The sequence below is a fragment of the Balearica regulorum genome, chromosome 19, assembly GCF_011004875.1.
Source record: "Balearica regulorum gibbericeps isolate bBalReg1 chromosome 19, bBalReg1.pri, whole genome shotgun sequence".
NCBI classification, from domain to species: domain Eukaryota; kingdom Metazoa; phylum Chordata; class Aves; order Gruiformes; family Gruidae; genus Balearica; species Balearica regulorum.
Genome location: NC_046202.1, coordinates 2,636,215 through 2,774,481, shown reverse-complemented (window position 1 = coordinate 2,774,481; position 138,267 = coordinate 2,636,215). Strand labels below are relative to the sequence as shown.

At 46.6% G+C, this 138,267-nt stretch overlaps 8 protein-coding genes and 2 long non-coding RNA genes across 21 annotated transcripts; 8 read left to right on the top strand and 2 right to left on the bottom strand.

Moving 5' to 3' along the window:
• Positions 1-846: 846 nt before the first annotated feature.
• On the bottom strand, positions 847-20,497 carry CA4 (carbonic anhydrase 4). 2 transcript variants are annotated; one of them, XM_075771523.1, is made up of 9 exons: positions 20,268-20,455; positions 19,980-20,051; positions 9,163-9,210; positions 8,222-8,392; positions 5,519-5,676; positions 4,688-4,780; positions 4,337-4,400; positions 3,680-3,843; positions 847-2,595 (listed from the first exon to the last, which is right to left on the bottom strand). In XM_075771523.1, the coding sequence occupies exons 1-9, from the start codon at positions 20,323-20,325 to the stop codon at positions 2,407-2,409; spliced, it is 1,017 nt and encodes a 338-aa protein (XP_075627638.1). In that variant the 5' UTR covers positions 20,326-20,455; the 3' UTR covers positions 847-2,406. The 2 variants fall into 2 exon arrangements, with proteins under 2 accessions (XP_075627638.1, XP_075627639.1); XM_075771524.1 differs by lacking the exon at positions 19,980-20,051 and having other exon boundaries at positions 20,268-20,497.
• LOC142604520 (uncharacterized) lies at positions 2,635-11,198 on the top strand. Its single transcript, XR_012838386.1, has 3 exons — positions 2,635-3,077; positions 9,834-10,063; positions 10,803-11,198. It is a non-coding gene; the product is annotated as an uncharacterized LOC142604520 (long non-coding RNA).
• Positions 20,498-28,444: 7,947 nt separating the features above from the next.
• On the top strand, positions 28,445-29,551 carry LOC104633496 (lysophosphatidic acid receptor 1). Its single transcript, XM_010299721.2, has one exon. It carries the CDS (start codon positions 28,454-28,456, stop codon positions 29,420-29,422), a length of 969 nt encoding a protein of 322 aa, XP_010298023.2. The 5' UTR covers positions 28,445-28,453; the 3' UTR covers positions 29,423-29,551.
• A 2,665-nt stretch (positions 29,552-32,216) lies between these two features.
• ZNHIT3 (zinc finger HIT-type containing 3) lies at positions 32,217-33,652 on the top strand. The gene is made up of 5 exons (XM_075771679.1): positions 32,217-32,331; positions 32,506-32,537; positions 32,613-32,699; positions 32,777-32,857; positions 33,130-33,652. The coding sequence occupies exons 1-5, from the start codon at positions 32,252-32,254 to the stop codon at positions 33,318-33,320; spliced, it is 471 nt and encodes a 156-aa protein (XP_075627794.1). The 5' UTR covers positions 32,217-32,251; the 3' UTR covers positions 33,321-33,652.
• A 52-nt stretch (positions 33,653-33,704) lies between these two features.
• MYO19 (myosin XIX) lies at positions 33,705-62,200 on the bottom strand. Of its 10 annotated transcripts, XR_012838420.1 has the most exons (26): positions 61,882-62,200; positions 54,348-54,525; positions 51,082-51,221; positions 50,189-50,337; positions 49,843-49,956; positions 48,927-49,059; positions 48,635-48,704; positions 48,191-48,293; positions 47,894-47,990; positions 47,321-47,397; positions 46,859-46,949; positions 45,625-45,796; positions 45,209-45,282; positions 44,993-45,114; positions 43,116-43,229; positions 42,539-42,715; positions 41,517-41,663; positions 40,930-41,037; positions 39,992-40,062; positions 38,955-39,064; positions 37,800-37,929; positions 36,924-37,075; positions 36,116-36,245; positions 35,843-35,928; positions 35,178-35,486; positions 33,705-34,514 (listed from the first exon to the last, which is right to left on the bottom strand). XR_012838420.1 is itself a non-coding variant. In XM_075771669.1 (25 exons), the coding sequence occupies exons 1-25, from the start codon at positions 62,198-62,200 to the stop codon at positions 34,386-34,388; spliced, it is 3,372 nt and encodes a 1,123-aa protein (XP_075627784.1). In that variant the 3' UTR covers positions 33,705-34,385. The 10 variants fall into 10 exon arrangements, 9 of the variants coding, with proteins under 9 accessions (XP_075627784.1, XP_075627787.1, XP_075627785.1 ...); XM_075771669.1 differs by lacking the exon at positions 37,800-37,929; XM_075771672.1 differs by lacking the exons at positions 37,800-37,929; positions 61,882-62,200 and adding an exon at positions 61,267-61,582 and having other exon boundaries at positions 51,082-51,441.
• On the top strand, positions 54,717-57,059 carry PIGW (phosphatidylinositol glycan anchor biosynthesis class W). Its single transcript, XM_010305815.2, has 2 exons — positions 54,717-54,833; positions 55,520-57,059. Exon 2 carries the CDS (start codon positions 55,534-55,536, stop codon positions 57,052-57,054), a length of 1,521 nt encoding a protein of 506 aa, XP_010304117.2. The 5' UTR covers positions 54,717-54,833; positions 55,520-55,533; the 3' UTR covers positions 57,055-57,059.
• A 334-nt stretch (positions 62,201-62,534) lies between the features above and the next one.
• On the top strand, positions 62,535-80,899 carry GGNBP2 (gametogenetin binding protein 2). Of its 2 annotated transcripts, none has more exons than XM_010308916.2 (13): positions 62,535-62,656; positions 66,512-66,592; positions 68,689-68,942; positions 69,914-70,012; positions 73,185-73,298; positions 74,630-74,833; positions 75,855-76,029; positions 77,331-77,525; positions 78,193-78,343; positions 78,516-78,641; positions 78,725-78,876; positions 79,282-79,530; positions 80,236-80,899. In XM_010308916.2, the coding sequence occupies exons 1-13, from the start codon at positions 62,564-62,566 to the stop codon at positions 80,437-80,439; spliced, it is 2,097 nt and encodes a 698-aa protein (XP_010307218.1). In that variant the 5' UTR covers positions 62,535-62,563; the 3' UTR covers positions 80,440-80,899. The 2 variants fall into 2 exon arrangements, with proteins under 2 accessions (XP_010307218.1, XP_010307217.1); XM_010308915.2 differs by having other exon boundaries at positions 74,630-74,839.
• Positions 80,900-85,397: 4,498 nt separating this feature from the next.
• On the top strand, positions 85,398-113,054 carry DHRS11 (dehydrogenase/reductase 11). The gene is made up of 7 exons (XM_075771518.1): positions 85,398-85,568; positions 100,780-100,989; positions 106,852-106,946; positions 107,423-107,552; positions 108,212-108,304; positions 108,958-109,023; positions 110,010-113,054. Exons 1-7 carry the CDS (start codon positions 85,437-85,439, stop codon positions 110,049-110,051), a joined length of 768 nt encoding a protein of 255 aa, XP_075627633.1. The 5' UTR covers positions 85,398-85,436; the 3' UTR covers positions 110,052-113,054.
• A 1,570-nt stretch (positions 113,055-114,624) lies between these two features.
• Positions 114,625-123,365, top strand: MRM1 (mitochondrial rRNA methyltransferase 1). The gene is made up of 5 exons (XM_010313044.2): positions 114,625-115,809; positions 116,264-116,357; positions 118,202-118,322; positions 122,332-122,451; positions 122,598-123,365. Exons 1-5 carry the CDS (start codon positions 114,986-114,988, stop codon positions 122,645-122,647), a joined length of 1,209 nt encoding a protein of 402 aa, XP_010311346.2. The 5' UTR covers positions 114,625-114,985; the 3' UTR covers positions 122,648-123,365.
• A 5,253-nt stretch (positions 123,366-128,618) lies between these two features.
• LOC142604562 (uncharacterized) lies at positions 128,619-129,658 on the top strand. Its single transcript, XR_012838429.1, has 2 exons — positions 128,619-128,918; positions 128,956-129,658. It is a non-coding gene; the product is annotated as an uncharacterized LOC142604562 (long non-coding RNA).
• Positions 129,659-138,267: the final 8,609 nt, after the last annotated feature.

The following is a 138,267-nucleotide window of genomic DNA, read 5'->3' as shown; positions in this document are numbered from 1 at the left end:
TTGCTGTAGATTTGTATTGATTTACTGCATTAATACTAGTCCTGTAATTGTCACATCCTGAACCAGAACAGAATGTGTCTGCCTGGTTGCAAAGAGGTACCTGTGACAAAGAACAAATTGAACTAGATCGCTGACAGATGCAGATTGTAGCATTTCCCTTTTCCTCGTTGGCATAAAATTCAGGTTCGCTCAGAAAAATGGTCATACTGGTCTATTCAGGTTTTATTCGTGCTGAGGTTTGTGCAGGAGAGTACTCACAGAGGATGAACCATCTTTTCAGCAGATTGTTTTGTTTCTTCCTCTTAATTATGTTTTAATATATTTCATAGTAAATAAGATCCTCTCTCATCAAACTAATTGCTGTAAATGCCCCTCCCTGTCTGCGTGGTAAACTGAGGCACAACCTAGTGAAAATTGTCCCCGTGAATCACTAGCAATAAATTACAGTAACCCAGATCCTCCATAGTTTCTTCCAATCATCCCTAAGAGACCTGCCCGTGAAATGGGAATCACTTAACGGATTTAGTAAATAATCTGAACAGAGAGGGATGCTGGGCTCCCCCACATAGTCCCAGCAGAGGCAGGGGCCATTTTTATGCCAAAGGCATCGTTCTCACAGAGGTGTTCGACAGATGCATAAGGAGGCAACTGCTTATCCCTGTTCACTAACTAGCCAAGTGTTCGTACCCTTCCTTCCCCTCCTCCCTGCCCAAAACCACAAACCCAACCCTAAACATTGTGAAGAAAATAGGGGAAAAAATAGTCATGTTCCTTTTCTGAATGAGCGTTGCGTGGATTCCTTCAGCAAGGACGAAAGAAATAAAAACTCAAGACAATGAAAATATAGGTCTCTGTTTCAGCTTTAATCTTTCATTTATGTTTGCTTCTCAAAAGTTTTTCATTTATCTAAAAATTCAGTTAAAGTCTTAATCATTCCTCTAAACTTAAAAAGGTGAATTTACTTTCCCATATGCTTTTTTTACGCTTATATCATTGATTGTTAAATATGAAAATATTCCCCCCCCCCCCCCCCAGCTTTTTCTCCTTTGGTGAGCTGTGCTTAGTCTCACTGCCATGATTTTCCTGAAAATGGCCATACAGCTATAGCATGTGCAAACATTGCCCTAAAGAAGTCTACTAATATGAAATACTATTTTGGTGTGGCCAAAATCTAAAATTCTAAAAGAAGCTGTAACAAGTTATATGGCATTAGCCAAAGAAAGCTGTTATGTCTGTCTTCAGAGAGAGAACTGGAATAATATAAGGAAATCCCATTTCCCAGTATGTTGAGCTTTTCTGTAAGTGATTGGGTAAGATCTGAAGAAATGAGTTCAAATCACAATCTTTGTGGAAAAACTATGAATCTTAACCAAATGTGAATATTGCAGGTATGTTGTTGTTTAAAAAAAAAAAAAAAAAAAAGAAGAAGGAAAGGAAGGAAATGTTCACACTGAAATGTTTAAACTGACATTTAAAAACTTCTAAAATGTGATACTGGAAAGAGCCATTTCTTGAGCTGTCCCATTTTATTAGGCAAACAAAAAAATGTAAAAGATCATCAAAGTCTCATGCTTCAAATGCAGCCCTCCAAAGAGAGGGAATTTCCACAGATCTGCAGCTGGTACGTGTGGCTGAGCTCCCCTTTTCCTTTCTAACACGTTGTATTGGCCACGGGCATCCCAGAGAAGGATGCTGTACTAGGCTGAATAAATAGGCTTAATAGAGAAACCCAAAATCCAGAATCAGTAGATTAGATGAATGGCATCCAGTATCCTTATCTAAAAATTAACTTTAGGTATTCTGAAGAAAGAAGGGGGAAATTGTATTAGTAAAGATGAAACTTGTCACATATCCTTCACTAGATGGGATGACCCAGACATTGCTCAATCGTGTGTCAGCGTTTTGTCTTTGCTCTGTATTGTACCCTCGTGTAGGACAATGTAGGGATGATAAGAACTACTCCACACGTTACTGTCTTCCTGATTTGCAGTGTTGAATGTAAACATACTCCAAACAAACCCCTTCGTGGACACTTAAGAACAGATTCCTCTTGAAGGTCCTCTGTATAGCTCGTAGGGTGTCCTTCCAGTGTTGTGTTAAAACTACAGGCTTGCAGATAATCCATCCTAATGTTTTCTTTATTTTTTTTTTTTAATGTGAACCTTCGTAGCTCTATCTTACAGTTCCTTTGCATTCTTGTGATTTAGTGCAATAGGTTTCATTTTATTTAAGAGCAGTAACAGAAGTCCTTGGTTAGTGTCTGGAGGAGGACAAGGTTAAATTCTGTATTGAGATATGATTCATGAGTCGGTAGTTAAAGAGGCTACTTGATACAAAGAACCAACAACAGCAACAAAAAAAAAAACCCTCCAAAAAGCCCAGAACCTTGAATGAGGTGAGAATTGTTCATTGGAAAAGAGAACTCAGGATGTACGTAAGCATCAGGACCAACATTAAAACCTTAGCAGTAGGCAGGAGGATGCTGGCACCGGACCAGTACACCTTTCGTTCGTTCAGAAACTGAGCAGGCCGGAAATTTTCAACCATGGAAGTTGAGTTCTTCCCATCAAAGTGGATTGTTGAAAATTGAGAAATCTGCAGACATCGAAGAAAAAAAAAAAATAGCTCGTTAAATCCTTTTTCCATGGAACACTGGAAATGGTGATAGTGTAAGCCTGCAGTGCCTTACTCTGCGGCATTGTTTCGAACTCTATGGATGCATTAAACCTGGCAGGAAACAATGTGATGGAGGCTACTGCCAGAGGTCACTGACAGATGACTCCTTTCAGCCTTGGAAATCATGGGGCTTCCTTTCTGCGTGAGCCAAATGCTTTGTCCAGCTCCAGGACCTGGTTACACCAGCCCTCTTGACGCACACAGTCCTGTCCTTGTCCATCACGTCACAGTGACACAAAGTAAGAGGACTAGGATTTCTTTCTTTGCTTCAAATTTCTAACTGCTTGCAGTGTGACGCCGTCCCAGAGCAAGCAGATGCTCGCTCTTGTGTAGTGTGCCACGCCAACTTGCGTGTGGCTCAGCGTTGCCCCGTGACTGACGTCATTACGAGTACGCTGCGGGTAAGGAACCACAACACAGGCGCTGGCTCTTGGCCAGGCTGTGCTGGGTAGCAGTACTGCTGAGAGAGTCCGCTCCAGGACATCTGAATTTTTTAATCATGTCCTCTGTCAGCGGAACAATCTGTATTTTCGAGGCAGTCATGATTCAGTCTCCTGTTCCTCTCTACAGGGCAAAAACGGGGTGATTAAAGCTGATGCCGATAGACTCAAAGTTTGGATTTTGAAGTATTGTGTTCTGGTATGCTGATACTTAGGACAACAGGAGAAAAGCAGTGAAATTTGGGGTGAGGAGATGACGGCAGTGGAAGTGTCGCTGATGAAGCTCTGAGCTAGGGGTTTACCTGTGGGGGTTTGCCTTTCTTTTCATAGCGTCATTTCCCTTCCTTCCCCTTTCCTGCCATTTTTCGAGAGATGATTTAATAGGGTCAGAACCCCGGCCCTGGGGACTCCGTTTAGGCTAATGCCAAGCAAGCGAGCGCGTGTGATAGGAACAAAGCAGCGGAGCAGCCACCGAGTCTGTGCTGAGCGCCGTGAGTCAGCAGGCAGCGGAAGGGGCGAGCTAACCGAAAGCAGACCTTCCAGGCCACCCCTCCGCGACTTACCTGGGAGATACTGAGCTCAATTGGCTTCTCAAATACTGTCCAGATGACACCCTCGTGGCAGTCGGGAGTGGTGAGGGAGCCCTCATACCGATAGTACCTTCCAAGGTCTTCCTCGGGTGGGAGGAGAGAACTCAGCGGCAAAGCCTCCATCTGTGCTGTTTGCCCTAGACAAACCACGGGGAAATACCGCTTGTAACACGCGTGCCTGCGGGTATTGCTCACGCTTGTCTTCGAATGCGGCTGCTGCTGGTGGCTGTGAACCGCCTCGTCCCCTCGCACGCTTCCCACGCCTGCGGCAGCCGCACCGCGCTGCTCGTGAAATCCCTGGCTGCCAGCTGCAGCGTCCCGCAGGGCAGAAGTTGCGCACACCTCTTGTGTTAACGCTCTGCTTGGTTTTCTTCTCACTTTGCCTCCTCCTGCAGAAGCAGGAGTACTCGTTCTGGTGTTTGGGGGTTTCTTCACTGCGAATGTGGAGAACTAGATTTTCTCCCACCTGCGGTGCTCTGAGCGCTTGACAAACTAACCTTTATCTTCTGGCTTTGACTTTCAAGTAGCAATCTGGACTGTCATTAGAACAGGGTTGGACCATGAACTACCTGGTAGTATGTGTGCTCAAAATAAATATATGTTGCGTTTTCACCAACGCAAGTGTCTTACCTTTGTATTTAATATTATCTAATTCATTTATTAGAGTTGCATAGTTTTTATTTTCTTCTTCAACCTGAAATAGAAACATTTTGGTTTCAAATCATGCATTTCTCAACAAACAGTTGCTTTAAATTAATCGTGAATAAACCAGAAAAGAACCACAAGGCTGGAAGATAACAGCGAGCAGAATCTAGATAACAGCGAGCAGAATATAGGAAAGGGTGAAGGAACTAAGTGCTGGCACTGACTGCCTGCAGAAGATAGGGAGGCTTAGATCTTGGACTACTGTAACATGAACACAATGACTCAGCCAAATTGCTGCTAGATTTGAGATGGGCAATTAAAAATTTGGCTACCTACCTTTATAAAGAATGCTAACACAGCCACGCCATCTGCAATTTTCTTTGCTTCTGTTATATCCGAAACATCTTCTCTTATGTGGACAATATGAAGCTGTAACACAACAGTCAAGGCCAATTACTCGTTCATTTTCCTCTGCAGTTGGTTGGTGTAAGTGCAGCCCGGCTGCCGCTCTGCACCTGCGCTGCAGCGGGGCCAGAGCCGCTTCGGGGCGCACGGGCTGGGGCCAGCCAGCCAGCTCGAGGCCCCTGACCTGGGGCAGGACCTACGCAATAGGGGGACCGTAATTTCTGGGGGACTGCATTCATCAGCAGTGGTATCGTTTCGTATCTCCCCAGAAGGTGAAGCGCTCCATGGGCTGCTGCAGCCCTTAATTTTCAGCCTGTGCAGTGGGACAGGCAGAGTTTTATGCCATGGTTTGGAAGGGGGTTGCTTTCCTTCCACAAATCCACGTGCATCAGCACCGGCATCTTGTCTGGCCTTGAAGAGAATATTTTTTTTTGGTTGCATAGGTCAATTCACGGTTGCAGTCCCAGAAACGAACATGTAATGTGCGCAAGCAGTGTGAGAGTGTAATCAGACTTTATAGGCTTTGAAATATTTCTCCTCCCAAAAGGCTGTAGAACTCCAGATTTGTTGTCTGTCCTGTGCCTTTGCTATGCAAAACTAGCGTGTTCTCCTGCGCGTTCTGGTTAGTGAGCAACGTGTCCTCGGTTCTTTATTTCCACAGATGGGGTTCCGGAGGAGAACTGGCTGATAGTTTTTGTGCAACAGTATCTTAAAAAGCCAGAACTCTGGAGTAAAAGACACAATCCACAAAGTCTCACCTACCTCCATGGCTTGTTTCTCTCCATCTATGCTGTGCTCTGACCCCGGAAGGTATTGCCGCACACCTTGGATTCCCCAGTGCAAATGAAATTGTACTGCTTTGTATTTTCTTCTCAGACCTCCGCCTCCAATCTTAGGGGATGTGCTCAATGTTACTTGAACTGGGGGAAACGAATAAGTTGTTTTAAAAAAAAATAAAATCAGATCATACGTTAATACTATGTGAGAGTAGATAGATGCATGTTCTTGAGATTCAAATTTATCCTAAAGCTCTGGCTTGGTTTTTCATACCGAATGTTCCAGAAGTTCAACTCTGCAGAAGCCTAACTCTTACAAAATCCTAGCTGAGATTAATTTGAGATGAAAGGGAGAAATATCACAGCCCACTTCCCAGTAACATGCAACAGCATTTGGGCATCCCTCTGTGGCACAGCACTTGGAGCTTCTGGTCCCATTTCTAGCCAGGATTTGCTCTGTGGGCTTGAATGATTTGCGTAGGGCCCCACGTGCTGGAGGGCTGAGCAACCCGTTACTTCAGTTGAGTAAATAATAATAAATAAAATAAAATTGATGATACTTATTTCCTTTTGCAAAAGAGAAGAAAAGGACAGAGCACTACTTTGGATTGTTCTGGGGTAAGGGTTTCACAGACTTTTATGGCATCCATTGATATTTCCTTTGGAGTATCATCGGTTAAATGAATTTTGAAGAAAACAGGGTAATAGACTCTCGTTCCTTGATTGCATTGAGGGGATTTGTAGGGATTTGTTCACTGTTATAACCCCAGGAGTCAGAGCTGCTTATACCTTTCAGAGGACCCTATATTCCTTCATTTTTTGTCTAAGAGAACACCCTCTATCAAAGTATTCTTAAAAGTAAATATGATCACAGTTTATTTGGTTTTTAAGCATCATTTTTATCTCTTATTGTCTGCACTGTAACATTTGCTTTAGGCAGGGTTTAAAGATACTCTGTTTTAATTTAGAGTAGTGTTGCAGCTTAAGCCTAAGCATCTAAACCATTATATCTATTTAAAGTGATGCTTGATCCGTTGTTAACAGCAACCCAAAATTTTCTTAGGAAATATTTTTCTAGCTATAAATCAGCATCACTTCCTGTGCTTGAGACATTTGGGATATATTTTTAAAATATACTTATTGAGACCTCTACATTAAGCACAGTAATTTTCTTTCCATAGGAAAGGTTGTTTTGACCTGGATTGACGCCCCAGAGATTTAATTCCTGTTCTGAATTCCAAATGAACTGGAAGCTTGCGTGAGTCATCTAGCTGCTTTGCTTTTTTATCTATAAATGGATGAGTAACGTACCTTTGTTGGCTTTGTTTATTTAGATTGCAGGACCTTTGAGACAGTGACCTTTACTATCTGTACATTATCAAACATAATGATAGTCTGCTCTCACATAGAGCTTCTAATTGCAGCCATAATTTCAGCAATAACAGTTCCAGCATTGTAATCATCGAACCAGTTGCCCTCAGAAGGAAGACATTTTAAAAGCCCAGATTAAAAACCTAATCCTTTTGCATGGCTGGGAAAGATGAGCGTTCTGAACAATCCTTATGAATATTAATTTTTGTGTAAAAGATATTTCTATGCACAGCGACTGTGATATGGAGATTCTAGAATATCATTCTGTAATGGGAAAGTCATTAACACATATACTATGGAAAAGTCGAAACGTGTATTTTTCTTATGGTTTGTCAAGATGCTGATGTTCTAAACTAGAATCTCTGACTGTGAAACTCTGCCCAGCTGTCTACCTTCCTACCTTTCCATTTTAAGTCAGGAAAATATTTGGCACTTGCAACTTTCCCTTTTAGAGCTTTGACAGTTAAAACAATCCATCTAAGATTTTAAGAACACCTATAGAAACTTTTTATAAAAAGGACAACAGATTTACTTTTGAAGCTCAAGTAATTTAGCATAATGTTGTTGAAGCATCATCATTAGTATTGTTTTTAGCGGAGAAAAGTGGAGGAAGTGAAACAGGGCTGAATTACTATTCACTGATTCACTCACTGCTTACTGATTTGTGTTTGGTGATTCACTCTGTACTGAATCACTAAGTAGCTAATCAACAAGCTCACATTCGATCACTCCCACGTGCAAACAGGTAGAAACCTGAGGAGATTCCAGGTCATTATTTAAAGAACCAGTAAGACACCCACACTGCGAGCCACTGCTTGGATGACTTTCCCAGATTATGTTGTTCTTCAGCAGAAGTCGTCTTTGTGCAGAAGCAAGGGTCAGAAAGGGCAAGCCCAGAAATGAAGGGTAAGGAGCGTTCAGCATAACTTATGTACCTCTGCCAAAATTGTTGTCCTAAACCCCTATACTCACCCACCTCCTAGTCCTAGAGGTTGCTGTTTGACTTAGAGGGTCCCTACACAACTCGTGCTCTGTTTCTCCACGTGCACAGAACCGATTTCTGCTGAGATGCTGAAGGACTGTGTCCGGAATCCAAAACCTATTTAACTCCCCCCAAAGTTCCCCGAAAGCCTTGGTTCAGAAGGTGTTCTGAAAGTTTCGCTTCTGAAATATAGGGATGCTATCTTATTTTTGCTTCCTTGCTTTTAAGCAGCAGTAGCAATATTTAACACCTTGCCCGGGACATAGGAGAAGCGAATGGATGGTTCCAAGTGAAGGCACAAATAAATCCCATAATAAGATATTTGGCAGTACTTGCCTGTATGTCCATTATTTTCTATGTTCCATTTTGAAGACCCCTTCACATCATATCCTTCAAAATCCAGTGGCTTAAGATTCTTGTCATAAGCGACATTTTTGGTGACGATATTGATAGGTGATTGTTTGTTTCCTTTGCAGGTGACATGTATTAGATGCCATTGTTGAGGACCTATTTAAGGATGAAGAAAATAATTTCTTTCTGTAGACTGCAAATCCTTGATAAAGTCAAATCACCCAACAGTCAATATATTCTCACTTGGGAAATTGGAGACATCTTTGAAGGAAAGGCCTTTGGGGGTTGGAATTTAATAAAGGAACTTTCATAGCATGTCATTTAAAAAAAAATAAAATATTAATATGCTTCAAACAATGCTCTGTTAAGCTTAACAGGAAAATATGCACATGCAAATGGCTGTAAATTAGAAAGTGAACTACTGCTGAGGTTGGCTGAACTATAGAAACTTGGAAACTATAAGAAGAACAAAAAAAAAAAGTGGTGGCGGTGGTGCTGGGAGTGAAATGCTCTTTCCTGACAGTCAGTTCCAGGGATGAGCAAGGGAGCTGCCAGCCTAGGTGGATGCTGCTGGGAAAACAAAAGGTGCAGTCGTAGATAGAACATAGGGATCTTTCATAACTGTCCTTACAAATTTAAATAGCTGTCTATACCCCTCTTGCTGGGGGTGATTACCTCTGGAGTGCATTAAGAGTTATTTTTATATTCGTAGCATTGTCCTTGGTTGAAACAAAATGAATAGTTAGCACAAACACCGGTATCTTTAACAAACCCTTCTTTAGGTATCCTGCTGAGCACATATAACATGATCGTGCAGCATTAAATGCCGAGTTGTGTGAATTTTTGCATTTCTGTCAAGAGGCCCTTTGCAAAACAGAAGAGCCCAAACACTAATGTGATTGGAAAAATAAATTTTTTAGCAGTACCTTCACAGTGTGGCTGTTCATACTTCTGTGACTGATAACACCAGTGACCTCCAAGAAAGAAAAAAAAATTACAAAAGAATCAGATATTCAAAATTAGATGAATGAAAAACTGTATAAATTGTCATCCGCACACACCCCCCCCCCCCCCCCCCCCCCCCCAAAGTAGATGTGAAATAGATTTACGACTGGGCACACAGTTTTGACAACTTCTTGGTTTTGTCTGCTTGATTTTATTAGAGTAAGATGTTTCATTTCTTAAATATATCATGGCTGGTAAAAGGCAAGTGCTTCAGCCGTAAAGAAGTATGGAGCACACCATCCAGCAAGTCTAGCTGGGTTCTAATATCAAATAATTCAGGAGAGCATAGAACCCTGCAGTAGGCAGCTCTGTCCTCTCTCTAGGTCTCCTCCTGGTCTTTAATGAATCATTTTACACCTGTTAATATTCCCTTTGAAAACTCTGCTACCAGGAAATATTAAAATTCTGGATGGGTTGTGGTTCTAAATAATTTGGTTTTGAAATCTTGGCTTTGGCAGCTTGTTGAGGCAAGTTTCACATCTGAATTTGTGTAGTGTTAAAATAAATTTCCCTTTATCAGTTCTGTATTTGCCATCCTTTCATACACTTGTAAATTCACTTATGCAAAATGACTTTTCTCACTCCATTCCAGGAACTATTTTAAAGATTACTTGGTGCAACAAGGAATTTTAAGAAATTAAGGATCTTGTTTCCCGAAAGCCATGAAGAATCTTTATTCTAGCTCAGCTGTCATCCCACACAGATGGTTGCAAAATTTTTCAACACAACATCTTAATCTTACTTTTTCTTTGTCAGAAGAAATATGAAATTCAGAGGAAGAGACCTGATTTAACTTAAATATTAGTTGATCTACTCAGGAAAGTAAGGACTACTTTGTTTATCACAGCATGCTTCAATGGCTGTTTATGAGAGTTATAAAGTTTAAATGGGAATAGTTCTCTTTGCCTAGTTAACTTTAATCAATAACAATTCAAACCCTCTTACAATCATGATTAATACTATGGCTATTAAATTATAGACGTTTTAATAAATGGCTAATCAATTTTTAGGGATTTTTAGGGAGGAATTCTGTCATTAGATTACTAATTACCATAATTTGTGATCCTTTATAACACATCTGCTGGAAGGCTCATAACTGCTTTTAACTCCTTTATCTTCATATTAGTAGCATAGCAATACTATCCACCTATTAAGTATTTAGAAGAAGTTATAAATAGAACTTTGATATAAAGTATGGCTAGCTATAACAACAGAGGGAGACTTGGATGAACTCGTGGCAATTAATGTAGTCTTGAAAAAATGATACTGGTTTAGTTCATCTCTCACAAAAATTAAATTTATGCTGAAAACTATAAACAACGTTGAGTCACTTTCTAGTTTAGCAAATGTTTAGTAATATCGAGAAGGAAAGTAAAGAACATAGTTACGTCTGTTTTGTAAGAACTGTAGTGATTCCTGCATTGTTGGTCCATTAATATTTTGTAATTACAAAAAAAAAATCTGTTTTGACAAGGTTTTATTTTTTGACACAGTGCTAAATGTACACAAAACTTAGCTTTAGGACCTGCCTTTTCTAAAGTTGATTGTTGCATTTTTTCAGGCCTGCGTACACAAGATAGTGGCCAGACCTCCAGCAGCACTGAGCGATTTCTCATCTCCACTGGGAAACAGCAGAACCAGAAGTTCCAAGCACAGAATGTCACCAAGTGACATTAATCGATATTTAAATCAATAAATGCCTTAGCAAATACTGGGTAAGCCAACCTTCCCAATGCTTGGTTATGGTTCATATGTGTTAGTGTTTGCATGGACGAATGACTGCAGACGTATTTTTTGGCAACTGCTCTAGCCCGGTGGTCGGTATATGCTTTAATAGCGGCTGCACCAGCACCCTGTGCTCGGGAGAGATCTGTCTTTGCAAGTTATACATGCACAAAACTGCAGGAGAAAAAAATGTTGCAGGAATAACCTGGACACACCTATGCAGCATGAGAGGATAGTTACCCGCAAAGATTTGGTCTCACATTCTTTGGGATGGGAGTTACACCAGAGAGGAAAGTTGTCAGGTGAGAAATCAAGGTCGGTTGAGGTATTCAGGTCTGTTTACTGTAAATTCTTGGAACAAGGTCTACTGTTCTGGGTTTGTATACTGCCTTGCACAATGGGAGTGTGATCATGACTTAGACATCAAAGCATTACTGTAATGCAAATCAAATGTTACGGTCAATATGATTCACAATTTGGAGTAAGTGCAGCAAGTTCATTGTTCATTGGGTGCAAGGCTGTGGAGCTTTTAGACCGTGACCACAGAGCCACGAAAATCAGGGACAACCACAGGAAAGACTGAGAGAAGGTAAACATCACCAAATCATATTGTCAGTGGTCCTGACGCAGTGTCTCCACACCAGCGGAGTGCAATGGCGGTGGGTTATGGAGCCTTTCGTTGCTGAGTCTGAGTCCAACCCTTCTCAAACAAAGCAACCACTGGCTTTTTACCAGCTGATAGGTGTTTGGCAGGTTCTCTCAAATAAACTTGTGAGTTTCAATCACGTCTCAGTAGATCGACACATGAGCACGCTAAAAATATTTCAGCCTGCACACCAAGATGATGGGGAGAAAAAGTTTTAAAAATTAAAATATATTAAAAAATCCAGCCCTCAGGTGGCTACTGCAGCCTTACATCCAGTGCTATGCGTATTCTTTTCTTCTTCTGTCGAATGCAACGTACACCAAAGAATTAGAATCCACTTTCTGCAAAATTCCTAATGTCTACGCACTAACAAAGAATTAGTGTTTTTCTATCAAGTACTTATCACAGTTGTGGTTTAGAAAGTTGGATGATATCAGCAAAGTAGAACAGGATATAAATTCAGCATTTTGTAAGAAAAAGGTCCCTAAAGCTGTTAAACCTAAAACAATGAGCGAATGAAACATTGCAGAATGCCTGAGCAAACAATGCATTAATGTTTATTGTGAATTAGATATTTTTTTTATTTTTTTTATTTTTGGTTGGCAGTAATGTAGCATTAGAAAACAGGATCTTTTGTGTAGATACTGCTCAGGAGGAACCAAACTGCCATACCCTGTCTCACAAGGAAAATTTGCATTTGGATTTTATTTGAGTCAGGTGTGATTCCTCCCTACGTATAGGGACCTTGCTTTTACAATGGCCCTTTTTTCCCCCTGGGCTTTGTGGCTTTATTTCTGAAGCAAGAAGGAAAGATATGTGTCACATCCAGTCAGTTGTCTGTGGTCTCAGGCACGATCATGCCCTAAGGTATGTTGTCTAGTCTAGTTTTAATTGTCTGAGCGGCTCCTGCCACTTCCCTTAGGAGACTTTTCCACAGTCTATTAGCCTTCACTGTCAGGAAATGTTTCCTGTTGAATAGCTTACATTTTCCACTTGCTTATCTGCATCCCATCACTCCTAGAAATATCACTGAACCACCCTAAACAATTCTTTTCCCTCCCTGCATTCAAATAGTTCCTTCATAATCTGTAATTCCTGTTCTTGCTTCGTCCATCCTTTGTCCCATCTCTTGACAACGTGCCCTTCACCTTTCCACCATTTCCGCTTCGAAGCCTTTTGTCTCTCCTTCTCTGAAGCCCCTTCCTTACGGGGACTCAGTGCCTGTCAGATCCCTTCCCGCAGTCCTCTCACGAATGTTGGGGGGGGGGGTTTTTTGGCGGTTTGGGTTTTTTTGCTTGTTTCTGTAGTTGCGTTGCTGATACTATTGCTGTGATATGAGCTGCCCTGGAGGGGTTCACGGCTTACTCCAAAATGCAAATGAGTTAAGCCGTGAGCATCCACACTTCACTCAGGACAGTATTAGATACTAGCCAGGATTTCCAAAAGCTCCTTGCCTAATTGGCATTAAACAGAGACGTTTGCGTTGTTGTCACCATTGGAAGCAATATCATTCAGTGTACGTATACGTTCAGTATACATATACACCTGGACTTAGAATTGCTTCGTTATCAACCATATCTGGCTCTTACGTTGTATTACGGATTCTTGATTTCAGTGGCGATGCACCGGATCGTAGGTGTCACCTTGACTGGGTTTTAATTTAGAGTAGGGTTTTAATTTAAACTGGCTTTTAATTTCAACTTTACTGGGTTTTAATTTAGAGCAGGGCTGAACCGGGCTGAAGGCCTCCCCTTCCTTCACAAAGTTCGACAGTTAAATTTAGGGAGTCTCTCTTGGCAAATCAGCAGTCCTACTTATCTCTGTTTCTTCCTTGTCAAATTTACAACTGATTTCCTGACCAAAGCTGTTTCTTGGCACCAGAATAGCTGGAAAACAATACAATTACGTATTGTTTTCATTTTATTGTAAATGTTTTCAATTGTTTTAGCTATCAAGCCTAGCTTGGAAACTTGAGGAAAAAATTCCTTCTGTTGAGAATTCCCTCATCTCTTGACTTACGCAGCTGGACGGAGGACTGCTTCTGGCTGGGAGCCAGGGTGTTAGCAGTTTGCCAGTGTGCTATTGTGTGAACTAGGAAAAGACCCTTAAGCTCTTTGGACCATGATCAGATTGCCTAAATTCCACAAAATTTCCTAAATCTGCTTTGTCCTGCTTGTTCCCCGCTTACTGCCCTACTTGGACCTGCTGAGCTGCCGCTTGGAAGCCCATGTCTCCTCTGACTCGGTGGGCAGGCTGGCTGAAAATCGCCCTTTTAATTTGTCCATCTGCACAGCAGAGTTACTAGAACAGCTTTTGTCCTTCTGGATAAAGTGGTTGGAAATCTATTAATCTTATACGTTGAGGGATAGCTATTTTTATTAACTATATTTAATCTCTTGAAGTGTGAATGACCTTTATGCCACTAGCAGCCTGAACTACCAACACCGTAAGAATATCTTCCGCTGCTTCTTAGTTAAAATCTTTCACCGACTGCCTCCTTTGTTTGTCCCTTTAGATCTCTTGCCACCCTCTTTCAGCCCTGTCCTCGTTGTTTTCTGAGACAGGCGGCTGACAGCGCTCCCACTGCACCGCTGCTGTTCCGAAAGCCCAGCCTGCCCTGGCTGTCATAGTTCTCTATGTCTATTGTCTACCGGATTCAAATCCATCCCTAAAACCCGTCGTAACGGCCGGCTTTGCAGTGGAGTGAAGGCTGACTGTTTCTATGAAAATGGCAAAAGCTAGTTTTGCATGCAGTATATTTTTAGGTTTGGTTTGCGTTGGGCTCATTCTATTTTTAGTTTGCTTTGTGTACAACTTCTTATCTTTAGTACAAAGGACCAAGCGACTTAAAAGCAATTGGAATCGAAGTCTGTCTTTCTAATTAATGAGATTCCCGAACACAAACCGATCATATGTCTATTTATACATTTTTCAAGTATTACACATCCTCAGGAAGTCCAGATCAACTACTTTGACAGGCAAAATCAGTTCCAAATGTTTACTTCTAGATTTGTGTATCTTTAACCATGTAAAACCAAATGTTTGTGATCATTCATCTCTCTTTTACTCTCTTAAATTAATCTCTCTCAACTTTTACCTGGAAATTCTATTTTTCATAATGATATGCATCTGTATGTATGTACATTCCAAACTATGCTGGGGAGTTAGCCTTGAAAATAAACGTCACTGTAGTAGTGAAGCATTACAAATAACCACATCTGATTCGAGCACAGTGTTTCTAATTTGCACACGTATACATAAATCATAGGCTCAGTGAGGTCTTCATCTGTAACGCATACAAACTAAAGGAAAAACCCAAAGAGATTGGAGGGTTCTAGATATCCCCTATAAACACTTGCAAATGACTTCCTTTGTGTCAGAGAATAAGGAAAATGTTTTTAGCCGTGACCTGTGATACTGTCGTAGCCTCTGTCATATATATATGTCCTCATAAATTTGCTGTACAAAGAAGGAAGCTGACCTTTAATAAAAAAATGAGTATCCAGGGCTAAGGTGATTCGCTTCTCTGAGGTGTTTTGCTTTGCTTTGTTTACAACAGAAGCAGTGTCCAATAAAATTCAGAAATCCTTTTTTCAGTATTTAAAAAATTTAATTCAAACAAATTTCTCTGTGGCTTTACTGTCCTTTCGTAGTCTGGGTTTATGATGACTGATCCTATGGCTAGAAATGTTACTAAAAAAATCTGAGAACAGGCCATTAGATATATTCTGCTGCATAATAAAGCATCTCCTGCAATGCCACAAAGAGGGGAAAAAAGCCTATTGGCATGGAGACGGAGACCTGGCTGAGGAACTGGACCTTGCAGCCCGTCTGGAAGACCTAAAGGTTTGTGCTGGTAATTTGCACAGTTAAGAGAAAGGTGTTTCACAGCAGCGCCTGTCTCTGCAACTGCTTTTCTGCGTCCACTTTTCAAAAATCTAAATGTAAGGGCTGGGAGAAGCTGTGACTCCGGTTTTCTGAATTATCACAGGGCACAGCTTACAGCATGTAGGGGATATTCCAATTCTTATACTGATACCCTTTGCTATAGGAGAAAGGAGAGTAATTCTTAAGCTGAAGTAATGTCACTTGTCACCTGCGTATGGCTCCTGTGTATGGCTCCTACCGTGCTCCTTTCCTTCCCCCAGAGCTGAAGAGCAGCTTGAAAGCACGCTGGCTTGGATGCTGGAGAAGGACGAGGTGATGCAGCACACTGCAGTTCTGCATGAGGTCAGCTAAACAGTGAGTTAATACAAATTGATGACAATGTAGTGTACTCACGTTAGTCAGGCTGATCCTTAAATGGACCATTAATAATGTGTTTGGGGCCACTGTGTACATGGAAAATTGCCCACTCATTGCGTGTCACCAGAAACAGGCTGCAAACTCGGGAACGATGGTTTTTGAACTTGGGGCTGTGATGTCCTTGGATGCATCAGCCTAGTAAAAAATCTGTCTGCTCAAGAACCTCGGTGCCTATAGACGTTTGCTGCCTTACACACAGCGTGGGTAAACCAAAGCGAGATGCATCTCGTCTGTGATATCAGCCAGTCATGACTACATGCTGTGCGCAATCGCTCTCCAGAGGTTCAGAAGTCACGCGTGGGGCAGTTGTTGGGTCGATGTGTGATAAGGGGCAGCAGAAGTGATCCTGTAACGCTTACACGTGCAATTCTTTAAGAGGAAGTCAGGATCTGCAGGTGAATGTAGATTACAGCAAAGCGTGCCTGCAGAGTACGTATTCCTGAATAACGCCACACACAGACTAACGTGAGGAGAACCAAGGCATTCCTGGCCTGACACAACCTTAGCCGTTTGTGCAACGCAGATCTACCTGAATGCCACACCTCCAGGCTGCCCAAGTGTAAGGAGTTACAAACATTTCAAAGTTTATTTCATATATGGCTCTAATACCGCCTTGCGGCTGCCTTTCCAGAATCTTCCAGTAATACCCGGTGGTGTCTCTCTGCCTGCTGGGCTTGGCTCCCTGCCCCCCCAGACGAAAGAGCCTGTCGTGGCAAACTGAAGAGCTGCTTTCTGGCTCCACTGGCTCATCTGCCGCCCTGGCACAAGTGCTCTTCTGGCTTTTGCTGAATTTTAGTGTCAAAGAGAGAGTTAGAATGAAATTGCTACAACGCCTTACCACTTTGTGCCTTTCTCGTAAGCTGTGGAAGGAAGTAAGTGTGCTCCGAGATTACAGGATTGGCATCCTCAGATATCCTGGCCAAGCAGGCTGCGTCCATCCTTCTCTCAGCCATAAAACCCCTCCAGTTGTAAGCCAAATATGACAGTGGCTAAACCTCCGTTCACCTAACAGGCCCTCTTACAGAGGCCATTTGCTACGATTTAATTGCAGGGCCCGTGTTTAATGGGAAAGGCCATTAGTTACAAAAATTCAGAGTTTCAAAGGCATTAAGTACTCAGTGCTGCTGCTGGTTCAGCGCGGATGATGAAGCTAGAAAATTCGCAGCTGCCTGATGCCTGCTTGTGCGGTTTACGTAGCTCTGCGCAGAGGGGAGAGCACGGAGCAGTATCGGGGGGATGGATCTCTTGCCCACAGTGCACACTCAGCAACTTGACAAATGCCGAGCTCCTGTTTCTTCTTGCATGCAGTGGATCTGGCAATGATGGCATACGCCGATATGTACGGATGATGGTAGGCAGGCTCAGATAAGCCTTTATTTTATCTTCCTTGAATGGTTACGAGGAAAAAAGAGAAGGAAGCCTTAAGCAATGTATCCTGCATAAAGATCATAACTTGAGATCAAGATTCTGCCTGCACCGAGATAGTCGAGGTAAATATTTTGAGATAATGTCAGTGATAGCTGGTCAGTCATATTTAATCATGTGTTGGATTAGGTGGGTGGAGAGAGGGAAATTCAGGCAATCCATGCCTCCCAAAGCACCTATGGATTACTACCTAAAGCAGCTGCGGCTCACTGCCTTTTCTATGTGTTCTAGGTCTCATACTGCAGTTATTACACTTCTTTTTAAAACAACTGAAAATGCAACTTGTCCTCCAAAATGTATCTAAGTGAACGAGCATCCCAATTTTTCCAGCCTTAAAATGGATTTGAAATACAAATGTATGTATGTGTACAGTCTATACCACTAGAAGTGGAAATGGAAGAAGTTAAAGCATCTCTTTTTGTGCTGCTTATAGAGATATCGGGTATACTATACTTTGTATTTGAATGGCCCTGAGGAAATACCACACTGAGAATTAATGCTGAGAACATCAGTGCCAGCATGGTTATGTAAATTTTATGTTTGTGCAAGTTAAAAGTATGTATGTAGAAATAATCAGAGGAATCATGTTCTATCATGCATCAGTCTTTTGGAGCACTAGCACATGGGCTGTGGGAGAATGTCTTCTCATTGCCAAGTCCTGGTCTGTGATAAAGAAAAAGGTTAAAGCATGGCAGGGTTCTTAAAGAAAATTCTTTTTCAGTAGCACCTGGAACTTGCTGTAACCCCACTACAAAGCTTCTAGCTGGATCTATATTGCTGTCCTCTACAGTGGCTGTTCTCTGGATGGCACTAGACTGAATCTACCATTAATAAAACGTCTCTCTCAAAAGGTTTGGAATATTCCTGGTGGAACATTGCAGACATTTTGCCTCTCTTCTGCCTAACAGCAGCACTAGAGGGTCATTGGTCTCTCAGAAGGAATCAAGCAAGCCATCGGAGGTGCAGCAGCGCAGCTGTTGGTGGAACACGCTGACTGAGATCTAGAGCGGTCAGGGGATGGGATGCTGGCCAGAGGTTCAAGCTAGATGGTTTCACTCCCTGCACTGGATGATCTCTGGGCAGGTGGCTGCACCAATGTGCCTCAGTTTCCCTTCTGTAGAGTGGGGATAATGAAGCTTGCTTCTTTATAAAGCCCTGCAAGGACTATTAGTAGTAATTTTAAAACGTAGGTGCTACGGTATTGAGACAAGTCAAGGCTGACAGCAATTTGAAAGATTAGCAATCAGTCATATTGGCTATTGAAGTGCGGTGAACTAGGAGGCTGCCCAGATTAGAAAAACAGCCCCGGTGGAGGTATCTTAAATGAGCTGATAAATGGATATCGCTCAAGCTAGTTCTGAAAAGTGGTCAGATAGAAATGAAATGCTTCATTTTTAAAAAAGATACCTTCTAAATATAGCAAAAAATAATTTGGGCTGATTCTCAAAAGTTTTGTTTTCTTGAAATTTTTAGCCTTTAACTTAGCAGAATGAAGCCTCTACCTCAGGAAAAGGTTTGGAAAAGAAGGTGGGGAGAGAGCAGGTTTCTCATGTGTTGATGACTGTGTAGTTTGCCTCTACGCCCAGGGAAGAAAGTGCAAATAATTATGATTTGCGAAAACAACAAAAAATATTATATGCATTCCTTATCTTACCTCTGTCGGATAAAGCACTAACTGCTAACACTGATCTAATACAGCCCATAAGGGTTTTCTAAACAGCCTTCCAAGATCCTGTCATAAATCCTTTAATAGAGCATTAAATTTTGCGAAGTGTTAATCAGCCGGTAATCAATATCAAGCAAACAATAGTTGTAGACTTTGGAAGAGCAAAGGTTCTTTATGTTTCTGTTTACTTGTACCACGTGTGGGAAGCCTCTAGAGACAGAATACGTACAAAATAGAGACCAAAGCAGGGGGAAGGTGTTTGAACTGTCAGGTAAGAATCTGGAAAAGGCAACTGAGTCGTGGATGTGGGGAATTAATGAAGAACAGAGCAAGCAAATGGGGGAAACGCCCCCATTTCCCCGGTGCTCAGGCTGCGCTCCTTAAAGCGCTTTCTGAGCACCTCAGACCTCTGTTGCTTTAAGTCTGGGAACTGAATCCTGCTCTGCTTTAAACCCCTGGCCCTTTAACAGGCTCTGGGTGCAGCGCGTCCCTCTGATACCTCTGATAATATTGTCTCTCTTTTTGTCCTTAATGCAGTCCGGTCTATTTTAGTGCAAACAATAGACCCTTCATTACTATTAAGAGCTGCAGTGTTTATCTTTAATTTTGAGGCTGTATGCTGATATTTACATAGGAAAGGTAATTTATTCAATGTTAGAGCGTTGCTGATCTAATAGAAGCATAAAAATACCTTCTGCATTTTTCAATACTAATTATAGATTGCTACTTAATCTAGTCATCGTAAGTGCCTAGTGCACTTATGTACATAGTGCACAGAGTGCAAAAATAGATGGATCTGCTGGGCTAATGCAGCAAAGACATATTGCTCTTTCCTTCTCAGTAGGCAACCATAAGAATTTCACCTTATATCAGAAATGACAAAGCAATATGAGTAGAAAACTAAAACGAGCTATTTGAAGCATTAAGAAGTTTACAGATAAAGAAATCACGGTTTGATTTTTTAAACTTACATATATAATTAACTATAGAGATCAAGTCAAACCTCATTGATTTTTCTTGGAGGAGGAAGGCAACTAGAATCTCTAAAGGTGAAAAACAACAACCAACCCCACTCGTTCACTCATGAGAAGTCTATACTTGATATTTTACCACAAATAATAAAAGGCAGATCAATAAATAAAACATTCTCCAATTGTCATATAGAAGAATTAGAGAGTCTGTACTGTATGTACTGATACTCAGAAACAAATCAAAGTAACCTTGGTACGTGGGGTTAGAAAGAGCAGGCAAGGACTTACCTACTGCCTCTGTCTTGAGAATGTGCAGAGAAAACAGAACAAGGAACAGCAATTCCATTATCTATTTTAAATAGGCTCAGTGTTGAAACCAGGATTGATTAGACTTCTTAGTATGTGATCATATTTCTGCTCTCAGTTTTATACTGGAGTAAGTAGTCCTGGACAGACCTGAAAGCCATAGCCAGGAAGGTGAACTCCTCCCCTTTGTAAGTTCTCCAGATTTACCCTACTCCTGATTTGCCTAAATGTATTCATTTCTCCAGAAGGAATGAGGCTTTCTAGCCCTAAGCAAGTGCCCTGTAGTGAATTACTGATGCTTTGCAACCTATGCACGTTTATTATTACTACAGTGCTACATTTTTATTGACTGGTAGCTTTTTTTGCTGACAGCCCACAGGATATTTGATTAACTCTGAACGCGTGCGTTAAGGTCAGGGGTTTGTTTCACAAAACCCCAACGAAACAAGCACAAGAACAACTCTCTGCCCCCCCCCCCCCCCATCCCTACCCTGCCACCCTCCAAACTGCTGCTCCGGGCTGGAGTAGGTCTGGGAGGCTGGAAAATGGGACTTCTGTGTGCCGTAACAGGAAACGTTTATTAGGTGGCATACCAACACCTTACTTATATATACTTTTGTACTTAGTGAATTAACTGAGAGCATGCCTTTTGTTTGTTTGTTTGGGGATTTTTTTTGTCCTTTTTTTTTTTAATAATACTTTTTCTTAACTTTCCTGCTTCTGGTACTGTAGTATAATATATGCAAATTATTTTTTCCTGTCCCCTTTGCCTTCCTACCTGAATGCTTTAATTCCATGGGTCTGATTCAGTAGCAATTCAGACTTTATGTTCAACAAACAAAGGTGTGCACAGAAAAGTGGCACTATCACGTTTTGCTTTGTACTCTCTGTTATAAATATACTGTCATCTTTTCATTTGCGGTTGGCTTTTGATACAGCCGAGGAAAACAGAAGTAGTGCAAAGTCTTCTTCCCCTTGCCCAAAAGCCTCTCTGTCCCTGGGGATGCAACCCATGCGCTGGGTTGGGTGCAAGAACAGGATGCTTGACCCAGTGCTCCTCCATGAAGGGATGGGCAGAGTGAAGGGGCATTATCCTGCCTGCGCTGAGCAAGCCTAGTCATCCAGCACGAGCTGAATTTTTTTTTAAAAAAAAAAAGGGAGCCAAGAAAGTGCTTCTTGCCTTTACCAAGAGCTGCGGGCTCTCAGGTGGAGAGTATGGCCATTCCACTGGTAGTAGTAGGGTCGCACAGGATCAGGACCTCTAATAACAATGGGAAATCTGACAGCTGACTTATGAGCAGGTCTTTTATTCATAAAAAGGATGGTTATAAATAACACTCCAACAATGAAGATTTGCTGGGTAGTGTTTTTCCATCCTGGATTAGGTAGATTAAAGCATCAACAGACGATGATTTGCCTAGCGCATGGGGCTAAGATAAATAGTTACTGCAGTGACAAGAACAATAAGGGAATTTGCTGCATTTTTTCACTTCCTCGTCTGGCCGTCTCGGTGGAGTTATCTAAGCAAGGGGCATGCTGAGCACGTGGAGAGAAACGGGGGCGTGAACGGGGGGGTGTCAGGTGGTGGCAGCCTTCAAGGGCATCCTACTCTTGGGCTTTTTTTTTCTTTTCTGGGGGCAATCTTCAGCGGGGGAGCTGAACCAAAGCTCTTTGATGAATGTTGTGGTTTTTTTTTTTCTCTGTTTGTGTCTAGTGCTCTGAAATCTAAGAGCCTGCTAGAAACCCTCTGTTTAGGGCTGCAAAATGGGAGGGTTAGAAATTTTGATCTTGAAATTTGGGATTCTTGGTTTTGTTTGTTGTGGGTTCCCCCCCCCCCCCCCTTTTCTCAGCCTTCCAGCCTGTCATTATTAAAGCAGTAATAAATTGCACTGCGGTGATGTTAACTAGGTCTTTATTTGTGCTAGAAAATGAAGGCAGGCTCAGGGAAAGACATTCCCTTTCCTTATAAAGCCTGTAATCTAAACAAGCAGGGCAGACATCAGGTGATCTCAATTTTTTTGTCTGAAGAAACTTACCTGTCAGGTGCTTGGTTACCAGCTCTCCTTGGCATCCTTTTTTTAAAGGAATTGCACTGCAGCTGAGTTTTACATCAAGGCCTTTGGCCATTGAACCTAAACACACACGAGGATCTCGGTCTGAGAAGCTGAGAGGGAGTTGCGCAGGGAGTCAACTGCAGATTGCTGAACTCGAAGCAAGTTTTTTCTGACGTAATGATTGCAGTTGTGTCCTTAGCTACAGGGTAGGTGAGACCGGGAGGGAATATCCAAACCAGTGAAAACTGCACTTATTTTGTGGCCTTGAGAGCCACGGCAGCGAAGCTTTGGGAGATGTTCCCCCCAGCCTGGTTTCTGAAACGCGTGAGATCTGACATTAGCCCGCAGCTACCTAAACAGCTTCACGGGAAGCTCGGAGGGGCTGACGTGACAGCTAATGAAGCTCGCGTGTGTCTGAGCCAAATGATCCTACCATGTGCTGAAGGGAGGAAGTCCAGAGCTGTTCCTAACCTTCCAGCTGCGGCTGCAGTCCCCCGTGTCCCAGCAGCGCGGGCAGGAGGGGATGAGGGCAGGCTGGGTCTGACTCCCTGGTACGAATGCGTGAGAGTCAAAGTCAAGGCGGTGGCACGGCTCTTTGTGCTGGCGGGCTGAGTCGTTGCTCTTCGAGGGAAGAGCTAAGGCTCGTGAGGGTGAGACTGACTTGAGTCCAAATCCTGTTTATGGATGAGCTGGCCTGGGAGGAACTGGCCAGGCGGTGGGAGAGGGAAGCACTTCCCAGAGACTTAAAACACGGATGAATGTCACGATTAGTGACTGGGTGACCTTACCCGTCAGAGTGACAGAACACATTAAGTGCTCGTCAGTTAGTTGTGTGTTGTAATTTTATTCATCAAGAACAGGAAATCTGGAATTTTGTGAGCGGTAGCTGTTTGTGAACCAGAAACTATGATTCTCCCTGCGTCTGCTTTATTGGGAACTTTGTTCTAATACAAGGTCATTTCCACGGAATAGTTGGAAGCCTTTTGCGATGGCTCCTTATTTAGCCTCCTGCTCAGCTCTGGTGCATTAACTATACTATCCGGTTTAGGCTGCACCTGAGGATTAGACCCCGTATTAAGTGATGTCATCCTTAGTAAAGCTGAACTTCTCCCCTTTTCCCAGTATTTGTGTAAATCGCTCTCCTTTATGTGGGTGAATATTCTTCATTTGGTGAGCGATGAAACACTAGCAGTGTGCAACTCAGCATTTCCTAGCATGAGGACGGTGTACGTGAAGGCTGTGCGTCTCCAGGCTGTACATTGACCTCCGCGTGTTTACAGCCTGTCTAGTTGCTTTGCCTGGTTCTGAAGCACCCACATTTCTGACCACTGCTTTCTCGTAATGAGAGCCCTCGCTGTGCCTCTGTAGCTCTTTAGTTCAGAAGGAAGACGCTTTTTATGTGGACCGTTTCATTTCTAAAGGGGTGAGATGCATTTTGGCTTCTTCACATACAAATTATCGGTGGCAGGCTTCGTTTACCGTACAACCTTGGTGTCAGGTATTTATCAATGTTCATCTCCCTTTAGACAGCATAATACAAGTTCCTCAAAGGTGAAAATAACAGCTCTGGCATGTCAGAGAAAGTTTCAGGCTCTGTACAGACGGGGAGAGGACCTGGTTTGGGGGGCTGTTCTTGCAACAAGCCATCCTTGCCATTATTCTGTGGCTTGTAGCTAACAGAATGCTGCACAGCACCCAGAGTCATTCAAGCCTGATGATTGTCTTTGCTTTATGTTCCTGGTGAGGGTCAGGAAAGCATAGCTGGGACATCAGATAACTCAAAACCTGTAAGGCAAAAATTCCTCAAAGAGAGTGGGTGGAGGAGGAGCAGAGAGCTCTCTGTTTTGAAAACATCTCAGAAAAATCTTGGAAGGAGATCATACACCCTATTTGTGTCTTCCTCTCCAAAGAGGAAGACTTTAATCTGCATAAATTAAAACATAAATTGGATAAATAGGCTCCCTATTTGTATTACTCCCTTTCCTGAATGTTCCTTATTTGAAGGCCTCGTGATGCCCATTGACAGACTGAGCAGATGGATAGTCTTGTCTCAAGGCTTTGCTGAAGGTCGTGGCAACCAGGAATTAATCAGCCGCAATACTTAGCCAAGCTGCGTGTCACTGCCATTTTATGTGTGTTGTCCGCAGCTTGGTAAAGTGCATCGTTGGAGCTCAGGGGCGACCGAGGAGCAAGTTGAGCTGTTGCACTTCGCAGCAAACAAGGTCTGGTGTTTCAAGAACGGGAGTAAGAATTGGGCGTGAGTTCTGGGAGAATGCACCAGGGAAGAAACCAGAACGGTAAAATCCCTTACCCTGTCGGCGCTTTGTTTTCTCACGTGTACAGTGTGTGTACACGACTTGGAAAGCAACCCCAAATCATCCGTAGCTTAATTGTGCTACGGAGCTCTTCATTTCATGGATGCAGGTTTTTCTCCTGTAGTTTCAGGCACAACTCAAGTTTCTTGGTGCATTATCAGCATAAAGGACAGAGAGAACTGCTGCTCCACCGCGCCGAGGTGAAAGCGTACGTTGTCCAGGGGTTACTGCACAGAACTAAGGATCTCAGCTCGTGGACTTCATTTCCTGTTTTGAAACCAACGTTAGCATGTCACACCTGGGGTCTGTTATTCTGGGAGCTGCTGGGTGCTTGCGATTCCCGATGAAGTGAGAGCTGCAGGGAATGGTCGTTTCGGAAACGGCAAGCTCAGTCGTGTGAAGTTAGATTTTCCACAACAGCCACTTGAAATGGATGGCCATTAAAAATTCAGCCCAAAGCTGCTTGTGTCTCTTAGTCTCTTCACCATCGTCAGTGGTTATAGTCTTCTCCGCAGGCATAATCGTCAGATAATTATTATTGAACTTTGAGATTCTATACAAAATAATGTCATTTCTTACTCATGACAAATATCAAAACAAAAGCAATTTGGACACTCAGATGCAGAAATATTCAAAAATTAGAGAACTAAAAAGTGTTGCAGAAGGTGAAATCTAGATAAATATCAATCAAAGGCTTTTCAACAGCAAGGTACGGCCGGTGTTTAAAGTGTAGCTGAGATACGGGAGATTAGATTCAGTTCCCTCTGTACCGGACTTCTGGGTGATCTTAAGCAAATAATGTGATTGTTCTTTTCCCACTTATAGAATGTAGATAAAGCTCTTTCCCCACAGGTGTGTTGTGAGTGTAAGTACAAGAAAGATTGCAAAGTTCCCAGAATATGGGAGTATAAGAATATCCCTGAATCGATTGTTATACATACGGATTTGGCTATGGAGTAGCCCTCTGTCTCACACAGTGCTTTTTGTCTGGTTTTGAGAGCTCAAACTTTATTACAGAGGGTCGGAATATATAAATCAGATTTTTTTTTTGTATATCAGAGCACACTAAAAAAGCAATTTCCACAATAATATTGTCTCCTTTAATCTAGCAACATTATGCTAATTTTAATGCAATCATATTAGGGAAATAAGATTACAAAGCTTTTGTGAAGAGCTATTTATGCTACTTGATATTATTTTTAATTACATTCTGATCTCATGTCATTCAGTGTTTCATGCTTGAACACCAAATTTTCAAATTAGAGAAATTAGAGAAATTTCAAGTAGCATTTTCAGGAATATCTAGGGCACTTTGGGGCCCAAGTTCACGGATACACTCTTCTTAGTAACTAGGGTATTTTTGAAGACGTTTTACTTCGTGGATAGCCTGCCGTTCATCACAGCCCTCGGCTCGCAGAGCCAAGGAAAACACAATCAGATGAGATCAGGAGTGCAAGTCTGGTGTCCTCTGCCACTCCTGCCCGACGTTCGGCTGGGCTCTGCGGTCCCTGCTGACTTACTCGCTGGTATTAAAAGGACTCGCTGACTCGCGGTGCTGGCACGGACAAGGCGACAGAAATAGGAGAGTCCTTGTTCAGCAGCAACCTCACACTGAAAGTGTGGTTGACAAGTTGCATGAGGTTCGTTACGGGATGCACAAAGACTGGTTTATCTGTGACACTTCTGAGAAGAATATTTTATAGGATATGAATACATCAGCAGACTTGATTAATCAATTTTTATCCCTTATTCCTACATAATCATTCTTTGCACTTCCCTGTGATCGTCTGAAATACCTTTCACTTGTTTGCATAAAGTATTTCTAGTATCTAAGTGCATACTACTAATTACACACTAACCCGGATATACTTTCATACGCTTCAGTAGAAAAAAGAAGCGATAGAATTTTCCTCTTTAAGCCAAACATTTTAGCGCAGATTTCCTATGTTATGTATGGCAGAGCTGTCATATAGTTCACAGATTTATAGTTTTAGAGCTGGAATTGCTGCTGTAATGATCGGATGTCAGCACTGAATGTGGAAAGCCTGTAACTTAGCTGAGCTGCTGTTGCAATATCATGGTATAAAATTGTTACTAATGCAAATTAATCCTTTGTTAGGATAACAGTAAAAAGAAAAATGAACTCAGAATAACTTTGTAAGTAACGTGGCTAAAGGAAAGCTTGCAAGAAACCTGTCTGCTCAGTTGCGGATCGATGCCAGGGAGCAGCCAGAGCACGCTGGAGATTTCTCCAGCGTTTTGAATAACACGTAGGGTGACACAGAGGCGACCCGCACTCAGCATTAGCAAATAAAAGCAGCCGCTTCTGCGTAGGGAAAAAAAAAAATAAAATATCCCCGGTGCTGTTCCTGTCGATACGGTGGTGTGATGCTCCCGCCAGCCACCCCACGGGGCGAGACCCGGCATTGGGTGTTGGGGCAGTGCCCTCTGCCGTCACAGCGGGGGTGAATGGCCAGAGAGCACCTTCCCCGCCAGGCTCGAGGGTTTGAAACCTACTTCTCAAAATCATTTCCCTTTAAAAAGAACACAGAAAGGAAAGGTGTAACGATATTACGTTGGTTTATTAATGTACAAGTTCCGTGTTAACTTTAAACAAGCAAAACCAAAATATCCCGTAGCAAAGGTATGAGTATAGATGTCTGTTGTTTGCTGGCTACGTTCTCGTCCAAAAACTACAGTGGAAAAAAAAAAATATGGCATTTTCAGAACTGCTTAGTCTCCAATACAATTAATCTACTAAAAGGTTAAGCCATTCTCCTTCATTTCCTTGTTTGAAAATTAAGTTAATAACTCTTTAGCTACATCTCTTTTTTTTTAATTATCTTTTTTTAGCTTGTAAAGCATCAGTACCTCTGATTTACACAAGGGGAAGAAAGGCCATACAATTTCAAGTGTATTCTGATGACTTCTGCATACTCCAGTACTCAGTACTGAGCTATTTCTCTGGGCCCAAGCACAAGAGCATCTGTGGAGACAAGGACTCACCTGTTTGGGTCCCCTTTGAAGTGCTGCAGGTCATTGTACGGTTTTGCTTACAAGTTTGGTGTTTGTGCTGTAGCTATGACCTAACTGTGCTTAGAAAAGCAGCCGCTGTTGGCCACATCAGTTTGTAGCTGTAAGCAAGAGACAGGGAACAACGAGGTTCTGTTGTCTCTTTCTGAACCTTGTGCACATTAGAAGTTCTGTGATGTCACGAGAGTTGATCTGAAATTAGGACTTACATCCTCACTGAACTGGGGTCCAGGTTAGTGACACAACAGTGATGTTCCTCTTTGAGGTCCATCGGTTACATACTTCTCCCCTCCAAAACAAAAAAAATTGCTGCTCTCCATTTTCTGATTCTCTAATCTTTTATCTATCTAACCTATTTGTGAATTAAAGCTGAATTCACATTCATTCCATTTTAGAATATTCTCAAAGACTTTAAAAATACCGATGTGATCATTCATCTTCACAAAAACTGGCCAGAGTTTGCTCTTGATAAAGGTTGCTTTAAGCCGATCGTCTGTATAGTAGTAAATATGTTTTCCGCTTTTGGCTCTCCTAGCAACTTAAAGGTAATTGGTTATGCTCTGAGTTGGTAACCCAAATATTTAAAAACACAAGTGGTTAAAGTTTAATCCGCTGTCATGATGATGATGTGGCAATAGAAGCTGTGCATCAGGATTCATTCTTTGCCTGGAGAAGAAGGTGGCAGTAACGCTCGTGTGCTACGGTCTTCTGTGGAATACGGGATGTGTAAAGCAGACGTTAACGGTTGAAAGGAGGATTTTCCACCATGAGCGGATACTCAAACTGCTCCACTAACCACACTAACATTTGGAGTCATTATTTAGTACTTGCACTGGGCATCCCTCAACTGACCATTAACATAGCATCTGTGATCTTCAACTGCACCGTCATCATCACCAGAATGGCAACAAAGGATCTGCACAAGCCTATCTCGATACTCTTCTGCAATTTGGCCTTTTCTGATCTCTTCACCAGCTTTTCTGGCTTTTGGATTTCGATGCTGTTCATCACCAACCCTGACATTACAATCTTTGGATCCAAGGATATGCTTGCACCTTATGCCTTATATACGGTGTCTATTTTATCCACCATCTATAACTTGGTAAGCATTGGAATTGAACGCTATCTGGCTGTGGCTAAAAGCATGAGGACAAGATTCAGGGTTTCTAGAAACCATTCTATTGCTGTAGTTTTAATTAACTGGGTCCTTGCTTTCTTTTTGGGCTGCTTGCCATTGATGGGATGGAACTGCTTGCGTATGGAAAAAAATCTCTCTGTCCTCTACAGCCCGTTTTGCGTTAACTACCTCATCTTCATCGCCATTCCCAACGTTGTGGTGGCTTTTATTATACCTCTCTTCACCTACCTTAGAATCATTATCATCCTGAGGAAAAGAAAGCTGAGAATGAAAGCATGTGGACAAGCTACTGGCACCTACAAGTCAGCCGAAATGCAGGTTGCCAGAACCAGTATTTTTATTTGGCTCCTGGCATTGATCTCATACGCTCCTTTTTTCGCAGGAGTCGTATTTGACGCAACTAACCATCAGTGCCCCATTGATCTCTACCCAGGCGTCTACATCTTTCGAAACTGCACGGCTATGCTGATAACCATGAACTGTTTGGGAAATCCCATAATATATACCCTGAAAGCCAAAACGCTGGGGGCTAAACTCAAGGCTCTGAAATGCCTCTCCACCAGCCGTGTGCGAGCCTGCACCATCGAGAACATCTAGCCGGGCCTGCCCCGGTGGGTGCAGTCAGGGGTCGGAATTCAGGCCGGGCTCCCGCCCGCTCCCCGCGCCCGGGGCGGTTCAGCACCCAGCGAGTGGACAGCTCCGGGGAGCGGAAACGGGCGCGCAGAGCGAGGGGGGCGGGCGGGCCCTGCGCGGGCAGGCGCGGAAGGGAAGGGAAGGGAAGGGAAGGGAAGGGAAGGGAAGGGAAGGGAAGGGAAGGGAAGGGAAGGGAAGGGAAGGGAAGGGAAGGGAAGGGAAGGGAAGGGAAGGGAGGGTAGGGAAGGGTAGGGTAGGGAAGGGAAGGGAAGGAAGGATAGGGAAGGGAAGGGAAGGGAAGGGAAGGGAAGGGAAGGGAAGGGAAGGGAAGGGAAGGGAAGGGAAGGGAAGGGAGGATAGGGAAGGTAAGGGAGGGTAGGGTAGGGAAGGGAAGGGAAGGAAGGATAGGGAAGGGAAGGGAAGGGAAGGGAAGGGAAGGGAAGGGAAGGGAAGGGAGGATAGGGAAGGGAAGGTAAGGGAGGATAGGGAAATGAAGGGAAGGGAGGATAGGGAAATGAAGGGAGGATAGGGAAGGGTAGGGAAGGGAAGGGAGGGGAGGGGAGGGAAGGGAAGGGAAGGTAGGGGAGGGTAGGGGAGGGAAGGTAGGGAAGGGAAGGAAGGATAGGGTAGGGAAGGGAAGGGAAGGAAGGATAGGGAAGGGTAGGGAAGGGAAGGGAGGATAGGGAAGGGAAGGGAGGGGAGGGAAGGGAAGGGAGGATAGGGAAGGGAGGGGAGGGGAGGGAAGGGAAGGGAGGATAGGGAAGGGTAGGGAAGGGAGGGGAGGGGAGGGGAGGGGAGGGGAGGTAGGGAAGGGAAGGAAGGATAGGGAAGGGAAGGGAAGGGAAGGTAGGGAAGGGAAGGGAAGGGAAGGGAAGGGAAGGGAAGGGAAGGGAAGGGAAGGGAAGGGAAGGGAAGGGAAGGGAAGGGAAGGGAAGGGAAGGGAAGGGAAGGGAAGGGAAGGGAAGGGAAGGGAAGGGAAGGGAAGGGAAGGGAAGGGGGGGCTGGAGCTTTGTGGCTTCTCTCAGCAGCTTTTGTTGGCCTCGATGGTTGGCAGCTTCCCTTCCCGGAGCAGGCCAGTGCACGGGCTGCTTCCTCCGGGCTCCGCGTGGAACCGGAGAGCTCAGAGATGAAAAGAACTCTATTAGCAATGTTTACTCTGCGTTTGGAAAGAGGCTTCTGGCGTGCTCGCTTTGCTGCTGGGATTTGCATCAGTTCTGTATTATTTGGATGGTTTTGAAGACAGTTAAACAGGTAGAAAAAATTCAGTAGCATGGGGGAAATGTGATTTTGCTTTCTCATTTACAGTCGGTCAAATTGTATCTTTCAATGTTTGATGAATCTCTTCATTAATGGGGGCACTCAGCACTGATTTACTGTTGTAATTTTAACTGCAATATGTAGCTGGCTAACATGGTTTTTGTGAGACGTTTGTGACTACACTTTGCATATTTCTGCTTATAAATAGAGGCACACCTGAGTCCCTGGCTTTTGAAATCTGAATTGCTTTAGGAGAAAACCTCACTTGAATTCTTCAGTATCAGAATTTCAATGAAGTTTCCTGTACAAAACAAAATAAAAATATCAAGACCAAGTATTTTGTAAAAGGAAAAGGTCTTACCCCCTCCCTCTCCAAAAAGGAAATTTGCTACCGAATAGTTAATCTGTCAGATCCCAGTAGAAATTAATGCTTATTCTTGATAACAAGGGGATATTGTCTAGAAGAATCTCAGCGCTTAAATTTCTTCTCTTGCACAGTTACCAGTCTAGAAGCTGTGATGGAATAGATCCCGGTGACATCAGCTCATCTTTCAGGTTTCAAAGCATGCTCAAACATTGCGCAATGATATTACATCAATGCGATAATCCATACTGTGATAATGTTCTCACATTCATGAAACACACACAAGCGGAGTCCAACCAAAATCAGCCCTTCCCGCACAGGCTGGAGATTTCAGGGTTTATTTCCCATTTGCTTGCTCTGTTGTCGTTGTTTCAGCATTTCAAAAGGCGAGAGTGAACTAAGAACAAACCCCCATTAATCTGGTCCTGAGGGGGTATGAGAAAAGAGCATGTGTTGTGTAAGAAATGGGTTCACTGATGTAACAAATGAGCGAGTGCCACCATATTAACGAACCCGATGCGTGGTGCTTTCTGGTTATTGCTGTAAAACCCTTTTCTGTGCTATTTTACACTGAAGAACTCTGGGAGAATTTCTTTTGTCTGAATTAAAATTCAGGCATTTAAGGAAATGGACGGCACTAAACGATACACAATTAAAATGAATTATTTAAATGGGTAACGTAACTCGGGCAAGATAAATCTGGCTCCGTTTCTCCTGCCGTGTCCTGTGAACTCACCGCCACCAGCCTCGGCAAAATCCCAACGTCTGTCCCCCACTCAATTGTTCCAGCCTAAACTTCACAACAGAAGATTCGACCAAAACGTACCGAAGGGCAGGTGGTAAGGATCAGCCTGGGGGTGGTTTTATTACATCATCCTCATGCGATGATGTCTATCCATCCCCATAGCGACGTGGCAAGGTGACAGGGAACAGCCAGAGTATTTAATGCAGCACTGTCTATCGTCATTTCACAAGCAAAGTGGCAGCTGGAGCCCAGCCAGAGCCGCCTCAAGAGGACATGTGTGTACGTATGTCCAATACAAGAACACACATACGTGAGATATAGGGAATAACCCCGGGCCGGGCCCCGCCCGCGCTCGGCGATGGACTAGCGAGCCTGGCTGGAGGCGCTCGGCGCTCGGCTGGCCGGAAGTGGCGCTGAGGCGGGCGCCATGCGGGCACCGCGGCCCTGCGGGGTGTGCGGGGAGGCCGGGGCGGCCAAGTACCGCTGTCCGCGCTGCGCTGCCGCATAGTGAGGGGCGGGACGGGGCGGGACGAGGGGCAGCGGGCGGCGGGGACGGGGCGGGGGGGAGCGGTGGGGACCCGGGGCCGGCAGCGGCGGGGGCTGGGGGGGGGCGGCGCGGCCTTGCCTGCCCGGTGAGGCGAGCGGCCGCCTCCCGCCCTGACGGCACCTCTCGCCCCGCAGCTGCTCCGTGCCGTGCTGCAGGACTCACAAAGGTGAGTGACCGACCGGCGGGACGGGGAGGGGGGCCGGCCGGGCCGCACCGCCGCTAACGCCGTCTGCTCCCGCAGAGCGATGCACGCCGGAGCCGAAGCAGGAGCGGGCGGCGGGCGGACAGACCTTCCCCGGCGGGCCCACCCGCGCCGGGCAGCGCGCAGGTAGGTGGGACGGGCGGGCGGGCGGGGCGGGCAGGGGCGCCCCGGCCCCTCTGCAGCGCTGCTGTCCTCGCCCGCAGACAGCCCCTGGTCGGTGGAGGACATCCTGACGGAAGATGACGAGCAGGACCGCGTCCCGCTGCAGAAACTCAAGCTTTTAGGTAATCTCGAGCAGTCAGAAGGCAGCCGGGGGGCGGGGGTGGTGGCAGGCCTTCGGCGAAGCGGAGGTTTTTGCGGTTCCTGTGAATTCTTCGTGGAGCGCTGCAGCTTATCCCGGCCGTGCGCTTCATTGCAAGGCCTTAAAGACTGAAATGTCGGGTACCCGGCCTTTTGCCACGTCTCTTTGAAAGTTTATTTGCAAAATAAGGGTGGTCTCAACTGCATTTGTTAACTGTTTGAGGTTAGTAGTTTATACTTTTTTTTTTTTTTTAAGGGGAATCAGAAGAACTGAGAGGCTTGCTCCTGAATCCGCATCTCAGGCAGCTACTGCTGACAGTCGATCAAGCAGAAGACAAAAGCTCCCTCATGAAAAAGTACATGCAGGAGCCGTTATTTGTTGAGTTTGCAGACTGTTGTTTGAGAATTGTTGAGCCTCCAGAGAAGGAGAACATTCTTCCTGAGTGAACTACTTTGGGAGCATTTTTATTTCCTTGAGGCTTTTTTCCCTCTGACAGAAGAGATCTGGCAGCACCCCGTGCTACTCTGGTGTACCGTTCTGCGTATTTCCTCAAGGTTTGGTCACACTTTGCTCGTGGATGTCAGTGCTCTAATTTTCAATTTTGAGTTGATAAACAGTGACGTAGTCAGTGTGGGACAGATTTCTAGATACTAGGAATTAAACTTGATGTTCTGTGGACTTGCTTCCTGTTGGTACGGAAATACCATCAACCATGGGAGTTGTTGCTTCCCAGTAACAATTAGTATTAAATATATTTGCATTTATTTTAATCCACAAAGTAATTTGAAGTGTTTTTGTTACCTAAACCTTGTTGCGGATGGTTGGACACCTTTACAAGGTATTTAACAGTTTATTTAAAAGTGGCATACACAGGAGAGCTGAACAATTTCAAGACCCGCATGAGCAACAAAGAGACAATATGGAGAACCTTGGCCCCTTGGCAGAGGTGGTGCTAGAAATGCAGGGCAGTTGTGAGAGTACATGCATTTTGGTCGTATAGATAAAAAGCAAGAGCCCAGTCTCGCTTTTCCCTGAGACATCTGCCTTTAGTGTTACAGTTGACTGCTGCTTGCTTCCTTGGTCGCAGCCAGAAGCGTTGTGATGAACTGAACACCCATGGTCAATCAGAATAGTTGTACCTCCCCACGAGAATCCAGCACGCATCAGAAATATTTGCCTTATTTGCTCTTTCGTTACCAGCCTCTTGCTTCTCCCAGGTAGTGCCAGAAGTGTTCGGTTCAAGTATATATTGCTTAAAGCACTGGATCTATTTTAATTATGTTGAGCGTTGTCATAGTACTGATATTTCCTCTAATATGTGCGTGTGTGTGAGCAGAGGAATGCCCCCCCGTGCATTCTACATTTGAAGTATATTATATTATACGTACAATGCATCAATATAAAAAGCTCTGAGGTAGCAGCAGATACGGATGTTGAGTAATTTGAAAGCAGCAGCTCGCAGACAGTCCTTCCCTGAAGGAAAAAGTACAGTATATGCAGACAGCCAAAACCTATGTTGGAAGGAGTTTCTCTCTGTCCAATAAAATCTGGTTAAATCCAGTGACGGAATAGGCAGCCGTATGGGGGCTGACATTTGCATAAAGCAGGGGAGACTTTTTACAGTGAAACTTGATAGAGCCCTAGAAGAAAAAGAGGTGGAGAGGTCAGTTGATGTTTTTGCCAGATTTTGACCTAATTTTGCTATTCAGACTAAGTAGTGCTTTAGTGTACAAGCAACTAGTGAATACGAATAAGGAGAGAGGAAGACCTCCAAAGGAGTCCTAGTACAAATGGATTTAAAAGAAATTATTACTACAAAGAGTACCAGTACTGTAATCTGTAATTTGAACTGAAATTAGCTTAAACTCTGAAGACTTGAGTATTTAGTCAGTACTAAACTTGGTACTGCTTCTTCCTACTTGTAGTAACTGACCAGCACAGACTACATTGTTGCTCACATAAAAAAAATTTATCAACAGAAAAACCCAAGCACAAGGTGATTTGTAACCGGAATGCAGTTCCTGAGAGAAGCCAGTGTGTTGTGGCCTGTTTGGAGTAGACGGTATCTCAGACTGTTCTGCATGTGCACGGGAGATGACGTATGTGAGGGCTGCTACCTGCTTTCTGCCCTGAACGTCCCCTCTGTGAATTAGTCTGTGCCGTTGTCTGCAGAGTGAAGTTAATACAGAATTACTGGCATATACTAATGCACCTAGTTTAGCTCTGCTCGATAGCGGAATTCAGGTTCCTGAACTCAGCAGAACAATTAAGCTGCCCTGACTCGAGTGTGTGAGGTTTGTTACCTGTGGGAGAGCTCTAATGGAGGTGATGCCGCAGCCAAAGAAACAGCTCTCCACCTTGAGGCAGTCGCTCTCCTGAAGTACTTTGAGGCACGCCAGCAGGGACAGGTCTCTCCGAAGGCCCGGTACGGTTACAGGTGCGGCAGCCAGGACAAGGCCGAGGGGCCAGAACTGGATTATTGCATGCAGAGGCCAAGTTGTTTCCAAAGAGCAAGGTGGTTTGGCTGAGATGGCTGTAGGTCCAGGAACTGAGAAGAGCCCCTTTTCTTCACCCTCATCCAATTCCGCTGCTGCTAATGCAGCCATTTTTGCCTGATGAAGAGATGCAGAACAACATTCTTGGAACAAGATTCTCCAACATCTTGAACAAAATTTAAAACTGCAAAACTAAGAGTCTCATGAAGAGGGCATCCTAAAGGATAGGACACCCTTTGGGACATTCTCTCATTTTATGAAGGTAAGGAACAAGTTCATTCTGCTGTCTGTGCTGCCACCCTGTAGAAGCAGCCGTACAAGACTGGCATCCATCTCCTACTCTTCAGCTTGAGAAGACTTTTCTGGAGAATTGACAGTGTTTGGTTTGTTACTTGACAGAGGTACATTCTTTCTTAAACACCAGAAAGCCTCAGTCACTCAATTTCAATGCTTTCCTGTACCAATGTACTTACTTTCCATTTCCTCCAGCCGTGCTTAATAACGTTAGCAGCCCTGCGCATCCTTTGGAAGCGATTCTTGGCTAACCAGGAACGGATAGCTGAAGATTTAATTAAAAGAAATCTGAGTACAAAGAATCTCAGAAGCTGTTGCACACAATGTAAGAGAGATGGCACTTAAGCTCTCTCCTTGTTCAATTAACATAACCACTCCTGCCACTCTAAACCCCCAGTGTAACTGGAAATGTTGCTCGTTATATTATGTTCATCACGCCCTTATCAACTGACCTGCTTGGATGACAGTAGCAGACCACCTCTGCCTCGCTAGTTTCTTCTGTTTAAATCTTCTCCAGCAACACTGAATGCAAAATGCTTTCTCATTTAACACCTCTGCTCTTCTAGCTTCAAGTTGCTCCAGCTGCATTGGGGATACAAGCCTGCAGTTAGTACTCTGGGATGGAGTTGTCTTCACAACTCTTCTACAGTCTCTTGGTGTTTGACAGAAAACCACACGTGCATTTCAGTGTCCTAAGACTGCTGGATTAGGTTTTAGAAGTGAGAGCACTTCATTAATGCTTATTAGATAACGTGTGAAAGTTTTAAGTATCTGAGGGGAAAAAGAGTTGGGGGGGGCGGGAAGTAGACACTCCCAAAATTGCAGCAGCTGGCTTAAAACTAGCTCCTTTGGAGGAGGTTCTTTAAGGCTGCATCCTCCAGTATGCAAGCTTTGCAAAAGTGCCTTTGCCTCCTTCATCTCTTTCACAAAGCAGCTGCTTAGGCTGGTCAGAGTAGCCAAGTCTGTGGGGTGAAGTTAGGGAAAGCTGTAATCTTTACCCAGCTGGGAGGGTACTGACACCACTGGACACAAGTGCAACTCCTTGTCCATTAACAGCAAGGATGCCAGGAAACAAAGAGCTGCTGATAGTTGGGTTCTGATGGATGTTTGATTTAGTTTAATAATTTGAAGGAAAATGCACAATTCTGGTCACACTGGTATTAGCAGGAACATCACCTAAACCACGGTGCTAATCTGTGCCAGAATCCCCATTATGCAAGTAGGCTCCAGGACTGTTAGCCAAGGAAACAGCACTCTTACCACAGAATTAGCCATAAATACTTTGGTTTTGCCACAGTACACTGAAGTGTTTTCTGCTCTGTTCCCTGTTTGCTCAGCAGTAGCAACATTCTGAAGGATCTCACGAACAACAGAAAGGGATGCTTTGTCATCATCCACCACTGGAGTCTTGCCTGCAAATGAAGCATTGAAGAGAAGGTATCACAAAGCTTGGAAATCAGGACCAAATAATTGTCTTTACACTGAGACTTCCTGGCTGTTTAGGGGTGTACAGCTACAACGAGAGGGCAGGAGGCGATGGCTGAGACATTACTAAGATCTAGCTGTGTTGGAGGGAAAAATATGACAACATAGCTTTCGCTATGTGCCAGCAACTCTAAAACCAGCTTAGTGTGGTTTAACTAAGCTGTAGTTTGGGTGCTGTCTTATCGCCTCTATTGCAGCCCTCTGCATAGGTAACAGATGACATTTTGGGTAGGTCTAGACAATGAAACGGACAGAGGGCTCAACTCTTCCCACATTGTTTAAAGCATCCTACATGGAAACATTAGAAAGCAACAACAATGCGACTTAAGAAGAATTTGAGCAGCTCAGTTCTAAGAAAATCTGATGAAATACCCAAACCTCAAAGCTGTTGGGAACAAAGAGCAAAAAGCAAGGAATTGGACTCATGGCCTTAATGTACTGAAAGATGCAGGAACAGAAAACAATTTCTGCACAATTCTATAGCTTTCACAGGGTATCGGAAGCAGCTACAGTACTAAGCAGGAGTTTATTGCAGCAGCAAGAGGTTATTAAAACCATTTCTGGGAGACAGTACGCAATTTTTTTACATTATGAAACAAACAGCTTAGCCAGGTAATTCTACTTGGAAATAGAGGTAGACTTAATTCAGACCTGTCCTTGAAAGAGATTGTGTTGTTCAAGGCAATGCTGCATGAGTTTCTGCATGCCCAATGATGGAACTTGATGGTCTTTGTATCTTTTTCCATCCTGGATACTGTTTGCTTTTCTGCTATAAATATTTCTAAGGAGATGAGAGCATTTTAAGGTACTGAAAACATACAAGCAATTCATTCTTGCTTACAGGAAGACACCTGGTAACTATGATGGTGTTCATGGGGCTGGGCTGATAAGGGAACCAAAAGCTTATCCCCGTGTTTAGGAAATTGTTTTGCTTTGTTTGCTGCTTATTACCTGCTAAAGATAAAAAGGACTAGTAACCTATCGCAATGAGGCATTTCAGCTAATGGATTTACAATTGAGGGAGAAAGATAGGGCGTGTAAGTAATTTTCCAGCCTGTATTTCGTTACTTCATTGCATTTCCACAAGGGTGAACAGATTTCCAGCCATTTTACTTATCTGACAGAGGCTGGTACTTACTGGTCCTGGTTCCCACATCTGCTGGCTACTAAACAGACCCATTGGGTGAAGATGGGCTCAATCTGTGAGAAAGTAGGGGGTTGCAGCAACTTTCGATATTAAATGTAACCACCTGATGAGCTCCTTCTTTCAGGGGTTCATACCAAAGATGTTACCTTGTAGATCGGATTGTGTTTTTTAAAGTCCATCCTCCCTCTTGCTTAGAAAAAATAATCGCATACAGAAGTTTGCAAAAGGTAGAAGAAGCAGCAGAATCCAGGTAAGCTGGAAGGTCAGTGTTTTCAGCAAGAAAAGGAGGGGAAAAAAAAAAAAGGAAGGAGAAGGAATATAAGCAACAAGGTAAGTGGTTTTCAAGTCTACTCAAGAATCAACTCTAAACCAAATTACACTGGGGGGGAACCCCAAACACCATTCTAACTGTAAGTTTTCTACCCAAGAGGAACACAGAAAAACAGCAATAAAATGAAAGATTTGCACTTTCAGATTTGCAAGTCTGCTGTAAGCATTAGGCAAATTAGAAACTCAAGTTGGTGATAGATTAGAAAAATATTTTGAGAACAGTGGTGTCCCTAGTGCTGAATACAGTAATTGTGTCTGATCTATGCGATACCACATTGGTGCAGTGATAATTTTTCTTGACAGCAGAGGGATTATCGAAAGAAACGTACCTTTTTTCTCAGCAGTATGATATTTGCTTTTATCACATGCTCTGTTTTTTTTGGACCCACATGATTTTCTCAGTATTTCATAGCGCTCAGTGAAGCTTTGGAAAGGGATCCTGGTAGACAAACGTACAGTTAATTCTAGGCAGGTATAATTTACTATATGGTAAATAACTTATCCTTTGAGGGGGAAAAATTGCAGAATGGCTTCAAAGATCTAGCACATGGAATGCAAATAGACTGATGCCTATTCAGCAACAGACTTCATGAAGAAATTTTGGAGACTGCCTGTTGCCCAATAACAGTGACTTTTGCCCATAACAAAGACTGGGCAGGAATTGTGCTTGTTTATGATAACTGTGAGCTTCACTCCATCAATGCTGAGCTGTCAAAAACGTGATGCTCAGGCCTTGTTCCCTCCATCCTCTGAAGGTGGTCAAGAACGCCCAGCAAGGTGACTGGCTGTGATGAGATGCTCGACTTTGAGATGACTATGCTTAGATGAATGCCATTTGTAATTTAATTGCTGAAAAGGTTACTGTGAAGGCACATTTGTTCAGAAAGTTTTAGTACGTGGCAGTCCACATCAAAATATCTCTTCCCCAGCTTCTCAGACCGGAAAGGTACAGTGAGCTCTCAGACCAGGGGTGTGTTACAGACACATCTGGACTTTGTTAGCATTTGGTGTATTTTTAGGAATCCAATTGTCTTGAAGGCAAGTTGCACTAGCACTGCTTGTTGTGCTGTTACTGCACTTTTGGACTTGCTGAACGAGCAGAGTTTCATTATCCAAAACACAGAACAGCAGTCCAAATTTTTGACAGGTATTTTTGTCTCCAAGAGAGGTGCTCAAATAAGCTTAAAAGCAAGCAGTGAGCAGAACTCTTCAGATAGCTTTGAAAGAATCGGTAAAGTTTTTTGGTCTGAAACAGACTGTGCAGTATTTAGATTTCCTGCTTATAAGCTCTTCTGAGTAACTAATATGCCACTAATTGCTATAGAAATGGATTATGGAAGATGTTGCTCAAGAAATTCGGACTTACCTAACAGGGAAGCCTGCTGCACTGATGGTGATGGCTTCGACTATTCCACAGGCCTGAAGCTGGCTGAGAACCTGAGGCATAAATTGAGATGGTTTAGGCAGCTCTTAGTCTTACCCTTTGTGGAAGCTGTGTGTGCTCAGCCCAAGTGACATGCAGGTCAGCTCGGCAGCCGCACCTGAGCTTGCCTGGTGTGCATCACCACCCTGGCAGCTGGGAATGAATGGACAGGATGGAGAAGGGGACTGCGCAGCCACCAAGCTACTGCTTTGAGTAACACCCAGAGTAGGGTCAGGGCAGAGCTAACACAGTCCTCGTGTGCCCTCTCTTGTGGTATCCACAGACCCTGCACTGACTGCAGCAGAATATGAAAACCCAGTGTTGGTATTCCTCAAGAGTGTTTAAAATGAATGCAGCACTACTCCAGCTGCTTGTTTTTACATCAGATGAGGTTCTCTAGTTACAGCTTTAGCATCTGCTGCTTTGCTCCCAGACATGCTTGTCAGTTGATATAATTTGTCCTAGACTAGACTTGACTCCAGGAGCAAGCAAAGTTTTGTTGTGGGCATTCCCCATGAAGGTATCTGTGTGACCAGGACTGCCGAGCACTCAGATGACCTTTATCTATTTGGAGGGCTGGGATGGTAGCACCCCAAATAACCCAGGAGCGCTCTGGTAAGAGAACTTCTCATACAGCAACAAGTAAGTTGCATCTGGAAGATCTGCTGTGCTTACTAGCCCCATTTCAGACAAGCATCAGCAGTGATTCTGACAGGATGTTTATCTTGGAAGCTCCAAAGGACAAAAAGCTATTTCAAAATGTGCTTTGAAATGAGCTTTGCAAGCGACTCAAGATCGTAAGAGACCCGGTGCAAAGCCCTGCACAGTGTCTCTAGGAAGCTTCTCATTGACTCGGTGAGGAAAGGCTTTTGAAAAGTTACCTCTTCTCTTTTAAAAGTCATTGCTTTGCAGTCAGCATTAGGCTTGATGCATCGGATGTAATGTGGTGTGGTGCCATTCAAAATCTGCATGAGATGTTCAAGTGAACCCTGTAGAAAACAAATACAGGTTTAATTAGGGATGCCTCCTCCACAGGTAGCTTAGCTAATCAGTGGTCTTCTATAAAAACAATGAAGCCATTTTTCACAAGGATGGCTTTACGGACTCAGTATTAGCAGAGCTCTTCTATAAGGACAGCTTGAGCAAAAAATCCACTCTATGGATGCTTTTGTAAAATTGTTGATGGCAAATTCAGAAAGCTTCCGAAATGATAGCAGGGCCGTCGGTTGAAGCTAACGCCTCCAGAGGAACAGGTAGGCAGAAGCCTGGCAAAGGCAGATGCCCAACTGTTACAGGAAAAGGTAAACTCAGACTGAGTTAAAACCCAGAGAATATCTGGAGTCTGAAGCTATTTCTGGTTTACAGCTGTTTCATTTTAATAACATTTACTGATCTTGGTCCAACTATACCGTTTTCTCATCTAGTTACGAAGACAGCAGTACAAAGCAGAAACTCGAAGAGGATGTACCTTGAACTTTGACACCACTGTAACAACAGCTGCTCTATTCTGGGGTTTGATGTTATTTTCGTTCCTTTCTGTCACAGGAAATAATTTTTGAAGCAAAAGGTCCTTAGAATTCTGCAAAACGTGGACCAGCTCTGGAGGAATGGGGTCCTGCAAACACAAACATGACTCATTAGTATTTGGACTTAGGTAGAAACCTGACACCTTTGAAAATGATTTAAAATTCCATGTATATAGATGGAATAGTATTTCTTATGCCAACTTTGATTTAAGCACAGCTACAGTTTCAAACCTGACTACATACATTCATTCACAGTCAGATTCAGGGACAGAAAACAGTGTTTGGCTGAACATTTTGCAAACCTAGTCAAGTGCATGACTGCTCCCAACGTTGTTCTCGTTGTACAACTTAATTGTGAACTAGAAATTAAGTGAACTAGAAGTCTTAAGACTAGTTTAATCCCCATAGGACAGTCTGCAACAGATACTGGTCTATTAGAAAGTCTTTCTTTTACTTAAAAGATGGTATTTTATTGCATCACCTATTTCACTTTCTCCCTGATGGCCCAGCAAGGCCAAAACTTGAGTTTCCTGGTACTTTCAGAACTTTCAGTAGTCAAGTCCATGCTCTTGTTTCTCATAAATTTATCTGATTTGGGGGGGGGGGAAATGAAGCGCTATATTTATGGTTATGTAAATGCCCTGGTGCCATTAACACTTCTGCATTGTCTCAGGAATGAAAGAAGCCCTGATTTGGTGATACATGGTCCACAATCTCAGCGGAAAGGTCTGCTAACAAAGCATTTGCTCGTGCCAGTGACGGTTCACTAAATATTAGACCCAGAACATTGCCCAGTTTTACATGGCCTGAAGGATTTATTTGGAGCAAGGTATGTATATCCAGTAAACATCACTGAATATACATGTTAGTGGTGCTTTGGTTTAAATTGCTTTTGGTCTGTAAGATTTTTTTGGGTTTGTTGTCTGTTGTTTTTTTTAAAACAGCTCTTTCTGCAAACACCTACCTTATTTTTCTCCACCATTGCTGTCAGCTGATAGCAGACTTTGCCAGCATAATGTGAAATAATAAAGTTAGGCTTCTTACTAAACTTGTTTCGACTTAAACATTGATTATTAGACAAAGCTTTCTCAATCCGAGTTTGAAACAGGTCAGTGTTGGAGGATCTATTCAGACGGCACTCCTGCATAAAATAAATAAGACAAATAAATAAGACAAAATTGCAGCATCTCTTACTTGTCATAAAGAACTGTCTTTAAAAGCTAAATCACTTTAAATTATAATCGTGCTCATTTTAGAGTGACTTTGAGTATGCAAACCATGAAATCCTGGGGGGGGGGGGGAACCCAGCAGAAAATGTAATTGAGGCTTCATATTTGAATCAGAACATCCTGAATCAGAGGAAAAAAAGACGACTTGGAATAGGAAGAAGCAGTGTCGTGATTGTTCTGAAAAATAAGCTCAGCAGAAACTTTATGGCCGACAGGTTTCCTACTAATTTAGCATTTGTGTTTTCTTTGGTGGCATGGGACGGAAGGCAGGTAACTAAGCCAAAAGCCTTAAGGGTTTAAGTCCACACTTACCTCATTCAGCAAAGAAAAAATGCTGAGAGGATTGCCCTCTATCAGATCAAGGCAGTTCTGGTTATCCTGGTAGTTTATGAAAGACCACTGTAGGCCTTCAGCTGCATATTCTTCCTGAATTAAGAGAGAAAGCGGTTATTCTGCAGCAGAGGGCACTAGAGCTCAAATAACTGCATGCCTTTCTGCAGTTACTGTTTAACAAGTTAATCCCAGGCTCAGCCTGCTCATCCAAAACTCAACTCAGGTTCAATGGCAATCTTGAAGGGAGGAAAAAAAAACAAAAACAAATGAGGATATTCTACCCCAGGTAGCTTCTGAGTATGTAGCAGCAGATCCTGCTGGAACAATTTGTTTAAGTATTTGGGAGCCTCACAGATTTATCAGAGGGCTGCGAGGCTGCTTTACAGAGTAAACAGAGACTACAGTCACACTAAGCCTCTCCTGGCTGTACTGGGTTTTGCCCTGAAGGGCAAGGAACACACCGAACTCCTTCCTTAGATTGGGACACAGCCCTAAACCAACCACTGTGTGCCAGACTTTACTAACTGGGCTCCATTTAAAACAAAGCCTGATCCAAAAGGAAATGGAGAAAGATACTGTTTTCTAATTTGTACGGTATTTATGCTGAATTACAGAACAAACTGTCAGGAATGTTTAACAAGCACAAGCTTCGGCCAGTTATTTTAAAAGTCTCCTGCCAAAAGCTTGCTCAGCACGGCCACTAATGGCGTTTAAGTGGTTTGGGACACAGCCAGATCAAGGGAGGTAAGAGGGCAGGCAGTAATTGGGAGGGGTACTATAAACACAGGTCAAGAATCAGTGTCAAGGGAAGCATTTGTGTGCTTGAACTTGGTTTCCATCATCACTGACCATTAACCCCTGGCACACTGATGAGGGCAGGCAGGTAAAAAAATAAAAAAAAAAGGGCTGGGCATATGAAAGCACAAATTATGGTCAAAAAGATACTTCTCTCCTGAATAAAATGACATAACTATGCTGTGAGGCAGAAGGTACCATCATGCTGGTGCCATAAAGAAAACAATTTCCCAGATTCCAGTTAATGGCAAAGGGCATTGCAGTAATGTATGTGTCATGTGGAGGATTCAATGAGGACTTGAGTACATCTAGTAGAGTAGCAGTCCAGGCCTCTGTAGCTTTCAGAGCATTCAGAGGAGAACTAGAATTAGCAGTGTGTGACCAGTTAGGCAAATTGACTGTATTTTGTGTGGTGCAAATACCTTCTCTACTGTGAAACAACACAACTCATGTGCCTTGTGTTCCTCCGCATTCAAAAAATAAAGGTTGATGCGCAGGCTGTTTTTGTCTTTAAAGGTACCGCGTGACAACTGGGCTTATGAAGCTGTTCCCCTGCACCAGAAGACCTCCACCAGGTATCACGTGCTATTGACATTCAGGTTACAAGGTTCTGTTGGGCTCTCTGCCGTCATACTAAGTTCAGATCTAGAGGTTCCCCACCCATATAGGCACTTTACAACCATGTTAATTCTCTTCATCAAGTATAAGCAGCAGCTTCCAAGAGAATCTCAATTTAGGCTACAGTTACCTCAAGAATTTAGTTTTAAGTGTTCAGCTCTTTGAGGGAATGCAAACAGTTTAACAGGCCACAGAGCCAATGGAGCTGTATAACAGGGAACAGATTGCCAGTACCCTAGGAAAGAAAGCTGTCTCATTCCACCAACTGCCTCGCGCTCTCCTCTTTAGAAAAGCAATCTTTACTTATGTCCCACTGATTTCTGTGGCATTATTTACTCAACTGAAGGTTGCAATCTGACCAGAAGCACAGAAATACAATTAAAGAGACAAAAGATGCAGTTTGAAAATGAGATACTTAACATTTGATCTTAGTGGGGTGTTACCTGTTGTGCCTTCAGGTAGTGTGCTACAAAGTGCTGCTGCAGTTTCTCATTGGCATAGTTAATACAAAGCTGTTCCAAGTTGTTTTCAGGGAAAGCTTCAAAACCATAAACATCCAACAAACCTAGGAGCAATATGGGAAGACAGTGCACTTTGGTCTAGAAGTAGCTTGAAGGACTTATGGTTACTCAGTTACACCAGGGATGAATAAACCATACCTATGAAGCTGGTCCACACTGATGGATCTGCATAGATGCTATCATTTATGACCAAAACGAGCCATTCAAACAACCTGCAGACAATGACAACTGGATTAGTTGGAAAGCACTTGCTTACAACAATCAGAGTAGTGTTCTTTTACTGCTGTTTTTACCAGTATCACACGAAAGAAACAAAAAATGATGACGTGCTGCCAGCTGACCTGAAACAGCAGTTCTCTAAGATCTCTCTATTAGATACTGCAGCTGTGTCAGTATCTACAACTGAATCAAGGTGTGTGTTGAGATGGGAAGGGAGGATTATACTGCTATTGAGTCCAAGCAGAGGAAACCAGGGACAGTAAATCTCTCAGGCCTCCGTATTCACTCACAAAAGTTATACGGATTAGCACAGAGCCTTGCCTACGTGTCCTTACTTAGCATAGATCGCTTTGGCGAGGCAGTCCCTCCTAGTCTCGCATTCGGCTCTGGAGCATGGCTTCTTGAAGACTTGTTGTTGTTTTCCAGCAGTTATTGTTCGAATTCTTAATGATTCCAGCAGTTCCTCAACAGGTATCTTCAGCAAATCTCCAGCAGTCTTCGCAAAATCTTGTTCAGGAAAAAAACCCCCAACATTGCAAGGTTATCTGGAGTGTCAAATGAATGCAGCCCCTTTAAAGTTGTGGAAAGTCTAGAGATAGTATAGAAAAATGACACTTCTGTAAACTCACCAACTTAAATATGGATTTTGGATCTTTTTACCCAAACTTGGGAGAAAGTTTTGCAAGACCAGTCTCTTAATTTGGGTATACAGTACCCCTAGAATTGCAGGTACTATATTTCAAATGAAACAATATCAAAAAAGTCTTAATTTTGTCATGCTGAACTAGACATTTTAGAGAGTAGTCTCTAGGTATGTCTTTGTTTTTCACCTTTTTTTGAGCAGAGACCTCTAAATCCAGATAGAGAACATCAAACAGCCATGACCAGGAAAAAAACATCAATTTTTGGGATAGTAAGGAAATGGAATCCCTTCATTAGAAGAATGAGTATTTGCTAATGAAGCATTTAAGATCTTTCTAACCTGAACTGTATGCAAAACTATTTGACTATTAAGCAGCGTGACTTCAGAGCATGTGAAATAACAGTAGGAAACTTCACTATTCAGGAGAGTGTTGTAATTCTGGAGGAAAACTAGATCCATAAGCCTCCTAAAGACATGCAGAACAACCTATGTTCTGCGCTGCAGTTTAACAGATTTGCTGTTACTAAAGTGGAGTTTTAGTCTTTATCATCAAAACTTCAAAGCTTTAATTTTAAAAGGCCTGCTCTCCACTCTGGGTCAAATTTCTGGAAGTCTTGTGATGTCAGCATAAGATTACAATCAAGAGTAACAGTTCTGCCACTAATCCTTCTGAAATGACTGTCTAACGGTGCAGTTGCCTTGACCTGTAACGGAAGGATATTATCTCTCAGAGCAGGGGAGCATTAGGTTTTTGTTTGTTCAGTACGTTGAAACCGTGAAGTACCAAACAAAAATATGCTTAAATTTTGGTCTGTCCATGACCTTCATAGTTTCCTATCAAGCAGAAGAGCGTAGTAATCCTTTCTATTAGGCATCTGCACTAAGATAACGAGACTCTCTGGAGCACAGCATGCTTGTTGCCTCACCTTTGGCTTTGTCTTCTAGTTCACAAGGCTGAGATTCATCCACTGGATTAGAGAATTGAACATTCCCAAGATGGAGAAGGCCTGACAAAACCTGAAATATAATCAATCATTCAGTTTTGTAAAACAGAGCTCCCCTCGCCACCAAGGCAGCGTCCTCAGCTTTCCCTTAGCCACAGAACAGGACAAGTCAAAACATTTCTGCACAAAAAAAAGCTAGTGGATTCCAAGCTTCTACGCTAATTCCTAATGCTGCAATTACTGAAGGAAAACAAGTTCACAGGTGGAGGCTTTTAGTTAAGAACTAGTATTTGGTTATGCAACCTAATGTGTAGCTGCAGTCAGGAGTACCAAACAACCCGTGATCTGTATGTTGATACAGATTTACTTCTCCAGAAATCCTACGCTAAAAAGACATTCCAAACATCAGGAGGAGCCTCATGGTGACCATGTGTTGTACCTGACCTTGAAAATATTGTTCTGCGTGGAGCGGTCAATGCCCAAGTGAAACATTGCATCTCTGGTCACCTCGAAGCAGTCCTCTGAAAAGCCAAACAGGTGCTATTTAAAAGAAAGCCACGCACACAAACATGGGCAAGCAGAACACACTACAATTTAGCTGGAATTCCAATTTAGCTGGAATTGTCAAAGGAGATCAAGGAAGCCAGATGCTCTCTTGGTACATCCCAGAGTAGAAGTTGGAGAACCAAATAATTGACTTAATACTGACTCTGCAGGGCTCTGAAGTTAGGCAGCAGGTTGCCAAAGCACATCCAAAGACGAGACAGTTTCTAAACACAGCCACAGAAAGATGCAAATTCGCTAGGCCAGAGACTGCTGTTTTAAGGCAGGTGAACTCTTAAGAGTGCAAACTGAAACTTAAAAAGAATCGCATTAATGCAGCTGGCTTTGCAAAATGTCAGCTGTTGGCTGACCAACCTGGATCATGGGGTTTAATAGGGCAGATGCATTTTTGCCTGCCTGCCTTTAAAGTTACAGCTGTTAGAAGTGTTATTAGTCTGTGAAACTAATCTTTACCATCTAAGTTCCTTTCAGAATTTGGCAGCCAGCAGTAGTCAGCCCCTTCTGGAAGGTTCCATTCCAGCCTCTCCTCTGCAGTGGCACCTTTTGTGATCTGGAGACAGAAAACAAGGTAATGACTGAATTCTGCCCTTGGTATTTACATCTCACGGACAATGAAGGTTAATGCACTGGGAGCATGATTTAATTTGGAAGCATGGCAGACAGAAGAATAATAAAAGTTGCAACTATGCTAAATCTGGTGATTTCATCCCCACTGTCAGAAATATCTAGCAAAATTAACTGAAAGCAAACCTGATAAAAAATATGAAAGTTTCTTTCATTGGGGGCCTGATAGGCAACTCTGGTCTTCTCCAAAAGGAAAGTCTGAATGGAAGCACTACTCAGATGGTGAAATCTAGAGCAGGGAAAAAAAAAAAAAAAGCAAAGATTTCAACAAAACTTCCTCTCAGAATCTGATAGGTGTTGTGTTGTTATGATACCAACGGACTATGAATACTTTGCAGTTCACTTTCAGTTTTGTTATTAATGTAATATTTTATTGAGAGTTCTTAACTGCTTCTCTGTTTTTCTATTGTTCTCTTTCAGAGATCAGGGTGAGAGTTTGCAGAAAAAGAAAAAGATACAATAATAATACGTTCTAAAGACAGATAAAATATTCTATGGCAGACTTCAGAAATAGGTTGATAAAGACTTAGAAGAAGACAATAGATAAGGTTTTTACACAGTAATTATTACCTGTCTAACTGAAGCTGGATATATTTTCCAAAACGGCTACTGTTGTTATTCCGCAGGGTACATGCATTTCCTGTGAAATTGCCAGTGACAGATACAGCATAATCAGAGTGGTTCCACTTTTCCATGTAGGACATGCAGATATTAAGGGTGATTTGATTTGTATATAGCTCCAGTATTTGAAGAGTTTGTCTTTTAAGGAGAGGACCAAGAGCTAGCTTGGACTTGTGTATTAACAAAGCAAATTCCCACAGTGGCCACTACTTTTTCCTATTTATTTTTGCTATTCATTTACCAAATGCTTCCATGACAGGGTTGGAATCCAACACTCTCTTCTCTATCCTTTCCACAGTTTCATTGCCTTTTGGAGAGATAACTGACGCAGCAACAGAAGCATAAAATTTCATAAGGCAGCGAGATGTCCAGGTCTGCAAAAGAGAGGCTTGACAATAGGCCTTTGTTTTTACTACATTATTAGTTATGTCAGTTAGTGAAACAGGGCTAGCTTCTGAAAACACAGTATGCAGCTGGCGATGATGCTAAAGAGAGTAATTGTGTCAGGTTTATGGCTCTAGTTCAGCGGAAACTTTTTGTGCATATGCTTACGTGCAACAGACACACATTTAAATGCTATTGGAGTCAGAGCGCTTTGCTGAATGCAGTCTTACCAAGATGTAACCATCTGGAAGCTCAGCTAGAATTAACAGCTAGTGTCTTAAGATGGATTGAATGTAAATGGACTTTTGAGTCATTAACGCTCAGCAAATCATTTTGTTCTTAGGCTTAAAAATATCCTCAGTATCTTGCTGAATAGGGATGGACCATTACAGAAGGGCCTCGAATAGGATCTGAACTCTTCCGCTTATTCTGAGTCTCTACGCAGGGGTTGCTGAGACCCAGACTAGCTGCCTAACAGATTAGGCTGAGACATTAACTCAGGTGCAATTCCTGTTGAATGATTCAAATCTAGCCCTCCCCCAAATTACAGATGTCACCTAAAGAGCAGCTATATTTAGTAGAGTCTGTTTGACTGCAGCAATCACTTAATGCTTCAGGTATATTTCAAGAGAGTCGTGCTAAAGCAAACTGGATACGTGCTCTGTCAGAATATTTTTCTTTGTCTTTGCTTATGCATTGAAATACTATGCACTAAAAATCACTAGCAAATCTCAAAACTTAAGAACAATGATGTCATAAAAAAATCTCCTTACCTTCCCAGCACCACTTTCTCCACTAACAATTATAGACTGGTTTATGGGGTCTATCTGACTTTGGACGTTTCTGTAGGTTTGTTCAGCCACTGCAAAGATGTGAGGTTTTAAATCCTGGCAGTAAAAGAGAATATTCATATTTAGAGAACAGTAATTACAAAGTTCAGCAGCAATGGACAGCAAAGGTCTTCTCACATTTATCTGAAAGCAGTACTGCTCTTTTAACAGAACTCTTATTTCACTAGAAATGGGGTTTATCCTTTAGGATTATTTTTCTTATATAGATTTTGAAGAACTTGAAATCTGGCTTCTGCGGAAGGACAGTTATTTCAAATATAAGGATTACCTGAGGACGAAGTGCAACATGGTACTCTCTCATTAGCTCAGGTGAATAGAGGCAGGAGATAGGCTGAAATGGATTTAAAGCCACCAGGCTGCAGCCAGCATTTGTATAAAACAAGTTGACTGTATATCTTGCTTGAAGACATTTCAGAACTGAAAGATACAACTTCTGTTAGCATCTTCTGAAAAGTGTATTTGACTCTTCCTGTTTGTAACAAAAATCTTCAGATATGTTACCTATTAGGTTTAATAGGGAGTGAGGTGATCAAGAGAGTGATATAGGTCTAATATACGTAATAACGTCTTCACAAATTGCCCTTATTTTTAAACATTCTAACTATTCCATTCAATAAATCCTGTGCTTTTATGACGTTTCACATAGTCCTAGAAAGCAAATCTGTTCACTTGCAGAACAGAGCCAAGAATTCCCCATCTGCACTAGGAACAGGCCTTAGTTTCTCTTAACAGGATCATCTTTAAAAGTCGAGTGAGGAATTTACTTTTCAAAACCAATTCCATGGATATATTTTGACTCTAAGTCAGAGCCTCATTTTCTGGTATGTTCATATAACACCAAACTGCAATCACAAGGTCATGCAGGAGTCCTTCGATAGCATTAAGTCTCAACCACACCCTGGCTACCTGAACCAACAATACAAATGTGAGCTTTGCATGCAGAGCTTGATAGGAGGTCAGCATGGCCAAATCTACAATAAAAGTATTTTTAAAAAAAATCAACCAAACCAAAAGTGACTTTCTAAGGCTTTGAATAGGCTTTGAATCTTTAACTACTGTGTTCATGATACTATTAATGTGATGAGAACAGTAACTACCATATACTAGTAGCCACCAGGGAAAGTAACTCCTCAGGAGATACTGCCCTGGCTGGCAACTTACCTGTTGTAGTTGTCACCGGATTAACTTTTGTGAGGTCATCAAAAAGATGCAGTTTCTCTTCATCACTGAGAAACGCTCTAATTTCTTCTTCAAATGATTCACTGAGGTCATTCTGTTCAATCTTCTTTTTGGCCATTTTCCTGGAGAGGACGTCAGACCATCACCAGTCAAAGGCTGAATATATAGCTGGACTTTCACCTCATCCACCGTAGTTTACAGCTCTTCTACTGCTTCCATGTAACAGAAATTCAGTCTCAGCAGGAGTCATAACTTAGTATGTTTGAGCTGGTCTTCCTTCCAGTTGCCCTCCTCCGACCTCAATGGTTCCCATGGGGTGCTCTGTTTTTAGAAAGGCATCATCTAGCATATGAGAGATGGCAGGCTGACAACACTGTAAACTGAATTCATCACCGGTAATTCTGGCTGTAAACAAAGGCACTCGGAACGAACGTGTCCTTAGACTCACACTACCTGGCGCTTGCAATTTTGCAGGTCGCTCAGCACAGACACACTTACACAATGTTCTTAAGTGGCGTGTTTCTAAGCCTATGACTGTCATGTGTTCAATGCAAACACTGCCTTGGGCAGAGGGAAGCAGGAAGGCTGCAGATGCTAAGGGAGAGCTGAAAGCTGTGGTGGTCCTACACAGATGTGGTTTTCCTAGCAGAGATTTTTATTTTTAGAGCAGAGATTGAGGGCCCCACGAGTGAAGTTGCAGAGTGCGCACATCACAGCCGGGGGAAAGAAACGGTGCTGTTCTAAGAGCTGGCCTGCATTAGGTGAAGATTTGTCCCCTTTGAATCACCTGAAGTATTTAAATCTTAGCCTCTGGGCTCCCATGTCCTTGACAATATTAGTTGGAAGGATACATTTGTTGTACAAACGTAATGGAAAATTTAGCCAAAAGAGAGATTTCAGGTCCTGTTTGTCATTTCTGGGGGGATGAAGAGAGAAGCTAGAAGGGAAAACGAAGAAGGGAAAAGATGCCAGTCCTGATATTTGCATTCGAGATACTCCTTTTCTGTTCCCCTTCTCCTTGACAGAAAATGCTCCAAAGTAACCCTACTCATTTGTATTTAGTATCATAAATCTGCAATTCTTTACAAGTTAACCAAGTCAATGAACAGTATCACCTTGTTTATACCAAAAAAGCGCTAAATTTAGTTAGCAGCATTCACACTCCATAGGCTAAGCTCATTAATAAAGGGGAAAATATACTGCAAAACCCCATTAACACATTTCTAAAGAAAAATAAAGCTACAATAAGGTACTCATTTAGGAGCATTATTAGCTTTTGCAGAGAACGTAAGTAGTTCATTTCCAGTAATACAAAATTTTACACAGCAAGGGGGAAAAAAAAGCTTAGCGACGCAGTTAAGCATTGCCATCAAAGTGATTTCTGTTATTCTCCTCTGAATGAACATTAAGAAGCTTGCTGCCTTCTCAGAGAGCAGACACTCACAATTATGCAATACTCCACAGATGAGTTTCTGCCCATTGCCCACTCTTTCTGTGCCCTCCCGTGTGTTCGCCGTATTACGCTGGCACCAACCAAGTTAAGTCCATTGTGCAGCTGATATTGCAAGACCAGCGAAAGGGGTTATTTTTGCTCCCCTGCACACTCCTGCTCAACATCGCTTCATTTGAGAAGGGACAGTGATTGCTTAGCCGAAAGAAAAACACTATTTGAAAATACAATCACTTGGGATACCTATACTGCATAGCTCATGTGTCCATTCATTTTACTGAAAAAACACCCTGAAGGATGTGCTTGCTACATGTATTAACACCTGCCCCGTTAAAGCCAATGGCATAACAAAAATCACTACCTGGTGTTAGTAACACAGCTCAAAACCACAGAGTTAATAGGTCCAGTCAATTCATGAAGTAGGGGTGAATATACATTAGTAGTTACCTAATCCTGACTGCATGGAAACAAGCCAAGAATTCTTTCCTGGCAGTAAAATTTAATTAGCACACACAATTCCTGGCTTTCTTTTTACCTGCTTTGGCATCTTTTCCAGCCCTATGAACAGGAACACTGGAGAGGGCCTTTACTCTAGGGTACCTCATTCAAAGCAAGCTGATAAAATACTTAAAATAATAAAAAAAATCTAAAAAGGCATTTAGAACAAAATAACTCTGGAAATGTCATTCTCCAGGGATTTCCATAAGCAGAGCCCAAAGGCTTCAGACAGAAGTACTGATCCCAGTGGGGCTCAGGTAACGCTGGAGCTAGAAAGCCTACCTGCACTATCAGAGTAATAGTCAGACATTCTGTTTGCCCCTGCAAATAAAGCTTATTTGGAGGGAATAATATATCTTTCCTTACATCAGGAATACAATGCTTTGTTTCTCTTGGAACTAATAAAGCAAGGTTTCTTGGCAAGAAATTGCAGCTTTGTTAAATTCCTCTTGTTAGGACAAATAGGAAAGATTTGTGGGTCTGACGGTGTCAGAGAAGCTAGTGCTTTTGGAAAAGGAGTGACTCAAAGAAGGTTTGAATTGCAGCAGAAACAAGATACGCTTGCTTGCTGTCCTCTTCCTGTTTCCTCTAAAAATCAGTAGGAGCCAACCCAAGGTGAGTCAAGCTCACCCTATGAATTTCTCTGATAAACGCAGAGATTCCAGTCATAGAGCCAGGAAGAATTCTGTCTTCTTCCAGCAGCTGAAACTATCATTACTGCTATTCTATTCTATTCTATTCTATTCTATTCTATTCTATTCTATTCTATTCTATTCCTACCTGGAACAGAAACACCATTTAGAGACTACTGTCTTCCATGAGCTGAAGTGCACGGAGCTCATGGTACACACAGCCATCATCAAGACCCTCCCTGCCTTTAAAGGCTTTGCCCTCTAGTTACGCTGTTAGGCTTTCCTAGGAGAGGTGTCGCTTAAAGCTGGCGGAGGAGATCTTCGTGCCAGTTAACCCAGCTCCCCAAAGGACACAGGCTATCACGTTCGCCCGGGCCCCAAGGTCGCCCGGCAGCCCCGCACACCGCTCCCAACGGCCCGTCCGCTTCCCCGGGACCCGTCCGCCGGGCCACGGCGAGACCACGCGTGCTGGGGACAGGACCCCGGGCCTCCCCCGGAACGCGCAGCCGCTGCGGGCAGGACCCTCCCCGGGGCTGAAAGGCGGGCGGGCTCCGGGCAGCGCCGCGGCCATCCCCCGTGGCCATCCCCCGCGGTCTCCGGGCGGCGGGCAGGGCAGAGGGAGGCAGGGTAAGGCAAGGCAAGGCTAAGGCAGGGCAGGGCGCACTCACCGCGGGCAGCGGACGGGCAGCGCGGACCGAGGCGGCGGGCAGCGCGGCCGGCGGAGGAGGCGGAGCCGGGGCGGGGGCTGCCGGCGGCGGCAATGGCCGGTGGTGAATCGGGCGGTGCGGAACAGCAGGCTGCTTCGCGCTGGCGAAAGTGCGGGCGGGGAGCGCGGCCGGCGTTTACCTGCAGGCGGGACGAGGGGGAAGCGCCGCGGAGGAGCGGCCCGGCCCGGCCCGGGACCTTCGCCGGGGGCTCCGCTAGAGCCAGAGAGCGCCGTGCGACGGGGAAGGGGCCTGGGGCGCCGAGGGCAAGAGATTAATTGGCTCCGGGGTGCGCCGAGGCTTGTCTTCCCCCCCCCCCCCCCCCCGCCGGCACCTCGGCCTCTGCAGGGACGGCAGCGTTGAAATGCGGGTTTGTTCCCCCCGCGACATCCATCCCCCTCCGGCTGGAGCCGGGCCGGGCCCCCGGGCGTGGGCCCCGCTCCCGAACCGGTAAGCTCTGCCCCTGCACGGGGAAACGGCTGTCCGGGTTGTGCGAGGAGGGCGCTTAGCTAACAAAGCCTTTGTTGCTCCCCACGCTGCGGGTTAAACAAACAAACCAGCAATTTTGACTTTCTAATTAATGCTTTTTTACATTTAACGTATATTCTCTTGAAACAGGCCCCTGACTGCGAAGGATCGCTGCAGGACCGGGACTTTTTTAAAAGGGCACTTCTGTTGCAAGCGGGGATTTTGCTGCTGGTTTTATTGCAACTCTCTGCTGACCGGGCAACAGAAACCTCATCAGGGTCACGGTTTTACGTATCTGTCTCGCTTACGCTACAGGGAATGTAACTAAGTATAGTCTGCAGAGCAGGACGTACAGTAAAATTATTCACAATGTGAATATTTAACAGAGCATTTGATATTTAGAGATCTTCAGGAAAAGTGATGTTAAGAATCTTGTTGGAAGAGAGCGGGATTTGTAATGCCAGAGCTCAGTCAGGCCTTGCCCGTGCCTGTGCTTCTGCCCGGTTTCACGGGCCAGAGCTGTTCGTTAAATTGAAGAGTAACTCAAAACCAGATGACGTCTGGAATCCACGTATGTTTTAATGAACCAGTACAAAAGATTCATTTTTGATGCAGTTCTAAGAGCCCTGCTTTACAAAACTGATTCAAGTTCACGTTTGTGTTTTCAGAGGAAGAAAGCAGCATGTCACAAAAACACCTGAAAGAAGCCTTTATCAGCAACTTAAATGGAACTAGTTTGGTGGAAATTTCATTCGGCCTGTCCCTAGCTCCACTCTGCCTGCTTTGCAGAGGACTCCTCTTGATTCTATATTACTTGCACTATGGGAAACCTTTAAGTTCAAGGACATACAGCCTGCTGCTAGACTTCCTTGTGCTAGTATCTCCTCTCCTGTTCTCCTGTACAGTCTTGTCTCCAATCATCTTTTTCATGCCAGCTATCATTGCAGCCATCTGTGCCGGAGTGTTTTCTAAAATATACAGCCAAAGAAAACAGGAGACCAGAGTGCCTTTTAGGCAAATTGTAAGAGACTTCCAGGAGACGTACTTGGATCCAGAATACATTCCAGCAATAACTGCGTTTCGCGTTTATGTCAATGTGTTGACATCAATCAGCATTTTAGCAGTGGATTTCCCACAATATCCGAGGCGATATGCCAAAGCCGAGACCTATGGAACAGGAGTTATGGATTTTGGGGTTGGAGCTTTTATTTTTGGTAATGCTCTCGTTTGTCCTGAAGTTAGACAAAAGTCTTTTGTGACACAACCAAAGTTTTCCAATCTGGCCAGGCAGTTCTTTTCCGTTTGGCCACTGATTTTCCTTGGCATTGGACGACTGCTTAGCGTTAAATCTATAGAGTATCATGAACATACTTCAGAGTATGGAGTGCACTGGAATTTTTTCTTTACCTTGGCATTTGTGAGGCTTGCGGCATCTCTACTTTTAGCCATATTTCCAAAAAATAGTTCTTGGATTGTTGCTATAAATCTTGCTGTACTTTATCAGCTTATTCTTAACACTACTTCTCTGAAGATGTTTATCTTGCATGGGAGCAATGGCAGAGATACTAGGGTTGGCTTTGTAAATGCCAACAGGGAAGGACTGCTCTCTCTCTTTGGATATCTAGCCATATATATGGCGAGCGTCCAAGTGGGACTCTGTCTGCTGAAGGTCAGAAGCTCAGTCAAAGGCTGGGTTGAAGCAGTGTGTTTCTCACTGCTGACAGTTCTCGCGCTCTTCCTGTTTCTTCACGTGTCACAAGCGTACGCGGACCCTGTGTCCCGCCGGATGGCAAACCTATCCTACTGCATATGGGTGATTGCTCACTGTCTGACTTTCCTGATCTGTTTTGTAGTGACTGATCTCACGCTGGTGTTCACAAAGCTCCTTGTGAAGGGGTCCACTGTGCCCTGTTGCTGGACCGTTGTAAAGCCCCCTAACACCAGTAAAAAGCATGAAATGGAGGCTGTGCCCATCAGAAGGGAAGGCAAGCTGCCACACATGTGCCTGATTAGTGCTATTAATAAAAATCAATTACTGTTTTTCTTGCTAGCAAATGTTATGACTGGTGCTGTGAATATACTGATAGATACAATCCACAGCAAGGCTGCATTTACGTTATGTATACTACACTTGTATATGTTTTTAAACTGTTTAATTATGTATATATTGCATGCCAAAAATATAGTATTAAAGTTTTGGTGATTCCACTCTGCCTTGGGTGGACTAGTTGAACTTTGTTTGCTGTAGTTGAATGATGCTATTTTAATGAAAGATTTATAACTTGGTATAGCTTTTTATGATTTAGTGTTGATTCTTTTTTTTAATGGTTTGTTTTACCAAATTATACAGTCGATGCTATTACTTGTTGAAGTTGTTACACATTTTCCTGAAAGCTTAGTTTTTGAGACTGTTTGCTGAACACTCCTACTGCTCTTATATACACTCACGCAGAAGAGTAACGTATTTACAGTTGGTGAAGGTGTTCATACCCAACTGCTGGAAGAATTAGATAACCATATATAGAGTAGAGGCCAGATGAAAAGTAAGAAAATGAGTAATTATACAGGGAGACACTTAGCTGTGTCAAGATTTACCTAGTTAAGGCCCCTGCATAAATAATAGATAAGAATAATTCTTTATATAAAATGTATTAAGTGGATACTTAAAAATGTTTTGGCCCTAGTCCTGCAGATTTATGCATATGCTTGACTTTGATGGCAGTAATTGTATGTGGAATGTTAATCATATACTGAAATCTAAATTAGCCTTTGAATTAAAGCTAAATTTTATTTTCATCCTCACTGATGAATATAAATTAAGACCCTAGATAAAGTGTGATGCTCTGAGGGATAAAACTCAACTGCAGATGAATTCTTAAAGAGGTTGTTGGAATTTGTGGTACAGATAATAAGAGCAGCGCAGCCTTTTGTAAGAAAATACAAAGGTCCAAAACTAATTCACCCCCAACCTGCATACCAACATATTGTGACAGCTCATCTTTAGGAACACTGTAAAATACAGTCTTCAGCTCTACTTTGAAAGTACTCAAGGCCCACCTACTTGTCTATAAAATTATTTTAAACAGCAGCTCACTTAGTACTGTATTTTGACAGCTGAGATGTCTTCAAGTGGGAACATTCTGTATTAATTTTCATTAGCAAACAAACAGTGTGCAAATGGAAAAAAGCATGACGCAGTGGGTCAGGGTACCAGCAGAGTATTGAAAAGAGATGTGCTCAGTTTCTTTATCACAGTCGTCCTGCAAGCCCGGAGCAGAAAACCCTCTTTGTTCACTTTCCTAACTGTGATGGTTCTTCCTGACCTCATTAAGTTGTTGAGAAGAGACATACATGTAAAGATTTTTGTGAGGAATTCAATAATGGGAGATATAAATACTTAAGAAGTGGAATACAAATAGTAGATGATGATAGATGCCTAATGTCAGTGGAGTTACAGCAGTGCACATGGGCCATATTTCAAATTTCTCCTTGTCTGTCAAATGCGATGAATCATAAAACCTATGGACATTAAGCCTCTAAATCAGATTCCTTAAGGCAGACATGCTGGGGAATATTCTTAAATTTATGAGGTTCTCTTAGCCGCTGGCCAATGGAAAGGTGAAGTCTGAGGATTATAGGCTGTGGCTGTGCTGATTTCATGCTTGTTTACTTCCCAGTTATAGCCGTATAGTCTTCAGAATTAAAGAAAAACAGTCTGTATTATCCTGGGGACAATTGCAATTAATTGCCAACAATGTCTCATCAACAGTTGTCACCGTTTATAGCAGTTTTCTGGTAACTGGTGTATGTATTTATTTTAAAACACTTCCTAGGGAGAAAAGGCCTCCATCATGAATTGAATGGGACTATGCATTTATGCAAAATTACTCATGGATAGTAATTTTTGAAATGTTTGAAGCACAAGACCTGCAATGAGTTCTGCCTGTGAGCACAAGTCTATCAATGTGATTCAGAATGAAGGCATTAATTGGGTGTGACAAAGCGGAGTTGTGTCTGGACAAGCAGTGAACTATTGAGATGCCAACTCCATTTCGTGAAGCAAAAATTACGTGGGAGGTCTGCTGTGCCTGTGCAGAGCCCTGTTACAATTCCAGGACTGGAGCTGTGATTTACAACAACAGAGCCAGCAAAGCCGAGAGGACTGTGGTGCACAAGTAACAACGAGAGTGAGAACAACCCGCTTCTCTCAACAACAGCGCACCACCGCGTCATGAGGCCGTCTCCCGCTTTTAAAGCCGTACGAAGTAAGTTGTTCACCACTGAATTAATAAGAGACAATTAATTCTCATTGCTTATTGTCGATAACAAATGCGGCAAGCTCTGCCCTGAAGCGACCAGCATAGATATTAATGCTGAATGTTTAGACTATGAATAGATACAGATAATTAACCATGCCTCTGAAAGAACCAAGAAATGCAAGCAAGCGTTCTTTGATCACAGGGGCTGTACGAGCAAACGGCACTGTAATGAGTTTGAAAAGATGCGAGAGAAGTTAACGCTACGATGCTGCTGTAGACACTTTCTCCACACGCACCTCCACAGCTGTTAGCTCCGTGGTTGGCAGGCACAGGAACACTGCATTTCACTTCACGTTGGGCTGCGTTTAGACCAGTAAGCTTGTACAGATCAAAGACATATTTAAAAAAATCAGGAACTTTGATTTAGCTGTTACATAATTAGTAAAAGTTAAAGATATTTCAACTACTAAGACCAAACTATATAGTTCAGCTATAGCATGCTATCAACTTCAATAATAATGGTAAAGCAGAGGACTGGGAAAACATCGTTTTGTCTTTGCTGCCATAATTCCATTGTGAATGACTTTTTGTAGGGCTGCAGGATAGAAAATTCTTCTGTGGGAGAATACAGCTGATTACATTCATCCTTGACCTTGTTATTTGTTAAACATTAGTAGTTTCTTACCAAATTTCATTATTTTTAAGGACCAACTCACTAGCATGCCTTCCTTTCCAACCCAGTAGTGTCCCTTTTGAAGTCAAATGTTACAACAAAGATTTCAGGCAGTATCCTATTTCAAAGCCACTATGTCCTAAAGAACAGGTATTTCTTCCAGGCAGAAGATGGGGCATGCAAATGAACAGCATGAAGGAGATCTCTGTCTTTTCACTTGTTTTGTAGTTAACAAGCAAGCTGCATGTTCTAGCAGCTTAAAAAAAAAAAAAAAAAACCAAACCTGAAACATTTTCAGTGGATAAAAGTTACATGAAATGTAATGGTGCTTTTCATACGTAGTTTATCAATGTGCACCCTGAGAATACAAAATTTGGGGCACTGCTATTTTGTCGATGTGATCCAACCGTGCTCTGGGAGCAGAAGGGCAGAAGTGACACAGGAGCCCACATCTGAATGGACCCTGCAAAGGCGTTTGCTCATCACAGTCTGGTGTGCTCGTGATTCTCTAATGCGAGAAACTATCCCTCCTTACAAGATGCCAGCTTTCTTTTTTGCTGAAGAAAACCATGAAAATACACAAACTGCAAACTGTGCAGCGATGTGACTCTGCATAATGTTTCCGTTAGAGATCTTGCATAATGAGTTCAAGTAAATTAACTCCTCCACTAAAGATGTTTTTTATGCAAAAACAAGAAAAAAAATCCTGCTCCCTAATTGCCTCCCCTGCGTTTTCTTGTGAGGACCTTAGTATCTATATACATAAATAACAAGAATGAACAGATCAACTGTATTATTTAATAGTTCAAGGAAGGCTATGGGGGGGTTTTTTGCTGCCTAAATTAAGCAGCCACAGGATTTCTAGTTGGCTGCACTAGGGTGCTGCAGAAGCTGACAGCCTGAAGTTAGAGACCGTAAGTCCAATTAAAGCTTGCCTATCTGGCATGTAATCAGGGCAGGGAAATCTGAGGCTGCACTTTGATGTTTGGGCTGTGTCTGAGGCGCAGGCGTTTGATGCATTTTTGTTGGCTTATGCTCCCCATCGGTCCGCGCTCGGCTGTGTCTGCAGGAACACCTGCGCCGAGGCCGTTTCCACACACGGGCCCCGATACGCTGTGGCCCTGTCCCACTCGAGACAGCGGTGGGTTTTCATTCTGCCAACACTCTGGGTTTACCCTCACCTGCTCCCCTTCACTCACTCCCACCGCCCGCACCTCAGCGGGGGGCAGCTCGCAAACCGCTCTGGGGCTGGTACCTTATATCCCGCCACGGCGCCTTTCCAGGGCGGGACTCCGGGCACAGGCCTCCCCGTGTCCCGCCGGATCCTCACCGCCGCGGGGCGGGAAGGCGACGGCAGCGGCCGCCTGACGGGAGGGGAAGGCCCGAGGAGGCCCCGCGCCCGGCTCCCCCCGCCCGCGGGACCAGGCCTTTAACGTGCCCCCACCCTCAGGCCCCCCCGAGGCCGCTGCGGGCGCCCCCCTACCTCAGCCTCCCGCCCGGCGCGTTGGCCCCCGACCCCCCCGGACTCGAGGTCAAACGCCCCGCTCCGGCCGTTCGTGACAGGAGCCGCCACACAGCTCCTCGTGCGGCCGAGCCCGCGGGGCGGGAGGTAACGGGTGAGCGGGCGCCTCCTGCGGCCAGGCCCGGGGGCGGCGAGGCGGGGCCGCGGCCCGGGGGGGAGCGGCGGGGCTGCGGTCTCTCGCGAGAGGAGGGCGGGGCGGCCCGGGGCCGGGGCCACCGCCTGTGGGGAGGGCCCGGGGAGGGGGAGAGGAAGAAGGCGGCTCTGTGGCGGAGTCTGGGGTGTCCGCCCGCCTGTCAGTGCGCCCGGGCCGCCGACTCGCGGAGGAGCCGGTAAAAGCCCGAGGGGGAGGGGGGGAACGAGGCGGCCGGTGGGCCGCAGGGCAAGGGCCCCGGTGGGGCTGAGGGGTAGGCGGGAGGGGAAGGAGGCCGGGAGCCGGCCCGCCGGCTGCCTCTCCGTTCGGGGCTGCCTCCCCGCCACCGCCAGCCCCGGGCGAGGAGCCGTGTCAGCTAAAGGCCGGACGAGGACAGGGAGGAGAGGGGTGGGTCTGCCCACCGCGCCGCCGGGGCTGCAGCCCACCTGGGGAAGGTAGCGGCGGGCCCGCAGGCGGTGGCGGTGATGATCCCGGGCTGGAGCTGCGGAGCGGGAGAGCGGCGGGTCCCCTCCCGCGGCTGCGGGGTGCGGCCCGGCAGCAGGTCTCCCGGGGGCAGAGGCAGCCCCGCTTCGCAGGTGGAGGCGCCCCCTCGCCCCGCCGCTGCTCCTCTTTTTCCCCGGCCGCCGTGGGGCGGGACGGAGGCGGCCGGGGAGCCTGCTGCAAACCCCGCTCCGGGCTGGGCGGGTCCCCCGCCGGCCTGTCTGGGGGGGCGGGGAGGGTGGCCTGCAGCGCGGCGGGCTCCATCCCCCGCCGGCCTCCGGCCTTCCTCCCCCGGCTGTGCCCGGCGGAGGGCCGGGTGCGCTCCTCCCCGCCGTCCCCTCCCTTTCTTCCATGTTATGTCGCATTTCCCAGCCTGCCCACCTCTCCCGTTCCCGGCCCGTAGTCTTTTTGAGTCCCTTCCAAGGCTGAAGCGGCGGGCAGGCTGCGCGGCCGGGCGTGGGCTTGGCGGCGGGGCCAGCTTTCGGCGTGGTGAATCAGGCGATGGGGTAAAGCAGGCTTGTTCCCGGGGTGGTGAAAGTGTGCCGGGGAAGCGCGTTGTGTATTTACCTCCCCGGGGTTTGGCTGCTCGCAGGCTGGAGCTGGGAGGAAGCAGCAACAGCAGCAGAGATGGCGCGCCTGGTTGCAGTTTGCAGAGACGGGGAGGAGGAATTCCCTTTCGAGAAGAGGCAGATTCCCCTCTACATCGATGACACCCTCACGGTGAGTGCCTGCGCCCCGCGGAGCACCGGGTGTCCCTGCACCTCCCGCTTGCAACGTGTGCGGGCGGTGTGTTGCAATTCCCAGGCGAGGCCTTTTCTCTAGACGGGCCTCCTAGGCTCCTCCTTTGCTCCTGCAGCGTTAATCTTTGGGACTTTGCAACACTTGGGGTTAACAGCGCTTAATGTGGCAACTTTTTTATCTGATTCCCAACTCTAAAAACATGCAAACTGCACAATAAGAAAGTTGTCGCTGTATTTGGGCCTGTGCATAACTTGTTTTCAAGTGACAAGCATGTCTGGGTGCCCAAGCCCAATTGTGGAGCAAAGCCATTTTTCAGTTAATAAGGAAGGGAGCCATATTAACGTTAAAACCCAGGTTTACAACTAGGTAATTATTATGATCTTAAATAGGCAAGAAAAGGCTAAAGGTGTTTTTGAAAGCTTTGGCTTAAAGTAAGGGTTATTGAGTCTGTGATAATGTGCTGCTGTGTCTACAGCAACAAATGTGAGAGAGTTTCAATTTCAGCGTAATATTCTGGATTGGAAAACATGAGGGTTTTGCCATTTCCAGAAGATTCAGTGGAAAAATGAGCTACATACAGCTTGGAGGCTCTCTAGTCTCTCTTCTTTTCCTTGTGTGTTTAGAGGAAGGCTCAGAAATTGCATCATAGGTGAACACAGAGCGAATGGGGGGAAAAATAATCTCTACCTAGCCAGTTGTTGTTTGTCTTAATCTTAAGATGTGAACAGATTGGGTTGAAAATAAAATTGGACTTAGTGCAATTAGGCATTGTAATTATTTGTATTTGAATTCTGTTGCCGTCAGTGGTGTGACAGTAGCTGCTCTTACTTCAAATGGTGTAAAATGTATGTGCTTTAAATTCCTAATCTTGTGGTTTAGTATGGGAGGATGCCTGACTTGTATCAGCTAATGATCAACTTCATAATGTAATTTCTTCCATCTTCCAGAACAAAATAATTGAGTATCTTCAGACAGTCTCTTAACCCTCCATCCCACTGTTAAAGATTATCTGTCTTAATCCTATCTTGGTTTGCTACATTTGAAGAAAGAGTCTTTATATTTTAGTTTTGATCATTTTAAATGATAGCATATTATTAATTTACCAAGTATCATCGCTATTTTTTGGCTTTACGTAGTCTGTCATCTCTCGTTAACTGTGCTTATAGGTTAGGCAACGTTTCCCCTTAAGTTGTCCAAAGCAATATCTAGCTCTCCTGGAGTGGTTGATTACCTGGAAAACCCAGCGCTGTGTAGGAATAGTGTACGTTTGGGGGTTTGGGTGTCTTGGCCATGTCTTGAAAGTTATTTTGCCCCTCTGTTCCCCATGTAGTTTTACGATCTTAGATTTCTCTTTTTTTTTTTTTCTTTCTTTCTTTTTTTTTTTCACCGCTCCATGGACTGCTTAGTAAAAAAATACTCATTAGATTGTGTCAAGTAGAAGACTTACCATGCTCTTGTGTTTAATAGGTTGAGAGAGAGTGAAAATTCGGCTATACCAGGTGTCAGGTAGATGACTTCAACTGACCTAAAATTCCAGACGTGGTTTAGTTCCAGAATGTAACGCCAGGCCTAAACTTTATGCAATTGCACTGTGTTGTCGCTATCCTTCTACTTTTTACGCCAGAGGCAAGCCATGCTCATGGTTGAAGAGGTTCCTGTAGCTGTAAATCAGTTTGGTATCCATGTGGATGAAAGGCGTTTATGCAAGTGCAAGTCATCCTCACGATGAGGGAATCTTATCTCAGGTCCATTTTTTTTCCCATTCTGTTACTGCCGTTACAAAGTACTCGGATTCCTAGGTGGTTTCTGGAGGCTTTTATTAAATAAATCAGCAGCAGTGAGTGAATGAACTCTGAGCTTCCCTGTCTCATTCTATAATTTATGTTTTAAATTCTTAAGGAGAGCTATTGCAAAAGATGCAGTTGTCTTTGAAACAAAATTTTACATCTGCAACGTTATCTTTAAAAGTGGTGTTTATTGATAGTAACTGGTTTGTGTTAGCCTATTTTAAAACTCAAATTTTAAAAATAATAGGACTACTTCCTTTCTGTTAGTCAGCTGGAAGACTTAATCTATGCCTTAAATCTAGAAATAGTAAATCGGTGATTGCAAATTAGTGAATGAATGGCCTATAATGCTCTTAAGCTTTGTAGTAGCACAGAAAGCTGTTTAGGTGCAATGTGATTTTGCTCCCCTAAATGAATTGTTCACTGTCATACTTTTCTGTTTCTTATGACTCAATTGGAAATTAAAGGAAGTTTAAATATTTAACCCTTTTCATATCTTAAGCAGCTTTTATGATTTCTAGAAGGCATTTCATTTGATGTGGTATTACGAGATTTTTTTTCTTCCAGTTCAGGGTGTGATGTTTAGCCATTTAATAAAAATCTCATCAGACACAAGAGTTAATTTAGTCTTTGACAATTTCACTCTGTTGTACAAAACACCTAAGGGTGTTGTCTGATAGTGGGAGATGAAGGTGAGGGGAAAAAAAATACGCAGACTTATCTCTTTTGTCTGTTATTAGCAGACAGAGCTTTTACTTTTGCATGTAGCTCCTTCCCCATAGAAACATCAAATTAGCAATGTAGGAAACCTGTAATTCTGCAGCAAAAACTTGTGCTGCTGCTTAGTGTGTATGGGTCAGGGGCAAGGGAAACTGGAAAAGAAATGCATGAGAGGTCAGAATTAGCACTGACTGTGGCACTGTTCTGCACAAAGATAAGGCAGCTGTGCTAATGTTCCAATTCTAGCACATGTGAGATCAAAATATTGCCTTGCTTTCTGGCCTTAGAGAATAGATGTTTATTTTGGAGCAATGTTGAGTGCCTGTAAAAGTAAATGTATGAGTCCTCTGGAGGTAGTGTCAGCAATTATGAAGACAGCAGGGAATTCTGTCTTTACTAGACAGTTGAGGGAAGGTGGAGGGAAGAAAAAAGATTGAACCAGACAATTTCATTTGGTGTTGATTGGTATTAGAGTTATTAACCAGAGTTGTTGTTTTGTCTTTTAGATTTTAAAGTGAACTTTCAATATTCATGTTGATAAATTCTATATTTCTCAGTTTGGAGAAAGAAGATCAACTAAGCCAGTTTTTATGCATTTTTCTAGTTGGTTTCATTTTTTTTCTCCTTGGTTGTAAAGTTGGATTTTTGACTGAAAATTATTTTACTGATCTCCCCCCCCCACAGCCTCCCCCAAGAAATTGCCCTCTTTGTTGCTCAGTAATTTGAAAAGAAAGATTATTAATTACTTAGGAGTAATCACATTGATCCGTAGGCTTAACATTTTACTTGGAGCCTTTTGAGAGTTGCAGCTGCAGTCATACAAAACAAAGAATAACTTGGAGTACCTTGTTGGGTTAATATGGTTTTAAATTAGCCTTTGAAGGAGTTGACTCAGTCATTAAAGTGTTGTGACTGTTTCTCATAGCTTTATAAATTGAGTTAGGCTGTTGGATCAATTTGGATCTCAGTGTGTTGAAGTACAATTTTTTTTTTTTAACTGAAACAGAGTCTCAAGTCATGTAGATAGTATAATATAAACACTGATGTTCCATTTAGCAACCTTTGCTTTCTCTTTAACAGCTATTTGAGTTATCACTTATAAACTAACTGCCTCTAGAACATTATATTAGTGAAACATTTAGTTACTTTGCTGAAACATTCCCTATCTTAAACTTACTTTTATTCTTTCCCAAGCTTCTAATAGTCATGTGAAAAGAATAAGCGTTTAACATAATTTCTGACTTACTTCCCCCAAGAAAGCAAAATAAACTAATACTCTGTGTTTGACTTTTTTTCTGAAAGCTTTTTTTCCCCCTCTCTTTTATAGATGGTGATGGAATTTCCTGATAATGTGCTAAACCTTGATGGACATCAGAATAACAGTGCACAATTGAAACAGTTCATTCAGGTAAATACATCCTTCTGGTTTTGGTTTTTTGTTTTTTTTTTTTAAGAAGGCCACATATCAGATCTTACTTTCCTTACATTCATGCTTTTGCTGCTCTAGGGGGGTGTCACTCCTTGAATTACTTAAAAGACATGTCAGCACCTATATGCAATGACATTTTGGTACCAAAGTGTACTGGGTGTATCCATTTTCTGTATTTCACAGCATTTATACACTGTTGTCAGGAGGCAATTGCTGCCTATCTAGTTAGAATTGAAAACTTTTAAAAACAATGCCTCTTCTCGTCATTGCCAGTTTATACAGAATGGAAACTACAATTTCTAAATACATTTTCTGGTTTTCCTTCTAAACACTTTTAAACTGCTTTTTTAAGTGGAAGTGTACATTGCTTAAGATCAAGTTCTTATGATTAGTACCATACCAAGATAGTACCAAAATTTATGTACCAGTCTATAGATTATATATAGTTGAATAGTGAGAGATGGTTTTGTGGTACCCTTGAAGCTTTAATAATAGAAACTTATCTGCTAACACTCTGGAAAAGAACTGTAGCACTGTAACACCTGTAGCAACTGAAAAGCCGTGCCACTTGATGTCCTAAGGAACAGACCAGTGTGCTGATATGCAGCTTGGACTTCTTCACTTGTGGTTTGACAGCAGCAGTTCAGACATATGGTGCATATAAAGCATAGCTGTGTTGTGAAAATAGCTCATTCCTGCTGTTGCCGTGACTAGTACTATTAATTACAGGAAAGAGGATTATTTCAGAGTGATATCATTTGTCAGATTATTTAATGTGTCTGCCTTTAAAAGCACAAACTTTAAATGCTATTTGATAATAGCTTTACTTTTCATAAGATATATTACATAAAATGAGCTGAAAATATTTTTCTCTTTTCAGTTGATGTATTTACATGTTCCATGGGATCGGTTCGATTTGCTATGTTGTGTGGTCTTTTCTTTCTTTCCCCAGAAGTTGTGACAAGTCACTTGTACATTAGGAGTGTTTAAGTGGTGTGATAGGATAATAATAATGAAAATACTATTGTGGCAAGACATTCCCTTTATAGATATAACTATGCTTACAAAGCTGTACTTTGTATAACCAGGGCAAAAAATGATGCTCACAATTAATTCACTGACAGGACTCTGCTTTTACAGATGCTGTTGGAAAGTGCCAGTAGTGCTGATACTGTAAGTGTAGATGTGTTGATTGGTGTGTGAGGAAGGGATTCTCTCTTCTGCATAGCTGTGCTAGTGGCAGTTCAGGTTGATGAAGTCCAAGCCAATAATTTAGCACTTAGAAGAAGAAATAGAAGGGTATGTGCTTTTTGTGTGTATGTGTGCCTGGATGCGTTTGACAGAGGAACCGGGAGAAGCTCCTAGAATTGTTTATTGACATAAGAAATATTAGAAGGTGTTCTCTTTAATGTTCTATTATTAGCACACATTGAATGATCACTACTGAAGTAAAATGTTTCGCCCTGAATAGTAATGTGTGCTTTTTTAATTTCAGGTTTTAAAATTGTAATAGGAAATGGCTTTTAGCCTTCCAGGAAAAATAATGCGAAATTGTCTTGGTCTGAGCAGAACAAGTTTGTTATAAATGAAATGTCCATACATGCCAATGAGCATCCAGAAATTTCCTTTCTATGTGCCAGAGATAAAATGAGTGTGAGCGGAAGATGAAAACTTGCAGAGTTGTATGTGAGACCCTTTAGTAAAACATCCGTGCTGAGGTGGAAAGAAAAGGGCTTCCTGATAAGGTCAGGGAGGTGTGCCATTTGTTCGGAAGCAGCGTTTGCTGATTTGAGTGGTAGGAGGAGGGAGCAACAGGAGAAAAATACTAGCTCCCTTCCAGAGGGTAGACCGCAAGACTTGAAGCAGAGTTCCTCCTGTGATATTAGCAAGTGTGGTTTTGTTCATACAGTAAGTATTCTACGTGATCTACAGTAAGACAGTGACGTGAAACTCTGAGCACTGCATACAGTTTCCACAAGTGTGTTTTGGTAAGGAAATGCTGTTGAAGGTGAAGAAATCTTGAACAGTTTAAGACGTATTTTTCTTTAATTATTTAATTTCTTGCTCTGTTTTAGAGACATAGCATGCTTAAACAGCAGGATCTAAATATTGCTATGATGGTGACATCGCGTGAAGTTTTGAGTGCACTTTCTCAGCTGGTCCCGTGTGTTGGCTGTCGTCGTAGCGTGGAACGTCTGTTTTCTCAGCTCGTTGAGTCTGGAAATCCAGCACTTGAGCCCCTAACAGTAGGGCCAAAGGGGGTTCTTTCTGTAACTCGAAGCTGTATGACTGATGCAAAGAAGCTGTATACACTGTTCTATGTGCATGGGTAGGTCGGACCCACAGTTATCTTAGAACTGCTCAGATAATAATAATCTGGAGAAAAGGGAAACTACTTTCTCTGCATTTGGCTTTGCAGCTTTCTTGTTGGGGATACTGAATTGTCACAAGCTTAAATCTTATAGTACATACTTGTCTTTTACAGCCATGTTAAACTAGTTATTGCCTGAACTGGGAAAAAATAAACCCAAAGGACCTAATCTTTCACAGCATCAGTTGCAATGCCGTGATTGCAATTGAAAGATACCAGTATTAAAATGTTTAATCTGTTTAATCATTAATCTGAAATAGGCACTGTGGGGTTTTCCTGATGTCTGGAAGAAGTGTTTCTTCACCCCACTACTTTGCATGTAAAAAATAAAATGAAAAAAATAACAGCCCCAGTTCCCCCCCAGAAAAACCTTTCTGCTCTTGGGTAGAAAAGTAACACTGAGAAAGTGAAACCTCCTGGGTTTGGCTGGCACAATAAATAGCCTCAGTCTCAGTGCCATTTGTTTCTCAGCTGTCAGCGGACCAAACAGTGACTGCTGACCACAGTGTGCCATTGCCTCCCAGTTGGCCTCAGCTCTTTCTACTTCTTGCTCCAGTTAGCAGGCCAGTGAGAACTAGGAAGGGTTAGTGCAGAGCTGGGACTATTGAGAGTTGGAGGGTGGATAAAGTGGTCTTAGTGGTTCCCTACACTTTAGAAATGCGTATCACTGTTCGAGGTCTGTTATTTATGAAGTTAGGCAGTAGCTTTTTAGATGTGGGTTGTCTTTATCTTGCTTGTTAGGATTTGTACTGTATTTTCCTGTACTGCAGGATTGTATATCATAACAAGTAAAAATGAGGGACAGGAAGAAAGTTTTAGACTTAATGTTCGTTTGCATACTTTTTTCTGATGCATGAGCCGAATCAGTCCCTTGAAAATTTCTCTGGATCACCATGCTTTCAGAATACTAAGTTACATTTTTTCCACAGGTCCAAACTGAATGATATGATTGATGCAATTCCCAAAAGTAAGAAGAACAAGAGATGTCAGCTACACTCCCTGGACACACACAAACCAAAACCTTTGGGGTAAGTTTGTGTTTAACACGTACAACTCAATCTAAAATATTTTAAGGAACCAAACTATTGATACTGATTTATTTCCAAGCAGTGAGATCAATTCTTATGCTACTATCTGTTTGCCAGAGTAGTGATCTCCAAGCTATTTGGATTATAGTAGACCCAAATAGTTGTGGAGTAGAGGAGCAGGAGGTACTCGGGAGTTTTGGGCAGTGTGTGTTGTAGGACATGAGCCTTTCTCCATGTGTTTTTATAAGAAGGCATTTAGCCCTTTTTTCCGCAATAAGAGTGACAGTCTTATCAGTAGGATGTTTAATACTTTCCCCACTGCCCTTGCTTACACTTTCTTGACTGGACAAAACTAGTGCTATAAGGTCTTCTGCCCTCCCAAGGGAAGATCTGTACTCCTTCCTCAGCGTGAGAATTGTCCCTCTGCCCTTTGTCAGAGCTCCCTAAGGCAACTGGTGATGCTTTCATATAAAGTTTAAGGCTAGTATATGAAATCAGCTGTTTCCCAAAATGTGCTTGTTGGTTCTACCTGATCTATTTTTGCCTCTTGGCTTTTGGGTCTTTTGCTTGGTGGTGGGGTGTTTTGTTTTGTTTTTGTTTAAAAATATCCATGTTTAATTTCAAAGCCAGTTACCAAAACCCAACTTGGCCACTACAAACCAGTGCTGTCTGATGTGTTTTTTATATATTGTCTGACGTAACTTGGAATACAGTCTGCTTGGGGCATGGATGGCTTCTGCGTTGTGATATAAACAATGCTCTAGAAAGACAAACTGGTTTTTGTGCCCTACATCAGAAGGATTGATCAGCAGTTTTTCTCACATTGAGGTGAAAGGGTACATGCTAAACAAATACATATCATTTTGCTTGGGATTATTAAAAATACCTTGTACAACTCTTAATAAAGGACTTTATTGTGGTTGGACTGCAGGGTTAAAACTAGAAGTCTGTAAAATGTATTTTCTCAAAATGTGACAGCATGTTTTGAATACACTAGTGAAAAAGATGCATAGATGCCTCTGTCTTGAAGTTGAAATAGTTTATTCCAGCTGGTTAACCAGAAAAACACCCCTCGTAAATCTGTTGTGGGTTTTTTTGAGTTTTCTTGTTTGTGGGGTGTTTTTTATGTTTGGGGTTTTTTTTATGTGATGATCAATAAATTAGACTACTATGCTTAGTTGGAGAGTCTTGGACCTTTTTTAAGCCAGTTGTGTTCTGCTTCTGGTTAAGCATACAACCTGTGAAAGCTTGACCATGGTTTCCAGTTCCAGGACGTGTTTTTCTATGCAGACACGAGTCTCTTTGGGTTTAGATAAATCCCCTGAGATGCTAGGTATGTGGAATTTGACACTTGGTTTTTCTTGTGCTGCTTGAGGATAGTGGTAGCTAATCATTATCTCCTATTATATTTTGGTTACAGGCCTTTCATATAATTAGTTTAAAGCTTATGTTATACAAGCAAAAGATTGTAGGGGTGTAGGGGTATATATATATAAAAATTTTTTTTTAATAAAGCAAATTCAAAGCTTTATGAAAGTGGGGGTTGTTTTTGCTGTTTTTTTATTAAGATTAATCTTTTCTGTGTAAAAACATACATCATGGACGCTGCACTTACCGTTTTGGCCAGGCAGAACAATTCTGAAACTGAATGGAGAGGAAAATGCTGCATTTGTTTCCTCCATTCATGCTGGAATAAATCCCCTAAGTATTTTGAGTGCTGGCAGGTTAGTAAGGAATAGGTGGAAAAGCAGTATTTTAATGTACTGCAAGTAAAGCTTTCAGATTTGCCTGATAACGTGGCATGTGGACAATCAGTGTAGTTTGCTAAAGAAACACGACTTGCACTCTGCTTGCTCAGTTGGTACCCGTTTGTTATGCTACAGAAGTGATCCGGGTGTATCAGTACTGATATTTCTCCAAATAAATCTGCTACCTTGAGTGGAAGCAAATATGCTAACAGCCCCTAGATGGGGAGGTGTCAAATGGAATTGTCTTACAGAACAAATTTTATTTATCAACTTAGAGCTTCTGCTTGATTTCATTAAAAGAACCTTCTTCAGGTGAGTTGCATCTGTTAGGCATTTTATACATACAAAAAAGGCTTTGAATTGTAATTGTGTGTTTAATTATACAAGTTACGTAACTAGCTAATACCGCTTGAGAGTTACTTGATGTCCTCCGTTTCAGTGTGCCTGGTTTATGGCTACTCGGTTCCATTCAGGGCTAAGGAGCATTTTAACCTCTCAAAAGCAAGCCATATGATCTGGCAAACTAGATAACAGCATACGGAAATACTCTTGAGGAGCTAATTATTAAATAGGAGTGCTTCTTCCCCTGTTTTTCTGCTCTGTTGTATCCATGCATGCACTTAAACAGAAATGACCGTTCTGATAAAATATCAAGTGTAGACAAGCCTGTAAGTAAACATGACTTGCTATGTGAAGTTTGTTCTTTGCTCTATAAGTGTACTTTTAGTATATCCAAATGTGTGTTGTAAAGTTTGAGGTGTTTTTTAACAAATTTTGGAAACTTAACGTAGGGTGTTTTATGGTTTATTATCGTGGTAGATGCGTGGAAGTTTGTTGGGTTTTTTGTTTTGCTTTTTTCTTTGGGCTTTTGGGTTTTTTAGTAAGTTGTCATATGAAAATTAATCTGCCAGAAGTATTAAAACTTGTATATGTTTATACTTAAGGTAATATTCTGAAAAATTACTGCTGGTTTTCAGCTGTAACTTTAAAAAGTCATTATGAATCTGGGTTTATAAACACGGACAGTACCATTTGTATCTCATGTCTGACCCTAACTTTACTGGAAGCTAAGGCTTAGCCTATAAAGGATTCAAAGTTAATTAAGGAACACGCTAGCATTTTTGTAGCATTTGTTTAGGAAAAATAACTAGTTCATAATATATATGGTATAGGTTTAAAAGAATGTTTTTTAATACTATGTGACAGTGAAGGGAGCAGTAGCACACTCAGTACAGAGAAATTAAGTGCAGATAAGAAAAATAGCGAAGACAGCAGGAAGGAGGAGAGCAAGTGTAGCATCACTTTCCACTATGGACCTTTCCAGGGAGCAGTCAGGTAAACTAACGGTGCTTTATTTTGCATCTTTTCTAAACCCTTAACAGGATAATGTACAGTCTTCTGTTTCTTATGATTTTTTCTTGCAGGGGTTGTTGGATGGATGTGTGGGAGCTCATGTCCCAGGAATGCAGGGATGAAGTAGTTTTAATTGACTCTAGTTGTCTTTTAGAAACATTAGAAACCTATCTACGAAAACACAGGTATGTTCAAAGAACACACTATGCCTCCTTTTAGGCTTTTGGGGACTATGTGCCATTTCAAAATAATGTGAACTAAACTAATAGAAGCAGATTTTAGGCTTGGTGTCGCTTGTGAATCACTGTTTTAAAACAGTTGTTTATGACTTAGTAGTGCTAGTGGTATTAGGTGTCTCTTGCAGGGAAAAAAGAGGCTCCTAACTTACTGTTGCATGTGTACGGTAGCTACCATGCTGATTAAAAAGTTTTAATTTCCAGTAGTCTCAAGGTTCTGATATAAACTGTGGGGGCACAGATGGGTGCGGGGGTGGTGGTGTGGAAATAACGCTTTGGAAACAAAATAGCTTTAATCTCCTGTGACATTAAACATGGTGTTGGCAGCGATCCTGATGCTAACCTGCAATAATATTACTGTTTTCTTTCCTTTCACCACAGAAACTAGCCAGTTATCATAGTTCTATCAAACATCAAAATATGTTTGTCTTAGTGTTGTCAAGTGACTGGACAAACTAGGAAAGGGAAAAACACCATCCAGAGATGGCATGAAGAGCCAGCTTTTCAAGCTGAAAGCTGAAATGTGAGCAGCTTGTCTGACTTGCATTTTTAGAATAATACAGCAAGAGGTTTTGTAGCTTCTTGAAGATTACTTCCTCATAAAATAGAATGAGCTTAATTTGGTTGTATTGTAATTATAATAGACTTCATAATTATACTCTTCTCATATTAGTTATCTGAGCTATCACATGCTTAAATTGAATACATTGTGTTATAAATAAACCTTGTTTGGCTGTCTGTGCAGTAATCTAATAATTCAAAATATGTTTAAAGGTGCTTGTAGTGGAAACATTGCTCTTACACAGCAGGCAACAGAGGAAACTTTTTTTTTTCTTATTGCTTATCACTCGCTTGAGTATACTTTAAATACTTCCTATAAAGTAACTTGGAGTGTGTTACTTGAGAGGAATTTTGTTCTGGCTTGTACTAATGATTCAGTTTGTTCACTATTGGATTTCTGATCTTTGAACAAAAATGGAATTGCATATCCATATAGGAATTTCTCATATTAACAATTAGCCTGACTTATGCCTTGGGGCATGAAAGTTGATATCCAGACTTGTAATATATGATAGGCAGTATAATACTTATAGTAAACTTGCGTGGCTTGCAGCCAAAGTCTTCCTATTTTACCTTTTGAAGTAACATAAACCTTATGTGACCTAGTTTAAATATAGCATGCGCTATTAAATAGCTCAGTATATTATAACTTAGACTAAGTGGTTCTAAATTTCTGCTTGAATAAGAATTCAGTTCTGTTATGTTCTGTTCTAACACAGGTTTTGCACCGACTGCAAAAATAAAGTACTTCGGGCATACAATATTCTTATTGGTGAGCTAGACTGCAGCAAAGAAAAGGGCTACTGCGCTGCGCTTTACGAGGGTTTGCGTTGCTGTCCCCATGAACGTCATATCCATGTATGCTGTGAAACAGATTTCATCGCACACCTATTGGGTCGAGCTGAACCAGAGTTCGCAGGAGGGTATGAGTATGTAATTTGCTAGAGTGGGCTATCTAGCGCTTTGCTTCTTTATTTTATTATTGAATGTATTTTGCGAAAGTGATTTTTGCCTCCTTGCTGCATAATAAACTTCTGAATGTAAATATTCATATTAAAGTAGACTTTCAACATAGTGCTTCAAAGTAGCAGAGATTTTATATGTGCTTTTGACTTTTAAAGTGCATTTAACTCTGAAGGCAAGACTGAAAGAAATTGCCAAATGTCTTCTAGTTCATTTGTTCGCTCACTAGGGCTGCCTGCTTTTCCATTGAGGTGTTCAAAATATGCGAAATAGAAAGAGAACCTTGATTGACAGTTTTACCAAATGCCAAGTGTTCAGTTTAGTTTTGTCGCCATTTTTATTTTGTAGTAATTTCTGAACCTGTTTTAGCATCTTAAAATTTTCCAATGAAAAATACAATTCTGAGCCAAATATCGCTAGAACTCAATCATAACTGATTAGGAGGGTAAATCCTTTTCTAATGATTTTTCCTTAATAGATGATAGGTACAGATTAATATTGAAATATTTTTACTTTGTACGGTAAGTACTGTATAAATTTCTATGTGTGTTTATTCAGCTTCAGTTAACTGACGCGTAAATGTCTGGGAAGCTGAATTATTTGCTATATAAACTAAATACAAATTCTAGGAAAGAAGAGAATGGCTGTGTCTCTTTGGCATTAAAACTCTGCCGATCCCTCCTGGTAGGAGCAAGCAGAGACTGATGGGGCGACACCTCCAGAAGTCACAGGTTGAAAGGCATAGTGCAGCTTAACAGTGCCGCGCACAGAGCAACGTGTCCGGAATGTGGTGGTGGTTTTGACCTGGTCCTTTCTATTTTGCATCTGCATGCAGCACAGCAGAACTCGATTAAAAAAGCTGCTCATGCAAACATATCTTCAGTTGTACATAAAGAAAATACGTCATTGAACTGCTTTGATCTCTTGGTAGACTTCCAGCTACTTTAACCATACTATACTTTGGTTCAACTCTTCCTTTAGACGAAGAGAAAGGCATGCTAAGACAATAGACATAGCCCAAGAAGAAGTTTTGACCTGCCTGGGTATTCATCTTTATGAAAGATTACACCGAATCTGGCAAAAGTTGCGGGCTGAGGAACAAACATGGCAGATGCTTTTTTACCTAGGTGTTGATGCTTTACGCAAAAGCTTTGAGGTAAAAATCCATTTTTATCTAACTTGTATTTGAATTGCTGTAGTAACTGTGTGCACTTTCACTAAAATTATTTTTCTGCTTTCTACTAATGTTGGGCTGGAAGGAGCTTCAAGGGTGTTGCATTCAATCCCTTGTTCACTGCAGGCGACAGTTGTGTAATATCAATGCATAGCACAACTGAGCTGCATTCCGATGTGAAGTCTACTGGAGCATAAAGATTGACGCTTGCTTTTACTTTCCAAGCTGCATGTTACAGTACGCTGGATCTTCTGTGTTTTTAATTCACAGTGAAGGTATTTCTACCTGATAGCATTTATAGTAGCTCTGGCTACAACAGTTTTATTTGTCTTACTAGTAAAAGTGGAGGATGTGCTTTTAAATTACAAACACAACTGCTAACCCTGGCATTCAGCGTGTTTCAAATGCACTCTAATCCTGTGGGGTCTTGAACTTCAGACAGAACTCCATGCAGTTCCTTCAACCTGTGCCAATAGTATATTCCTCTTCGGCTTGATGTAGATCTTTTTTTGTTTTATTTATCTTCTGTTCGTAATGACTGTTCTCTAAAAATTTTTAAATATCAGCAGAGGAAGAACAAAATCAGTTTGGGAAAGATCACAGTAGAACCCTAATTTAGTTAGTTCTTGCAGGTTTTTTTTTTTACAAGTAATCTTTTTTAAAGACTTACACTGCTGTGGAAGTGGTGTTGGGCTGGGTGCACTGTGGCAGTTTTGTCAGGTTTTGTCTTGATCTTTAATCTAGTAAAGTATGGTGTTGAAAATTCATTTACATGTAAAACTCGGGTAATTATACTGGTATGCAAGGTTAGCTATGAATTTGAAGTATAGAGCTGTTGTATCTTTATATGAAGTCCTTATCTAAGGTGAGTGGGAAAGACGATGTCTCATTTAAGGAGTTCCCAGAGGGATCTGGAAAAAAGGCACAAAACCACAACCCGTGAATTTATTTTAGTTCTAATGTGTTTTTTTCTGTGTTAGATAATCAGAGTATCTACCACGTAAACACAGATCAAAAAAACGCATTCAAGTCTGCAGCTTTTCACTGGAAACTGTGAATTTGGGCCATAAGTTAAATGCAGTGCTCCCCCTGTACTTCCATCTCCAGCAATCTAAATTTAGCGACTAAATGTGGAGAGGCAGTTTTCTTCTATAGTCCATAGTTGTGTTGCTGTGACTTTATAATAAAAAGTACATACCAGCTATTTTCCTCCTCCTTTTTTATAAATGTAAAAGCTTGAATTGTGTTAACATCTATAAATAGATCTAACCTCTTATAAACAGATGGCTGTGGAAAAAGTGCAGGGTATTAGTCGATTGGAACAGCTCTGTGAAGAATTTTCAGAAGAAGAAAGAGTGCGAGAGCTTAAACAAGAGAAGAAGCGCCAAAAACGGAAGAACAGACGGAAAAATAAGTGTGTATGTGAGATCCCTACTCCTTTGCAGGCAACAGAAGAGAAGGAAATAAATCAAGCAAAGGTAAACATTGATAGCATTGGCTTTTTGCTGGTGTTAAATAACTAGATTGCTGATTCAGTCCTTTATTCATCAGCTTACTGTTCCATGTTAGAACTCTTGAGAGGTTTTTTCTGTATTTCAGGTTTGGGAACTAGTTTTTGATCGCTAGTGGAATGTAATACTCTTTCAGATTAGTACGGTCTTTTTGTAAAGTAATTGCCTGGAACTCCTTAGCTTTTGGGGGTTTGGTGGTGGTTTGTTTTTTGGTGTGGGGTTTTTTTTTTTTTGTTTTTTTTTTTTTTTTAAATCCTAAATCTAGGGGGTCAGGTTGTGCTAGAATATTTTTCAGCTATTGTTGATCACTCAGAATATGGGAATTCAATAGTAGCAGACAACTACCATTAAATTTTGGGGGAGAGGAAAGCTTTAATTGACTAAGTGCAGTTATTATTCTTCTAGATCTCTTGACTGAACCTGATGGGCTAACTGGAGGTCATATTATTGTGGGGAGAGTAGTTTGGGTTTTTTTAGTTGTCTTATACTTCTGAAGAATCACAAGCAATGCTGTGGCTGTTATCAGTCCCCATCAGCTGTGTTTTCTTGTGGAAAGAGTATCCTTTATAAAGATGCTGGCTGAGCTACTTCCAGTACTTGTGAGTATTTTTGTTTGTTTGTTTTTTGTTTTAAGGAAAACTCAAACTTCACGGAAAGTAGTTGCAAAGCTTGTGGTAGCACCGAAGAAGCGAACAATTGTGTAGAAGTAATTGTTACTAATGAAAGCACTTCTTGCACCTGTCCTAGTAGTGGTACCCTATTAGGTTCACCTAAAATCAAGAAAGGTATGTTAAATGTCATTATTCTTAATTTTTACAAACACCTACCGTTTGTGGGGTAAACGGTGCTCAGCTAGTTTTAAAAATAACTTTTTAAAGAATTCTTTCTTGTTAGAGGCATAACTAAAGAATACACAGCAGCTACTAAAGATTCCTGTAACGGTGTGCTTTGTCTCAGGTTTATCCCCGCACTGTAACGGTAGTGATTGCGGCTATTCATCTAGCATGGAGGGCAGCGAAACGGGATCTCGAGAGGGATCAGACGTGGCCTGCACTGAAGGCATTTGCAACCATGATGAAAACGGTAGGTTCGATAAGAACGTGCTACTGGGTTTAGGATACACAAAATTTAACACGTCTGAGAAGAAAATTCCCTGTGTTTTGCAGGAGATGATTCATGTGTCCATCGCTGCGACGACAAAGAGGAGGACGGAGACAGCTGCGTGGAATGTTGGGCTAATTCGGAAGAGAATAGCACAAAAGGCAAAAACAAAAAGAAGAAAAAGAAAAGTAAAACTTTGAAGTGTGAGAATGAACATGTAAGGAACTTAGCTATTCCAGAATGCTTATCTAAATGCATACATTTTAAAGTAGGTACAAAAGAATTTCAGATTTCAATTGTGACTGGTGCTGTAAACAGGGTAACAAGGATTTTCTGTTACCTCTCCATCTGAGTTTTGAAACCGAGATCCTCCCTCAAATGGGTGTTGGTAGAAGGGGTCTCTGCTCTCCTGTGTTCTTAAGCACGTGCACTTTTGCACGCACTCGGTGAATTAACGTGCCGTTCCTCCCTCCTCCCCAGGCACATGTGGTTCAAAAATATATATCCTTGCTGTCTTTTTGAACTTTTTTTCCTTTCCTCTTTCCCTCTGCTTCCATCTGAAACTCAAACATTTCAGGTTTAACACTGCTCGTAGTTCATTACAGGCTATTTTCAATTTTAGATTCAGAAACTTGGAAGCTGTATGGCAGATCCAGGTAACAGAGAGACCTCAGGAAATATCATGCACACAGAGTTTCATCGCGACAAGACCAAAGACACACATGCTGAAAGCTGCTGTAGCTCAGAAAAAAGCGGGCAGCAGTTGCCTTGGTTTGAGCATATGAAAAATGTGTCACAGTTTGCAGAACCTACAGAAATGTCACTTGTTCCCGATACTGGAAAAGGTGCCAAGAGCTTAGTGGAACTCCTTGTAAGTAACCACTTACTTTGAATTTCAGGTTGTGGCATACTGCTTTAAATCCTTGGGACTGAGGATGGGGTTTAGAACTCGGATCCCAGTGAAGAACTGTTACGAGAGAGAATGTAACTGAACCTGAGATTCATAGCTTACTCTCCCAGGGTGCAGTTTGTTTGTTTTCACGTGTTCTCTGCAAAGTGTACAACTCGATGCTTTGCAGAGGAGGAGAAATTGCCTGTCACTGGAATGCAAGCGACAGAACTTGTATTCTGAGTATTCATTATCCCATACAATGAAGCATGCATTATTGCTGCCTTCATGCCTCAAATACTACTTCCCACTACAGGCTCCTTGGACAACTTTCTTTTCTCTCCCTTTCCTTCCCTTCTCCTTCCCCTTGCTTTACATCCTTTCCCCCCCCTCCTCCTCCCCCTTTTAAACTCTGATAAAAGCCGCCCTCTTTCAATGGAAATGTGCTAAGACTCTGAAGCTTATTCTGGTAGATTCTGGGATTGTATAGGCTGCCTCTTGCCCAAAAAATAGCGGAGCATTGTGCGTGGATCAGGTGGCTGGATTAGCCAGCTGAGACTTGGGGTGTCGTGACATGAAGGCTGCATCTTTCCTCAGAGCAATCACACAACGTGTATGATTGCAAGACAGGTGTACTGCACGGGAAGGGCCATGCTCGAGTTCTCAAATCCCTGTTTTCATTTGTAGGATGAGTCTGAATGCACTTCTGATGAGGAAATCTTTATCTCACAAGATGAAATACAGTCCTTTATGGCAAACAACAAGTCTTTTTACAGCAATAGAGAACAATACCGACAGCATCTGAAGGAGAAATTTAATAAATACTGCCGCTTAAATGATCACAAGGGGCCCATTTGTAATGGTTGGTTGACAACGGCTGGAGCGAACTAAATACAATAAAATAGCTCTGTCTTTCACTGAAATTCTCAAGATGACTACTGCGCCTTCTCTTTCAAAAACTTAATTTAGTGACTTATGGCAAAATTTTATCTTAAATTAATGTGATTCTTTTTTTTCTTGGTTTTTTTTTTTGGGGGGGGGAGGCTGGTGGAGGTGATTTCATTAATTTTGTTCTTTCTTCAGGCTTGTATCTTTAGTTGAGTAGCTGTGCAAGCCTCTCTTATAATTTAAGCCATCTCTTTTCATTAAATGTTTCTCTTACTGTGAGACTTACAAAAAGCAAACTAGTGGCAAAGTAATGTTGTACCTATAATTCTGTACAGAATGACAATGAGCTGAATATAAGATTTTACAAAGTAGACATCCATTTGCAAAATGTTTTGGATGTAATATGTTAAAGCGCAATGTGCAAAATTTAAATAAAGAATATTTATTAATATGCATAGTAAAAGTTGGTGTACGCGTTTCTACTTTTAACGCTCCTTCCCAGTGGTCTGAACTCTTGCTGTTCAGGTGGACAGCAGTCGCTTTGGTCTGCACAGCGTCGTGGAGGACGCATGCCTGGGAAGAGTACAGATCCTTCAGCCCCCGGGCTCCGTGGTTCTCCGACGTGTGGTTTGGAGATCTGCGGGTCATTGCCAAACAAGCTGGGTCTGCGACGGCCCGGTTGTGTCAGTGTGGTTGGTGTACTCAGCATCACGTGGCCGTTCCGCTTCCAGGCTCCGGGATAATAATCGGTGCAGCTACACGGAGCTCTTGGCTGTCTCTAAACAGCGTGGTGCTGTGTGGACGTGCTGTACGAGTCGTGACGCTGCTGCTGTGCCCAAGGTCGGCGTGTTCAGTTTGGTGATGGTACCCAATTTGTGAGCACGCAGCCTGTACCATTTTGGGGCTTAATTTAGTTTTTCATCGAGACACTGATGCCAGTGAGTTAGGAGACTGCTGCGCTCCTTTTCCTTCTCCTCTGACAATGCAGACTTAAGGTTTCTGCATGAGCCCATCAGAACAAAATGGAACAGAAAGCAGGTTTTCAACACGCCTTACGGTTTTCTTAATGGAATAATGGACAGAACAGGAGTGCCTTTGCATAAATACCCTTTTAGCCATATCTTGTTCTTACAAATATGGTATGTAATGGCATGGCTTCTTTGTGAGAGGGAGATCTGCCAAACCTTGGAGATGGAGGATGTGGGAGATTAAGAAAAAAAACAGTTTAAAACCTGGTACAAATCGACCAGACTGGAGGTGGCGACACGGTTGTGCGGGGTGAGCATCTGCGTTGGGCTGACGGGAGCTGACTTCTGTGGCGCTCACACCTAGAAGCTGTTACATGTTGGGGTGTCGAGAAATGGAGAGTAGTCGTCGTACAAGTACAACTTAAAACATGTAGGAATTAAAAATGATGTATGCACGTCGAAATTGAGATCCAAATGCTTTCTTCATCAGAAAAAAGCCCGAAGAACTTTTATATTTAAAGGAGCTGATGCTCTGTTAATGCGCACCTCCACTTGGTTATTTTATAGCTGTTCTACAAGATCAGATGTAAAAAATACATTTTTGAGTGAGTTTTAACTTCATTTTTTCCAAGTTAACAGATAATACTAATAACTATCCCTTTGGATATTAGTTAAGATATATTTACTGGTTACTCAATTACAAAACAGAAGAAAACTATGAAGATAGGAATGCTTTTTTTTATATGACAATGCTTAGATTTTGGTAGGAGCTGCCATTAAAAGAAGAAAATTCTGTTTTGGGGAGGGGTAAGCAGAATTGCAGAATATCACTCCTAATTTCCTCATTTTCTGTATTGTGGTCCCTTAGTTTTTCCCATAAAGGGAAAGAGGTTTGTGTTCTCGGCTTCGCTTCGCGTTCAGCCACGTTACAGAGGCACTGTGCCTGGCGATGCTTCGTTTGCCCAGGGCTCCCGCAACGAACCCGAGTCAGTTCAGCCAGAGTAGCAGAGAACACGCACGGACTCTTTTCCTCGTCCTGATTTTAACGGTGAAATTCGGCTTCATGAATTTCGGCTTCCTCTGAAGCCACACGGACTCTTTGTGTTTGCTGCGGCAAGCGGCTAATTGTGCAAAAGGGAAGAAGTTTCCGTCTTTAAGGTGAGGAAGGGGAGTCCCTGGGGTGGGGGTTCTCTTTAATCAGATACTCCGTGGGTCCGCTACAGGGAAAACGCGGTTCACTTCAAAGAGCGGAGCTGCTGGCTGCACGCCGCTCGTGCATGCACGAGGAGTGGGCTCAGGTGGGTGGTTGTCCTTGGGAATTGCTTTTAAGTGGAGCGTTTGTTGGTTTGTTCTCTAGCAGGAGCTGAAATGACGGGAAAAAATGAATTAAGGTCACTTTTTTTGAGCGGTTTGGTGCTCAGGGTCATATCTTGGAGGAAAGCAGCGAGTATGGGAGCCGCTTCGGCACGCGGCCAGCTCGGCCGTCAGCAGGTACCGTCCGTGGCGTTCGCTGTGTGTAGGATGGCAGCGCCTACAACCCTCCCGACAGATTTATTGTGGCCCAGGGGCCCTTTTCACTGCAACAGCTCCTGCGTCCGCTGCCCGGGCAGGAGCCCTCCGCTCCCTCTGGGCCTCGCGCCTGCCCGAGCTCAGCTCCCCCCACCCCAAAAATCTCCCGCCCCCCTTGCCGTGCTGGCGAGATAACACAAGTGCTACTTTAGGTTTTTCCAAAAGCTAAAGAATAGCCGAATACCTGTGTAGTTTATTCTTTACTTTTTTAGGGTTTTTTTTTAATTTTCAGTGACAGGCTGTGTAATCAGCTCTGGGGGGGTGGTACGTAGGCATCAGACTTTTAATAATGTTCTCCTTTGTTTTGTGCCAGTTGGAGGTTAAATTAAGCCGCCCAGCAGCGCACGGCCAGTGAAAGGGAAGGGGGAGGAAACACCTTCACGAATTGGCTTTCCCAGCACGTCCTTGCCACGAGCCCTTCTCCCCGGCGGCAGACGGACCCTGGAGATCAGCAGTTCCGCTCCAGAGCGAAGAGAATTATCCCTTGAATTCACCCCAGTTAAAGTGGGCAGCTCGCTACCCCAGCTCGGTGAGGGGGGCAGAGGAGGGGCTGGGCTCCGCGGGCAGCTGGACCCACGCACGGAAACCGTGGGGCTGGAACCTGCAGAGACTCCGGCCGAGGAAGTCCCTGGGCGGCACGTGGCTGCGGCACGGTGCCTTCTCCCCTCTCGGGTTCACGCTCATTTTCCAAACTTCTGCTACTTGTTGCTGCTGAAGACGTTCCCGCTTTGGGGGGAATTTGGTCTGTCCCGCTGCTGAACCGCTTCACGGTTCTTACTACGCCCCGGCAGGTCTGGGTGTCGGGGCCGCGCGTTCCGCTGCCAGAACGGTCGCACCTGGGAGAAAAATCCCCAGAAGATGCTCTCTGCAGAAAGCCTGACCTCCCATTTCGAACTGACCTACTCCACGTGAGAACGGCTCATCTGTCTTATTCGAGAGGTGTCTGGGATTTTGCCACCAAGTCTACAAAAGACTGCGGCTGGATCCAAGCACCACGTGTTTTTATTTTTCTCCTCCTTCTCCCATTTGTACACACCTGGTCTACATCAGCCAGACGCGAGTCAGGGCCCGTGTTTACGCTCCCCGTATTATCTGGGTCTAGCGCAGAACCTGAACGTCGCTTTTCCACCGACAGCGTGCTCGTATCTCGGCTAACCTCAGGCAGGGAGCCCCGCGCACCCACCCCCCCCCCGGGCTTCTGCGTGCCGCTGGCTCTGCCTCCCCCAGCGCTGTGAGCACCCCTGTGCTTTGGGTGCCCAAAATCTTAGATTTGACAGAGAGATAATTTTGGCAAGAACCACACGTACTTCTCCTCCTTCAGGTCTGTGTGGTCGCTGCCTGCAGCGCGGACCCATGCGTCTATTTATTCACACGCGTGTATTTACACGTGTACTTACACGCCGTCGCTGCCCCGTTCCTAAACCCAGATCTCTGCTTGCGGAGCTTAAACAGAGTTGTCAAAGTCCCAGCCCTTTCTTCTTTCATCAATTAAATAGCCGTACTTTTGTCTCTTCCACTTCAATTAATCCATTTCTTCAAAAGTTTCTGCGAATTATTCAAAGGCGCTCCCTGGTCTCGGGAGGGGGACGACGTCCCTCCCCAAAGCTGCTCCGTCCTGGGCCGGAGCCCTTTCCTCTCGTCTCACCCAACGCGTGTCTCCCTCCCACACCCACCCTCCTCCTGCCTCCCAGTTCGTTTGCTGGGTCGCTGCGTTTGGGCTCCGCGCCTCCGTCCCGGCACCCACGGCTCCTTCCCAGGGCTGCGGCTTTTGGGGCACGGACCCCGCTGGGTGCGAGCGTCCCCTCTGCTGAGGGTGGGGACCCTCGGCAGCACCCGCTCTGCCGCAGGTGGCTCTGGAGCGGCGAAACAGAGTTAAGGTTCCTTCCGAGGTCGTGTTTTTGGAACCCGTATCGCGTTTTTGGGTGCTTTTTGACTTCTGGATGAAGCGATGAAGCAGGCTTCTCCTCCTCGCCGTGTGTACGAGTGAACGGGGAACGTGGTCAGCGACAGGATCACAACGTGGCTCCGGAATTGTTACAGCGCTGAAGAGAACAGGAGCTAACGCAGCCATGTCACGCTAATAAACTCGTTTTGATTTAGAGCAGCCCCTCTCTCTCATTACCCACCCGACGGAACGTATTTTACCTTTAAAGTGAAAAAGTCACTTAATGGCATTTCACCTGTCGGATCTCAGGACTCACCCTTCTCACTGGGGACATTTTGGGGAAGAAAATCCCCAACCCCAGACAGCGCTAGCCGGCCGTGACCGCTCCCCCGCTCCCGTTTCCCACCCGCCGGGCTGAGCCCTCACAAACTCGGTGCATGCCAGGCCGGGGGGGGGGGGGGCCGTGGGGCCTGGTGGGTGTGGCCGTGGGCGGGACGGGCGGGAGGGGGCGTGGCCGGGCCCGGGGGCGCGGGCGGGCGGTGCATTGTGCGCGGCGGCGGCGGGGCCGGGCCGGGGCCATGGAGCGCTGGACCGGGCGGGTCGCGCTGGTCACCGGTGCCTCCGTGGGCATCGGCGCGGCCGTGGCGCGGGCGCTGGTGCAACACGGCATGAAGGTGGTGGGGTGCGCTCGCAGCGTCGATAAGATCGAGGTACCGGGGTGGGGGCCGGGGAGAGAGAGAGAGAGGGAGGGCGGGTGGGCGGGCAGCCCCACGGCGGGAGCACCCCACGGGCGGGCCTCGGCCGCGCCGCTGCCCCCCCCCCCGAGGCCTCGCCGCGGCGGGAGTGCTCCCGGCAGCCGGGCCGGGGGGCCGGGCCCGCGGGCTGCGTGAGGCGGGGGCGCGGCGGGCCGGGCCGGGGCTCCGCCTGGCCGCCGTGGGACGAGCTGCGGGCGGGGGCCGCTCGTCGGTTTGCCCGGTTCCGGGCGGCGGCACGGCGGGGGCCGGGGCTGGAGCGTCCCCGGGCTCGGAGCGTCCCCGGGCTGTGCTGGCCGCCGGGCCCGGCGGGCGAGGGCCGGCGCCCTCCGTGGTGCCGTGTGTCCCCCCCGCCCCGCCCCGCCCCGCCCCTGTCCCGGCTGGGTGCCCCCGGTGCACCGCGGCTTCCCCGGCTGGGCGCAGTCACGGAGCCCCGAGGGGTTCTCCCAGCCCGGAGGAGCCGGGGCGGCTGGTTGGAAGTTGCCCGAGGAGCGGATTCGGTTTGGGGGTATTTTTTTGGAGCTACCGCTTCTCGAGGTTAAAAATAGCATCTGCTGCCCGCCCCGGGTCCGCTGCGGGGTACGGAGCCGGTCTGGGCTGCGAAACGGCGAAGGGCACGTTAAACCCGCTCGGTGCGGGATGGAACGGCCTCTCTGCACGCTGGCATTGGGGAGGTGGGATGCTCTTAGGAGTTAATGTTAAAACAGAGTTTCAATCCTCACTGTGCTATTTATCCCTAGATAAATATCCCTAGATCCCTATTTATCCCTAGATAGGGATAGATATCCCTAGAGCATCTCTCGAGTAAGTTGAAAACCTCATGACGTTGCCTTAAAAATAAAGGTGCTTAAAAGAAATAGTTTCTCTGGGGTGATTTTGTAGCTGGATGCGTTTGTAGGCTTTGCCTCCTAACGGCACGAGCTAAAGCTTATTTACTTTTTAAGAAGTTTCCTCTGAAGGAGGAAAAAAGTTATAGTCAGACAGCTGAAATATTGTCATCTTGGTTGGTTGGTGCCTGCCGAGCAAAGGAGATCTGTATGAGCATCCAGTGTTTGTATTTCCTTAGCAAAGGTGGGAAGGACTCGCTATGCGCGCTTGACCGCACCAAGAATAAATTGTCCAAAAAATCACGGAGAACCAGGCTTGACGCTGCTGGTGTCGCTGAGAAGCGGGGTTAAAGAAACGCACAGAAGCAGCAGAACTTTTTCCATTCTTCGTCCTGAATGAGAAAGACACCACTTGCAGAGAGGAGAAAATACACCACTGTAACTTGTCGAACTGTCCTTTGGGGATAGCTGCTAAGTTTGGACGTCCCGATGTTTTGATACTGTGGTTGACAGGGAAAGCCAAGCTCTCCAAAGGTTTTCCCACGTGCAGCTGACGGTGTTTAATGTACTGTCATTCCCTGGCTTCGTGAGGCTGTTGTAGCCTCACGGTGTCTGGTAAGGGATACTGCAAAGGATGCCGTTCCTTCCCGTTCCCCGCCGATAAGGAAAGAAAAGCCATTTCCAATGTCGCCCTTTCTTTTGATTTTCTTTTGAAATCTTTTCGCTTTTCTTTGGTAAAGAAAATCAATGAAACTCGTATGTTCCTTCGGTGCTACAGAGGAGTTTCCTCCCTTTCCGAACCCTGAAAGCCTTCCTTTCTGAACAGAGTAGTCTTTTAAAGGCTTTGCCTTTTTATTTGAATCCGCACAAAATGCAATCACATTTTATATAGGTGATTTATCTGGGGTGCTATGGTATGGACAGGTACTGAGCAGCGCTGACTATTCGGCATCTTCCAGGTCTCGTTACTGTGGTGTTTCAAAAACTCGTGTTAAATGCCGCAACTAATGTTTGTCCCTGCTTACTTCTTTCTCCCGTCCTCTCTAAGGACCGAACTGTGTTTGCAGCGCACAGTCGTGTGTTGTGGTAGGTGTCTGGACTGTGTTTTGCTCCGTTGCTATTCTGGTTGTATTTATTGCGAAGCGTGTTTCCTTAAAGAGGAAGAAGAAGATCCCAGAGGTGCTGCTCGCTTGGGAAGGGGACGGTGGTGGAGCACAGGGTGGTCCGGGGTCGCTCCAGGAACGGGTCCATCGCCTCGGACTGGCTGCCAGGGACGCTTGTGTTGGCACAGATGGGGCTCCTGCCGTGCCTTCGGGGCAGGGTTGTTTACGATAACTCAGCTTTCCTCCAGCAGCTTCACCTTGTGGGTTTTTCTAATTTAAAAAAAAAAAAAAGGAAGGTATTCAGGCTTGAGACTGTTGAGTTTACGCTGGGACTTGGGACTTTGGACGTGGCTGTAAGAAGCCATCTCGAGGAGCAGGAGTTGGCGTTGCGTGCAGGGGACGATGGTGCTGCGGCCGTCGCGGCGGGCGATGCAGCCAGACCCCGTCTCGGGAGCTGCCGACGGGGCTCCTGCCTGCTGGAGGGGCTTCGGATGCTCCGGGCAGTAGGAAGGAAACAGGAAGGTCCGTGCTATCGGCACGCTCTGCGACCATGTCGTTACCTTGATTAGTTATTGTGTAACTAGATCTATCCACAAAACGCATTCATCTGTTATCTCCGGCTGCCGATTTTCCAGGTTGTCGTTGGTCGGGAGCTGGAGGACGGCATCCTCCGGGAGGCCTGGGTGGGGATTTGAGGGATGCACTAATTTGGGGAGAGCGGCTCACGCGTAAGGGGAAAGCGGCGCTGATGTTCAGGCTGGGGAGCGGTGACAGAGGGCCGAGAGGAGACAAATATGAAGGAGCTGAGGGCTTGGGCTTGCCGGATGTGAATAAAGGAGAGGTCAGAGCATCGCGGCTGTAGTTGCTGCAGGACAAATTTTGTTGATGAACAATTCACTAAATACCACTGTGGACACTGGTGTACAGAGGAGCAAGCCCAAAAAATAAATTAAGGCAGCTTGAAATGGAAAGAGCGCAAACGGTACAGTTTAAAACCAGGAATGCAGTACTCATTTTGTAGCACAAAAGCACATGTTTTCGTTAATGTTATGCACTAGTCATCCATTTTAAGGTGAAGTGGCTGGAACCACTCTATATGGTGGTTTTATAACCTACTGTAAACTGGTGACTGAAAGAGTATGTTGTCTTGTGGGGAATTTAACTCGGGCAATAAATGCTATGTCAAGATTTCTTAATCTCTTCAAAAATCAGATTAGGGCTCGAGGCAAGATAACGAAGGAATTGCAAAGTTGCGGTTTTGTTATTAAACCTGTGTCATGACTCCAGTGCTCTTTATTTGACTTTTGAAATAAAAATGTTAATGGCTTACAAAAACCGCAAAAGTCTTTTTTTTTTTTTTGCCTTTTTTTCTTTTCTGAATTTTTTTCTTTTCTTTCTTCCCCTGGCTGTAGAAAAGCCGCGCGCTCGATTTGCCTTGAGTTAGCGCACCGACTGACTTCGGTGGTATTGTTTCCAAATTGGATTTGGTTTTTCTTTTGTCACATCTCTGTAGGTGCAGACATGGCCATCGCTGGCTCCGGAGCCTGGCTTTCCCCTCTGTAACCGTATCTAGCTGCGACCCTTTAAAATACAGTATTGAGCCTCCTGCGCACAAGCAGCGGCGTGTTCCCCACTCATCACGCCACTCTTGTGAGTGGACACTCTGTGTGCGTTGTCCAACAGTAAGGGGTTTTTTACTATAGTCAGACTTCGAGGAATAAAATATAATTAAAATGGCTTTATTTTACTTTTGCGTGCCAGGAGATAATTTGGGTTGAAAGCGTGTTTTGAATGAGAAGCCTAGAGGTACAAACAGCTGTCACAGACTTTTTGGCGTGTGCTCTTGCTGAGTGTTTTCTGCTCTTCAGATATCTACGTGCATTCCAAGCCGGGAACGAGCGTCAGTGCTTTAATGAATTAGCCAAGAGTTTTTGGCTGTCTGCTAGACCAAGCGTTGGTGGAAGCTGTTCTCTATTAGATGATCACCTTCATTGGGACCCCCGCGCTTGATCAGGGGGTCTCCAGCGTGCGAGAAAACTTTAATGACTTACTACAGCTTAGCTGGTATGTGCCAGCATGTCAAGCTGGAGTCGCTTCATCCCGCAGACAAAAGGCAGAGCATCGTTTTTGATGGCTTCTACAAGGCTCTTCAACTTTGTTCTTCCCGACATTTTCCAGAAATTCATATTTAATGTCTGACTTCTTGCAGCAGCACAAAAAAAGGGAGAGAGTTTCCCCATGCGCAGAACAAAACGTTTGCCCCCTGGCTGGTAAAACACTCGCTGGTCTGTTATTAAGTGTGATGCCTGAGTTTTATTTTGCGGTGTTCTTCCCCTGGGGTGGGGGAAGGTGTGGAGGGGGTTTTGGTAAATATAGGATCTGGCTCAGAGCACGGCAAAGGCATCGAGGTACTCCAGCGGTTTTCTTTTGGAGCACAGGAAGGTACGAGACAGGGAGCTGTTTCCAAAGAGTTTCCAACCGACACTTGGTATTACGCTCTTTTATAATAAAACGTAATTGAATGTATTTTTGTATTTGTAGAGAATGGCAAAAGCGCTGGCAGGACTTGTCCCTCTGGCCCCGGTGTGGGAACACTGGATCCGGCATGCGTGGCGGCTGCGTGGCCGGGGCCAGCGCTGATGGGGGAAGCTCCGGTTGGGGCCAGTCCCACCTGCTTCGGGTCGGGCAGCGCCTGACACTGCTGCGCTCGGTTTTCCTAGAAACCTTCTGGCAGCTGCTTTGATACCTTGCTGTAGGGTGGCCAGGGACATCCGTCACTTATTTGGTGAATTTTTTTTTAATTTTTATTTTTAACACCTTCCAAGTGTTAATTCATCGCTTGGAAAAGACTCCTCCGGAGAGGTGCGGGAAGTCAGCTGGCTCTGCAGTCCTTCGCATCGCTGCTGGAAATAGCTGCGCTGGTGGGGTTGCAGGGCCGGAGTGCAGAGAGCTGCACGACTTGGCGTGCCGGCTGGCTGATCTTGTGCGGCTTGCCCTGAGATCCCGGTCTGCGATGGGAATGCCTTGGGTCCGCTGCAGGCCAAATAACAAAGCGTCTGGCTGCTCCTGGGGGCCCAGCGAGCATCCCCTGAGGCAGCGGTACCTGGCTGCCCCAGAGGGACAGGGTGGCAGGGATGGGGGGGATCCACTGCTCTCCCGGAGCGGCGAGGCTGTGTCGGTGAGCGGGGGGAGATTGGGGCCCTCGGGCAATGGACTGCTTCAGGGTGTTGGAGAGATTTAACCATGGATGTCGTATTCTAAAAAAAAAAAATAATACTTTTTTCCTCTTTGTTGGGGTGCAGAGTATGAGCTGTGCAGGAAGCAATAAATATGGTTTAAAATACAAGGTTTAACCGATTAATTCTAATGCATTTGTGACAGTTATTGATCAAAGGTAACATTTATAACCAAGGACTGCATTGTCAAGGTTAGATCTTGCTCAAGGAATAGCCTTTGATCAGCTGAGCTATCGATTGCAGGTTCGAGCAGTCCAATCTCTGAAGAGGTTAGTGCTCTCTTCATCAAGCAGCGCCGTGGTGGTGCGGGAGGAGGAAGAAGTAGCTGAGCCTTCCTCCCATCAGCTGAGCATCCCGAGTAGCCATTTGCAGGCTGGCCGATCACTTCCACCGGTCGCTGCTCAGGGCATCCGGTGCAAGGGAGGCTCTCGACCCCTTCGGTGCTCCGAGGCGGTTATTTAACAGCTAAATTGTTTCGTAGTACCTGAATGTGGAATATAATTACGTTCTGTGTGCAAATCACATTGATGGCTTGGAGGTCAGCTGGTTAAAATAAAGTCTTAATCTTGTGCCTTACAAGCAATGGGCTCGTGAATTTTGGTGCCCGGCTCCCATCCCCTGGCCAAGGCTGCCCACGGGCTCTGCAGGTCCCGTCCTGCCCGTGCCGAAGGTAGATGAGCTGCTGTCCCCAAACGCTTGTCATGGACCTCATTGCTGCCTATATCTCCTCTGCCCCTGGACCTGTCGCTCTCACGCCATGCAGGCTGCAGAGCTGCTGAGCTGTGCGGTAGCCCGATGAATTATTTTTTAAGGCAGGAGGAGCAGCTCCAGGCACGGTCTGTGTGTGGATGAATGACCTTCAGCATCTCCTTGGCCTCTGGATGGGCTTGTTTTGTGTTTGGCGAAGGCATTGCCTTGGGGATGGTGGGTACTCAAGGCCTCTGAGGTGCTTTTATTGCCGCTTGTCCCTGACCAGATCCTTTCCTGATTAAATACGAAATAGATCCCATAATTGCTGTGGTGAGTAGTGGGAACAAATGCTTTGCTGTCCCGATGGCTTTCCTCAGCCTTGAAGGTCAGGAGGTGCATGGGGGGGAAGGGTTGCTTTTAAACTGGGTTGGATTCACCTTCCTTCCCCCAAAATGTGCCTTAAAAATGTCTTATTGCAGCAGCCCCCCTTACCTGCTTCTCTTCTGTTCCCTTTGGCTTTGCAATAGAGCGGCAATACCAGGGTATGTCACGCTTGCAGCCATAAAAATGAGTAATAACTGAGCCTTTCCTGGGATTTGGGAGTCATGGTGGGGTGCTTGTTCTGCCTCTGCCCTGCTGTGTAACAAGGTGGATCAGGTAGCTGTTCTGTGCCTCAGTTTCCCCATGTAAAACCCGGCAGATGCTGCCCTGTGGTGGTGGGGCAGCTGTACGGGAGCAGCGATCCAACACGGAGGGGTTTTTCTGGTCTGTGTTTTGAGTTTCTGGGGCAGACGTGGCAATGTTGGGGAGTAAATACAGCCGTGGTTTTCCTGGGGCTCGGTAATAGGTAAAGCTCCGCAGAAAGTAGCGGCTGTGCTAGAGTCAAGCTTTAACCCTCGCTCCTGCCCGTGTCCGTATGGGAAGGGCTGACGGTAATCTCCTGGCTGACAATATCGTTGTTTTGCCTTGGTTGGTCCCGGGTGGGTTTGCACCCACCCTGGTTCTATGGGGGACAGAGGAACCAAGGTGCTGCGGGAGCAGAGGTCCTGCAGTCTTGCTCCTTCAGCCAGACCTTCCTCCCTGTTAGGCCCGTGCAGATCAGCTGCAGCTCTGCTCAGCTTAACTGGGGATTAGCATCGGCGTAGACGTGAGCGGCGTCGAGCCCGCCGTGTCCGGTGGCATTGGTACAGATGTTTAATCGCGGCACCCGCAGCTGCGATGGAAGTGGTAATCCCTGCTGCTGCTTGCTTCGATGGCGGCTGGGCTGGGGCGTGCGGGAGCCTTCGCCATGCTTCTCAGCGGGGTGTAAATTGGGGGCATCTTAACGTTCAGGACCTGTTGTCTGAATTTTGGTACTAGGGAGCACTGGGAGCCGGTGGGGGAAGGCCGGCTCCTCTCCAAGCGTGCGTTAATCTGTCTTTTCGGAAGGGGATTCGTGGAGGATTACACGGGCGCAGGATGGGAGCCGATGAGACAGATGTGTGGGGACCGCAGCTCGCTCTGCCCTCGCAGCAGGAATGCTTGCTGCCGTGTGATGGTGCTGGGGGAGAGCGGGAAAACACCCAGCTCCGAGCTCTGGAGAAAAGCCAGGGCTGCGGTGTGCGGTGTGGAGAAAAGGCCGATCTCGTGGTCTGACGGCAGAGACCTGCTGTTCTGGTGCAGCTCTTTTGGGTGCTTTGCAGGCGCTGACAGGCACGTTGTGTCCCAGTGAGGCGTGGGGCTTGGCCAAGCTCTGGGAGCCCAGCGGCCGCGATCGATGCTCTGGTTTTCCTGGGCCCCCAAATGAGGAGCTCAGAGCTCGCTGGTGGGTTATCATCTGCTGCTTTTTGTCTTGCAGGTGGGGATGCTGGGGCTGGGAAGGGGTAAAGCTCCCCGGTGAGCTTGTGACAGAGCTGGGAACGGGCCCTGGCTGTCCTCAGAAGTGCCCCTGGGTCTTACCCACAAGGTACGGCGATATGTTCGGTGACAACCTACGTTATTCACGGTGGGCGTGTGCTGATGGTTTCCGTGGACCTCTGATCACACCCTAGATCTTCAGGGTATTGCTAGGAATCTCAGACCTTCACTGCTGCAAGATTAGGTGGAGTTTGATTTAATTAAAATAAATACATACATTTTTTCAGCTGCCTGAGGTAGTGGAGGTGTGCTTGCATGTGGTGGAGATGACACAGAAGGCACGTGCCGTGATCTGAGGGTGTCAGGCTGAAGCTCGGCTCGGCTCTGCCCTCCGAGCGCTGTGTTTGCAGGTTGCCTTGGAAATCTGCGCTCGAACGGGTGGTGATCCAGCCTGCGACACGTGGACCGTTGGGGCTGCTGTGTGCAGGCATTCGGGTGTCTTGGACCTACGTGGTCTTTGAACCCTGCTTGTGAAGGCAGCCAAGGGCTGGGGGAGGACCGCGGGCAGCTGCGATACAGCAGCATCAGTCTTGATAAGAGCACTGGGGTTCTTTGAGGAAGGAAAACATCTACGTGCCTGGCTGTGTGGGAACCTGCTTTATGCGTGTTGGAGCTGAAGAGCAGGCAGGCACCTACAATGCTTGTTTTAGGATAGTCATACTGAGAATAAGCAAGAGAGATTGCTCTAATGAGCTGTCATCGGAGGAGCAGCGTATTTCCTCCTCCCCCACGCCAGCCCATAGCAACATGATCTGAGCAAGTAGTTAAAAAAAAAAAAAAGTGCCTTCAGCCTTGATGTAAGGAGCGATTGTTTGAATGACTAAAGGTAGCGGGGACGTTCAGGGCAGTGTAAATGGGGCGATTTGGCTTGTGCGTGTGACACTGGAAATTTAAAATTGTGAGCTAGGAAAAAAATAATCTGGGATGTTTAACTACTGAGAAAGTGCAGGGAGCAGAGAAGGCTTGGAAAAAAGCAGCATGAGACTGGAGCAGTCTGGGAGGACAGTTCCCAGTACTGGGAAGACACGACTGCTCAATCAGACCCCTGTTCAGCAGGGAGCCTGGCTTCAGTGCCTGGGATGACACCAGCTGAGTGGTCCCTGGGCCACAGTCAGCCACGCAGGAGACGGGCAGGAGATGCCGCTTGGCCCCTACGCAGCCTGTGGGGCGGGTTTGCTGGGCCAAGGGCAGGTACCGTGTTGATGCTCAGTGTCCAGAGCCCGGGCAGCATCCAGGAGATGTCCCGGAGAGCTGATGCCAGGGATATGGCAGGATGTAATTTTGTGCTGTCTCTGGTGGGATTCATAACCCGTGGTAGCACCAGAGGTGTGAGGAGCACGGTGGGAGGGAATGCTGCCGTGCCATAGCCCTGACGGTGACTGCGGTCATGACTGCCCGGCTGGGACTGTCACCCGTTAGATGCCTCTCCATGGTCTGCTTCTCGCTGCTGGAAGCTGCTAAACAGCAAATAGGTCCAAGAGGTTCCCCAGGGTTCTATTCCCTTCTCTTTCACAAAATGAGATCTGATTTTTTGGGGTTATTTATTATATGAGTGCTGATTTTGTGTGCCACCTGTGAATCTTTGCAAGGACTGTAAAATTGGTACGTTTAGGATGATACAGGGTGAAAAAAATACATTCAGGGACTTACATTTTGTCCAAGTTTTGATCACTTTTTTCCTTTGCCTGTGCAAAAAGTGGTGGGTTTCTGGAGCTGTGTAAAAATTCAGTCTCCCTGATCAGATGCACTTCAGGTAAATGGGCTGAAACTGGTGTTAGTCCATCTTTATCTGTACTAGACTTTGGTATTGGTGCCCCCAACTGAGTACTGCATGTTTGCTTTTCCATTTAAACCTTATTTTCTGAGCTTTTCCATCCCCACCGTTCTGCCTTCTGTCTTGGAACAGACACGGATCTGAGCTGAGGAGCAGCGTCAATGTAAAGCTCACGAGGGGGAAGGAGAATCACTTTACTGTTTTATTAATTTGAAAACTCCTTTCAGACTCCCATGGAGGCCCTGTCTGGGCACCTGGAGCCAGGCAAAAGGAACAGGAAGAAATGTGAAGTAATACTCATCCTCGGATCATATGTGGGCAAAAAGCCCCAGGTGCCCGGCAGCTCTAGGAAGGCGCTCAGTGTGATTATCTCCATTTTACAGGTGGCGAAACAGCTCTGAGTCTTGCCCATGGTCACAGAGCACACTATGGAAATAAACCCCAGTCTAGTGCTTTATTCACTATGTATCTTTTCCTCTATTATGCTGTTGCACTGGTATTAAATCTTAATTAAAAGAAGCTTCAAACTTGCCAATCAGTAAAATGAAAGGATTTGTAAGCCCCCAGTTTTCTTTCATAACTGTGATGCTGTTTGTTAGGATTGTTCTCCTTCATTTCCTTTAGACAGCGAAAGTAATTGGGGTGACTTCGGCTTCTTTCCAGTTGGTTTCTTGGTACGGCTATGTATTTAAGCATAAGCTAAATCAGTTGGATGCAAGTACCTGTGATGAATGGCAGGTTAGATTAAAAATTACCTAATGGTTTCTTCTGGCTTTAATCTCTCTGAACTAAATGTGTCTGAAGTTAATAGGATGGTTTGCCAAATAAAGCCCTACGTGATTCTTTTCTTCTTTTCCTCCCCTTAAGAGTGCCTTTAAATGTTTATATCAATTAGTTTTGTAAAACCATTTTACGAAGACTGAATCTAAATGCATGGCACTGTGCCCTTTCCAAGTGTCCTATGCACAAAAAGCATTAACCCCTTCTTGGGAGAGCTGGCATATTCTTAACATGTGGAAAACATCCCATAAATGCGAGGTATCCTTTTACACTTTACAAGCAGACATCTCAATTGTATCTAGTAAGCAGCATGACCTGGTATCTTCTTTGTCTTACACATAGGTAGGTGCTAGGTGGTTTTTATTTTTTTCATTTGCTCATTCATTCATCCAGCACCGCTGGAAGTTGAGGTAAATCACTGTGATGTCAATGGGAAAATTGGCATCTAAGCAAACGGCACATCACAGCCCGTGTATCTCGTACGTACTGTTGTACTGGCTCGTTACATCACACGAGTAGTTTGGATGCCCTTTGTGGAAAGCTGGTCTTTCCTGGGTCTTGCAGAATTTGTGCTCGTGCTGGGTAGCGTATCAGAATTATAGGGGTGAGGGCTTGCAGCCGTGGCAGTGGATGGCTCTAGATTAGACGTTTTAACACATAGGGTACCTATTTCTTCTTTATGTTGCGTTATCCCAGTTTGTACCAGTAGCTATAGTACCTGGCTGTCCATTTCCAAGCATCCAGTGATAACGGTGTGGTACAGAGATGCTCAGGTGTGGAGGTGCACCGGCCCTCGTCTGTATTGGTGTTGCATTACATGGTCACTCTCAAGTTGCTTATGAAATCTGGAAAAAAGGCTTTTTCTTTTTTTTTTTTTTCCTTTTTTTTTCTTCTCCTTGTGTGTATGGTGTGCTTAAAGTGGAATGAGCATTACCTGAGTGACTTAATGGATTCTCTGAAAAAATACTGCAAGCTCCCTAATTCAGAGAGTTGCTTTACATAAGTCTTCTCTTGCAGACTTGCCTGCAGTTGATGTTTCTTTGAAGAGCCTGTGAAGACTCTTTATCTATAGACGGTTAAAGCACGTTCAGCTCCGCATGGATGTCAGTGGTGTTCGGCATTTCATTTTCAAAGAGAATTTGTTAACACAAGTGTAGCCCGAGAGATGAAAGGATCCACGTTGAGCCTCGTTTGAGGCGGCGAGACACCAGACAGGAAAAGAAGAATCTTGAGAGGTAGTTGATTTCTCTGGTCAGTTGTGGCAGAGAAGCCTTTCTCTAAGTGAGAGCTTTCTCTAAGACATAAGCTAAGGAGACTGTCTGGGAAAACAGGGTGGGTAGCTCCACCACGACAGCCACTGCTGTTCAGAGCACTCCTTGTTTCGTCTGCTCCCTCACCTGGGTTGCTGTGCTGCAGCCCGTGGTGTGTAGCCCCTGTCTGCCTCCATCGAGGAGCTGTACTGAACAGTGAAAGGTTTCACTGCGTAGTGAAAAGTGACAGCTGAACATGGAATCGGAGATATTAAACACGGCGTTTCCCTCTGGGCTGTAGATGAGCTTGTCTGTCCTTTCCCGTCCATGCTGATGGGACCTTCTTCCAGCCAGCTCTCGTGGCACGAATCCTCTTTTGGGAGATTCACCCAAACCTCTCGTGCTTGTATTTCTCATCTTTGGCGTTGCTTGATTCGAGTTCAGCAGGGTTGAATTTGGCTGGATCGTTCCTGCCGTGAGCTGTGAGCTTTCCTCCCGGCAGCTCTGGGGTGCACCGTGATGCTCAGCCTCGGGGCACGATGTGCGCCCAGCTTTTCCTTTCTGCGTGTGAATACGCGAACTTTGATAGACGGCACCCCGCTTTACCTGCGACGAGCACTGACACCAGCAGTGAAAACTGGAGGCACCACGGCAAAGATAACTCAGCCCAGCTTTCGATCAAGCGAACTAAACGTGGCCTGGCAATTGCAGGAGGTGCCAGGACACCATCCCTCTTCCAAGCCCTGGCTGTGACATGGCGAACTGGGAAGAAAAAATGCCAGACATGAGCCGTGGTACTTTACAACCAAATACTGAATGGGATGATCCTTCAGTGGAGAGCTCGAGTTTGGGCAGTGGGATGGAGAGAGCCCTGAAGCTGTCATGATGGTGCCGGGCTATGAAGAACGTGGCTGAGGGCCCATTTTTCCCTCCTGTATCTTTGCAGGAACAAGGCCCCATCCCTGGAGTGGTTTAGCACCTTCCAGCAGCCTTTCGTACTGTTTTTAATTTTCTAAATGCTGCTCTTGCAGATTTTCCCCCCAACTGTTTTCTTGAGTGTGTACTCTGATCTTTAAAAAGTATATATTTTTCTACTATTATCAGCACATAATCAACAAGATTGCACGCATAGCAAAGCGAAACCAGCCCTGGGAGGGTACAGAGAGGTACGATTCAGTCCCAGGGGCACCTTTGTTCTCCGTCAGGCAGAAATATTGTCTAGCTCAGCCTGAGCAGAGCTCTCCAGAGAGCACGATGCTGTTGGGATGTATCGATCTCCGGGCTGAACTCAGCACGTCCGTCCCCTTCTCGCTTGGTGCTTTGAGAGCAATAATAATAATTCTTGTGTTACTGCAATGCCTTCACTGGAGCGGTACCCAGAAAGGAGAGCAGCTTCTGGACCAGACCATTAGACCTGGGCTGGTTTCAGCCTGTGATCTGCGAAAGCTGTGGATTGTTGTGAAAGGCAAATCAGAAAAGCTTTGCTCACTGTTCGGGGATTGGCCCACCTCTGCAGTGGTCTTAGGTATTGAGAAAGGTTGAAAATCGTTTACCAAACAGAGCCGCTGGCCCCAGAGTAATTAAAATAAATGTGCTTGGGGCACAGAGAGGGTTTGAGATCCCGGCCTGTCTGTCCCTCTCCCAGGGAGGATGCTCAGCCCTGCTCTGTGTAAAACTTGGCTAAGAGAAAGTTGGTCACTGAAAAAGCCAGTGATGAAAACACACTTTATGATTTGGAGCTAGGAGCCAATTCACATCTTCAGGTGGATTTTTTTTTCCCTTTTTGGACTTTGTGGCATCTAACCAAGTTGTCAGCCCTCCTCACTACCCTGAGGCACGCAGCCGTCCTGTGTCGTGCTGGCTGGGGAGCAGAGAGACGATTCTAACAAAAATTCGGGGATCGGAACCTGCAGGATTCCTGGGCATGCTGGCATCTGATCTGTGGGATGGCACACGTGGGAGGCTAGCTGGATGGGAGCTGGGCCCGTGCTTTGGTTTGGCATTTGCCAGGTCCCGTGGTGTTTGTGAACTGATGCAGCCCCACGAGCTCTCCTGCCAGCCTGCGCCGGGGGAGCAGGTGCTGTGCTGTCTCTGATTTTTTTTTTTTTTTTTTTTCCTTCTCTTTCCACTTTCCCCTACGTTCCATGTTGTGGGGTTTTTTTTCTTTTGTCTAATGTCTGTTTCAGAATTTGGACATCAGGCTGACAAACTCTGCAAATGTCACCGATGCCGGGCATTTTGGGGGGCAAGTCTGTCCCTGTGGCAGCTGCCGAAAGACCAGCTCTGCTAAGTGAAAGGGACGGGGACCCTGGGGCTTGCTAGCTTCCCCAGGGAGAAAGACACCTTCGATGTGTGGTTTGCCACCACTTTTATTAGAGTGAGCTGTGTCTGAGACCAGCGTGGCTCTCCAGGCTCCTCCCTGCATCAGTACAGATGGTGGGGCTGTTTTCAGCGTCTGCCTTCTCCAAAATGTGGGAATTTCTCCATGCGTCCTCCTGGAAGGCCAGACAGGGCTGGGCCAGTCTGGGAGGTGATGCTGTACCTCACAGCAAGCAAAACCAGTCAGCATCCCTCCAGCGTGAGCTTCCCGGTGGTGTTTTGGGTGGTCCTGGGTGCTGCGGCTGGTGGCCCAGCTTCCCCGTGTCTTTGTTTCTGGCCACGGCCGGGTGAGCTCCAGGGCAGGTGCTCACCTGGGGCCGGGATGTTCGGCAGCCACCTTCATGTGCGATCACCATCCTGCCGTCCTCCGCTTTCAGCCAGGGGACTGCTGTGCTGGCCTTGCTCCTCCTTTTATAAACGGCCGTGAATTGCAGTCCTTGGTCCGCAGGGAGGAGCTGGGAGGAGTGGGAAAGCTGCCTCTGGCAGGAGACCAGCTTTATTGCACCCTCCGAAATGTCACGTTGGTGAAACCGCCGCGGGTGATGGCGTTCGAGTGATTCGGTGGACGTTTGTAGCCAGAGTCCATCTCTCCACAGAAACCAGACATCACGTGGCTCTCGCCTTGCGCTGGAAGCTGTCACTGTCGCTAATATGACACATCAGAGACGAGATGCTGCTTCTCATTAGCGTCAGGGGGTAAAGGGCATCCTCCAGAGGATTTGGTGCGGTGACTGCCACATCATTAACACAGGCGGCCAGCAGCAGCTCTTGGCCTTTCATTTGCGTTATATCATGTAGTCTTATAAGAGGTCTGGGTGCTTGGAATAATTGTTGGTAATGGCTAATGAGGAATTGTCAGGCATGCGATCGCCGCATCCTTTATCCATGTGGCAGACTTGCAGCCTGGTGCTGCAGCAGTATTTATTTGTATTTTGTCAGCACCTGCTCACCTCAACCTGTATTGCCTGGGGTGATGGATGAGCACAGAGTGTGTCCTCAAGTTTAATAACTTAAAGGCTGAAGGGCTCAGACTCTCATATATATCGATATTTCTTTTTTCTTAATTAGCATTTACAATGATTCTTCCCTAGCGCCTGCTCTTAAGGCGGGCTCACCGGGAAGCTGCCATGCTTTGTTAGCCCAGGGGTGTGTTTTTAAGCAAATGGCTGGATAAGCTGCTCCACAAGGAGAGGAAGCTGATGGCTGTTTTCTTCTTTTTCTTTCTCTTCCCTAGAAATTGGCAGCTGAATGCCAGAGTGCCGGCTATCTGGGGACCCTCATCCCGTACAAGTGTGATCTCTCCAATGAAGAGGAGATCCTGTCGATGTTCTCCGCCATCAAGACCCTTCATCAGGGAGTTGATGTCTGCATCAACAACGCGGGGCTGGCTCGCCCAGAGCCCCTGCTCTCTGGGAAGACGGAGGGCTGGCGGACGATGATAGATGTGAGTAGTGCCACTGGGAGATCAGGAACTGTGCTAGATTTTTATTTCTTCTGGCCACCAGCACCATTGTCCCCATCTACTTATTTCACGTGTGCAGAGCTGCAGACCTGCTTCCCTTCTGGCTCTGACAGAGGGTTTGTTGATTGGGAAGTGGAAAGACATCACGTGCTGCTGAGCCACGTGCCTTCACCTTGGAGTATAAAAACACTCAATACCTTCAGTAGCGTTTTTCCCTTTAGAGCTCAATGGCTTTCTAAAGGGTGATGAGTCTCGCTTTTTTTTTCTTCAGTAGAACAGGAAATTGAATGCCAAGCACTGGCTTTTGTAGCTAATCCTGTTAGTTGTAGCAGTGGGTTGCAAAATGGGCAGATTCTTTTTGGCTTAAAAAGCTGCAATGTTTTTTGTCTTTATAGCTTAATTTTCTGCCCATAATCTGGTTAGAGCTGGATGTGAACAAGGCAATTTCATATGCCAAACTGGGAGTTCATGCAAATGGTCCACGCCATTTACTAGCAGGGCTTCTCCCTGGGCGTTGCTGTCCTGAGGTGCTGCTCTGCATCTTTCTGGGACTTCTCCACCTTTTGTCATTACGTGATGGCCCTTTTCTGCACATAGCAATGGCAGTCATGGCTTTCAGTAAGCCTTGCAGCACCTCCAGCAGCTGTGAGACCTTGTCCTAGTGAAGGAAAAGACATGTCTATTTGAAAAGCCACTTGAAGCCATAGGCTCGGGGCTACCGCATCTGACAGCGGAGTGAGCCAGGATCTGTCAGCTCCTGCGGCAGCCGGTGGCTGTTCATCCAGCAGCAGATTCAGGGGCTCTGTAAAGCGAAACAGAGGGGCACATCGAGGCCTCAGTCTCCTGCTGCCAGGGCAAGAGCTGCCATATCCTGGCTAATTAAGTTCTTGTTAGGATTTTGGCCAGTATGCTGACTGCTGTGACTGCAGCCAGAGCAAGCTCAGCTCAGCTTTGTCTGCCCAGGCGGGCTTTTGCGGGTTGCCCAGCCTGGGTCACTGCACAGTTGCATCTCCCTGTCCCCGGTTGCCATGGAGTCTTTAAAGAAAATTAAGTGAAGTGTAGCTGAGGCTGAGCTGGTGTAAAACAGGGCACTTCCCAGCGTTGTCTCGCTGCAAGCCTGGCCCTGTGGGTCGTCTGCGTCTTGTAAACTCCTTGTCTTGGTCGCTGTCATCGCATCTTGTGTAGATGCCGTGGATGCTGCATGTTCCTCGCACTCGTTTCTCTTTGTTCTCCTGACCTTTTGTTCTTTGGAAGGTGGGCAGGCTGGGGGGACACGTGGCTTTTGCCAGCTGAAGGCCCGTCCCCTCTCCATGCTCCCTTCCCTGGCTGTTTAGGTGGGACCGCTCCCTTTGTCCCACCTCCCACCAGTTTTAGGGAGCAGGATTTTGGAACAGGGATTGTCTTGTATGAGGCACTCCCGTGTTGGTATTTACAGTGGCCTGACATGGGGTTTGGGAGCCTGTGGGGGCCCCCCTCCTCACAGGTGCTGCTCCCTTTGGAGCTGCTTCAGGGTGACGGATGGGGTGGGAGGAGAGGCAGGGTGGTGGGTCCACAAGGGCAGCGTTAGGAAACCAAGCTGGGGGATTATTTTGTTCCCAGAGGTGATCTATATGGCTATATCTGCTCTTGTTTGCTTGGCAAAAATGTTGTTGTAGCACCGGGAACAGACTGAGACACTCAAGATTTCTTCATGTCCTGGCAGATTTTTTTTCCTCTCACCAGCGTCCCAGCAGCTGGTGGGTTTGCTCTTGGCTTGAGTGTAATTGTCTGAATAACACTTGCACCTTTAACGTGAAGGTGAAGCCCTGGGACCCTCTAGAGCCAAATGCTTCACCCACCTCAGCCTGGCAAGTCCGGGTTTTGATTTTTAGCCTGTTGGTAAGCAGTAGAAATGGCTCAGGGTTTTTCCTTTTGCTGTGTGTCCGCAGTTTTGTGGCTGCCACCTCCCTGCTTGGAAATCTCGCTCTCGTGGCTGTGCAGACACCAGCGCGGCAGCGGGGCTTGGGGAGGGATCTGCAGTGACAGCTCTCCCTGCTGTGGCACACCAGCCCCAGGGAGACACTCGCCAGGCCCGTTTCTCCTACGCGCTTTGAAGCTCTCGGAGGGTCAGGACGGGGGAAGGTTGCCAGCACCTTTCACGGGCCACTGGGCTTTGCAGAGGCGAGCGAGAGCAGGGAGGCTTCTTCCAAAGGCCCCTCGGAGAAAGGTGTTAGTGAGCAGCATTTCAGAGATGCTGCTGGAGAGTTTCAGTGTCCTTCTGGGCAGGAAGACAGGAGAAGTTTCTAAACAGCCATTGATCTATCGACTTAGGAGGCATTAGAGCCTTAAATTAAAGGCATTTTTTTCTTTTTGGTAAATTCGATTTTTGTTTCCATGCATTTTTCATGAGCTTTGAGGCTCTGTCTGCTTCCAGGCTCCCCTCTCGGTATACCTGTTCCATAAAATTTCTGGCTATACATCTAACAGTTGAAATCTTGTTATCACTTTCTAATTCCTCCTCTTTTTTTAATGTTCCGGTTCCTTATTGTCTGGTATAGCGTCTTTGGAGGGTCCCAGGGGAAGCTGCATCTCCCCAGGCTGCAGGAACCTCATGTTAGGAATCACGTCTCTGTCGCTTTACAGCGGCGCAGAGCCCAGCGCTGCCAGCCAGCAAATTCGGTGTGTGCCAGGGAGGGAGCGCGTTTTCGCAGGCAGGCCCTGAGCCCATCATCTTTTGGTTCACAACTTCCCCCCCTCTTTTCTCTCTACTTGTTTGTGAGGTTGTGCTTGATGTGAGGCTGGAGCAAAGTCCTCCAGCCGTCCCTGATCTGCGCGGGAGCAGCCGGGGCTGGGTGCTGTGCACACACTGACTCCAGGCGCTGGGATTTGAACAGCTCCTTCACGTTTTACCTACTGACCTTTATAGCCAGGAATTCAAGCTGAACTTTCCATTTGCACTGTTCAGGGCACAAAGGACTGCAGCACATGTCCTCTCACTCCTCCAGACACTAAATGGGTTTGATTCTTCTTGGCATTATTCAGCGACCAGCAAGGCTCTGTTCTTGCTTTTATATATCATTTGTGCAGAGAGATGTTTTCTGTAACCTGCATTTCTTATATGTGCTTATGAGCTGGGATACTCATTTTGATGCCTTAGAAAAAGGCTGATTCTGGGAAGTGAAATGCTCAGCGCTTCCAGGAACAGGATCTTTTATGTTCTCCCAACCTGGCAGTTGGAACTCGTTAATTACTAGAAAATGTGCCTTCATTGTTTCTATTGCATTAGCGCGCACACGCAGCAGTCACAGACCTGCTGCCTTGTGCAGCACGCTGTGCAAAGGCAGGGCGCAGGTGTGTTGGCCGTCTTTGCTAAGGGACCTTTGAACCCTTTGTTCTTAAAATAGGAACAAGGCTGAAAAATGTCTTGAGTGGATGTTTGTAACAACGGCCTTTAGATTGTTTCTGAAATGATACAGCCTTGAGACTTGCTCATTTTCCAGGCATGTTTTTAGGTTCCTGAGAAGCCTGTTCCACATTTCAAAATGGGATTTCACCCAAAATTTCTGTGGGTGCTATTGGGAAAAGGCAGCAAGGCAATCCCAGCTGAGCTACCTTCCAGCCTGTTGTTTTGTTGTACCAGGGTGTTTTATCGTACGAGCTCTGGACTTTCCCTTGTGGCTGTTGATTAGTATCTTGCTTTGCCAGTAGTTGTCAAACTGTTGTAAGTCTGCCCACGCAAGGAAGCATTGCTCAGTGTGAGTCACAGCATTGGAGCCGGCTCTCACGCTTTAGGCTGATGTTACCCTCTAGTGGTCTACAGAGATGGAGTGGAGCCGGCAAGCAACCACACCAAAGACATGGTGCCTGGTGGGTTCAGGGCGTCCTGGGGCAGGGAGGAAAGCAGGAATGTTGTTTGTCACAAAGGCTTTTTATACTAGCAGTTGCCCATATCTGTATCTGAAAGGACAGGCTCCTCACTTGGTTAGTATATCAGACTGGAGCAGGTTATCCCACTTTCCTTGACCTTACTGTGAAATCCAAAAGCCTTCAGATGCCCAGCCTGCTCTGGGCTTCACTCCAGTACTGAGGTGGTTGTACAGTGCCACTTCTGCTGACATGTCTGCTAACTTTCTTCCTTGCACAGCCAAGGTAAATCTTCAACCTGGTGCCAGGGAATTTATCTCTGTAGTTCCAGGTATGATGACTGAGATATCCGGCAGTGACTGTGTGCTCAACCAAAGTGCACTTGGATGAGGATGATGACTCTACTTGTTGTGTTGCCTGGGTACTCCAAGATCAGATAAGCATGCCATTAATCTATTGCCAAGACAAAAACTTCTAAGCATGGCCTCTATAAATGAATAGAAATAACGACCGAGACAAAACCAGCGACAAGATCCTTCTAGCCGACTCCACTTGTCCTCTGTGTGCTGCTCAGTAATTACATCTCACAAATCCATCCCTTTCTGCCTCTTATTTTCTGGTCTCCAAACTAATGTTCCTGTTTTGCTTGTCCTTTTGTGCTAGCAGGTCCTAGTTAGCCTGCACCATTCTTGTTTTTAAGTTTCGCAGCGATGATAGCTAGCCCGCTTGCGTATCCTTTGCTCACTGTCCATATGGCCTTGTTTCTGCTGCTCCTGCCATTTATAGTTGCACCTGACTTCTGATTCATCAGAAGTTTAGTTCTTCCTGGGTATTTCATTCACCGTGGTGTTTTTAGACCTGCCTGGCCCATTTAGTTAGCAAAGTGACATGCCATTAGGTAGGACCTGCCAGTGTGTCCTGCCTTGAAATGGTTAAGTCCTTTCTGCAGGGCTTCAGCAGACACTTTCCTCTTTTCAGCTACTTTTCCAAATCTAAACCACTATGAACTTGAGCAATTAGCGCTGCTGCTGACATGGCTTGCTCATCAGTCTTGCACACACCTCTGGGTGCTTTGTATTCCAGCTGGGGCAATTTCCATATCTCCGTCTTCCTGGAAACTTTGACTCTGTTTTATGATCAGCAAATGCTCAAGGCATCTGCGCGTTAACAGTGGCACATTGCAGAGGTGATACGACTGAGTTTAACCGAGCCACGGTGCGCTGGGCAGCGTGGTCCAAAGAGCAAGAGGCTGGAAAGCTCTGGATCCTGTGCTGGATGAATTGCCATGTCCTTTCTTCCTTGGCTTATCCAGTTAGGGCTGAGGAAAACATCAGCAGACAATGTGGCACGTCGGTGGCTTTCATATCTGCAGGATTACTTGCCCACTCGGGCCCTCCCCGTGGCTCGATGTGATCTTTGGCGTCATTTGTGCATGGGAAGCTCTTTGCTGGCCATGTGGTTTGCAGTGCCTCTGAGCACCAGGCTCTCTGACAGGCAGTATCCGGGGATTTCCTTGTTAATTAGCTGACCTAATTACCTGCTGTTAGTGTCCTATCAGCTGCCCAAACTCCAGTGTGCTCAGTGCTGTACAAAATAAACAACTTTGTCTCCTGGACAGAGTGCTGACTGTGGGGAAGTGGGTTTGTTCTCCTTTACTTCACACTCTACCCTCACATTTGCCTGTAAATCGATGAAGTCCATTTATTTCTGGCAGAGGCCAAGGCTGTCTCACAAAACTGGGTGTCTGTGCCTCCCCTGCCCAAACCCCCATTACTGCAGCCCCGAGCTTGGTCCCAGCGTGACGTGGGGCGTGCGGCGAGGCGTGTGGTGTGCGGCGAGGCGTGTGGTGTGCGTATGTGCGTTTCCCTCTGTTGGCGTTTGCAGGAATTGCTGTGGGTCGGGGACCGTAACCTGCGTCCGTGGCTTCGGGTGGGTGGGGGACAAGTCAAAGGGTGCCAGGCAGGGCCACTCGTCTTAGTTTCTTCTTTTCTCTTCCCTCAGGTCAACGTGATGGCTGTGAGCATCTGCACCCGAGAGGCCTACCAGTCCATGAAAGAGAGAAACATCGATGATGGGCATATTATTAACATTAACAGGTACGCAGGGGAGGAATGTGGGATCAGCCACATGGGCTTCCTGCCTCCCTGCCTCGTAGAGAGGGTTTGAGCAGTGGAGCTTTAATGTTGGACTGGGCTGATGGTGCCCAAGAAGGAGTTTTCCAAGGATTGCGATGGTTGATTTTTTTTTTTTTTTTTTCTTTCAAACCACTTTTTTTAACCTCTGCTGGTCTAAATGCAAGAAAGACCGAACCAGGGAGAAAAGGATAATGCCAACCACTTGCTATGGTGCAGGGTTGAAGATTGAAACTTCTTGACCAGCTCCAGAAAACAACTGTGTCGCGAGGAGCCTCTGGTGGTGTGTGTTTCCCAAAGGAGAGGGGAATTCCTCACGTAGCCACCATGTCAGTGTCTCTTTCTGTGTTCGTTGCGATGGTTTGGGTATCCTGTTGTTCCTTCTCGGGCCTCTGCTTGCCTCCCACCTCTCAGCACTTTCCTTTCTGCTCTCTCCTCAGCATGAACGGCCACAGCGTTGTGCCACAGTCGGTGGTGCATTTCTACAGTGCCACCAAATACGCGGTCACAGCCCTCACGGAGGGGCTGAGGCAAGAACTCAGAGAAGCAAAGACCCATATACGTGCTACGGTGAGTACTGCGGGGTCGCTTCCTCTCTCCTGCTTCTGTGGGTGGTAGAGAGCTGGCAGGTTTTACGGGGCAGAAGTTTTCCCTTTGGGAAACGGGCAGGGGAATGCAAAATTAGCGCTCAGCACACTGGGAATGTTCAAGTCCTGTGGCCAGCTGTCCCTGACCACCTCTTTTTCCCAGGTAGAGAGAGACTGGGGGGCAGAAGGCACGGCAGCAATGAGCTGTGTCAGGGAATAAACTTTTTGGGTGCACAAAGTAGGCAGTTGCTTGTCCAGGAGCGAGCGGGGCTCATGACAGCAGAGGGAGGCAGTCACCTGGGCTGTTGGCTCTCATTCAGAATTTGCATCTCAGAAGTGATGTGTCCAGAAGTTAATTTGTATTGTGAGGGGTTTTTCATCACTTTCTCTGCTTCTCTGTCCCTTTGGGGCATGAAGAGGGAAGTACCCATTGGCGGTTCCCCAGAGGTACTTGCCACATCAAGGCAAAGTCTGCTTTCTCAAACTATTCCTTGAGAAAAAGGGCAGGGAAGGAGAACAATGGAAAGGTGGCTGAGGGTTTTTTCTTTTACAGTGCTAAAAAGTTTTCTCTCCTTTTTTTTTTATTGTTATATTGAAGGAGAATTACAAATCATATTAAGATGTGCTCTGCTTTTTTTCTAGTGTATATCTCCAGGACTGGTGGAAACGGGATTTGCTTTTAAACTTCATGATAATGACCCTGAGAGAGCTGCTGCAACCTATGAGAGTATTCGGGTAGGACATGGAGAAATGGAAACAGAGGGAGGTGGCTCTGATTGTAGTTCAACAGTCTCTTTCCTGGCTAACAGCACAAAGAACTAGTTCTGCAGAATGCCCGGTGCTTTCCAGGGTGTAATCAGGTTCCCCAAAGCCTCAGCACTCTAACCTCAGATTTTGCACCGATATTTACGCACTACATAGACTTTCATTCAGGTTCAGTTTCCCACTCCCTGTTTTTTCCCTTTAATTTTGATGTTCCTGTAAATTAGTATCAGTTAACTTTGACATTTGGCAGGCTGTAGCTTCTTTAGTGAGAAGATGTAATAAGCAAATATGCCTACACAAGACAAAATGCGAGAGCGTGTTGTCTTGCAGGTGGCCAGCACAGGATTTCTTGTGCTTCTCTGGTAATTTTTCTTAAGGATGGCAATGCCTGACCTGGCAGAACTCCTGTGCCAGTACTAAGATTATTCACAGCAAATGGAGAATTATTAGGACCAGCCATGTCCTTTGTTAAATTTTTAATGGATTATTTTTTTCCTGCCCACTTGCCTCTTTTTGACATGCCCCTAGCAACACTGTCATTACTGATGGTTAGGGAAGGAGTGATCTTGTGGTTAATTTTCTCATGTGCCCTCTGACTGAGAATCTCTTTCCTGTCTTTCCAGTGTCTCAAAGCTGAAGATATGGCTAACGCTGTCATATATGTCCTCAGTGCCCCACCTCATGTACAGGTAGGCTGCAGTTGGGTTGGAGGACTCTGCGGTGGGTGGGTGAAGGTGGAGAGGGAAACTGCTGCCCTGACATTTGCTAATCAGCGTTGCGGCCGCTCTATCAGCTCTGTGCTTAGTGGAGCCCGCGCTGGGGATTAGCAGTGATCCCGTTTGTTTACCCTTCCCTTAAGGCAGCTATGGGATTGCGCCGCTCGGGCCGCTCACAGCCCCGCAGATCCAGCAAAGGCTGGATCCCAGACTGCGCAAGGCGGGGGAACGGGAGGGATATGGACACGTTCTGTCCTTTTGGATGGCGCCGTCTCAGATTTGCTGATTGTCTTGCAGCTCGGTCAGGTTGTGCCAGTTGCCAAATAACGTGCTGGGCCTGATTCTGCCAAGTGCTGTGCACCTCCCCAAGGGCGGTGTGAGATGCCTGTGCTGCCAGAGGGACTTCCCTCCTGTGAAACAAGTGACCAGCTTTGAGCTGGAGCCAGGAGGAGGCAGGACCAGTGTCAAAGTTTAGTATACGCAACATAGACGTTCCTGTTGCAAAAGCAAACTTTGATCATGAGAGGTTTAGCAGCCCCTTCTGTGCACTCTGCTCCTTTGGAGCAAGACGTGGCTGTCTTGACAGTGGATCAGTAGTGATAGCTGGCCTTCTTGTCTGCAGAGGATAAAAAGTCCTGCCCGTGGCTGATCAAGCAGTGCTTCTGCTTGACCCTCTGTGAGCAGGACCAAACTGAAGACTTGAACCACGAGAGTTTACGATCAGGGTCATCTTGCACTCTTTTGTGCACGTTTGTGCTTTTATTCCTTCCGCTACAGGCAGCGCAGTCGCATTCACCTTTATTTCTTTCTAGTATCTCAGTTAAGCAGGCTCGTTTCTAGGCACAGGAACTTTCTTCCTGCGCAGCTTGCCGCTGTAATGGTGCAGCATGAAAGTGCCCAGTGCAGGATTTAAGATGGACTTCAGTGCTCCAGTAAAATCCTATGTTGGTCTCTCCTAGATTGGAGACATACAGATGAGGCCCACGGAGCAGATATCATAGCGAACGAAGAGGTCCGTGAGCAGCACCGTGTATCCACTCCACTTCGAACCCTCTGGCAATTTAGGGTATCGTCGGCTGGCTAGCAACGTTTTAATCAAGTACCAAGGATCGTGTTTGAAGAATTCTTTTTCTCTCCCTCTCTCTGAGCTGGTGCTGGTGCTGAGCCAGTTTAAAAAGAAATAGCAGTGGGTCTGTTTCTCCCCCACTCCTTTCTGAAACTGCCTAAGAGTAAAATGTATTTGAAAATAATGCAGGGAAGTGGTTTGTGGAAGATTGTTGTCTCCAGGCTGGTTTATTCTTCCTTTTGCTTTCTTTTCAAGGTTTGTTTGATCTTATTTGCTGATGCGGTGTCTGGACATAGGTGAAGTGGCACAAGATGTTTGCCAGCTTCAGTGTGCTTAGGGTTTGAGATTTTCAGTGGATGTCCTACATGAATCCATCTAAATTTTGGGTTTATTTTCATCAGATTGATTACTGATGGTAATGACGCATGTGGTATTTTCTACTTCTTTCGTACTCCACTGCCCCAAACCCAGTGTACGATCTCACCCACCTCCCCAAACCCTCCTTTCCCATTCACATGAATCATGCCTGCCAAGTTTGAGGAAGTATAAATGTGTGTGCTTGCTATTTCTCTTTCTTTCTAGGTAGGTAGGTAAATAGTTGGAGGAAAAGCACCTGTACTTCTGCAGGTTAGAACGATCATCTAAGTGGCATAGTTACAGTAAGAGTGAGTTGTTTGGTATTTTTAATAAAAACTAAATGTGTGCTGTCTTGTGATCACCTCTATCCTCGGTATCATCTCCCAGCACTCTTGATGTTTTTGTATGTGATGTTTGCATGCATTGACACTTTTCTGGAAATATTGATTGGTCTTAGAAAGATGTATGGTGCTGTTTAAATGCTGGTGCTGATGAGTTGGAAATGTTGGAAGTTTGTTTATATGCAGAGATACAAACTCGGAGAGAGGGAGAGTGAAATGAACCGTGCCGAAGCTGTCCAAAATGAAAAGATATTAGCAGGGGCATTTGCCTACAAAGCAGCAGGTGAAGGGTCTGGTTCAGATCTCGTACTAGTTCTACGCTGGTGCAGCCCCATTGTTTTGCTCTGGATTTATTCTAACTTGAGGGAGAAGAGAATCAGCCTCAAAGCTGATACACGCAGAGCTGGAGACCACTTGAGTTGTCTTAAGCTGCCTGCAGCGTGGCAGAAACACGTCTGCGTGTAGTCCAACTCGATGCAGAGCGATGGAGCTGTTAACGTACATGTTGCCTTAAGACTGCAGACTTGCTCCTGCTACGCTCTGGACTTTCTGTAGCGCTTTGGAAGGCGAACCGTTGGTTTGGGTGGAGCAGACGTGGTCGGTTGATGGGAGCGGAGGGTTGGGAGCCAGAGAAACTTGGGTTGGATTGTTTTGCTTACACCAGTATAGCTCTGTGGGAGTTCATCTGTGTTACACCACCATAAGGGAGACCAGAATTGGGCCACTATGTTATGAGTTTCAACTCCCTGTATAGCCTTGGGCAAGTCACTTTACCTCTCTGCCTCAGTTTCCCCATCTGTAAAATGGGGATAATAATACTTACCTACCTCACAGGGGTGTTGTGAGGACTCTCAAACTTTTGTAAAGCACTTTGAATATGAGAAGCGCTATGTAAGTGCTGAGTGTTGATATGAAGTATTATTATTAATTAAATCTTGTGATACATAGAATTCCTTGTGCCAAAGGTGAGCAACTGTAGAAGGATACAAGGAGAAAACTGGTAAAACGTTTCTTTGTAATGGCAAAACAAAGGCAATTTGCCCTTTTTTTTTTTTTTTTTTCCCTCTTTATAAATACATGCTCATGGTGTGTTCTGTCCATTCTCATCTGTCACCAGTTTCTACTGGCAAGTGCACGTTAGCCTCGTCTCTGGATTTGGCCTCTTAACTTACTGCGAGTGAAATTCACGCCCCATGGTGAAGTCTCGCACCACTGCAACGCACTGCCCTCCTCTCCCTCACTGAGGCGGTGGCTTTGTGGGGGTTCTTTGCACAGAGCTGGGTTTCACTCGCAGCATTGGGTTAGATAAGGTCCAGGTCTGCACGCAGCCAGCCATTCTCACTGCAGCAGAGAGCCTGCACCAGCTGGAAAAGCTCTTACAGTCTCCGTGCCACCGTGACCCTCAATTCGGAGGCGCTTGGCTAAGGAAGGTTCAAGCACTAATGTGCTTTTTTTATAACGCCCCTGTGATGTTCAGCTAGACTTGATGTGAAAACTCCTGGTGTTTTCCATAGGGTTTCATTTGCAGGAGCTTGTTGCAATTCAGCAGATGTGCTGTGCCGTGTATGCCATCTTTTTAAGAGAAGATGGTTGAACTAGGAGTTGGAGGCCAAAAAAAAAAAAGTTGAGAAATTAGGAACTTCTGAGCAGGAAAAAAAAATGAGCAGGGGTGTGGGTAGCACTGGTGAAAATCTGAATTGGTGGCCGCAACTGTGTACAAAGTTAAGGAGATGGTGAAATGCGTGGCTGAGGAGGGACCTAACACCTTTCTGCTCTGTAAAAAGAGGCTTCGGAGAGAATCGCTTAAGATGCCAGGCCTTGAAAAGGGCCCGTCTGGGGCAGTGGCTCCTTGCCAACACAACCTGGCTGACCTGCAGCCCTGGAAGTTTGGGGTTTTTTTCCCACAAGAGCATTTGTAACATTTGCAAGTCTAGAAAATAACCTTGAAATGATATCCAGTCTATTTTTCCATTTCACATGTGTTTTTAGGGGATAACTCCTGCTGCCTGTTAACTTCCCAGGTGAAGAGCAGCCTGTAGAGGGGTTAGAGGGGCCAGGCAACCCGTGCCAGCCTCGTGTAACCTGCTGGCATTTCCAGCCACCTTTCTGGGATGAGGCGGGATTGGCAGCACGATTATGAGGCATTTAAAATCCCCAAACAGGAGGGTGAACGTGTAATTTATCAGTAGGTTTCTAATTGTGAACTGTAAAATAAAGAATAAAAAGAGAGGCACACTGTGGTTCTTTTGTTGTGTGTATATAGTAGGTTTTGTGTTAAAACATAACATCCTTTCTACTGTTCGCAGCTAAACCTTTCTTTTGTGAAGAGTTCAAACAGAAACGTGTGAGTTTGGTCCTTTGTGAGGAAAAAATGTAACTGCTTTCTAGAGCAGAATAGCATCCAGTTGTCTCACGGATTACCTGCGGAGGCTGGACTCGCCCGTCCTTGTTCAAAGGAAGCTGCACGCCACGGGGTTTCACTGAAATCCCCAGGTAGGCTGCTGGGCACGGCTGGGTTTGACTGAACTGTGCGAGGGGTGAGCTGCTGTTGCTGCTTGGACTTGGGGATTGAAATCTTTCAGAAAGTCTCTTGGGCTTGCCTCAAAGCAAAACAGATTATCCTTGTTGTTAACTGAAAGCATTTTGCTTTCCCAGTCCCCTTTCGGCTTGTCCCAGCACAGAGGCACATTCCTGGGCTCAGGTTTGCTGTCACTGAAATACAAAGTTTTTGTAAATAAGTAACGAATAGCTGAATTGGCTGCCATTGCTGGGTTTGAGGCAGGTATTCTGAGAGCATTTGAAGAATTAAACCCATGGGATTTCCCTATCTTACCATGCTTTTTTCTGTTGTATGTGGCGTATATCATCAGTTATGTTAACATGTTTGCTGGCAGTGCAGCAGTTTTATCTGGCAGATGATGTGATCTCAGGGGACCTCTGGTAAGCAGGAAAAACACGATGTAACTTAAGATCTGTAAACCTGTAAAAGCAATTTCGTGATATAAAATACCACGTAGTTGAGAGAGCAGCATTTTGGTATAAAGTTACAGGTTTCTGCCTGTGTTTAGAGAAGCACGTTGCAATTACCATGCCTGGGCGGTAAGTAGGCCGGGACGTCGCCCTCACAACGTGCGTTTCCAGCCGATCAGAGGCTGTTTGGACGGTTTCCGTTGTCCGTGGGGTTTTATTTACAGCCTGCCTGAGCACATGTGGCCTTTGGGAACGAGATCAGAGAGAAATCTGCACTCCCTGGGCTAACTGCAGCTGAAATGCTCATTTTTAATACTAAAAATACCTGGGCTAGGCCAGGACTTTCCAAAGCCCACCACTTCTGTTGCTGCACCTGGGTGATGCCGGTTGTTTGGGCTGGGGCCTGGGGGCCGCAGCCCCTCGCCCCCAGTCTTTGTGAAATGCCCTAGTGAAGCGGTTAAAAGCTGTTTTCTGGTTAATTAAGGCCTCCTCAGGGGAGGCCGGAGAGTCTGCTCCCTCTGACGAGCTCAGAGCAGCACCAGACCTGCCCTTTACAGCCGGGGCTGACCCGGCTCGGCCCAGGGGCGCGGGGACAAAGCTGCACTCCTCCCTCACAGCTGCGGGGGGGCCCCCCGCGGGCTCTGGCCGGGGACACAGGCTGGGTGCCCGGGAGGTGAGGGGACGCCAGGCCGCCCGGGGCTGAGGCCGCCCGCTCCCCTCAGCGGCGGGAGCCAGACAGGGCCCGGGCCGGCTGCGTCCCCGCCCACCGCCAGGCGGCGCTGCGGCGCGGGGCGGGGGAACCCCTCTCCTCTCGTTGGTGTGGCCGCGTGCCCGCCCGGAAGCGGCGCTGCGCACGCGGACGGTAGGAGCGGGGCGGCGGCGGGGCCCACGCGTGTTCGCGGCGTCTGGTGCGACCGGCGGCCGCTCCTGCCGGGCCGGGGAACCCCTGCAGCCTGCCCAGCCGGTGCACCGCACCTCTGCGTGCCCCTGCCGCCGTCCCGGTTTTGCGGCCGGGCAGTCTCTGGAGCTGAGCTCGGTGTTTTCCTCCCACCCCGGGCCCCGCGCTCGTCCCCCGTGCCCGTGGGGGTGGTGCGGAGCCGCCTCCTGTCAGCTCCTGAGGCCGCGCCGCCTCCCACGGGGAGGCCACCGGTGCCTGCGCTGACCCCCTCCCTCCCGCGTGGAAAGGCCTTTGGGTCCCCCAATGGAGCAGGCGCTCAAGTCCGGTGTCTGGCGGGCCGTGGGGCTGTCCCCCGCTAGCTGCGGCCGGTGGTGGTGGGGGCTGAGGTACCGCTCCACTCGGGAGCAGCGGCCCCCGCCCTTCGCACCGCCGGCCGCAGGCGGGGACGAGGAAGGGCCGGCCCGAGGGGGGGATGGCGGCAGGCAGCTTCCCCCACCAGCCCTCCCGGAGGCTTCTCGGGCGGTGACCCGCTCCCGCACGTCCCCCGAGGGCCTGGCCCCGCAGGGACAGCCACGGCCGTGGCACAAGTCGTACGAGAGAGGGGCCAGGCCGGCTGCGCCAGGCAGCAGGGAGCTGTGGGGCTCGGATGAGGGTGACTCCTCAAAGGCGAGGAAGAGGCAGGAGCAGAAGCCTGTACTGATCGAGAGGACTAAAGGCTCAGAGATCTTATTTGGGATCGCACCGTGTTCCCTGGCCCTCTCCCAGTCGAGAAGGGACATGTTCAGGTTGTTCCTCAAGGAGAGCAGCGGCCCTCGGCGGCTCATAATGAGTGAGTTTGTCCTTCAGGCCATGGCCCGGGGAGTCCCCGTGCACCACGTCAAAGGGAGAGAGCTGAATGCTCTTTGCAGAGGTCGGGTCCACCAGGGAGTTTGTCTGGAGGCCACTCCTCTCCGTTTCAAGAGTTTGGAGGAAGCTGAAAAGCCGGATGTAGGGGATGAAGAGAATCCGAAGCAGCAGTTGATTTGGCTGGTGTTGGAGAAGATCCAGGATCCCATGAACCTGGGGGCACTGCTGCGCTCTGCGTACTTCTTGGGGGTGGACAGAGTGGTGACAAGCCAGAGGAACAGGTACGGGGTGGGTTATCTGCTCCTTCAGCTTTTCTCTTTCTTTTCCTGCTGGCTCCCAAGAAGGTTTCTAGCCTGCATTGCTCGACAGCTGCTTTAGAGAGCTTGCTAGGACAGAGCTTCAGAGCTGAACCGGGCTAGCAGCTGCTTTGCGCTGTGCTCTGCAGGGAGGCTGTGGGATCTGGCATTCCAGGCTGGTAAGGAACCTCCCTGGGTACTTTTTGTTTTAACCTGTTTTGTGTTTCAGTTGTCCATCTGTGCGCAGAACTGCTACAACCTATTTCTGAGCCTTCCTATTCTCCATAGGAAAATAGATCTGTATAGTGAGCGAACTCTTTAGTGGACTGGTTGGAATTGAGTTGCAGAGGCAAGCGAAGGAAATACAGAAGCAAAAATTCTCCTGGATTTCTTTTTTTGCTCTCATATGACGCTTCTCCTTTCTTTTTTTTCCTTGCAGCTGCCCATTGACTCCGACAGTGAGCAAAGCTAGCTCTGGAGCTGTGGAAGTCTTAGATGTCTACAGCACGGATGATATCCAGAGCTTTTTGAAGGTAGAATGAGCCACCTTTTTTTTTCCCTTTTCCTTTCAAGAAACCTCAAATATTGTGTGTATTGAACAGAGAGGAGGTACAGGAGAAGGAGTCAGCTCTTTGCAGTGTCCTGTGCTCCTGCTCTGCACCCCTGTTTGCTGCCGCTGGTCTGTGCTGTCGGACCACCTCTCACAGGCCTGCGCCCCCAGTCCCATTCCACAGGGTGGGGTAACACGTCCAAGCTGTAGGTCTTTTTCTGGAAGATGGCGATAGCAGGGTAGCACTCTGTCTGTCTCCCGTACTCAGGCTGCGAGCTCGGCAAGACGGGGTCTGGCTCCCTTTCTCCCCGTGGGGTCCGAAGCTAGCGCTGCGGCGGAGGCAGCATTCCGGGGTGCAGGCACACGATGGCAGCATTGGGCAGCCTTTGGAGCAGGGGAGAGAGGAGAAACCAGGGCTGGTGCGAGCTGCTGGAATTCTTTTTATGCTGTACAAACGCGATGAGGTGAGATAGGGCCCTTTGCAGAACATGCTGCAGAAGGAAGGGGAATGCATACAGAAAAAACGTGATTTAAACTGACACAAGCCCAGGGATGTTGCTTTGAATTGGCAGAGTGCGTCCATCCCCTGTGACAGCACCTTGCGACTGCCCTGGCTCCTTGTGGAGGTCCCCTGTGCCCTGCCAGGGCTGGGGGCCGGCTGAACGCTGTGCGCACGCAGAGCAGGGAGCTGCAGGTTCTCACCTGCCCCCCCTCTTCCTGCGGGATCCCCCAGACCTGGGGGAGCAGTGGGGTTGGAGGGCTCAGCACGGGGTGCAAGGGCAGAAGCGGCAGACCCTCAGGGGAACGGAGGCACCCGGGGTTGCTGTGTGCCCGTGTCCCTTTGAGGAAGAGCTCGTCAGGCTGGTGTGACCGTGAGGAGGCTGAGCAGAGGTAAGCCTGGACTCTTCCCGCTTGGTGCTAGAAACCCTTTGTCCAGCTGTACAATAGGTCTGGCAGCTGGAGCTCTGGATGACGGTGAAGTGAAAGATACATAAAATACATTGATATTTAATTGAAACAGCTGGAAGAATCACTTTGTTACTGTAAAGCTTGAATTATTAACATTTTGAGCCATTGCAGCAGTTCATTTAATTGGACCCAGATTCACTGGCCTAACCCTTGGCATTGCCTGGCTGGTGTAAATTTGATATAGCGTAATGTAAAAAGTGCCAATTTCACAGGAAATGAAGCTGGCAAGAAGCAGCGGCTCTTTTATTGTTAAAATGGATTTCCAAGACAAATAATTAAGGCTCTTTTTACTAGGGCGCGGGAGGGAAGGCTGGTTCTCCGGTTATGTGAGGCACTGAGTGTTGAGTGCCCTGCCTTTTGTGTGAGCTGATTTTTGGCATCTGAGTTTGAAAATGTGTGCTTGTGTTTGAAAACGTTACTGTGGGCTTCTGGTGGCTGAGCCTGCACTTGAGAACTTCCACTGCCTTGCTCTGTGGATTAGCCTTATGCTAATTTGTTTAACACTACTCTTTTTGTATGCTTTCCTGGCAAAAACCTTCCTAGAACTGTTGTACGGGCAGAAAAAAAAAAAAAAAAGCTTTTCAGTTGCTGTTTGTTTGCTTGCTGAACTGGAATAAACAGCAGAAAGAAAATTACTTTTTTTAATTTTTTTTTTCTTAAATCAAGGTTTGTGTGCTGTTACTGAGAGGACTTTGGGGGTAAAAATTCAAGGGATGCCAAAATACCCCCCCAGAGAAGCTCTTCAGCTTAACTGGAAACATTAAAAAAAAATAAATTGTGTTGGCATACATGACTTATTTTCTTTTTAGGCTTGAAAAGTGGGCAATTTTTTAACATGTCTTTCCTTTCCCTTTCTAGGCTAAAACTGCAGAAGGCTGGGAAGTTGTGGGAACGGTCACCAAGCCTGAGGAAGTGGAAAATATTCCTGTCATCAGTTGCTTGGAATTTCGGTGGAGTAAACCCGTTATTATAGTAATAGGTATTTCAATTTACAGAGCTCTGGGCTTGGTGGAAGTGCGTGTGAGGGAACGGTCAGGGTGATGCTTCACTCCAAAGGAAGTTGCAGGTCTGTTATATCCATCACACTTTGGTCTGGAAAAGAAAAGCTGAGCAAGAACTACTAGAATGATCTGGCTGCAAATGAAATAGGGACCCAGAGGAAGAGGGGGAGCTGAGAAGCCTCCCGGTAGGAACTGCAAGAACAAACCAGTTTGTGTAGATGAACAGGGAATTTAGTAGCTGCGCAGGGTCTAGAGGGTAGTTTTCAGTGGCAGGACAAGTCTGGGTCAGTGCAGGTGCGGCGTGGTGTTCTGCATTGTGTTCTGCGGCGCTTTTGATCCCGTCCTAGAGCCCTGAACCTGGTTTTTCTGTGTTGGTGAACCACAAACCTGAGTGAGAGACCCAGGAGGTATGTGTTCGCTCTTGCTCGCTGAGGCTGTAATGGTGAGCTGTGCCTGGTCTTTGCTCTGCCGTGTTTCCTCTTAAAAAAACAGGAATATATGTCCATGCCCAGGTCTGGAAAGAAACATGAGGAGCTGTTGCTGGGGGGTGTTCTGAACACAAAGTCGGGGTTTGTGGCGCAGAGACCACCATGGAGACCAGTCAGTGGCTGCTTTTGCACGCCGAGGAGAAGGCAGGAGCTGTTGGCTGCTGCGGTATCAGCAGGAGGAGCAGGTGTAACCTCCTCCCTGCCAGACCTGTGCGCTGTTGAAGCAATGGGTGCCACTTTCACGAGCACCTAAACTGGGCGATTCCTCCAGGGCCCTCTGCTTCTCCCCGCTCTTCGTGCAGAGGGTGCTGTCTGTTATAGGCAGAGTTTGGGATTGTGCAGCCTCCCAGAAGGTGAAAAACGGGGAGCAATGGCCTCACGGCAGCTAGAGAAAGAAATTCAGCCAGGAGTGCTGCTTTAGGCACCCTTGTGTGGCCATGCCATAGCCCCCCGCTTTGTGTCGCCTGGCACAAGAGCTGGTTTGAGCTTTTACACTTGGAGTAGTGTCATGCTGGCGGTGAGCCATCAAGGGGCTGTAATCCTGCCCCGTGCTGCGGTTTTCTTGGCTCAGAAGATGTTCCTTTAATTAAAATGTTTATTGAACTCCTAGAAATACTGACAAGACAACACTGCAAATCTGGCATCTCTACAAGATGTGTAGAGCTATATTATGAAGGGAGTAGGGAGGCTGGCAGCTCTGCTGATGGACCAGAAAGAAATGCATCCCAGAAACGACGACACCACCAGGAGAAAGGAAGGGGGTGAAAGTGGCAGTGGTGTCGTTACCTTGAGTTATGAGAGATTTCTCCAGGAAAAAGTCCAAATATCCTTTTGTCAAGGGAGATTGGAGGCTGATTGGTAGATGCAGGAGGAGAGCTCCCGGACCTTGCAGCAGTAATGATTTCAACTCTCTGCTGAGCACTAACTCTTCACTGAAAAGAAAATTGAACATTACAGTCGTCTGATGCTGGGATTGTTTGAAGAAACATCCTAGATCTGAATATGTAGCATACCTGCAGCCACAAACAGCAGCAGAGATAATTTAGCATGGTAGTGAGCTTCCTAGCATTGCACAGATTGTCTTGTAAGTTAAGTATTTGCAGACTTGAATTCACTCTCTTGGCATCCTCGCTGGCTTGGCAGAGAGTGATTTGGACAGTCCAGCTTAATGTCGTCTCCACTGGAGTCATTGCCGAAGGTGACAGGCAGGCTGGCTGCCCTGAAGACGGGGAGCCTCGTGTGAACAGGAACAGATTGAGAGCAGTTAGCTGTCTGAGCGAGAAGAGTTTCTGGGTAATTTGTTCTTCTTACATGTAGCTTGGGGTTGGAATTGGTGGTTTTCTGGGATGCTGATTTTGCATATTTCTCTGAACTGCCAGCACGGCTGCTTCTGCCAGGAGTTGAACTTCCCGCACTGGAAACCGCAGTTGTTACAGCGGTGGTAATTGTAATCAGGGCAGGAAACCTGTTTATCATGTCAGCCAGGCTCTAACTCTGGTCTTTGAGGGCTGTCAGTGAGGGCCAAAGCTGAGATATGGAAGTCAAAGATCTGAAGTGGGAAGTGTTTCGTTCAGTATAAACTAGGATTTAATCTGATTCAGTCAATACTCCCTCCCTCGTGTCACACTCTGTGCAAGTCTTTTTGCCCTGAATTTATGGTTCCTAATTATTTTAAGCAGCCAGAGCCATAAAAAGCTTTGTAAAAGCTGGAAGCAAAATTGCTGCCTTTATTAGGAATCGTAAGACCCTTATCAGGGAGAGGAGAGGATTGCTTCAGGAGCCATGGCACCTCTGGCAGTAGCTGCTGTCCCAGTTGGAAAGACCCATGAGAGTGTGCTTTGAGAGGCTCAGGAGACAAATGTAGCTTTAAGTTGTAAGACTTTTCTGGGTTGAATCGGAAAAAAGTAGGATGATTTTGTTTTGTTTTGTTCTTGAAGCATCCCTAGAGAGCCAGAGTCAGGTGATGAAGAGGAAGGCCAGACCGTGGGAGGCCTGGCTTCGATTCCTTGTGTCGCCCAGGCTTCCCCTGTGACCTTGGATAACTCACCTAGGCTTGCACTGCTGGCTTACAGCAGGAAAAGAATGGTTAGGGTGGGATTTTGGTTTTCTGAAGGTTCATTTACCCCAGCCAAAGGATGCTGTCGCCAGTATGGTTTATTTTGTGTGGGAAGGTGATGCAAGCTGTGTTACCCAAAGCATTCTTTTCCTTACACAAAATGTGTCTTGCCAGTTAGATGAGGCCAGCAGAACGTGAGCCTGGGAATAAGAGCACTTTCCTCCTCTGTGTGGTCGGAGGGTTGTCGCACAGATCAACGCGTAGGGACGGGGCACGGGGCCTGCTGGGGAGACAGCCGGGGAGGAATTTTGTGGCAACTCAGCCAAGCAAGGAGCAAATGTCCCTTACGGAGGAGTGAGTCTCCAGTGGCACAGAAAGTGCCTAAAGCATCCATGTATGCTGTTAAAACTTCAGAAAAGTGTCTAAATTTAGATGAGCTGAGCGGGGCCTCGGTGACAGCAGTGGTCACGCAGGCAGCGGTGCAGAAGCCCCGGGTAGACGTGTGTGCCCTGGCAGTGCCGTGCCAGGACCAGTCTGGGGGTTCAGCTGGGGGTGGGGTATGGCTGTTCGAGGGGAACGTTTGGCTTCCAGCATGCTGAGCCTGTTTTGTCGGAGGGTGAGCATGTCTTTGAAACGAGCTGGGTATTCTTGCAGCCGTGTAGCTGTCTGGGTAGCTCTAAATAATGAATGTGGAAGAATTCTTTGGGGAGCCAAGCAGGCTGGGAGGTCTGTGGTCTTCTGCATTTTCACTTGTCTACGCACAGGATTGTTTAAAGCCTCTCCCTTTCCATTTCCCTTTGTGACAGTGTGAGTCAAACAACTACTAATGACCTGGGATAGATTTCAACTCTGTTTCACTAGTGTATCAGCCCAAACATATCAGGACTGTTGGATGGTTTAACAACTAATCAATTGAAGCCTCTGGTTAAACTGTCTGCATTCACAAGTTGCACCCAGCTGGTGGTACTGTGTGCTGAAAAGGCTGAACCCCTCGCTATCGATAGGGATGTGGGATTTGCTGGACCAGATCAGGCCTGTGGCCTCGCCTGCCCTGTTCCTCTGGCAGCAGCCCACGTCCGTGGACGGCCGTCTGCTGGCACGGTGGCTGCTTGTGCAGGGGATCTTTGCGCTCAGGCTCCGAGGCTCTGTGCTTTACGCTGTATGTGCAGGCGCGCTGCACAGGTATTCCTCAAAAACACTTCAGATAGTGGAGAACGGATCCAGGGAGGTTGGAGTGGGCCGGGAAGGGAGCGCAGGCAGGTAAGGCGCCCACCTCACCTCTGGTAGTTTTTGGCTGTTGCTGCATAGGAGCCAGGCAGATTGCTGGTGAGCTTAGCGGCGAGGGTGTAGTGACAGAGCGTTAGCAAGAACTGTACTTGGGAGGGGGGGAAAGGGACGTGGCAGCGGCTGCGAGCTGACCTGAGCAGTGTCTTTGTTCTGCAGGGAATGAAGGTGACGGACTTTCCCTAGAGACGCAGCTCTTGTGCCATCGGATGCTGGCCATACCCCCTGGCAGGGCGCTTCACCCCGGGATCGAGTCGCTGAACGTCTCTGTTGCTACTGGTAAAAATGGTTCTGAAGCGCAAAGGCATTATAGTCCAAATTTCTGTATTTAAAAATCAAACAAACATCCAGGCCCGCAGGACAATTTTCTTGTGGTTTAGAAAAAGATTTTTTTTTTTTTTTAATTTATTTTTGCTTTCCTACAGGTATTTTCCTGCACTCCATCTGCAGCCAAAAGCTGAGGCACAGTGATTGAATTTTTTTTTATTATTTGGTGTGGGAATCTGCTCGGCGTTTCGTGGCTGTGCTCTGTTGGTGTGGATATGGCAGCGCTCTTTCCAGGGTCTTTGCCATCGCTGCAAGTTGCAGGGAGCGCCCCGCTGACCTGAGCTGCATCTTGGCTGAGGCACAATACCATCAGAAGAACCCTGGTGTAATGCTGAAGTCAGACACCTGCGTGTACTAGGTAACGCCTCCCACCGGCACCTTGGAGGAGTGGCTGTAAGGAAGGGCACAAAGCTGTTTTCAAAGCAGAGCAACAAATCTTTCAGTTTTTGCAGTAAAATAGCTGGTGATGGCTGCGAGCTTTGTGTTTGTTGCACGGTAGACATTGTTGGACGGGAGAATTTGTTGCACAAATTCTCTCTGTGCTGTGGAAAGAATTTGGGCTGTAGGTGAGAGATGGTGGTGCCGCTGAGAGCAGCCGTGTCCACCCTGTGCCCGAGCCCGCCGACCCCTTAACAGCCAAGAGGTTGCTGGTGATAACCAGGTATGATTTGGGACAACTCAGTAGCAATTTCTTCACAAAGAGGCGGTTTCTGTGTTACATATTGGTGCTTGAATGTCTGAAGCCACACCGTGTTGCATTGGGTTGTAAACCAGGTCTGCCGAAGGACGGACACGAGCTGTTAGAAAACAGCTGTGGCGGGGAAAAACGCAGCCCATTGGAATAAAGCCTCAGTAAAGATTGGCTGTAGACTCGAATCAATCCTTTTTGTGTCATATATAAATCCAGAGTGTGATTAGTGGAACAGAGCACTTCCTTCAGGTGGGGAGGGGAATTGGGAGCTTGTTGTCCTCTTCCGGGGAAGTTTCCTTTCCATGCTGGGCCTGATCCTACTGGATGCTGAGCTGCCCAGCACCACTGTCCCTGCTGATGGCGTGGGAGGGGGTGAGGGTGCCTTCATTTGCAAATATCCTGGTTGAAAACCAGGCTGGCTAAATTATTGAGAACCAAATGAATGTTATCACTTAGCACCTTAATTATTTTATTTAGCTACTGTGGCCCTTTGCATAGGATTCCTCATTAACACTTAATTTACAGTGCCCTTTAGGGATAATTTCAAACAATTCAGCTTAGTCTCCTCCCTCCCCCCCTTCCAAATGAACAAGTAAATCACTCAGAGTGACTAATTAGGACTTTGCTTTGAGCTAAATGAAGTCTGGATGTGGAGGTTTTTCAGATACGTCCCTGGGAGGGCCTGGCCGGTGGGTGCTGCGGCCATGGGTGGCTGCGGGGCTGGGGGCATCCCAGGTGCCCGGGACGGGGGACGGGACACGGAGTTCTGCGCCTGCGGTGGCCACGGGGACTGTGCCCAGCCTGCGAGGGAAGGGCAGACGCAGTGACCGGCGCTGGGCTTTCACGCAGCCGATTGCCTGGTTGGGGCTTTATTTCCCTCTCCTGCTTCTGCGTGCTGGCCACGGAGGCGTCTCGGGGCCACGGCTGCCCCCGCGCAGGGTTCTCGAGGAGCCCCACGAGATGGTTTGTGCCCTCCTGGCTTGCAGGTGGGATCCTGCTTAGTTTTGCAGCGAAAGCTTTTGCTTTTCAAAGGTCTTGAGTACTCGCATCTGCGTCTGTGATGGAGAGGGTGCCTGGCACAGCGGCACGTATCCTGAGCTGTGTCTGCCCTTTTTCCCTCTTCTGTGGAAAAGCACAAAACCCGAATCCCCCCGCCATGGCTGCTGTGCAAGCAGGTGCCTGGGGAGTAACAGTGACCGGTGCACTGCTGGGGCGACAGCTCTCGGGCGGGGGTGTAGCACTTGCGTTTTGTGAGCTGAACGTGTCTGTTAGTGCTGAAATGAAAAGGCTGCGGGCAGGGAGGCTGCAGCCCCCCCCGAGTGCTGCTCCTGCAGCCGTGGGTGCCCCAGCAGAGGGTGCCCGTGGCTCAGGTTTGCTCATTTTTCAGAGGAAAGATTGGGGCTAACTGAATCCTTCCTTTCGAGCAGCAGGGATGAGGATAAAGCCATTTCTTTATTCTTGACCTATAAGTGAGTATCCATATTTTTCTAATTTCATAGGAACTGCAGTTTCTCCTTTTTTTTCCTTTTTTTTTTATTTTTTTATTTTTTATTTGAGCAGTACTTTAATAGAGGGAGCACTTCACTGAGTTTGCCTGTGTTTGGGAAAGCCAGGCGCCATCAGACAGTGCTTGGCCATGCCAGCTCACCCCCTCTAGGGAGGAGGCAGGTGAGTAATGATGGAGCAGCTACTTTACTTCTGGAAGTTTCCCAAAAAGCTTTGAAACCTCAGTGCCCACAGCAGCTCTGCTGACGGGGTAGTGAGGTAGATCGAAGGTCCTGCAGTCCCTTGTCCAGCAGCCATCGCGACTCCCTATGAATGGCTCCGTACAGCTGCTCTGTCCATGGAGCACCTTGATTTGACACTGGAGCATCAGAGAAGGCTTATTGGGAGTTGCATGAGGCTTGAATTTTAGGGGGCAGGAATTTGTGTTTGTAAGTAGGGCTGCAGCTCGGACTTTTCTTGCTCGAGAGCTGCAATACAGGCTTTTGCAAGTGCAGTAAATCCCTCTCCAGACACCTCTGCTGTTTGCGTTCAGCCCGTTTTGCTCAGTGGTGCCTCTTGGCCCTGCTTTGTTTCACTGCGATGCCCCTCTGCCGTCACCCAGCCGGCTTTTGGATTTATCTGCCGTGGCTGATGCTTTCTCCTTCTGCCCCAGCTCCGTCCTGCTCCGGGCTGAGACCCGTGAGGAGCACGGGGACCTCTGCACGCTCGCACCTTTGGAGATGGAGCTTTGTGCTGTGCGATTTGCCCCTGATCTAATAAATGCGATCCATTAATTGGATCATTGCCTGCTTCTCCAGTTAATTTCCTGGATATTTTTAAATGTTAAAATGTAGTTTTTATAGTCTTTCATTATTTTTAGCCTTAAGCTTGACTATAATCGTCCCTGTAATGTAACTGTAAAAAAACTCCCGGCTTTATATCATAAAGGAGGACATTAATTGTCATTTTTTGTGTACATCAGCAAGATCAAAACATGCTTCCTGATTACTTCTGTTTGTACATACAGTCTCTTTGATATTTAGATATGAATAAAGTGTGTGTGTGTGTAATTTGAAAGTCAATTCTTCCCTGCTTGCTGCTTGTCATGGATTCCTTTCAGAAGCTTATTTACCAAATTGATTTTAAAATGTAGTAATTGCCCTTCCAAAATGATTTATCAATAATCAAAGTGTCTCTAAGCACAGTGGCAAAATGTTTGTCCTCCTTGGTTCAGAAGATGCGCTCCACGCCTTGGCCTTTTCATCCTCAGATGAGTGCGAACACAAATCTTTTCATCCCCCAAAATCAACTCTAGGGAGATCTGGCTGTGAGAGAAGCTCAGCTCATGCCGCAAATTCACTCCTGTGCAAGGATTATCAACACGACCGAAAAAAAAATCCCGTTCCATCAAATCCATCCCTGGGTCCCGATGAGGTTTCCTGAGGTCGGAAGGGCTTTGGGACAGAGAGCACCTTCCTGGTCTTTGCAAAGCCGGAGGGGGCACCACGGCTGAAGGGAACGGCGCGGTCCTGGGGCCGATCCTGGCACCCGCAGGGCCGGGGCTGGACACGCCGCCCGAGGGGCACCTTCCTCGCCGGCGGTGGGGAATCCTCTGCTGCGCCACAGCCCCGATCCGAGTTTGTAAATGTAATCAACCTTGAGGTCTTGTTACTTCCACAGGTGCAATTAACATTACCATCTGCTAATCCGTGATTAATGATGTTTACAAATATGCTACAACATGTTAAAATGTGCCGGCACTTTTTTTTTCCCCTCCCCTTTTTTTCCGCCCCCCCCTTCTCCGTGTTGTGGCGCGGGAGCTGTTTCGCCGGCAGCGACGCAGGAGGGATTTCCCGGCGGAGGGCTCCCCGTACCCCACCGTTAATTCACAGACATTTTGTTTTCATCATTTAAAAGTGCTGTTAAACTCCAAACCAGCTGTAGGAATGACAAGTTCAAATCAGAAGGTCAGTGCTGCTAAATGGGATTTAATTGCACGGGGGTTGAGGTACAAACTGATGAATCTGAATAATAAAACTTTGTGGGGAGCGACATATGGCGCAGTTTAAAGTAAATTTTTATTGATCATCCCACAACTGATGTGTTAATGGGATGACAGTCTTTGCTTTGGGTTTGATATTGATGTGGAGTTTTAATAATGTCACACAGGAATATTGTGGAGGGGTTTATAATTTTAAAAAAAAAAAAGTTTTCTATTAACTGCCTTTTTCTTCTTAACACAGAGAGGAATACATTATATCGCTACTGTATGTCCTCCAGATCTAGGTTACGTGTAATTGCTCGGTAATTGGTAGAACCATGTAAAAGCCATGGTATTTGCCAGTAAACCCTCCTAAGTTACCATGAAATTGAAGTGTGATATTTATTCTCTACAAAACTTGCTACCCAAATATCACGTACAATCAGGTTTGGTCACCGCAGAGACGGTTCTGCAGTGGCGGTGCCGTGCGTAACGCCTGCGCCGCTCGGATTTTGCACCGGTGTCATCCCACCGACTGGAGGGCGGTTCTGGATGGGAGCTTAAGGGCTTAGTTTGCTTCAGGGGAGGATGCTTTAACCTCCCTCGGGCTTCACTCGCAGGATTATTAAAGGCGTTTCGAGGCCCAACTCAAAATGGTGGAGGTTTGGGAGGTAGCTGAAGAAGTTCCTGTGTTTTCAGTGGATCTGGGAATAGTAATTCCGCTTAGAATGGTTTTTGAAGCCTCTGGAGATAAGTATTGGTCGGTACGCTGGGGGTGCGTCCTCGGATCACCTGTATTTTAGCGTCTGAAGTAGGATGTCCCAAACTGTTCCCGTCTCGGCAATTTTCCCGATTTCACCGTGACTCTGGTGGAGAAGCCTCCAGCCCCAGGGGCGTGCGTGGGCTCACGTGCGAGGAGCCTCCGCTTCGGCTTTTCCCTCTGATGGAGGTTTTTGCCTCCTCCGTGTGAAGTGGCTGGGTATGTTCCGTGATCCCTCCTCATCGCCTGCCGCATGGCTTTAAATACGGGCAGAGGTAATTGCCTTGCTGATGATCAATAGCTTTATATACCTTAAAAACTTAACAATATGCTGTGAATTGATGCAAAGTTAAACCTGCCAATTTTTTATTTTTTTTTTCCTGGCCTGTTTTAGAAGCTGCGAACTCAGCAGAGTTTCCCCCGCGGTTGGGAAGCGGTGGCTCAGCTCTTTTCTCTCCAGATCTGAATGTCGCATCCTGCGCGTCCCACGGATCCGGCCCTGACGCTGCCGCGTCCCGTTTCACGGCCGCTTGCACAGACGGAAGCTGTAGTGCCTGCAGTTGGGTATAAATGTCCTCTCTTAACATTTTTAAAGCTGCCGTTGAAGGGTTTGTCCGGCAGATAAAGACTGCCCGGCCCAGCGGGGTGTTACTGAAGTGTCCGAGCACCAAACCGCCCCCGGGAAGGCGGGGAGAGGGGACAGGCTCGGGGCGACCAGCGCTGCCGAGAGCTTGGAGGGCCTCGGGTCGAAACCTATATAAATCATTAGTGCTACTCTGATGTTTGATTAATTATGGGAGCAATTGCTGCCTTCTTCTGCAGGAGGCAATGGATAGTAAGAAGATGCTTTCCCTCCTCTCTTTCCACCGCCCAGCACTGCGATCGCTTTTCCCGTTTTGAAAGCTGTTGCTGCAGATGCGCCTTTTCCTTCGTGCTTCGGAGCCTCCCCGGGGTCGGGGTGCTGCCGGCTGGCACCCCTGCGTGCAGCCTTGCCCGGGACCTGGCCCCACAGCAGCCCCTTGCTGCCAGCTCCCCTTCCCTCGTGTGCCGGTGCTTTGGGAAACGTCCCCTTTTCCCGCTCGGCAGCGTGGGGTCGGGTACCGGCGTGGGGCTGGGGGGGGCGGGAGAGAGGAAGGAGAGGGGAGCCGGAGGTGGGGGTGGCAGCACGGGGGTCCCGGCGTGAGAACAAGCTGTGGATGGCGGAGCCATGCTGCAGGCAGCGCAGGATGGAGGTTGTCCCACCAGCGCACGGTGCTGCAGCCGAGTGTCCTTGTGCGTGCTTACTGCGAGGTAGGGGATAGTCCCATACGTTGAATACGTGTGACGTAGAGTTACAGCAAGGAGAGTCACTCCTGTGCCGTTTGGGATCGTTCCTGGCGCACGCGCTCCATCCCGCGAGCGGCAGCTGGGGGGAACCGGGCAGATTTGTAACCCAGGACCAAGCTCCTTGCGTGGCCCCGTCCCTGTCCGCTGGGGATGGAGCACGTCGGTGCCATAAAACCGTCTGAGGGCGACCCCCCCCCCCTCCCTGCTCCCCAGCGGCGCCGCGGAGGAATCGGCAAACGGGAGAGCAGTGAAAAGCGAGGGGGACGCAAGAGCGATGCGCGAGGGTTGGCCTTTCCCGGCAGAACAAACGAGGTGGTGGTGTCTGGCGGCGCCTTCGCAGCTTTGCCAACCCTCATTAGCACCTTTCAGCAAAGCGGAGCTTATTCAAACTGTATCACAAGTCTTTTCCTGGAGATTGCATCTGGGCCTAATACGCATTTTTATATAAACAAGGGTACTAAATGGCCTTTCGGTTCCCTCTGTAATGTCTTTTTTAATGGAAGGTCCTGAATTAAGAACATATATATATGACTCTAAGAATTTTCTAAGTGATATTGAAAACCTATTGTAAAGCAGGATTTCTTCTTGCAAAATTATTTTAATGAGGTTCCAGTTTATTTTCTGGCTATATTTTACTTATTTAATCCTCCAGAGGGGTTTTTCAGAGGCAGCGTCTCATTTTCAATGCAACTATTCTTAACATTAGGGAAAACTACCTTTCTGAAATGCATGAAGGAAAAAAAAAAAAGAACCAGAGGAAGATGTACGAGATAAGAATAAACTTGAAAAGCTTTGAGGTGGTTTATGGCTTCTCTTGAAAGAATAACAGTTCATGTATTTTTGTTATGCTGTGGTTTAATGATGCTTGCAGAAAAAAGATAAGGTAGAAATGGAAATATAAAATTAAACCAGCAAAGTGAATGTGATTATTTTAGTTACTAGTATTACCTGGGGAAAACGCTCTCAGGGTTTTTTATCTAGACTAAATATTTGCTTTTCTAAAAGGGAAGGCCCTCCGCATCTCCCCGCACGAGGGTGGGAAGAAATATTTTCCTGTGGCCCAGCAACTGCGGGAGGACGGCGGTGTCTCTGCCGGAGCCCCGACGGCCGCTGCGGCGGGTTCGTCACCACCCGACACAGGTCGTCCGGGGCTGCGCTTTGCACGGGGCTTTTTTTTTTTTTTTGCCAGGGTTGTGCCGGGTGCCGCGATGGGGAGATGGCCCCGAGAGGGGCTTTGCAGCCTCACCGCGGTGTCTGTGCCACCACGTCACCGCGAGCACCCCGAGTGGGTGGGGGGAGCGAAGGGGAGGCAGGTGGGACCCGGTTCCCAGCGCCTGTGCGTGGCCGGGGCTTTGTGCCGGTTCTGGAGGACTTTCCTCCCCCAGGACCTGGGCACGGCTGATCCCCAGGGTGGCACGCTCTTGTCGCTTCCTGTCCCATCCCCTCCGTACCATCCTGTCCCATCCCACCTGTGCCACGCCGTGCCATCCATCTGTACCATCCTGTGCCGTGCCATGCCATCCATCTGTACCATCCTGTGCCGTGCCATGCCATCCATCCGTACCATCCTGTGCCATGCCATCCATCTGTACCATCCTGTGCCATCCCACCTGTGCCATGCCATCCATCCGTACCATCCTGTGCCATCCCACCTGTGCCATGCGATGCCATCCATCCGTACCATCCTGTGCCATCCCACATGTGCCATGCCATCCATCCATACCACCCTGTGCCATCCCACCTGTGCCACACCATAACGTGCCATCCCTCCCCTCTCATTTCACCCCACCCATCCCCATCCCCGGCTGTGGGTGCAGACCTGGGGACCCCCCCGCAGCAAAGAGCTCTTGGCCGTAATACCGCCCCAAGCCAAGAGCTCTTGCCTTCCCCGAGCAGCTCTGCAGATTTCCAGTCGGAGCCGAGCCGTTGTGGGCTCGTGCTGGCCGTGCAGTTTGATGGGGACTCGACGGGATCAGCTAAACCTCAAGTCAACGCAGACGCAACAGGCAAGACCCCGGCTGAGCGCGGCCGCGCGGCCCCCGAGCATCCCGCTCCTGCCACCGGCGGGTGAGCCCAGCCAGCGGGTCGCGAGAGGTAAACTCGCTGATGGATTAAGCCTGACATGTGGCCTTGAGCTTCGCTGGGTAGTTAATTTTTCAATTTCTTTCATGGATCTGGAATAGCAAAGAGTTTGTTTATAATTAAAGTACTTGAGGATTTATACTTTAATTCAAATAGCTGAAAAGAAGCAGTTTCTGTGTAGGTTTCCTCACTATCAGAATCTAAAACAGATTATTATGTAAATTTTTTCGATCCTAAATTCATTATAATATTCAATTTCAGGAAATGCTCTTGACCATCTGCTGCTGCTCTAAGAAATGAGTCTTGGAGATTGTTTACTACCAGAAATATCGCAGGTATTTAGGGTAGATCACCGTGGAGCGTAAGGGCAATGGACTGATTTTGGAGTCTGGTTATATATACCCATAGCGCTGATGCCACGACCCGAGCGGGTTGGGAAGTGCATCCGCAGATGCTCCTCCAGAGTCCCGGCTCATCCCAGCTCGTCCCGCCGGTGCCGCCCCCCTTCCCTGTCCGCAGCGCTGTCCCACCCGTGAGCGGAGGGTAGCGGTCCTTCTCGTTTTGTAGGGAGGGCAGTGTGGATTCATCCTGGTCTTACTATCAGTGGTTTGAGATCCCTGGGATGGAAAGTACCGCGAAAGTATCATTTGCTGTTTATTGCAACCTCCAAACTCGCCAGGAGAAGCCACGTGCTGGTCCCTGGATGACTGGAGCAAGAGGGGCTGAGAAGAGGGGGCGAAGGACCAGGAGCCCAGCGCTCCCACCGAGCCGTGCTGAGCTTTAAACTATTTTTTCCAGTGTGTTTTACTACCAAAGTTTGTATGTCATTAGCGGTGTGAGGGGCAAGGGACGAAGCCCAGGAGCGGTGATACGGCCGTGCTGCAGGACGGGCTGGCGTCGCTCCTCCCCGGCTCCCGGCACTTGCTTTCACTGCCGTCATCCGGCGCCTGCAAGACACCAAAAGCTGCTGCTGCCCCCCTGCTCGCTCCTACGCCTTCGGGTTTGGCTTTGGACGGAGGAGGAACGTATTAAATGTGGTTTCTTTTTCTTCCGCAGTGGCCTCGCTCAACAAGTGCAGCACCTACGGGGCCGGCGGCTGTGCCCAAGGATGGGGGCCGGGGGGCCGGGGCCGTGCCTGCCCTTCCCGGCGACTGGGCCCAGTATCGATGGATTGAAGCGATGAGCGGGGCCGAGGCTGGGAAGCAACGGCTGCTGCCGGGGAGCGGGAGGGGGCCGCGGCGGGGGCGTCCCCAGGGCTGCCGAGCATCCTCCCAGCGCGGGGGGACGCGGCCGCCCCGCCTCGCCGCGGGGTTGGGCTGGGGACGATGCTGCACGGAGAATATTTGTTCATATTGAATTCTGTACAGCATTTGGAAAGGTGAACTGTTAATGTAGCGGAATGGACCTCAGAAAGGCCCTGGTGTCCGTCGGGATGCATAGCGGAGGGGATGCCTGCGAGGGATAGCAGGAAGCGTGTGCTATAGTCCGGCAGTTTCTGGAGGAGCGTACGTACAGGGCTCGCAGCCTGACAGCACGGTAACTTCAGGGCATTTCCTGAAGTTGGGGTTGTTTTTTTTTTAGCAAACCCGGTTTCGTTCCAAGGCTGGCTGCGCTATCAGCAGCGTGTAGGGAGGTGGGTAACGTTAACGTGGGGCTACGGGACAGGGACTGCTCGGCAGCCCTTGGATAAATTTCCGAGCGTAGAGTGTGTCGGAGAGTTTTTCTTGTCCCTGTTGTTCTTCATTCATGTTCAAACTATGAAACCAGCGGTTTCTTATCTGGAGCCCTTGCCAGGCTTCAGTATTCAAACCTAATCGCCTTACTTCCCCTCCTTCGGGGAAATTTTAACTCTTGTCCTCGGCTGCTGAGTAGATCTTTAAGCCGGTAATAACGTTAGACAGAGGGAAATTCACAGCCTCGTCCTGCCCCTTCCCCAGCTGAAAACTGCTGAAGAGTTAAAAAGTATAAATTTGCATTCAAATTATTTCCTGCTGCGGAGGGGTTTGTTTTTAACGGGGCGCGAGGGAAGGTGTACGCACCTTGTGCCCTCGCCCGGCCCTTTTTCCCCTCCCCGAGCCCCCGCGGCTCCCGTGTTTGCGGGGTCGGCCGCGGGGGACGGGGCCCCGTGGTGCGGGGATGCCTCCGCCTGCCCCGGTCCCCGTGGTTGCCCGCGACGGGATCTCTGTAGCCAACAGCTGCTCCGGTGCCTCCTTCCCCCGGGAATGTCCTGATCCCCACGGGTGACACCCGCAGAGGGGACGAGGAGGGCGGGTGGCCTTCCTCCGCTGGCTGCGGCGGCACCGTGCGGGCGCTGCGCCCCGTGTGCTTCGCTGGGGTGTGGGGCCGGGGCACGGGGATGGGGGGGGGGCCGGGGCCACGGTGGCCTTTGTCTGCCTGTGCCAAACAGATGTGAGCAAACCCGAGTTCGATTTCCGAGACCGCCTGGGGAATATTGCTAACTAATTATAGAAAACAGAAGATGCGCTCCCCTCCTCTTGCATTTTTTGATAAACATTGTCTCCTCTCAACAGCTGAGTATTTAATTAGTGTTGATTGTTGTTCGCGTGTTCAATAACCACTCATCAGGAGGGGGGTGTCCGCTGGGGCAGCGTGGCCTGGAGCACAGAGGAGCGGAGGGTGTTCATAATTAAGGATGCAATTTATTTGAGTAAGTCATGTGTACAGCGCCCTGTGTTTTAGGTTAATTTTCAAGGTTAAAGGGTAAAAAAAAAAAAAAAAAAAAAAAATAGCTCACAACTTCGGAGGATGAGGAGCAACGGTTGGCAACTCAACACTGAAAGCTGTGCAGGGGAGATATATATATATACGCACACACGTGTGTGTCGGGGGTATATACACGCAGGTACTGCATCCAGGCCTCCGGGTGTGCGTAGCCGCCCTTCCCTAAGGCCTGCGCCCCTCTCCCCAGTTTTGGCTGGCAAAGGTGCTGCCTGGAGCTGGACTCTCGGGCTCTGGCAAAGGTTCCTTAGGGAGCGCGTTTAGCGGCAAAGAAAAGGCAGCTTTTTGTCGGCGCCGCTGGGCACGGGGAGGGCTGAGGTTCGCCGCCAGTTCGGGTTTATCAAATCACACCGTGGCGCGCGGGAGGTTTTTCAGCCTCGTATTTACCTAAGGAATGACGACGTGCGGCACGGTCCCAGCGTGCAGCCCACGCCGCGGTGGGCAGGGGTTGGCCTTTGCTTTCCAGGCGCTCTACGGACCCTTCCCATTTACAGGAGGAGAACTAAAACCTCAGAGAGGAACAACTGTGGTTTTAAAGGCGTGGAGCGATGCTGTCCGGAGACGCGGGATGAATTGGCACGAGTGCTCTCTCTTCCCGGTGACCACGCAGCCGTGTCGGGCTTGCGCTGATGTCCGGAGTGGGACGGTGAAGGTTTGGGAGGGGCGTAGGAGCATCCCTGCCAGCGGGGACACGGGGTCCTTTCGGGCGGTTTTTGGGACTTTGCCATCGTGCGCGTGCCCCTCCGTCCAGGGCAGGACTGCCCGCGGTCCCCACGGGCTTTAGCCCGGGCAGCGGGCGCAGCCCCGCTCCCCCCACGGCCCCTTTCCTGCTGCCGGGACGGGTCGTGTGCGGGGGTAGGGGGAGCAGCAGCTAAAATAGTAAATAAGCAAATGCCCGTCTCCTCCCTGCATGGTTTCCCCTTTATTTATTTATATGTTTATTTTGCCGTGCCTCCTGACAGCAGTGATGGAGCTGTCATGCTTTGGTGGCCACCGGCTCATGATCCAGCACCTGTTCTCCACGCTTTAATCTCTCCACTCTGCTCATATAGAGTCTATACATAACCCCCAGACAAACAAAACGTGAAGAAAAATCAAATCTAATTACATGCCATTGATTTCTTTCCAAATTTGCTTCTAATACACTTTTTGACTACTCCTTGATTTTTTTATTTTTTTTTTTTTAATTTTTTTTCCCACTTTTCCTTTCTCCTCTCCTTCCCCCGTCCACTCACACAGCAGCAGCCTCCTCCCGGGGAAGCGAGCGGCTGCAGTCCCCACGCCGGACACGCCGAGCCCCGGAGCAGTTATGAAACGCATATCCCGGAGTGCTTTTTTTTTTGCTCTTAATAGGCTGTAGCGATGGTCTGTGTGCTGAGCCTCTTCCTAAGGGACAGGTAGGACCAGACAGCTTCCTTCGTTGCTTTTCCTCTTCCTCTCCTCTTCTTTTTTGTAAGCCTGACCGTTGTTTTCGGCGCCAGCATCGCCGGGCGCTCGGGAGGAGGCAGCAGGGCCAAATCCAGCTCCCTGGCTGGCACGGGGGGGGCTGGGGTGGGCGGCGCGGGGCTCGTGCGGGTCCCAGTCTCCGCCACTGATCGGCGTGAGCGGAGGGTGGGCTGCGGAGCAGCTCCCGCGTGCCCGTGTCCCGCTACGCCGGCATCGCTCGGGGAGAGCCCGGCGAGCGTGAGACCCCGTGGGACACGGGGGCCGGCACGTCGGCAGCGCGGGGCAGACCCCGATCCTGGCTCGGCCCATCGTGCCCCGGCCCCCGGGCTCCGTTTGCGGCGCTGGCGCGTCGCGCCATCGCTTTGGTGGCGTCCCCTTGCAGAGCGGGGGCACGGGTCTGGCCCCGGCCGGGCTGGGGGGTGGGCACACGGGGGGCCCAGCTGGGGCCGGGGTACGTCGGTTATGGCACGAGAGAGGCTCCGCGCTCGCACGGTGCTTTGAATTCTGCGGCGATGACAAGGCGTCGCTCGTCACCGGCCATTCCCCAGGTCTCGCTCCCTCCGAGCTGCCGCACCGGGTCAGCAAACAGGCGCGCAGCAGCTGCGGGGTGCAGGCGGGCGATGTGGCTGGGCGTCCCCGGTACCCCAGTGACAACTTTGCCGGGTGGGAGGGGAGGCCGGGGGTAGAGAGTCCGGCCGGTGAGCGCTGGGCAGCAGCCGCAGGGTTCGAGGCAGCGGGATGCAGAGGCAGCAGCTTTGGTCAGAGCTTTCTCGTGTACGTCAATATATTGAATATCCTTTCAGCTGGATCCGCGGGAGCGGGGTGCGACCCGTGCAGAGCAGCGGACGCGTCTTGTCCTGAGGGTGATGCCGGACGGGAGGGCTGAGCGGGGCTGCTCGTCCCCACGCCGCCCGGGGCAGGATGGGCAGCGGGATGCAGGGAGGTGAAACAGTCTCCTCACCTTCGGCGTTTCCCTGGGCATAATCTGACCCATCGTTTGCAAATCAGTCTCCTAAAAATGTTATCAGCTATGAAAATAAAGAAAAAAAAAACCAAAAGAGAGAAAAAAAAACCCCAAAACCCAAGGTTCGCCCCATCCCCATCCTTCTGCAGGGGACCCTGAGGCCACGTCCTGACCACGGCCACCAGTGCCACCCATGGGTGACCCCGGCGTCACCAGTGCTGGGGGGGGTGCAAACCCCCATCTGCGGCACCCCTGGAAATACCCGCTTCCAAGACAGCGGCCAGATTTATAGCACAGGGAGATGTATTTAGGCCGAAGACAGTTCAGTTGTGTTAATTATGAAAATCTAAAGATAATCTATATTTAATGTCAATTTTTTTCTCAAATTTACTAAAGAATGAGGAGAATATATGCACGTGATGACATTTAAATGAAGAACAAGGTGCAATTAAACTCCAAAATGTACAGTAGACTAATTGGGAGAGGATGACAAATATAGTTATCATCAGCAACTAATTAGGGACCTGCTTTAGCTTCCCCTGCTTGATTAATCTTGACTAGGTGTTAATAAGTTACGTGGGCCCAGCCGTAAGTTGTGCACAGGCTGTTTGTTGCTCCGGCTGGCGCGGCTGGGAGGATGTTTTGTGCCGAAAAGGGATGTTCGTGTTAAGGGGGTTTGTTTTATCCGGGGAGGAGCGGAGGGCAGGGGGGGGTATCTCGAGCGCACCCATCGCGCTGCTGGCGGCTGCGGTGGGTGCTGGGTGAGGCCACTTTTCGGTGATGGCGATGTCCCCGCCGCGGTCACTGGGCTGGGCACGGTCCCCCGGCTCGGTGCGCGGAGCGGGGAGGACGAGCGCCCGGCCCCGGGAGCGTCGGCTCAGCTCTGTTGACACGTCCCTTGTCTCCCAGATTTACGCTCTTATCTTTTTGCATTGAAAGGTAAGAATAATAGTAAAATGTTAATGCCGTACTCTACATATAATACTGTACATAAACGGATGACATGACATGGGAGACAGATAAATCACCGCTGTGTTCAGACAATAATCTGCGGGAGACAGAATAACACATGAGTTCTCCGAGCGTAGGAATGTGCTTGGGAAAACGGGGCTTTACAGCCCAAACCCTCCCTGATTTTTACTCGTACATTTATTAGAGTTCCGTTTTATGAAATTAGATATATTTTTAAATATGTTGTTCCTTGCTCGTAATGGACACTCAGTGCTGTAAGAGCCTGGGAACACTTGCAGGTAAACGACTCGCCGTGACTTGGTGCCCGTTAAGACACCAAACGCGTTATCTAGACCTGCGCTAAAACGGGGAGGAAAATGTATTTCTGCCTGGAAAAGATACGGGGGGCGCATCCCTGGCCCGGCTTTCCTCGTGGGTTTGCAGTTTGTCGCGGTTCCCTGGGGAAGCTGCAGCTCCCCCGTAAAGCCCCGGCTCCCCCACGGGAAGGTGATGGGGAAAAACCAGTGCGGCCGGGATGGATGTGGTGGTGTGACCGTCCTGCAGCCGTCTCGGGCTGTAGCTGCGCTGGAAAATATGAAAAGCCGTATGTCACCTGCTGGTCCTGCTTGTTGAATGCCATTCCCAGGCGGAGAACGTTTGGTGGGTGCCGTGCCACGAGCCCCCGGCACCGAGCGGCTGGTGGGGGGACGGTGCCGCCATCCTTTTAACGTGGCGCTTCTGCGCACGTCGCCTCGAAAGGCTGGTGGTGGGGGGGGGGTGTTCTCCTGCGGTCCCCGTCAGGGTGCGGCAAGGAGATGCCGCTGACAGATCGAAGGCTGCTTTTCCCGAGAAACAATCCCGAGCGGTGGTGGGAGAGCAAAGCCATTACCGCGGAGGATGAACTTGGCTCAGTCGCCATGGAAACGCTGGCCGGGACCCGGCGCCGCTCGCGTGTGTGCGAGTCCCGTTGACCTCACTTAGAATTATTACCTTTAGCCAAATAAAATAATTTGTGTTAATAAAGAGACCATTTTCTCTCGGCTTCCAAGCGAGCCTTCCCCAGAAGGCAGAGTGACTCCTTAATTACACTTTTACTGCAAGGTGATTAATGTTCAATATGTGATACTCCCTTTAAATAAGTCGCTTATTAACACCTTTAATATGTTTTAATTTTTTTTTTCCCTTTCCCCCCCCCTTTCTCCCTTGCCTTGGCAGGCCGGGCTGGCGGCGGGAGGGGGCTGCACAGCGCTAGGTGGAGCTCTGATATTAGGCACGGGTACAGTGGGCACCCACCCGGCACCCATGGGTGAGCCCTGGGGTCCTGCACCCTCCCAGAAGGACAA

Excerpts from the sequence above, each read along its gene's own strand:
- LOC104633496 (XM_010299721.2), top strand. The coding sequence starts at position 28,454 with ATGAGCGGATACTCAAACTGCTCCACTAACCACACTAACATTTGGAGT.
- CA4 (XM_075771523.1), bottom strand. The coding sequence starts at position 20,325 with ATGGAATTGCTGTTCCTTGTTCTGTTTTCTCTGCACATTCTCAAGACA. Across the intron at positions 8,393-9,162 it reads TGAACAGCCACACTGTGAAG|GTCCTCAACAATGGCATCTA; the intron begins GTACTGCTAAAA and ends ATCCTTAAATAG. Across the intron at positions 3,844-4,336 it reads AGATAATATTAAATACAAAG|GGCAAACAGCACAGATGGAG; the intron begins GTAAGACACTTG and ends TGGTTTGTCTAG.
- GGNBP2 (XM_010308915.2), top strand. The coding sequence starts at position 62,564 with ATGGCGCGCCTGGTTGCAGTTTGCAGAGACGGGGAGGAGGAATTCCCT. Across the intron at positions 68,943-69,913 it reads ACACTGTTCTATGTGCATGG|GTCCAAACTGAATGATATGA; the intron begins GTAGGTCGGACC and ends TTTTTTCCACAG. Across the intron at positions 77,526-78,192 it reads AGGAAATAAATCAAGCAAAG|GAAAACTCAAACTTCACGGA; the intron begins GTAAACATTGAT and ends TTTTGTTTTAAG.
- PIGW (XM_010305815.2), top strand. The coding sequence starts at position 55,534 with ATGTCACAAAAACACCTGAAAGAAGCCTTTATCAGCAACTTAAATGGA.
- DHRS11 (XM_075771518.1), top strand. The coding sequence starts at position 85,437 with ATGGAGCGCTGGACCGGGCGGGTCGCGCTGGTCACCGGTGCCTCCGTG. Across the intron at positions 85,569-100,779 it reads GCAGCGTCGATAAGATCGAG|AAATTGGCAGCTGAATGCCA; the intron begins GTACCGGGGTGG and ends TCTCTTCCCTAG. Across the intron at positions 109,024-110,009 it reads GTGCCCCACCTCATGTACAG|ATTGGAGACATACAGATGAG; the intron begins GTAGGCTGCAGT and ends GGTCTCTCCTAG.
- MRM1 (XM_010313044.2), top strand. The coding sequence starts at position 114,986 with ATGGAGCAGGCGCTCAAGTCCGGTGTCTGGCGGGCCGTGGGGCTGTCC. Across the intron at positions 116,358-118,201 it reads ATATCCAGAGCTTTTTGAAG|GCTAAAACTGCAGAAGGCTG; the intron begins GTAGAATGAGCC and ends TTCCCTTTCTAG. Across the intron at positions 122,452-122,597 it reads GAACGTCTCTGTTGCTACTG|GTATTTTCCTGCACTCCATC; the intron begins GTAAAAATGGTT and ends GCTTTCCTACAG.
- ZNHIT3 (XM_075771679.1), top strand. The coding sequence starts at position 32,252 with ATGCGGGCACCGCGGCCCTGCGGGGTGTGCGGGGAGGCCGGGGCGGCC. Across the intron at positions 32,332-32,505 it reads CCGCGCTGCGCTGCCGCATA|CTGCTCCGTGCCGTGCTGCA; the intron begins GTGAGGGGCGGG and ends CTCGCCCCGCAG. Across the intron at positions 32,858-33,129 it reads GCAGAAACTCAAGCTTTTAG|GGGAATCAGAAGAACTGAGA; the intron begins GTAATCTCGAGC and ends TTTTTTTTTAAG.
- MYO19 (XM_075771669.1), bottom strand. The coding sequence starts at position 62,200 with ATGGAGCCCGCCGCGCTGCAGGCCACCCTCCCCGCCCCCCCAGACAGG. Across the intron at positions 49,060-49,842 it reads GAGAAAGTGGTGCTGGGAAG|ACCTGGACATCTCGCTGCCT; the intron begins GTAAGGAGATTT and ends TCTCTTTTGCAG. Across the intron at positions 45,283-45,624 it reads GCCAAAGCGATCTATGCTAA|GTTGTTTGAATGGCTCGTTT; the intron begins GTAAGGACACGT and ends CATTGTCTGCAG.